This window comes from Xenopus tropicalis, chromosome 1 (genome assembly GCF_000004195.4).
Source record: "Xenopus tropicalis strain Nigerian chromosome 1, UCB_Xtro_10.0, whole genome shotgun sequence".
Taxonomy (NCBI): domain Eukaryota; kingdom Metazoa; phylum Chordata; class Amphibia; order Anura; family Pipidae; genus Xenopus; species Xenopus tropicalis.
Window position 1 is genome coordinate 13,945,808 of NC_030677.2, and position 144,179 is coordinate 14,089,986.

At 45.2% G+C, this 144,179-nt stretch overlaps 2 protein-coding genes and 1 long non-coding RNA gene across 5 annotated transcripts; 2 read left to right on the forward strand and 1 right to left on the reverse strand.

Annotated features, from left to right (window-relative positions):
- Positions 1 to 3,465: 3,465 nt before the first annotated feature.
- Positions 3,466 to 76,748, forward strand: slc4a11 (solute carrier family 4 member 11). Of its 3 annotated transcripts, none has more exons than XM_031895254.1 (21): positions 3,466 to 3,616; positions 24,645 to 24,695; positions 34,713 to 34,871; positions 43,983 to 44,029; positions 49,174 to 49,405; positions 52,466 to 52,547; positions 55,609 to 55,732; positions 56,391 to 56,594; positions 56,862 to 56,900; positions 60,031 to 60,115; positions 60,643 to 60,768; positions 64,213 to 64,326; positions 65,828 to 65,960; positions 67,637 to 67,710; positions 68,615 to 68,867; positions 70,787 to 70,893; positions 71,805 to 71,973; positions 72,707 to 72,880; positions 74,080 to 74,275; positions 74,377 to 74,546; positions 76,270 to 76,748. In XM_031895254.1, the coding sequence occupies exons 1-21, from the start codon at positions 3,580 to 3,582 to the stop codon at positions 76,331 to 76,333; spliced, it is 2,640 nt and encodes an 879-aa protein (XP_031751114.1). In that variant the 5' UTR covers positions 3,466 to 3,579; the 3' UTR covers positions 76,334 to 76,748. The 3 variants fall into 3 exon arrangements, with proteins under 3 accessions (XP_031751114.1, XP_002936409.3, XP_031751115.1); XM_031895255.1 differs by lacking the exon at positions 3,466 to 3,616 and adding an exon at positions 16,323 to 16,549; XM_002936363.5 differs by lacking the exon at positions 56,862 to 56,900 and having other exon boundaries at positions 3,467 to 3,616.
- Positions 10,187 to 16,264, reverse strand: LOC101732343. The gene is made up of 3 exons (XR_001169803.3): positions 15,970 to 16,264; positions 13,402 to 13,562; positions 10,187 to 12,004 (listed from the first exon to the last, which is right to left on the reverse strand). It is a non-coding gene; the product is annotated as an uncharacterized LOC101732343 (long non-coding RNA).
- Positions 76,749 to 104,376: 27,628 nt separating the features above from the next.
- htr7l (5-hydroxytryptamine (serotonin) receptor 7, adenylate cyclase-coupled like) lies at positions 104,377 to 134,737 on the forward strand. The gene is made up of 4 exons (XM_031895256.1): positions 104,377 to 104,572; positions 106,630 to 106,934; positions 109,667 to 110,238; positions 133,653 to 134,737. Exons 3-4 carry the CDS (start codon positions 109,733 to 109,735, stop codon positions 134,422 to 134,424), a joined length of 1,278 nt encoding a protein of 425 aa, XP_031751116.1. The 5' UTR covers positions 104,377 to 104,572; positions 106,630 to 106,934; positions 109,667 to 109,732; the 3' UTR covers positions 134,425 to 134,737.
- Positions 134,738 to 144,179: the final 9,442 nt, after the last annotated feature.

Sequence of the window (144,179 nt, forward strand, 5' to 3'; positions counted from 1 at the left end):
TTGGAGTGATTATAATCAGTTACTTGTGCAGCCATGATAGGTTTCTCTGTCTCCTTCCCTACTATGCCTGCTATACTCTGCCTGCCCTATGCTACCTGTGTGCCATACTCTGCCTGCCCTATGCTACCTGTGTGCCATACTCTGCCTGCCCTATGCTACCTGTGTGCCATACTCTGCCTGCCCTATGCTGCCAGTGTGTGCCATACTGTGTCTGCCATACTCTGCCTGTGTGTGCCATTCTCTGCCTGCCCTACCCTGCCTGTGTGCCATACTCTGCCTGCCCTATGCTACCTGTGTGTGCCATACTCTGCCTGCCCTATGCTGCCTGTGTGTGCCATACTCTGCCTGCCCTATGCTGCCTGTGTGTGCCATATTCTGCCTGCCCTATGCTGCCTGTGTGTGCCATATTCTGCCTGCCCTATGCTGCCTGTGTGTGCCATATTATACCTGCCCTATGCTGCCTGTGTGTGCCATACTCTGCCTGCCCTATGCTACCTGTGTCTGCCATACTCTGCCTGCCCTATGCTGCCTGTGTGTGCCATACTTTGCCTGCCCTATGCTGCCTGTGTGTGCCATACTGTGCCTGCCCTATGTTGCCTGTGTGTGCCATATTCTGCCTGCCCTATGCTATCTGTGTCTGCCATACTCTGCCTGCCCTATGCTGCCTGTGTGTGCCATACTCTGCCTGCCCTATGCTGCCTGTGTGGGCCATACTCTGCCTGCCCTATGCTGCCTGTGTGTGCCATACTGTGCCTGTCCTATGCTGCCTGTGTGTGCCATACTCTGCCTGCCCTATGCTACCTGTGTCTGCCATACTCTGCCTGCCCTATGCTGCCTGTGTGTTCCATACTGTGCCTGCCCTATGCTGCCTGTGTGTGCCATACTCTGCCTGCCCTATGCTGCCTGTGTGTGCCATACTCTGCCTGCCCTATGCTGCCTGTGTGTGCCATACAGTGCCTGCCCTATGCTGTCTGTGTTTGCCATACTGTGCCTGCCCTATGCTGCCTGTGTCTGCCATACTCTGCCTGCCCTATGCTGCCTGTGTGTGTCATATTCTGCCTGCCCTATGCTGCCTGTGTGTGCCATACACTGCCTGCCCTATGCTACTTGTGGGAGGTGGACTTGGCAGGGGATGGTTCTGTGATTTTGTTAGAATTTGGAAATAGTTGTGTAATTATGTGCTGGGGGTTGCTCCTATCCACAGGGGAAGAGGAGCCATAAGATTTAGGGGTATGGCATAATTATCTTCTTTCACATAAGAGGAGAGTGATATCTTTGCAGTGCCCACTAATTATTATAATTTTTTTTGTGTGTGCTACCATCATTAATGTGGGCATGGCCTTAAAAGCTGTTATAACATGGGTGTGGTTTGAAGTGTGTGTTGTTTAAAAAAAGGGGTGAGAATTGAGAATCTCGCCTCAGGCCGCAGCGCCCCCAGCAAAAAGCTAGTAACTTTAACAGCTCAATTTCCATTTTTAAAACAGAAATTCAGCTCTGCTAGTGCAGAGAGTACAATTACACTCTGTACACTAGCAATGCTGGACTCCCTCTGGCGCTATAAAGGTAAGTGCGCGCGGGGGGTGGGGCAGGAAGAGCCAGGAAAATGCTGTCCCTCAGTACCACAGGGGTTGGACAGCACTGGCCTATAGCATGCCCCTGAGCAGTCTAAAGCACAAACCCGTGGGGCAATATTAAATAATGTTTTGAATAACTGGAATAGTCACCCATGGATGCCTCAGGGGCACTGGCGGGGGCACTAGATATTGTACTGTCCATTTATATTGTTATGGTGCCCTCCGGCTGCCACTGGACTATAGCTTCATATATGCCCAACCCCCCCCCCCCCAATCATGTCTCTTAGTACCACCTTCTGCCACCTCTCTGGGGACCACAGGACCCTTTACGGGATTGTCCCACTGGGACACTGGTAAGTTCTCTATAGGGGGGCACCAGGGGCCCCTAACAATATTCCCATTGGGGCAATATGAGGTGCAGTAGCCTAACACTAGTACCTGTCCTGTGGGGTCTATAGGGGCCCCTAACAATTTTACCATTGGGGCAATATGAGGTGCAGTAGTCTAACACTAGTACCAGTCCTGTGGGGTCTATAGGGGCCCCTAACAATTTTCCCATTGGGGCAATATGAGGTGCAGTAGTCTAACACTAGTACCTGTCCTGTGGGGTCTATAGGGGCCCCTAACAATTTTCCCATTTGGGCAATATGAGGTGCAGTAGCCTAACACTAGTACCTCTCCTGTGGGGTCTATAGGGGCCCCTAACAATGTTCCCATTGGGGCAATATGAGGTGCAGTAGCCTAACACTAGTACCTGTCCTGTGGGGTCTATAGGGGCCCCTAACAATGTTCCCATTGGGGCAATATGAGGTGCAGTAGTCTAACACTAGTACCAGTCCTGTGGGGTCTATAGGGGCCCCTAACAATGTTCCCATTGGGGCAATATGAGGTGCAGTAGTCTAACACTAGTACCTGTCCTGTGGGGTCTATAGGGGCCCCTAACAATTTTCCCATTGGGGCAATATGAGGTGCAGTAGCCTAACACTAGTACCTGTCCTGTGGGGTCTATAGGGGCCCCTAACAATTTTCCCATTGGGGCAATATGAGGTGCAGTAGCCTAACACTAGTACCTCTCCTGTGGGGTCTATAGGGGCCCCTAACAATTTTCCCATTGGGGCAATATGAGGTGCAGTAGCCTAACACTAGTACCTCTCCTGTGGGGTCTATAGGGGCCCCTAACAATTTTCCCATTGGGGCAATATGAGGTGCAGTAGCCTAACACTAGTACCTGTCCTGTGGGGTCTATAGGGGCCCCTAACAATTTTCCCATTGGGGCAATATGAGGTGCAGTAGCCTAACACTAGTACCTGTCCTGTGGGGTCTATAGGGGCCCCTAACAATTTTCCCATTTGGGCAATATGAGGTGCAGTAGCCTAACACTAGTACCTCTCCTGTGGGGTCTATAGTGGCCCCTAACAATATTCCCATTGGGGCAATATGAGGTGCAGTAATATAACACTAGTACCTCTCCTGTGGGGTCTATAGGGGCCCCTAACAATATTCCCTTTGGACACTGGGGGGCTGCAGTAGAACCTGCCCTACAGGAGGGCGGCAGACTTGCTCCTCTGGGGCAATACAACGTACAACTGTCTAGTGGTCGCAATAGGGGCCAAATTAAAAACAAGGCGGAAGTCCCTCTATCAAATGTACAAGTGAGGCAGAAGTTTCCAAGCGCTAATAGGTGGGGCCCCTGGATTTGAAGGGCAGAAAATGACCCCCTAGGACAGACTGTGGCCCCTCTCACACCCAGAGCGGTGACATTGCCCCAAGTTGGGCAGCTGAGGAACCTATCAGAGAGACAGACTGAAGCGCACAGGAAGGCCCCTCCCTTGCTTCCTGGGCATGAGGGGGTGGAGCCGCAGGAGGAGTGGGAGGAGCCGCAGGAGGAGCGGCAGTGGTTGCGGGACCCTCCCCCCCACTTGGCTCTTACTCTGCCGATCCTCCCGCTGCACAAACTTGCAGTCCGGCCGGGACATGGGCTGAGTCCTGCGGAGCCCGAATAGCCATGGCAGCCAGACGCGTCTTCCACCTCCAGCCATGCGGTGAGATATACAGGGGGGTCCGGCTGGGGGGGCGCTGTGGGACCTGGGGGGGTCGGATTTTGGATCTCACACCCCCCCCCCTCCTTTCCATCGACCCTCTCCTTGCACTTCCCTCAGGCACACAGGGCTGTTTGTAGAGTTGGCCAGAAGGGCACTTGCCCTGGGCCCCCAGCCTCACACGGCCATATGGAGAAAAACAAAGACACGACTGCAGTATAGAGGGAAATGTCGTTATATAATATATATATACACCATCATTATATTTATATCAGGAATGCCCAGCCAGCCCTTCAGCTCTAATTTGCAACTTCTAATATCCTTTTGCCATAGGGGATTATGGGAGTTGTAGTTTAGTAGAGTTAATTGTCCTGCAGAGGTTGCTAGGGAGCCCCCTGGGGGGACGCACTGTAGGTTCTGAGTGTTACATCATACTTGCACTGGGGCTGTGTGTCTGTCTGGGCAAGAGCAACCTGTGGCCCCCAAGTACAATTACAAGTCCCAGAATTCCCGCTAACCTGCCCCGGGCATTCCCGCTAACCTGCCCCGGGCATTCCCGCTAACCTGCCCCGGGCATTCCCGCTAACCTGCCCCGGGCATTCCCGCTAACCTGCCCCGGGCATTCCCGCTAACCTGCCCCGGGCATTCCCGCTAACCTGCCCCGGGCATTCCCGCTAACCTGCCCCGGGCATTCCCGCTAACCTGCCCCGGGCATTCCCGCTAACCTGCCCCGGGCATTCCCGCTAACCTGCCCCGGGCATTCCCGCTAACCTGCCCCAGGCATTCCCGCTAACCTGCCCCAGGATGCTGCCAGTTGTAGTACAGCAGCTGCTTCAGGAGCACAGGTAGGGCATTTGTGTTTGTAAAGGGTCAGTCTGGGGCAACTGTGTGTGTAGGGGAAGGAACAGCTGTAAGTTCTGCAGAAACAGCAAACTTGAGAATTTCTCATGAGTTTCTGGGAATTGTGGTTCAACACTTGTTCAATTGCCAGAGGTAAGCTGTTTGTTTCTATGCAGTCTGGGTGTATAGGGGGGATGTGCTGGGTCAGGCTGTGTATAGGGGGGATGTGCTGGGTCAGGCTGTATATAGGGGGGTCCCAGTCTGGGTGTATAGGAGGGATGTGCTGGGTCTGGCTGTATATAGAGGGGTCCCAGTCTGGGTGTATAGGGGGGATGTGCTGGGTCAGGCTGTATATAGAGGGGTCCCAGTCTGGGTGTATAGGAGGGATGTGCTGGGTCAGGCTGTATATAGAGGGGTCCAGTCTGGGTGTATAGGAGGGATGTGCTGGGTCAGGCTGTATATAGAGGGGTCCAGTCCTGGTGTATAGGAGGGATGTGCTGGGTTAGGCTGTATATAGAGGGGTCCCAGTCTGGGTGTATAGGAGGGATTTAATAGAGGGTGTATAGGGGGAATGTGCTGGGTCAGGCTGTATATAGGGGGGTCCCAGTCTGGGTGTATAGGAGGGATGTGCTGGGTCAGGCTGTATATAGAGGGGTCCCAGTCTGGGTGTATAGGAGGGATGTGCTGGGTCAGGCTGTATATAGAGGGGTCCAGTCTGGGTGTATAGGAGGGATGTGCTGGGTCAGGCTGTATATAGAGGGGTCCCAGTCTGGGTGTATAGGAGGGATGTGCTGGGTCAGGCTGTATATAGAGGGGTCCCAGTCTGGGTGTATAGGAGGGATGTGCTGGGTCAGGCTGTATATAGAGGGGTCCCAGTCTGGGTGTATAGGAGGGATGTGCTGGGTTAGGCTGTATATAGAGGGGTCCCAGTCTGGGTGTATAGGAGGGATGTGCTGGGTCAGGCTGTATATAGAGGGGTCCCAGTCTGGGTGTATAGGAGGGGATGTGCTGGGTCAGGCTGTATATAGAGGGGTCCCAGTCTGGGTGTATAGGAGGGATGTGCTGGGTCAGGCTGTATATAGAGGGGTCCCAGTCTGGGTGTATAGGAGGGATGTGCTGGGTCAGGCTGTATATAGAGGGGTCCCAGTCTGGGTGTATAGGGGGGATGTGCTGGGTCAGGCTGTATATAGAGGGGTCCCAGTCTGGGTGTATAGGGGGATGTGCTGGGTCAGGCTGTATATAGAGGGGTCCCAATCTGGGTGTATAGGGGGGATGTGCTGGGTCAGGCTGTATATAGAGGGGTCCCAGTCTGGGTGTATAGGGGGGATGTGCTGGGTCAGGCTGTTATATAGAGGGGTCCCAGTCTGGGTGTATAGGAGGGATGTGCTGGGTCAGGCTTGTATATAGAGGGGTCCAGTCTGGGTCTAATAGGAGGGATGTGCTGGGTCAGGCTGTATATAGAGGGGTCCCAGTCTGGGTGTATAGGAGGGATGTGCTGGGTCAGGCTGTATATAGAGGGGTCCCAGTCTGGGTGTATAGGGGGGATGTGCTGGGTCAGGCTGTATATAGAGGGGTCCCAGTCTGGGTGTATAGGGGGGATGGTGCTGGGTCAGGCTGTATATAGAGGGGTCCCAGTCTGGGTGTATAGGGGGGATGTTGCTGGTTCAGGCTGTATATAGAGGGGTCCCAGTCTGGGTGTATAGGGGGGATGTGCTGGGTCAGGCTGTGTATAGGGGGGATGTTGGCTGTTAGGGGTTGCGGTCAGGCTGTGTATAGGGGGGATGTGCTGGGTCAGGCTGTATATAGGGGGGTCCCAGTCTGGGTGTATAGGGGGGATGTGCTGGGTCAGGCTGTATATAGGGGGGTCCCAGTCTGGGTGTATAGGAGGGATGTGCTGGGTCAGGCTGTATATGAATAGTGCATGCTGGGAGATGTAGTGCTAGGGCTCCTGACACACCTTCTTGCTATTAATGCACTATTTTATCCTTTATAGCCCAAAAATCCATAATTGTGCGTGTTTCTTGCCGCCATGAATTAGTGCAGATTAGGAAGTGCCGATTTGGTGCCGTTGGCCGGGCCCCAAGCAGAGCCCGATATCCTGTTACAGATGCTGATTCTGAAAAATCCTCCAGTGCAAGCAGAACGTAAACATGTTTGTCATGTGCGAGGCTGTACTGGGCCGGCGGTGCAGGCTGCAGCAGCAGGAGGAGGAGGAGGTGGCCGATGGCCGTTGCCTGGGAGGGGGGGGGGGAAGGAATGAAAAGACTCCTGTCACATAGGTGCAGTCCTGGGAACCCACAGTGACTCTCTGATTGGCCGAGCATCAGAAACGCCATTATTCTCAATTTAGCTTTTTGGCCAGTGGTGGGTCAGATCTCTGCACCCCCATAAGCCATGCATTCCGCGCAGGTATATAGTGGTACTGCCGGCACCTCCATATCATAACATTAAAGGGGAACAGCTCTCTTTGCATAATGAAAGAAAATACAATTGTGAGCAGCTTTACAATATACATTAGTTATTTGTATATGTAATTGCCAGCTCCGGGGCCTAGCAAAGGGTGTGTCCAATGCAACTTTTCCATTGCACCTATAAAATGTGTATTGGGAAGTTGCTTAGAATGATATTTTCTGCCAAAATGCCAGAAGCTGTTTTTAGGCGTAGTTCCCCTTTATTTTTATGTTCCATCCCAGTATGTAGGCACAGCTGATTGGCCAGGGAACATCCCTTCTTTGTACATTTGTGTTTATACAGGGAGCTGCCGTGTATACAGTAGGCGTAGTGTACAATACAGTAGGAAGTTATAGCTTATTGTGTGCCCAGAGCATTCCTTCCCTTATAACATATGTAATGAGCCCCCCAAAGTCCAATACCCTATCATCTCTCTGTTTACCACGGAGTATCAGCAAGGTTTGCCCTTATATTCTCTCTGGGTCTGATTAATAGACCTGGAGAAGATTTGACTTCTGCTACATTTTATCAGTAGTCAGAACCAGAGGTGAGAGAGGGATAAATAAACACGGCTCTCAACAGCAATTACATATACACACATGGAAAGTTGCTGCAAACTATTTACCGGGGCGGCAGTCGGTATGCCTGGGATGTTGTGCTTATTGCCGCTCTTTCCCCAGTGACTGTCTGTCCTGCAGAATAGGCGCGCTCCCATTTATATCAAATCCCCATCGGTTTTAGCAACTGCAGGTTTGTCTCACCGGGTCGCCATGGAAACAGTCCCCTGTGCAGTTGCTGAGGGATAGCAAAGACTTTGCCTAGAGCCTAGTGAAGTGTAGCCTGGATATAGAGTTTAGAGGTCCGCTGAACATTCTTTCTCTGTCTGTGTAGGAGCTGCCATACTGTATCCCTTAGACAGTACAGTATAAGTGTATAGGTTATTCCTTCTCTGTATATTTGTATTTATACATATGGGTAGGGGGTGCCATAGTGTTTCCCTTAGACAGTACAGTATGGGGGTACAGCTTATTGTGTGCCCAGAACATTCCTTCTCTGTATATTTGTATTTATACATATGGGTAGGAGGTGCCATAGTGTTTCCCTTAGACAGTACAGTATGGGGGTACAGCTTATTGTGAGCCCAGAACATTCCTTCTCTGTATATTTGAATTTATACATATGGGTAGGAGGTGCCATAGTGTTTCCCTTAGACAGTACAGTATGGGGGTACAGCTTATTGTGTGCCCAGAACATTCCTTCTCTGTATATTTGTATTTATACATATGGGTAGGGGGTGCCATAGTGTTTCCCTTAGACAGTACAGTATGGGGGTACAGCTTATTGTGAGCCCAGAACATTCCTTCTCTGTATATTTGTATTTATACATATGGGTAGGAGGTGCCATAGTGTTACCCTTAGACAGTACAGTATGGGGGAACAGCTTATTGTGTGCCCAGAACATTCCTTCTCTGTATATTTGTATTTATACATATGGTTAGGGGGTGCCATAGTGTTTCCCTTAGACAGTACAGTATGGGGGTACAGCTTATTGTGTGCCCAGAACATTCCTTCTCTGTATATTTGTATTTATACATATGGGTAGGAGGTGCCATAGTACAGTATAAGTGTATTCGTTATTTTGTGCCAAGAACATGCTTTCTCTGTACATTTGCAACTATTTCTGTGGGTGGGAGCGGCCATATTGCATCCCTTAGTGTATAACGGGTTCTGTACCCAGAACATTCTTTTTGTTTATATATCTGTATGTATTAATATGAGTGGGAGTTGCCATAACAAATATAGTTCTGTTCCCTTTGCTTCTGCTTTCAGTGAAACTCGGGCTTTGCACAGAATGCGGAAGTGGGGCGCCTGGGCGCTGAGCTCTCGTGCTGTTTTGCAATCTGTCTCTGTGCCAGGAGCGTGCCTTCTCGCCATCTATATATGCCATTTCCTGTACCCCCCCGTTCTAGTAGAGCAGGAAGGGTTCAAACCCTCAGCCTTGGCCATAAATCCTATTTATTTTTTTCACAGACACTATGTAACATAAAGCGTTTGCTGTAGAGTGGTGTGTCGCCGTCCTGCCTTACCATTGGCTGCTTTCCAGCAGTTATACAGGTTATGTGTCCTGATTGGTTCCTGCTAGGAAGTTGTGTCACATCACTGATCTCTTGCACTGAGCAAATATGGCTGCCCCCTGGGCTAGAACTGGTCCGTATACAGACCCCAGAATAAAGGGAATAAGGCTGGTATTTTGGCCCTGTGCAGGTGTATATGAGGCTCGGGGCCCCAATTTATCCTCATTCATCTTTATTTTCATTTTTCCTAATAAATCGGATGCGTCGGCATGTGCAAAAGTGAATGAATGGCAGGTAGCGTTGGTACGGAAGGAACAGACCTCAGTGTGCCGCGTTACTTACCTTGCTACACGCAGCTGATAAATCCCAATTTCCATCATCCTTATCCCGCTGAGCATGCTGGGTAGTGTGGCTGAGCAACGGCTGTAGAACCACGGCTGATGATTAAACAGAGCACCTATTCATACGGCTCGGCCTCTCAATAAAGGTGTCTCTCTCTTCCCCCGAATGCAAATTCACGGTGACTGTTGCTGTGAAGAATCGGCCATTAAGCAGCGCCCAACCCCTGCGCCACAAAACCCACATTCCATTCCCAATAAACCAGCAGAGGGGCCACACTGTGCATCCCTAGCTGGGGGGCATCTTCCCATTTGTTTGACTAAAGCGTAATGACGGTATTGGGCAAATACACCCAGACTGAAGGCTGTGTGTGTGTTTTGTATTTATCAATCTGGACGGGAGCTGCCATATTGGTTTTTCTGCTGTGTTCAGGTATTTGCCAGCCTGCTGCCATAAAGATATATATTGTGCCATGGAGCAGGGTCACTGTCAGATAGGTATTAGGGCACGACATTCCTTCTGTGTGTGTTTGCATTCAGGTAACACCCAACTGTCACATCCAAACATGTCCCCTTTAGTGGAATCTGCTGATGTGAGTGAGGCCTGTACAAACAACCTCATGCTAGATATTGGCATGACCCCTCTGGGCTCTGCGGTGGGACGTTGGTGGTGGGGCGGCGAAAGGGCGGGGAGTGTGAAAGAAGGAAACACCTGCGCTGCTCAATATACAATATAGGAACAGAAGGTTTTTAGAAAATACCATTTGTGGAATAGGGGTGGCATTTTTTCTCTTTGCATCTTGCACAGTTGGAGTGGCTCACTGCCCCTAACCTACCTGCTGGGGGGGGGGGTCACTTCCTGGCACTGGTCTCTGAGTAGGAGCATGTGACTTCTAGTTCAGAGGGGTTAGTAGTTAAAAAGAAAAGAGCAGGGTTAGTTCCCCTTTAAAATGTAAGCTTCTTTAGTGTATAGGGCTTTTGTTTCTGTATTATTGCCATAATCTCCAGCTGTACTTCAGTTCCCATTAGTCCTGCTGTGTCCGGTGATGCATGGTAAAGATACTCGGCGGTACTAGGTGCTGCAACCCAACCCTCCTATTACTTATATACATCTTTAATTTACTATATTAGGTTTGCTTTTCCTTTAAAAGAGTGCCAAGACTTGGCTGCCCCGGGGGAGACACCTCTACCAGTCGTTCGGTACAGACGCGCTTTGATGCAGTGCCAGGGGACTCGGGCAATTAGTCTCTCGGGGCCGCCCTCGTTATTCTATACAATAAAATACCCATCTATGGGTGGCACACAGGGACATTTCAGGGGAGAATCACTGCAATTAGTGGGGACTTTGGCTGCTGTTTTTAGCATAGGAATAAAACGAGGTGGGCACCGTGCCCAGAGTCCCCCAAAGGGCCGTGGTGGTAACATGACAAAGGCAGGGTAATTTAGCATTGAAACAAGAGAAGGGCAGGTATTTGCCTACACAAATAGGGCTACTCCCGATCATCCTGGGTAACAACTCCCAGCTGGGAGAGCTTCAAGCTCTCAATTCCTGCCCTATATTAAAATGGAAGCACTGCCGTATTATTCTCTTACCTGCACATTGGCTTACGGTGAGCTGCTGCTGGGAGACGGAGCATGCTGGGAGTTGTAGTCTGCTGTAGCTGTAAAGCCTCAGTCACCTTGCTAGATTCGAGTTCATTAAAGGGAGGGGCCCGGGGCTGCGCTCGGTTGACCTGTTTCTGACAAGGCGGCTCTTGGCGGGTGCTGGCAGTCGGCCCGTTTTTGTAAACGCAGGTAAATTGAGCATAGAGTGAAGTTTATCTTAAAATGTGTGAACTGGTAACACAAATCTGTCTAAAAATAGGATGACAGGGGATGCCCTGTTGTCGTCTTAAAAAAAAATCCTTATTGTGATAAGAAATCTGAGCCACTCCGCATTCTCCACCATACACAGCTAAGGATTCACCATAAGGCAGATCTTGGCTTGATTTAATTCCGCTATTTGTACCATGGCCCACTGATCAAATCACTGTAGGAGCCTATGTAGTCCTTGCCCAGCAGGATTATTTGGCCAACTAGGGTCTCCAGTGGCCAAGTTGACAGCCATGGTTGGACCATACAGTCTCCTGGTCTGACTTAAAGCTCCATGATATTGTTAGCTTATTGGGAATAGTTAGACTGCTTCTATTGTGCCTGCTGCTTTTACAGCAATGCCACATTCCAAGGATTTCAGCAGATCACATTGTTTTAACTGTATGCGCCACCTAGTGGCATAAGACATAATCGTTTAATAATCAATTGTTATTCTACAAATAATGGCAGTTAAGGGGTTATAAAATGTCAGTTCTTCCATGTGAGTGAAAGACCGTGACACCCCTTAGAATCTCTATGCTCCATAGGGGGCAGGTTTCAAGCCTCAGTGGCCCCAGAGTGCAGGGAACTGCAAATGAAACACTGATATTAATTATCATAGGATCAGTATTTGCTTGTGACAATGACAGACGGTGACAAACTGGGATATTTGTTGTTGCACTTCACTGTAATTGGTTCCAATTCGTCACACTCGGCGTGTCCCCCAGTCAAGTGAAGTGTTTTCGTGCTGCAGGCTACACAGCGCGCTGTTTTGTATACAACATCTCGGCTCGGGAATTTCTGGCCGGAGGGAGATCCCTGGCGCTTGGGCTCCGCTGTGACGGATTAGATCAAACACATGCGAATGGATGAGATTTTAATGTTATAAGCTATTGAGGATTTCCCACAAATTGGAACAGGCGTGGAGGCCCATATTGCACCTTTTTGGGGAGAGACCCAAAAGTTTGGGGTCTCCGCTCTATGGGAAAAAGTGGTATATTATGGGTAATGTTCCAGCATCCCCCCTGGGTGCCTCATTACATCCTATAAACATTTATGCATTTCAGTGGGAGCTGCATTAGATTCTGTAGTTGATGTAACAGCGCCCCTAGTGGCCAGAAATACATGACTCCCTGCAGAATGTCTCATATTGCAGTGTCTATGTAAGGCTAATGGCCCACCGGCCACATACTCCTCTGGCATTCTACCGCCAACAGGGAATCCCCCAAATCCACCCAAACTGGCTATAACTGGAACAATGTGCATATTTAGGTTGAAAAGCAGGTTTAGATCAGTAACAAGCGGACTCGGACACTGCAAATGGCAGCGTGGAATAGGAACAGTGTGCCAGCAGCCTTAGAGAAATAAATAGCTGATAAAAGCAATTTACAGATATATTTATCTTTAATATTTGCTTTATATTAGTGCAAACATTGAACTCTTTAAAGGGGAAGTTTAAAAATGATTCCTTTTTCTCTGTAATAATAAAACAGTACCTGTACTTGATCCCAACTAAGATATAATTACCCCTTATTGGGGGCAGAACAGCCCTATTGGGTTTATTTAATGGTTAAATGATTCCCTTTTCTCTGTAATAATAAAACAGTACCTGTACTTGATCCCAACTAAGATATAATTACCCCTTATTGGGGCAGAACAGCCCTATTGGGTTTATTTAATGGTTAAATGATTCCCTTTTCTCTGTAATAATAAAACAGTACCTGTACTTGATCCCAACTAAGATATAATTACCCCTTATTGGGGCAGAACAGCCCTATTGGGTTTATTTAATGGTTAAATGATTCCCTTTTCTCTGTAATAATAAAACAGTACCTGTACTTGATCCCAACTAAGATATAATTACCCCTTATTGGGGGCAGAACAGCCCTATTGGGTTTATTTAATGGTTAAATGATTCCCTTTTCTCTGTAATAATAAAACAGTACCTGTACTTGATCCCAACTAAGATATAATTACCCCTTATTGGGGGCAGAACAGCCCTATTGGGTTTATTTCATGGTTAAATGATTCCCTTTTCTCTGTAATAATAAAACAGTACATGTACTTGATCCCAACTAAGATATAATTACCCCTTATTGGGGCAGAACAGCCCTATTGGGTTTATTTAATGGTTAAATGATTCCCTTTTCTCTGTAATAATAAAACAGATAAAAATTACAGAAAGATCCCTTACCCAGAAACCCCCGCACATTCTGGATAACAGGTTGCTTACCTGTATATAGGCTCTCCCTGCAGCTGGATAACTATTTCTTTTTCTTTAAGGGTGGGAAGGATCTTCATATACTTGGCAGAATTCCGCAGTCAGGCTTGTCCATGTAGCACATCTGCATTTTATTGCCTTTATTAAAGGGGAACTTCGCCTGGAAACTGCAACTTTCCAATATGCATGTTTTTAATGGTTTTAAAGTCATTTGTACATATATTTGCTATTAAAAACAGTGTCTGTCCCTCGTCTGCTGCTTGGGAATACATTTCCTTCGTTATTTTAGTTGGGGTTCCCCCTTAATGACAATTAATATTGGGGCACAATGCTGAGGGTCGACCTTGGCCGGGGCTCTATTTACAGGAATGTAGTTGTGTATCCTGCGTTAACTCATTGTAGCCACGGCTCATAGTGCTAACGACAGACTCCTAATTACGTGTATAAATAGAAGGTTCATCTAATTACAGAGGGGCTGGGTGCTCTCCTCTCTGGATTTGCCTGGCATGCAAGGGTTAATGCCACCATTAAAGGCACTGTGATTTCATTAAGAGACGTCTGTTGAGTGTTATGTCTTGTGTCTCCCATCGCGTTGAGGTTTGCACTCGGGTATCGGTGCTTGGATCTATATCGGCTCTGGTCCGGGTAATTAGTAGTTAAAGCTTTGCTTAGCTGATTGGGAATACGCTGTGTTTCTGATTGGTTGGAACGGTGCCCAATTAATTAGAATATAATTGAACTTGTCGTAAGGATAAGTAACACAACAGGAGAAATAATGTGGCTGTGCGTTTAATCTGCATGTTGGTTGCTAAGGTCACTGGCCATATCATTTTGGGGTTGCCACGAGGCAGCTGCTAATTGGCTAAAATGGCGCTTTGGGCACTAAGTCTGGGTAAACATCTCAAATGGTCTCTTTTATCTGCCCCTCTCATGGTCATGGGTTCCTCCCAAACCTCTTATAAACCCTTTAAGTGCCATAGATTCTACATTTCCAGCTTGTATTTCCCCTTTTGTGAAAGGTGAGGAATCTGTTATACCCCTCGTGGTCAGCACTCAAGGGGTTAAGGGGCATTAAACATAAAAAACACAAAAAAATATATAAACTTTCCAAATGGGGCCCCTCCCATCCCCTCCTGTGCCTGTCTTCAGGAGTAATGCCTTGCAAAATCCAAGGAACAATTCTGCCATTTTTCATGACTTTTCGGCCACCAGAGGGCAGAATTCTTGTAGTATGTTATAGAATGGTCAGTTCTAAGTAACTTTTCAATTGGTCTTCATTGTTATAGTTTTTTTTTAACTATTTGCCTTCTTCTTCCAACTCTTTGCCATTTTTAAATGGGGGTCACTGACCCCGGCAGCCAAAAACCTATTGCTCTGTGAGGCTCCAGTTTTATTGTTACTTTTTGTAACTTTCTGTTCTGTCCAGGCTCTCACTTATTTATATACCAGTCTCTCATCCAAACCACTCCCTGGTTGCTAAGGTAACTTGCACCCTAGCAATGAAAAAGCTGCTGGAACTCCAAACTAGAGAGCTCCTGAACTGAAAATGAAATATCCAAAAAAAAAAAACTACAAATAATAAAAAATGAAGACCAATTTTCTCAAACTATTAAGATTTACATTATACCAAAAGTTAACTCAAAGGTGACCAAACCCTTTAATATGTAATTGAACTGGTTTCTCTGGCATGACATAGTACGGCAGCACCCACTCAAATGACCAATCATCCAAGTGAAAATAAAACTCTGCTTGGAAATGTAGTTGAGCTTTGTCCCCTGCAACAGACATATTTAAAGAGCAAGTAGCATTTGTTTGTCATTTATTTTGTCATTTACTTTGGAGGGAGCTGCCATACTGTTTCCCTTAGAACGTGATAGGGTTTTTATGTATTAATCTCCCATTTTGATAAATCTGCCCCTAAGTGTACAAATACTATTGCTGAAAAGGTGAAGACACATGGAGCTACTAGTAGTAAAATACTAGTAGTAAAATAGACAAAGCTGATCATTTACTGGGCTACTAGTAGCAGCTACTTGTCACAGCTACTAAACTGCAGAAAATCTCCTGCCATAGACAATACTGAGAATTGCCTCTGCTAAGGCTGAAGACACACGGAGCTACTAGTAGCAGCTACTAAAAGCCAGACAATCCCCTGCAATAGACAATACTGAGAATTGCCTCTGCTAAAACACACATAGAGATAATTATCAGCATTGTCTTTTTTAGTAGCCACAACAAGTAGTTGCTCCTTGTGTCTTCAGCCTTAGCAGAGGTAATTCTCAATTTTGTCTATGGCAGGGGATCTTCTGGCTTTTATTAGCTGCTACTTAGTAGCTCTGTGTGTCTTCACCCTTAGCAGAGGTAGTTCTCAATATTGTCTATGGCAGGGGATTTTCTGGCTTTTAGTAGCTGCTACTAAGTAGCTCCGAGTGTCTTCATCCTTTGAGCCACAGGAAAATGGACAGTATTTCTCATTACATGGGCTCTGGGGGTGCTGTTCCATGGTTCCATATGGGAATATCCCAGCCTGCTTGTCCCACAGAATAACGTTTGGAGACAAAGTGCAATGTAGATAAATACCTGGTATAGAAACATTGTTCCTGCCTGGGGTGCCATCTCTCCCTGGGCGCATCCTGCCCGTCTCTGCCGCTCGCTTCTTTGTATCCATTCGCTCGGCAGGCACGGAGGAGACACACTGTGCCGAGTCACTTCCATTACTCAGCTGATATTGCTCTTTCCCTTTCCTATTAACCCACGGGCGGCCGCCGCAGCAGCAGCTGTTGGAATGTGGCCTTCCCTGAATTCTTGGCTTGTAGCCTCTCGATCTAGCCCCCCCTCCCCACCCCTGGCTCATTGTCTTTTTGCTGTCCTGGTCATTCTGGTCTGGCTGGGAGCCCGCTGTCAGTGTTGGAGTGTGACACAGTGTGGCTCCACCTCGTTGCACCGTGCACCAATAGCGCGCCACTATAAGATCGTCAGCCTTGGCTACAGCATGACTTCTGCACATCAGGGTGCAACCACGGCTACCTCTGTGGCCCCTTGATACCCCCGGCACCCTAATTCATGTGAGCGGGAGCGCGGGCAGCCTCTCGTTTCTTCCTCTCTATACTTTTTATCCGCTTTGGTGCATTTATGTTTTTGGCTTTCCCCCGACTGCTGGGTAAGTAATTCTCTTTATTTTCCCTTTATTCTCCGTATTCCGTGGCGCAGGGTAATTGAAATATTTAAGGAAAGATGCACTTTACATATTATATATATTTGCACTTATTCAGGGTTTGGGGTCTGGCACTGTATCCTAATGAATGAGCTGAGGGTTTCCTTGCTCGGCTGCAGTTGGGTGCTGGATGGATGCACAGCGGTGCCGGGGATGCCGTGTCTCGGCACTCATGCAATATTAATTCCCTGTACTGTATGCAAGTGATTATCTGTATATACTCTATAAATGGCTGCTGGGTGCTGCCTGCTCGGCTTTTGCCACTTGGATATATGACAAGTCGGAATTTTGGATCGTTTAATGAGTGCCGTGCCGCTGCGCCGCATCCAGTGAATGATTTTGGTGGGTTCCCAAAAAGATGCTGCGAAGGAGAATGGGTGTGGTTTTTGGCTGTGGGTCCTGAATGTATATAATGTTTAGCATCGTCACTACTTACCCTTTGATTGTGGGGGGCACAAAGCTGGTTAGTGAGAATGGGGAGGGGGGGTATCTCTTAATGTGAATGCTCATTAAGTTGCTGAAATATATAAATTGACTGTTGAAGCTCCCAGGTGGGGGTTCCCTGCCAAAAAACAGAGGGGTGCAGAACTCCTGTTCCGTGCATGTGTTTAACTTTCCCTTTATGCCGTATAGGAATGTACACGCTGCAATGCTAGTGCTGCAGGGAGTCCCAAGGAACACAGAGTATGCCGGGGTTAGCTCCGTGTTTGCATTCACTATTGCCACCGCCGCTCTCTCTCTGCATCTCTCTGCGCTCTAACACTTGAGGGAGACATTGTCTGTGGGAATTGGCCGAGTGCTGGATCGCTGAACTGCTCCAGAGAGGCTTTCCCGACAGCAGGAGGAACCTCATATTGAGGGGTTTCCAACCTGCTGCTGTGTAACAGGTGTTAGGATGATATTTAAAGGCAAAGTGAATCATTGTATGTTTTTAGGTTGTAGAGTATTTGGTCTTTTTTGCTGTTAATGTCTTTTTGTGCAAGCAGCAGTCCTGCCCTACTTTATGGCTGAGATTCTAGCTATCTGTATAACAGAGCATTCTGTCACAGTGGCACAGATCCTATCTGATCCCCCCATTGTAAGCAGCAGTCCTGCCCTGCTTTATGGCTGAGATTCTAGCTATCTGTATAACAGAGCATTCTGTCACAGTGGCACAGATCCTATCTGATCCCCCCATTGTAAGCAGCAGTCCTGCCCTGCTTTATGGCTGAGATTCTAGCTATCTGTATAACAGAGCATTCTGTCACAGTGGCACAGATCCTATCTGATCCCCCCCATTGTAAGCAGCAGTCCTGCCCTGCTTTATGGCTGAGATTCTAGCTATCTGTATAACAGAGCATTCTGTCACAGTGGCACAGATCCTATCTGATCCCCCCATTGTAAGCAGCAGTCCTGCCCTGCTTTATGGCTGAGATTCTAGCTATCTGTATAACACAGTGGCACAGATCCTATTATGATTAAGTTTATATTGAGAGAATTGGTTTCTGTTTCGTTTCCTGTTTTTCTCACCTGTTCGCTTTCATACCTTGTGCTTTATAAAGTGAATAAATTGCTGTTTAATGCAGTTTTCAGTCTAGATTGTATATGTGCGTGGGGGTGTGTGTGGGATCAGTGTTTGGGTGAAACATGAAATGATGCTAATTCCAAGCAATAAAGGAACAGAGTGGTTAAAAGCTGCACTTTCTATTCATTCCCCGGGGAAACTTGTGGCCACTTAAGGACTCTAATGACGAATGCAGCAGATTGTTAGATTGGAAGCAAAGGAGTTGGATACAGAAGTCGGTTCCTAAACCTTTTCTTATATTTCACTGTGGGACACGGCCCATTGGGATCTATTGTCCCTCTGTGCTTATCATGGGGCAGACCCACCGACCTGGGAATGATTATTACTTGTAGTAGTGTAGGGAGCCTTTAATTCCACGGGAACCTTGCATTGCTGGCCAATCTGCGGGCAGGAATAATGAGAGCTAATTATATTTGCCTTGTAATACTTTGTTTTGACTGTAGTCGCAATGGAAAGGAATGTGCAACATTAAATACCATTCTGTATAATAAGAATAAAGAACACACAGATCCTGTGGATTTCTTTACCTGAATCTAATGAATACCTTGCACATAGAATGCTTTGCCTTTCATTAAATCAAATTCATTGTTCACAAAAGCTTGGTTTTTATTCAGGTCCTTATTCCCTTTTCTTTTCTTGAAATGTCTCAGATTTATTGATGAGGAGGAGTCCTTGTAAAAACTGAAAAGGGAAAATCCAATGAAATATCCTTCTCTTTCTGCACTTGTTAAGAAGAACCAAAAAGGCAGGATTTTATTGTAATGAGACTGATTTAGAATTGTCCATTATGGTCTCAGAGTCCAATATAAACCGCGGCTCAGCCAGGAACACGGTCGCTTTGCCTTTACGAGGCCGGCTATGCCGAGACAGGCTGTGTAATAGGGCTGTAAGTGGTGGCACGAGTAGCGGAACACGGTCGCTTTGCCTTTACGAGGCCGGCTATGCCGAGACAGGCTGTGTAATAGGGCTGTAAGTGGCGGCACGAGTAGCGATAGGAGATGTTTAATGGCATATTAACACGATCTTATCTGCGCGTGTTGGTTTAGGAGCAGATAAGAGGCTGGGTAAATATAATAACAGGCTTCCTACTATGGCTGCTGATAAGGGAAAGTAGTCACTTTTATGGCTGCAGTCGTGTCGTTTATGAAGGAGAGAGATGTAGGGCGTATAAACGTCTCAACGCAGAACCTAGCGCTTTAAAATGAAGATACACACAGCATTTGTGAGATTTTGCCACAAAGCTAATTGATTAAATCTCATTGGCCCATGGCCTGGACAATCTGATCTCTCAAGATGATCCGGTAACCCCATGGGTAGACATTATAAACTATACACCATAATCTCCCTCTGATAACGCTCAGCTGCAACACTCACTTGTGAGTGGTTTGTCTCACCGGGGATTCCACACCATTCCTCATGAATGAGAGCTGCCATACTGCTTCCTCTTACTTATTATAAAGCCTAATAATTAAGGACTCTGATTACTGTCGCAGCTCTAGTTACAGAAGATTAAATGATTTAGGGAAAATACTTGAGCTTTGATTGAAGGGTTAAGGGGCAATATAGCACAACTTAGGTTAGCCATTTTTTGTGTGTCAGTGGCACTGCACATGCTCAGTGTGCTATGGGCAGCTGTTGAAAATTGAAGCTTAAAAATTAGGGATGCACGGAATCCCGGATTCAGTTCGGACCGTATCCAGACTTTTTTTGAAGGATTCGGTTCACGGTTCACTGATTAGATATACAGAATTTTAATTGACCTATTAATAATGTACTGTCTCTGGGCTGAGGTATGACCCATTACAAGGCTATCACGGGCCCCTATTACACGTAGAACCATGGATCCGTCTAAGTCCCTCTGTATTGAACCCAATCAGGACTGTGTTTCTAATGAATGTCCCCGGCCCCTCACCTGTTTCCAGGTCTCCGGCATCTGGGGAATGTGTGATTTTGTTATGGATTTAGGGGGCTACCGGCTCTCGGCCTAATCCCGGAATAAATGTCGGCTGGCGAGTTTATTGTAAGCCTCCGAGGGTACGAATTTAATATCTGTCTGGTTGCACCTGGAATGTAAGCAATTCACATGGTGGAATTTGGTCTAATCCGCCGACACAACGGTGCGTCTTTATGGAATGGAATGGGACTGGGCAAGGGCAGACAGATATTTGTAGAAAAGATATTTATTTGGGAATATTGATAGGAGCCTCTAACTTTAATCTAAGGGGAAGATAATTTAGTGCACTCGTATATCCCTAGATATTGGGGGTCAGTCCCTAAGCTCAGGGCCTTGGACTAGTACAGACACCAAAGCAAAGGGTTTTACATGCCTAGCTTTAGCTTTAGTTCCCCTTTAAAGGCAACACTATAGTACAATGACAGTGTTGGCTGAAACTCATTGAGATGCGAATGTGTGGTCCAATCAGAATAGTACAACGGAACTCACTGGGGCAGCTTAGTGCACCTTTTGGTGTTTGGCCTGGGTTTTTGCTGGGAAGATAGTAGGGACAGTCACATGACTGCTCAGGCAGTTGCGCGAATGGGATACGTATATGTAGGGAAGAAATTCGGAAGCTTAACTTGGGCAGAGCAAACAATATACTAGAAGATATTTCAAACACAGGGGGTTCATGTGGAACTCACTAAGGAGCCTTAGGCCTTCGGCAAGGGGAGTGGAAATCGGAAAAACAAGCAAAAAAAAAAATGAGTGGAAACCCATAAGAAGACTTTTAAAGGGGAAGTTAATAGGGAACTGTTCCGAACAATATTCTTAACCCATTAATGTATATTCTTGCACAAATGGGGAGATAAAATTTTATATTTATTTCAATCCATTAAAACCTACTATCACCCCACATACAAAGCCCTGGGCCCTAAGCCAGGCAGTATCTAGAAACATGGGTCTTCTTAATTTTTGTATCTAGGGCATGTTTCTATAGTCTCTGGAGTGAGTGCCCCACATATTGCACGTCGCACACTGTGTCTGTAATACATTGTGTTGCAGTTGATGTACTGCCTGGTAACATATGACTTCTTTTTGACAGATGAATCAAAAGAATCTCTATGTTTGTTGGGGTTACTTTTGTTTCATCTGTCACAAAGGTATTTTTTTCCCCTTTGCCTTCCTATTGGTGGTTGTGTGTTTTAATAGCGACTCCCACTTTAGCACATGAAACAAAGTAAGGCTGTGGGGATGTTTTCTTAAAGGGATACAGTCATGATTTTAGAGGTATACTATTTTTAAATGACACTGTTACACAGCAAATAATTCCCTCTGCCATTTAACATTTTATTCCTGAACCAACAAATGTATTTGTAGCTGTAATATTGGTGTGTAGGCGCCATCTCAGTGCCTTGTGCCTGAGTCTGAGCTTTCAGCCAGCGCTACACATTAGAACTGCTTTCAGCTAACCTATTGTTTCTCCTACTCCCATGTAACTAGAGGAGTCCCAAGCCGGACTTGGATTTCTTACTATTGAGTGCTATTCTGATACCTACTGGGAGCTGCTATCTTGCTCCCTTCCCATTGTTCTGCTGATCGGCTGCTGGGGGTGAGGGGGGGATATCACTCCAACTTGCAGCGCAGCAGTAAAGTGTGCCTGAGTCTGAGCTTTCAGAAGGAGCCAGCGCTGCATATTAGAACTGCTTTCAGCTAACCTATTGTTTCTCCTACTCCCATGTAACTGGAGGAGTCCCAAGCCGGACTTGGATTTCTTACTATTGAGTGCTATTCTGATACCTACTGGGAGCTGCTATCTTGCTCCCTTCCCATTGTTCTGCTGATCGGCTGCTGGGGGTGAGGGGGGGGATATCACTCCAACTTGCAGCGCAGCAGTAAAGTGTGCCTGAGTCTGAGCTTTCAGAAGGAGCCAGTGCTACACATTAGAACTGCTTTCAGCTAACCTATTGTTTCTCCTACTCCCATGTAACTGGGGGAGTCCCAAGCCGGACTTGGATTTCTTACTATTGAGTGCTATTCTGATACCTACTGGGAGCTGCTATCTTGCTCCCTTCCCATTGTTCTGCTGATCAGCTGCTGGGGGAGGAGGGGGGGTATATCACTCAGAGCACAAGTCACCTGGCTGGGGCACCCTGGGAAATGAAGAATATGGCTAGCCCCATGGGAAAAACAGATTACAATGCAGGATTCTGCTGGAGAAGCTCTATTAACTGATGGGTTTTGAAATAAACATGTTTTTCCATGTCAGTATTCTTTAAAATACAAATTCTTTTTATAAACGTGTTGCTTTCCGGTGAGCTGTGTGGATCCCATCTCATTGTTTGTTTGTTTTAAAGGCACAAATACATAAATGTATACCTTGTGATGAGGTACATACAGCACGTCGCTGTAGATTAGCCGGGAATTGAACCCAGATCCTGTTGATGACGCAGTTCATTTTCACATCAGTCACATTAAACTGAAGTCGCTTATTTTGGCCTTAGATCAAATGGTCCATTAGATAAAATTGTCTCTGTCTGTTCCTTCTGAAACAGCCCTATCGGCCCCGGCAGGCTGGGTATCCGTTACATTAGTCTGCAAACTCCAATATCATTCCATTATTTACTCACTGCCCACAATCTGATTCACCCTATTGTACCGGCACGCAGCTGCTTCAAGCCCATTGGCCAATCCTCATCAATATTAATGACCTGTTTAATTATGCAGTTCTAATTATACAGCTCATTTAGATCATGTAACTGATAAAATGTCCCCAAATCTTGGAAAGGAAAATATTTGTATTTTTTTGTTGCGAATGCCAATACCTGAGGCTGAAAGTGCAGCACCTACAGAACCAGTACCAGAGTTCAGTCACTGAGCTGGGGCAAGAGGCTGGGTTATCAAGGTTGTGTCGGGGCATTTGTCTTATTCTCATTAACAAAGAGAATAAAGTCAGTTTGCTGATGCATTTGTTTCCAGCAATACCCACTTTAACTTTAACTTACCCATTGTAAGCAGCAGTCCTGCCCTGCTTTATGGCTGAGATTCTAGCTATCTGTATAACAGAGCATTCTGTCACAGTGGCACAGATCCTATCTGATCCCCCCCATTGTAAGCAGCAGTCCTGCCCTGCTTTATGGCTGAGATTCTAGCTATCTGTATAACAGAGCATTCTGTCACAGTGGCACAGATCCTATCTGATCCCCCCATTGTAAGCAGCAGTCCTGCCCTGCTTTATGGCTGAGATTCTAGCTATCTGTATAACAGAGCATTCTGTCACAGTGGCACAGATCCTATCTGATCCCCCCATTGTAAGCAGCAGTCCTGCCCTGCTTTATGGCTGAGATTCTAGCTATCTGTATAACAGAGCATTCTGTCACAGTGGCACAGATCCTATCTGATCCCCCCATTGTAAGCAGCAGTCCTGCCCTGCTTTATGGCTGAGATTCTAGCTATCTGTATAACAGAGCATTCTGTCACAGTGGCACAGATCCTATCTGATCCCCCCATTGTAAGCAGCAGTCCTGCCCTGCTTTATGGCTGAGATTCTAGCTATCTGTATAACAGAGCATTCTGTCACAGTGGCACAGATCCTATCTGATCCCCCCATTGTAAGCAGCAGTCCTGCCCTGCTTTATGGCTGAGATTCTAGCTATCTGTATAACAGAGCATTCTGTCACAGTGGCACAGATCCTATCTGATCCCCCCCCCCCCCCCCCCCATTGTAAGCAGCAGTCCTGCCCTGCTTTATGGCTGAGATTCTAGCTATCTGTATAACAGAGCATTCTGTCACAGTGGCACAGATCCTATCTGATCCCCCCATTGTAAGCAGCAGTCCTGCCCTGCTTTATGGCTGAGATTCTAGCTATCTGTATAACAGAACATTCTGTCACAGTGGCACAGATCCTATCTGATCCCCCCATTGTATAAGCAGCAGTCCTGCCCTGCTTTATGGCTGAGATTCTAGCTATCTGTATAACAGAGCATTCTGTCACAGTGGCACAGATCCTATCTGATCCCCCCATTGTAAGCAGCAGTCCTGCCCTGCTTTATGGCTGAGATTCTAGCTATCTGTATAACAGAGCATTCTGTCACAGTGGCACAGATCCAATCTGATCCCCCCATTGTAAGCAGCAGTCCTGCCCTGCTTTATGGCTGAGATTCTAGCTATCTGTATAACAGAGCATTCTGTCACAGTGGCACAGATCCTATCTGATCCCCCCATTGTAAGCAGCAGTCCTGCCCTGCTTTATGGCTGAGAGGCCCACTAGAGTATAAGGCTATGGGACTCTGTGTGCAGGGAACGTACTTTTTGATTTTTATTATGTACATAGAGTGTGTTTGGAAAGTTCTGTATTTTTTGTTGCTGTAGATGCTCAGTTGCTTGGTTAATAACACATACACAGAGGAAGGTATGCCCTGTACATACAGTAAATTGTACCCTCCTACTGTACAGTGGAACATGACGGCTGTCACCCATAGGTATAAATACAAAGGTCTGATAGATTGAGAACTAACAGTTTTTTTTTGTTTCCCCGCAGAGAGTCCCCCGCCAGCTATGTCCAGGAATGGATACTTCTTTGAAGAGACTGGTGAGTACATGGCCCTCGATAAATGCTATTCCTGCACTACGTGGTGTGGCTCTATACTAACCCTACTGTGAATGCTTTTACCTTGGGGCATACTGTACTGGGCTGAGAGCTTGAAACCTGGGATCCACAATCACTGGAATTATTGCTAAACCAGGACAGAACATTTGTAGCTGTTTTAATTTGGATATATGTCATTTGGGTTGTTGTTTCACTACATCTCCCAACACCCTTTACACACTTTGTAGCTACAGCCCTCCTGGGTATGCTTGCCCTCATTGTTTCCTGCAGGTCCATGCCTTACAGATTACATTTACCTGATAGGAAGTGAGTTGGGCAAAAGGAAATGCATCCCCCCATCCTTTACATACAGGTATGGGATCCTTTATCCGGAAACCCGTTATCCAGAAATCTCCGAATTACGGAAAGCCTGTCTCCCATAGACTCCATTTTAATCAAATAATTCAGAATTTTTAAACTGATTTCCTTTTTCTCTGTAATAATAAAACAGTACCTGTACTTGATCCCAACTAAGATATAATTACCCCTTATTGGGGCAGAACAGCCCTATTGGGTTTATTTCATGGTTAAATGATTCCCTTTTCTCTGTAATAATAAAACAGTATCTGTACTTGATCCCAACTAAGATATAATTACCCCTTATTGGGGGCAGAACAATCCAATTGGGTTTAATGTTTTATTGATTTTTTTAGTAGACTTAAGGTATGGAGATCCAGATTACAGAAAGACCCCTTATCCTGAATACCCTTGGTCCCAAGCATTCTGGATAATGGGTGCTATACCTGTAGTGTAGCAATCCTTTATATATATTTTCAGCAATGACCAGCCATATAAAAAAAATGCACTAAGGAACTTGGATTGGGTTGACCTTTAGAACAATGGGCAGAACAATCTTGTTGGCCAGTTGGCGCTCGCTTACTTGGGGGAGAATTTCTTGGAGGGTTAAATTAATCCCCAGGGCACCCAATAACTTATAGTGGCCAATAAGGGGACGTATTTGCATCAGGGGGTGCTTTTCCTACTGTAGTTACTCCCTGAGGGTGACAATAAGGAATATATTGTATGTATAATCAGTATTTATGATGTTTAAAGTCGGGTACATACAGCACAATATCCCCCCCCCCCTTTGTATTCTTAATAGAAGTTGTGACCCTAACCAGATGTATGCAGAGATGAAAGGCAATAAGGCAGTCTCCGGGGAAGAGCTTTTGCAATAAATAAATCTAATTGGGATGCTGTTTGTGCCGATTATGTTACAGTGAAGTTTGCCTCCATTGTGACGTCGGATATATGAAAACATAATGCAGTCGCGTCTTTCATGTTGTGCTAAGTCCTAAATTAAATTATGCATATATTTCTAGAAGGATAATCTAATGGACACTCCAGTGCCCCCTTCGTTGAGGACTAAAATAAACTCGTAAGGCATAAATGTGGCTGTATAATCCTTCACACAGTGTTTATTTCACATTAAATCCTTGTGTTTGGGGGAATTGGGTATTGTACTGTAATAATGCCTATAAATATTAACAGGTACAGAGTGTTTTTATTTTCTTTGCTTCCTTTAGTCTTGTAAGGGAGTTACAGATTCTGCCTTTCCTAAGGATTTCATAGTTTGCTGGCTGCTTGCCACAACCTTCCTTATTTATTCCAAAACACTTGTATAATAATTCTCTCTCGAGGCATCAACATATGTGAGCAAACCACCAACTAGAGTAAATTAATTTGGGGGTGTGGCCAATTTGCCAAAAAGACTATAAACAACTCCCTATCAGCATTGATATTCCCCTGTACTAAGCACAATTCTGCAGGAACAGCCCGCTAAGTTTGCTCATAGCCTGTACAGAGAGATACCATAAAACTATAGCAGTATAAGGATTCCCCTGTACTAAGCACAATTCAGCAGGAACAGCCCCCTAAGTTTGCTCATAGCCTGTACAGAGAGATACCATAAAACTATGGCACATAGGGATTCCCCTGTACTAAGCACAATTCAGCAGGAACAGCCTCCTAAGTTTGCTCATAGCCTGAACAGAGAGATACCATAAAACTATGGCAGCATAGGGATTCCCCTGTACTAAGCACAATTCAGCAGGAACAGCCCCCTAAGTTTGCTCATATCCTGTACAGAGAGATACCATAAAACTATGGCACATAGGGATTCCCCTGTACTAAGCACAATTCAGCAGGAACAGCCCCCTAAGTTTGCTCATATCCTGTACAGAGAGATACCATAAAACTATGGCAGCATAGGGATTCCCAGCAGGAACAGCACAATGCAGGTCCACTCTAGGATTCATGCATGGAATTTCAGGTACACAAGGGACTAAAGGTGTTTTAGCTCTCAACCAAATGTATCACTGAGATATGGGGTGGAAACATGTTGAAAATAAACCCATTTTATACTCAGAGCAAGGTCCTGCTTCCGATAGACACCAGTCTGCCTCATGCCTCAAGCTGCTAGAGTTTCCCCTCAGTCCCTGCTCCGTATCTTGGGTTGTGCTTTTTCCTCTTTTTGTTATATGAAGTGTCTGCATTGTCCCCCTGAACAATACCAGGTAGTTGTTGTTGCACCCTTCAGCGCGTAGTCCATGTTGGCACGGATTCAGCACATATTTGTGTTACCCAACACATTGCTTAATACCCTGGGGACTTCATGTCCGCACTTGTACTCTGTACTGTAAAGGGGAACCTTCATAATCTTATTCATTATTGTTACATTACTGTATACAGTGTGTGTATGTATATATATATATATAAGTTGGGCACATCTCCCCCACCCAAATGGCATAATTGTCACTTCTTCAGTGACAATTACATCTGCAAACATCACATATGCGCTGTAAAGTTCATGCAATGAACAATGCAGGCTTACACGGGCAGAACTTACTTTGATAAGTAAGTGGTAAGTGCTTGGATTGTGCCCTGTAATGGTTAAGCTGAGCTCAGGGGTGGAGGCTAGGAAAAAAAAAGTAGGAGTAGACTGCTAGAGATGTTTCTATGGGAACCAGCAATGCCATCTCCTCATTGGCTGCTAGACTGGAGGGAGTGTTTAGTATTCTGAGCTGAGAAGAACTGAGCATGCTCAGTGACAAGTAGCCAAACTAAATTCCTGAGGGAGGGGCAGAGAGGGTTTGAGAAGGAAATTAAATCCCTTCAGCCTTACTATTAGGGTGGCAATATGCGCTTATATCCGCTCGCTTGGCGAGGTCGTCAAGCGAGCGGATCTTCTCCTGATATCCCCACCTATGGCTGAGCAATATCAGGCTAATTTCGAATTAGAACGATAGTGAGCGTCAGTCGGTTTGGGGCCAATGCGGTCCCCAATCCGGCTGATTTTTAAACCTGCCTGATCGAGATCTGCCTGGGTCAGCCCCCCCCCCATGTTTTCTGTTAAAAAATAGCTATTTCCCTCAAACATGGTGAATAAACTCTTAGGGTTCACCACAGATAACCCTCCACCCCTAAACTATTACTATGAGCCAGGTGGTCCATATTCTGCCCAGTGCCTCACCTGCTAAAAACTGTAGACACAGCAGCGGAGGTTGATTTATGAAGTTCAGTGCATCAAAGCAGAACCAGGAATCCCTATTCACAAGGGTAGCCGGGCATGCCGGCTGGGAGTTAAAGGCACAGGGAACATTATTTTGGGCAAGGTATGATAGTAGGCTACACTCAGTGCTTCAGTTGGGTGTATGGTCCGTGGCACTTGGCACGTGTCCTAATATACAGGCGCTGACATCCCGAATAACTTCCTGTTTGTTTCAGCCACGTGCACCTAATAAACCTCAGCTTAAATTTAGGTTTCCTGTACTCGCCCCACTTCTCGGTCCTTCTTACACTTCATTACTTGCTGTAGAACGAGGATTGCTGGCGAACTGCAGCTTCCAAAATCCTTAGCAGCAGAGGAAAGGATAATGTTCTTATCTTATATGCCCTATAGGCAAAGCAGTTCAGGGTTACCAGAGAAGAAAGCACACACTGGGTTGATAAGCCTACAGAAAGCCATGGTAAATGCTCTGAGGTTTAGTTCCCCTTTACAGAAGCTCAGACCTAGCTCAGTCTGACAGTGATCATAACTACAGTGTTATATTCGAGTAGCGGTTGGGGAGGAGTAATGTATTTTCAGAGCTAAACATTATGTAATCCAGTTTAGGGAAAAACATGTTATTTTATCTGATAAATGAACTGTTTTATTTCACTCTGTTTTCTAAACCCCCATGTTTTTGTGCTTGGGTAGTACAGGAGAATGGGGATTTTAGTTTTAGGATCTGGTGGCGCCAGGAAAACATACACCCCTCCCTTGCATTCTGCAGCAAAAAAATATTTTTGCATTAGATCATATACTGTGTATGTGTGTGTGTGTGTGTGTGTGTGTGTGTGTATATATATATATATATATATATATATATATATATATATATATATATATATATATATATATATATATATATATATATATATATATATGTGTATATATATATCAGTTATACAATGGCACCACCACAGCACTTAGTTGCGTGGCACGTAGCCTTTAAAATGATCTCTTAATACAATGTTTAGAGTGGCTTTCTTAGGTTGCAGTTGGTCTATTACCATTATTATTTTTTTGGGTGTTTTTTGAAATTAAAACTTCCTTTCATCTTACCCTCTACTATTTGATTTAAATTGTCATTGTGTTGTTAGGGTTCTGTTTACCCTAGTAAACACACCACGGTTGAATGACCGGCTGTATAGAAAGGCATAATCTTCCCTCTAGGCCATTATGCTTTTTAAAGAAACCGTAGCACCAAAAATGAAAGTGTATAAAAGTAATTGAAATATATAATGTACTGTTGCCCTGCAGTAGTATAACCGGTGTGTTTGCCTCAGAAAGACTAGTATAGTTTATATAAACAAAGCTGCTGTGTAGCCATGGGGTCGGCCATTCAAAGGAGAAAAGGCACAGGGTACTTAGCAAATAACAGATAAACTCTATAGAATATAATGGGATATTATCTGTTATCTGCTATGTAACCTGTTCCTTTTCACCTTTTTCTAGCCATGAATGGCTGCCCCCATGGCTATCCAGCAGCTTATTTATATAAACGATAGTAGCGTTTCTGTACCAGTGCAGGGCAACAGTACATTATATTTTTTATTTAATTTTTTTGCTGTTACTATTCCTTTAATGTCTATGCACCCCAGTACCCTGTTATAAAGAGGGAGGCAGCTAACCTTAGACAAACTGATATATTAATATGAATCACAGCTCCCATCATCCCTCTGAAAACCTTTAAATTTGGCTAGGTGAATGCTATGAGAGCAAACCAATGAGAAATGTGTCCCAGTGGGGTATATGTGAAAGGTGACAAACAAAAGCTTAAGGGTGAAGACACACACAGCTACTAGTAGCTACTTGTCACAGCTACTAAAACAGACAATGCTGATCATTTATTATAGTTGTCTCTAAGTGTGTTTTAGCAGAGGCAATTCTCAGTATTGTCTATGGCAGGGGATTTTTAGGTGTTTAGTAGCTAAGACTAGTAGCTGCTACTAAGTAGCTCCGTGTGTCTTCACGCTCATGTGACAAAATAGTGAGCAATCCCAGGGTGACATAGACTTTCCCAGTCTGTTTTGGACGAAAAGGAAGGACCCTGGCAGAATTCATTTTACAGCAAAACACAAGCCAGTCATTGGCAGACGTGCTATTTGCAGCTCATTGCACATCATATGTGAAGTGTGAAGCTTCCGACCACATCTCTGAGAGCCAGTTCCTCCATTGGCTTTATAAGAGACCCAAGCAGACCAGGCAGAGTTTGTGCTGGGAGTTTCTAAAGTCTGGTCAGGGCTGTCCTTGGTAGTGGTGAGAAATAAAGCGGACTTGGGGTACTATTATTTCTATAAAGCAGGTTTGTTAAACCCTTTGGCACACAAAATCTGTTACTACACAGCTGCCTAGAGAGGCTGTTGTCTGATTAAGCAAGGAGAGTGTAAAGGTGGGCATACACGGGCCGATTGTAGCTGCCGATATTGGTCCCTTAGTCCGACTCGGTAGCTTATCAGCCAGTGTATGGGCACTAAGGACGGGCCTGCCCAACCAATATCTGGCCTGAAATCAGGCAGGTTTAAAAATTGTCGGATCGGGGACCGCATCAGCTCGTTGATGCGGTCCCCGAAGCGACTGCGCCTATCCCCATCGTTATAATTCGATCGTCCGGCCCCAGGGCCAAACGACTGAATTATCCCGAAATCGCCCCCCATAGGTGGGGATATCAAGAGAAGATCCGCTCGCTGGCTCCTATGTAAAACCCTGCTTCATCTAAATAAACCACTTTTTAGTAATATGTGCCACTGGGTAATCCTAAATAGAAAATTGAAATTTTAAGAACTAAGTGCCCCCAAACATGTTTGGTCACATCAGCCAATGAATGGGCAGAGTTCTGCCTTTTGCTCCCACGCTACTTCCTGTTACAGTTAGAGCTGCATTATTTCCTGTCAGCTGATCTCTCAGGGAGCACACAGCCCATCACTAAATGGCGGCTCAAGGGAAAAGATGTAAAAGGGCAATATTTACTGCTTCTTTAATAGGTCACTTAACATAATATAAACTCTCTGTAGGCTAAGTATTCATTCTGGGGGTATAGTTTTCCTTTAAATATCAAAGCTGAGCCTCTTATGTGACAGAATATAACAGAACAGTTACCACAGGTGTGAAATGAAATGGGATTATGAAAGAGGGGGCGCAGTTAGTGTGTGTAACAAGTTACTTTCCCCTTGGAAATGGTGGGGCCCTAAATAATTTTTGCAGAGACACTCACCCCAGTGTCTTACAGATATGTGCCATGTATAAATACCTTGCCCAGCTACTAGTCATTAGGTGTGAGGCCTTCATGGCTGCTGGAAGAGACCAGACTTGGCCTGAGAGAACAAGTTGCTGATGGTTCATAATTTCTTTCCATTTTTAACTAATAGCTGTGTAAATCATTTCTTGTTGTCCTACTTGTCCCTTTGACAGGTACAAATGCAGCGTAAAGCAATTAGGGCTTGTAGGAAATGCACTGCCTGAAAGGATCTTTGTTGTATGAAAAGCTTTGGCCTCTGACACACATTGGCCCCAGTGACAGTAAGACGCCCATTGGCTACTAGGTCAAGTGGCCATTCGGGGTTTCCCAGGGATCAAAGGAAAGTTGAAGGATCCTGAGGGCTGGGAGTAGGGTGTATTTATCTTAACTGTAAGGCCAGAATAACTAAACCATAGGCACCACTGTATACCAAGGCCAGCGTATGGGCAAATGTGGATATTCAAGGCCTAGTTATGGCTGCCAGTTTGGGTAAGGGCAATAGCCAAGTTTAATAAAGTTTGCTCCCAAACATAGGTAATGGGGCCCTGTGCTCACACACCAACCAAGGCCACGCATATATGCTAGGTTATATTAGCCAATGAATAGACAGAGCTCAGTCTTGTACTTCTGAACCTGTCATGTGATCTGAGCACCAAGAACATCACAAAACGTTATGATTAGTCAGAGAACTCTGCTAAAGGTGGAGACCTCTGGGGACGAACGATAGAATTAATGACACAAACTCAGTCAGGAGATTTCTCCAAGGTGCCTAAGATGTAGCGCAGAGTAAGGGACACTAATGCACACCTTTTGGTCCTGTATAGTAGAATTGCATGCCTAACAATTCAGGATCTTAGAAAATGTGTAAATATATATATGATTGCCTTTTTCTCTGTAATAATAAAACAGTACCTGTACTTGATCCCAACTAAGTTATAATTACCCCTTATTGGGGGCAGAACAGCCCTATTGGGTTTATTTAATGGTTAAATGATTCCCTTTTCTCTGTGATAATAAAACAGTACCTGTACTTGATCCCAACTAAGATATAATTACCCCTTATTGGGGGCAGAACAGCCCTATTGGGTTTATTTAATGGTTAAATGATTCCCTTTTCTCTGTAATAATAAAACAGTACCTGTACTTGATCCCAACTAAGATATAATTACCCCTTATTGGGGCAGAACAGCCCTATTGGGTTTATTTCATGGTGAAATGATTCCTTTTTCTCTGTAATAATAAAACAGTACCTGTACTTGATCCCAACTAAGATATAATTACCCCTTATTGGGGGCAGAACAGCCCTATTGGGTTTATTTCATGGTTAAATGATTCCCTTTTCTCTGTAATAATAAAACAGTACCTGTACTTGATCCCAACTAAGATATAATTACCCCTTATTGGGGGCAGAACAGCCCTATTGGGTTTATTTAATGGTTAAATGATTCCCTTTTCTCTGTAATAATAAAACAGAACCTGTACTTGATCCCAACTAAGATATAATTACCCCTTATTGGGGCAGAACAGCCCTATTGGGTTTATTTAATGGTTAAATGATTCCCTTTTCTCTGTAATAATAAAACAGTACCTGTACTGTATATATTTACTGATATATTTACTATATATATATGGGGGTATTAGTTTTCCTTTAACTCCTCATTCATTAAGCCTGAGTGTATAGGCAGTATAGAGCAATATTTAAATCAAGTTTGCTCATACTGTAGATAGGTTCCTCCCATGAATCATTAGTTTTTGCATGCTTGTTAATGAAAGGTCTGTGTGTTATTATAGGGGTCTTCATTTGCCCCTATAGTGCTCTGATTAGTCCTGACTTGTGATGTCCCAATCGCATTTATGAGCCTCTGATTAAAAGTTACTTTCCTTATTAACTAAGCAGAAGTCTCTCGAAACTTCCCTCCGTTATGCAAAGGCTTTCATGTGCGGCACGGAGCCCGCGGTGGGGGAAACCGCCTACGCTGTGACTTTTGCATTCTGAGCTTCTAATCTCCGAGATCTTTAATTATAAAACAATTTCTGCCCATATTTCTCCTGCTTGCTGTTCAGTTGCCTGGATCATTTATAATCAGTGCATATCAGCTTTTTTGATCATTCTGCAATTTGGTCTCCTTAACTTAAAATGTTCCTATTATTTCTGATATGGCTCTGTTAAAATTATTGCTGGACACATAGCACTGCGGGTGTAATTTAAACGGCCCAGTGACAAAAAAAAAACAGTAATACCCTTTATTAGGTACTTATGGGGGAGGCACAATGCAGGGCTGTGCTGGAATCTCTGCCCCCCACATTAGGTGTATCCCCCCAACATTCCCCTTTATATAGGGACTTATGGGAAATGTACTGTGCAGGGCTGTGCTGGAATCTCTGCCCCCACATTAGGTGTATCCCCCCCCAACATTCCCCTTTATATAGGGACTTATGGGAAATGTACTGTTCAGGGCTGTGCTGGAATCTCTGCCCCTCCACATTAGGTGTATCCCCCCCAACATTCCCCTTTATATAGGGACTTATGGGTAATGTACTGTGCAGGGCTGTGCTGGAATCTCTGCCCCCCCACATTAGGTGTATCCCCCCCCAACATTCCCCTTTATATAGGGACTTATGGGAAATGTACTGTGCAGGGCTGTGCTGGAATCTCTGCCCCCCACATTAGGTGTATCCCCCCAACATTCCCCTTTATATAGGGACTTATGGGAAATGTACTGTGCAGGGCTGTGCTGGAATCTCTGCACCCCACATTAGGTGTATCCCCCCAACATTCCCCTTTATATAGGGACTTATGGGAAATGTACTGTGCAGGGCTGTGCTGGAATCTCTGCCCCCCACATTAGGTGTATCCCCCCAACATTCCCCTTTATATAGGGACTTATGGGAAATGTACTGTGCAGGGCTGTGCTGGAATCTCTGCCCCCCACATTAGGTGTATCCCCCCAACATTCCCCTTTATATAGGGACTTATGGGAAATGTACTGTGCTGGAATCTCTGCACCCCACATTAGGTGTATTCCCCCCAACATTTTTCTTCATATGGGGGCTTATTTGAAATGTACTGTGCAGATGGAGACTCTAGTGCTACAAGCCATTTTGTCAGCTCAGCCATGTGTGTGAGCTGCATACAAGGATTTGGTTCTGATGGCATTTTTTCTTTGCTTGTGTTTAGGGTACCTTAAGTGTGACACAGATGACGGCTGTGACCCCAAAGAAGAAGAAGGAGGGGGAGGAGAGGAGCTATTCGACACTGTTCACTCATCGATTGTATCGGGGGAAAGCATCAGGTTCTTTGTCAATGTCAATTTGGAAGTGCCACAGAGTACAACAGGTAAGTCTCTTACTTCTACTCCTACACAGATTACAGTTGCTTTACTATGGTGTATAGTGAGCCAAACAAGCTGCTGTTATATGGATAGTTCTATGGCAGCGGTTTTATGGGATTGGGACCCAAAAATGGGCCCCATGTTGTTTAATAATAGACTCCAACAAACCCTTATGGATATAATAATTAAATGAATAGAAAAAGTATAATTAGATCCTATTTATAAGACAAGTGTAATATTTATTTATTAAGACAAGTTTAATTCAATTCAATATATACATAAAGACGACTGGTCAGTCTATCGCATATATCACAATTAGATAAAATATAATAATACTATAATTATACTAAAATAAAATAATACTATACCAATGTTTAATACACCCTCTGAGTATAGAAATGTATCCCTAATGTAATGCCGAGATACACTTAACTGGCGGTTTGGCTGCAATAGGAATAGTGAAGTAGATTTTCCTTTGAGCAATGGCGGTCAATCTCAACTAGGGATGCACCAAATCCAGGATTCGGTTAGGTATTCGGCCAGGATTTGGCATGGGGACCACACCGGTGGCTGCCCTCAGTCCAACCCTGAATCTGAATAATACCAAAAGTTTTTAGGGCACCTACAATCCATCTAAGCAAAGGCTAACCTCCAGCTTTCATGGGGATATTTTTTTGTTACAGAGGAGCACTGACCCAGTTAAAGCCAGATCTGTACTGATGTTTAGTGAAAGGGATTAGATGGGTTTTGGCGTTTAAGATTGTGAATGCCGGAGCGAGAAATGCTCGTTTTTCCTGGCTTTTCCTACAGTCACATGTGGGCCTGAGGCCACAGGGATCTTGTTTGTTCCTTATCTCTAGCAATGGATCGTTTGTCTGGACGATCTGGGACTTTCACTCTCTGCTGGAACGAGACATAACAAACAACTTGGATACAATGGCAGCCAGGAGACAAAGGCAGATAGTGGGCGTCCGCTGTTTCGAGGACCTGTCGTCCTACGCCGCGGAGCTAAATTTGTCAGCCGTATCTCTGCAGGGTCATATTATTGGAAGCTTTCCACATATTGTTGGATTTGGGATATGAAGTGTTTGTTGTCTCTGCAGAAGGCAGCCATTGCACGCAAGGGCGGACATGTAACCTGGGCAGCAGCATGGGGTCTCTCAGCCTATAGAAATATATATTATTTTTAAATAACTTTGAAAAAAAAAATGTATTTTTGCTTAGGCACCCCAGGGTGGCACTCTGTACCCCCTGTGACTATAGGAGAGATACTAGAAGATCAGTGCTATATATCGTCTATGGGGGACCCCCTCTGCTGACCGGATCCACTCCCTGATTTAAAGGGGACCTTTCACCCTAAGAAATAATTTCAAATCCATTTCTATCATTTTAGTTGAGCTAATTAATTTTTTCTCTTTATTTTCAGTTTGTTACAATCACAGCAAGCAGGCAGCCGCCATTTTGTGGACACTGTTACTTAGGAAAGTTTTGTAAAACCCCAAAATCGTGTGTATGTGCCGTCTGGGTGATATGTAGGAGATTCTGAATGGACAATGAAAGGAATTGTATTTAAAAATCTGATCTGTCAATCATATATTGCCTGCCCCGCCTCGCATAGAGGCGGGGCAAGCTATATATGATTGACAGATCAGATTTCAAAATACATTTATTACAGGTATGGATGATTTTATTAAAAAAAAATGATTTGGGTTTCATGTTTAATTTGCAAAAAACTTTTATTATAAAGATTTTTATATTTTTTTGGGGGATATTTTCTCTTTAAGATTACATTACATAACCCAATATTTTACATAGAATTTAGGTGCAAGTATCAGTAATCAGGAAATCATTCTGCCCTATATGGATTGTAGTTCCTGGGTCGGCTGCTAATTAATAGATTCTCTATTTGCCTTAATAAGGGAGAGTTTTGTCTGTTTCGCCAGGCTTGTGTTTTGTTATTAGAGTGCCTGCTGGAACCTTGGAATCCCATAGAGACAACTGTCTAGCGGCAACAGGTCTGAGTGAGGCATTATGTGCACACAAGGGACCGTATTAGTATAAGGAAGCCAGGCCCTATTGTTACTGACCGACAATGCTCAGAGACGCTTCACCTCTATTAACTTCTCTCTCTAATCCTTTGATGTCTCGGCGAGGAGCTGCCAGTATCAAATCCCTGTGCGGGGAATGGATTTTGAAAGCAACATAAAGTTAAGCGACTGGTATATGCAATACCGCTTTTTACCTGTTGCTTGCTGCAAATCTGGGTCATATGGTGCAATGGAACAGCGCCACCTCCTGTGGATAAGATGCAGAAACAGCACCTAAAGTGTGCCCCTTAGTGCTCTGGCACTCTACTTCTCTACAAATTACCCCTAATGTGTGTGTAGGTTTAGAATTTTTTATTTTTTACTTCTTTGTACTTTTGACCATTTAGCCTTCCTTTCTAGTAAACAACACCATCCTATTCTTGCTTTATGGCAGAAATTCCAGATCCAAACTGATTTCAGCTTATCTGCCTGTATATGGGCACCACCGACGGGCCTCACTGACCAACATCTGGCCTGAAATTGGGCAGGTCTCAATTGGGCAGGTTTGAGTTTTCCATCAGATCAGGGACCACTTCAGCTCGTTGATGTGGTCCCTGAATCACTGGCGCCTATGCCCGCCATTTTAATCCGACCGTTTGACCCTAGGGCCAAAAGACTGAATTATCCTGATATCGCCCACCAGTAGGTGGCCATATGGGGAGAAGATCCGCTTGCTTGGTGACCTTGCAAACGAGCGTATCTTACCACTGTAAGGTAACTTTCGCTGTTAAGGTATGGCCACCTTAACAGGTGACATGGCAGGATTGAGTATCCTTCCCTTGGAAATCTTTCCCCCAATATGTCTACCTTGGGTGGGCGATGTTGTGCTAATGCTATCATTTGGCCCTAGGGCCAAACTATCGCATTTCAATGACTGGGATCGGAAAAGTTGAAGCGAGCCAATCAGTGAGCCAATGCGGTCCCCGGTCTGATGAAAAATCAAGACTGTCTGATCGACATCTGGCCAATTCTTGGGCAGCTGCCGATTTGAGTCTTTCAGACTGATTCGGGAGCTTATCTGCCTGTGTTTGGGCATCCTGGACAGGCATACCCAACCGACATATGGCCTACAATTGGTCAGATCTCGATCGGATAGGTTTGATTTTCCATTGGATCAGGGACTGCCTTGCTTCATTGATACGTTTCTCTACCCCGCGGCACCTATGCCTGCCATTTTAATTCAATCATTTGGTGCACCTTAGGTGGAAGAAGTTTTGCTTGTTTGGCGACCTTGCCAAATGAGCAGCATGTATGACCTCCTTTATGTAAAGTTGTAACACTGCTGCCTGGATAATTCTGAGGAATAAGTTTGAGTTCAAAATACATAAATACATGAAATTTAAAGTATTCTAAGTTTTTCTAGACTGTACCTGGTATCCTCTTTGCCTCCGGCAATGCACTTGCTGTAGAAGATGCTATAGATAAACACATAGATAATACAGAGATTCTCTTGGATAAACATTCTCAGCCCTTGATGGTACTTTTGATTTATGTTCTTAGTGGCAGCTTGAGGGTACGGATTGCTGGAATTCCTACAGGTTCATTCTGGGAGATACTGGTTTCGGAGTTTAGCAAAGTAGCCCTGGTGCCTAGTGCGGTGTCTCGTGGGCCGGAATGTGGAAGAACGGGTCAAGGTGACTCTGGTGCTTTGTAGTTGTTGGAATTTTTAGGCTCCAGTGGAAGAGTATAAATTACTTTGTGGCCAATTGAATGAGATAAGCAGAGCGCTATGGTGGCCCCATGGGACCTGGAAACAATGTCATTTTCAAGGAGAACCCAACAACTGCTTGGTTGGAGAGTTATCCCCTGCATTATTCTTGTTGGATACCTTCATGGCAACATGTACTGCCCCCGCGCTATGGAAGAGATCGGAAGCCATGTTTATGCACATTTTCCGAAGCCTCCTTTCCTGCTTCCAAGTTGTCCTTTAATTGATGAAAACCCAATCATTACTCCCTTTGCTTGGTAGAGAACACATAAGATGACTGCCCTTCTTGCTGATTGGTAAAACACCAAACTGGCAAGATCCATAACCAAAAAGTTAATTCAGAAACTACAAAAATTGGGAATAAAAAAAAATTTTATAATAGAATGTCATCATGTACAATCAGGGCTGTCCAACTGCGAACCACTTTAGTGAATTAGCTGGGAAATGCTAGTCTATAGGCTACTGCATTTAAGATCGCCCTCTTCTACAGGTGTGGGATCCATTACCCAGAAACCTGGTATCCAGAAAATTCTGAATTATGAGAAGGCAACCTCTCATAGAGTCCATTTTTAAAGTAAACTTAAAGGGATTGTTCACCAAATTCTTCCCTTCATGGGAAGGGAAGAGAGTACTGGGACGTGGGCACTTGTAGTTCAGCCTCGACTTCTCGTAGTTCCATTCAAGGGGTTGTTGACCTTTAAGTTAACTTTTAGTATGATGTAGAGAGTAATATTCCAAGACAGTTTGCAATTGGTCTTCAATGTTTGTTCAGCAGCTTTCCAGTTTGGAGTTTCAGCAGCTATCTGGTTGCTAGGGTCCAAATTGCCTTAGCAACCAGGGAGTGGTTTGAATGAGAGACAGGAATATGAATAGGGGAGGGGCTGAATTGAAAAATAAGTTATATAAAGTAACAATAACAATGAAACTGGAGTCTCACAGAGCAATGGTTTTCTGGCTGCCGGGGTCAGTGACCCCCCCATTTGAAAGCTACGAGGAGAAGGCAAATAATTTATAAACTATAAAAAATAAATAATGAAGACCAATTGAAAAGTTGCTTAGAATTGGCCTTTTTATAACGAAGGTATGAAGAACCAAATTAAAGAAAGATACTGTGTCCAGAAAACCAGGGTCCCGAGCATTCTGGGTAACAGGAAAATGATGTGATTGCCACTCTTGGCGCCCCGTTGCCTCCTGAAGTTCTGGTGGCCGCAGGTGGCCAATTCCCAAAGGCTCCAGTGGTTAAACAGGTGCCAGCCTTTTGTAACACATGGCTAAGGTCAAACGGGTGTGCGTCGAAAAACAAGAGGAACCAGGTATGCGGAAACATTAAAGTTGCCCTTTACCACTGCTGCTCTCAGGCATCAGATGAAAGGCTTTCAAATTACCACTTTGGCTCTGACTTCATTGTGATTATGGCTGAACGGAAGAGAAATTCCGGCATATTTGTGTGTATTCCTGGGTTACACGCAGCACAGAACAGCGAATCCCACCTGCTGCTTCAAACTGCATTTCCCATCATTCTCGCCTAGCCTGATGGCCAACGGGATTCATCATGTGACATTGCCGTAGGTCCCATTTCACAAGGAAATAATTATAATTCAAACGGCCAACAACGGGTCTCCCTTCGACCAATCTGCAGTCTGATCCAACCCTTGCACTCAACTGTACCGGAGTAAAAAAAAAAAAAAAAGTGTCAGTTCCCCTTTAAAAAGTGTTATATTCTTTGCGGATTTTGGTTTAGGCACGAAGAAATGAAAAGCTTCCTTACCCTCTATTGCACAACATTTTACTTTGTTTGTATATATATATATATATATATATATATATATATATATATATAATATATATAATCTCATTTTTTTTCCTCTAAACTGCAAGCTGGTATCTGTATAATGAAGCATTAATTGCCCCCCTTCTGTCCCTTCCCTTGCTTGGCTTAATGAAAACAATAAAGGAGAACATTACAGGGTAGGAGCAATATCCGTGCCAATTAAATGTAATTGTTGAACAGCAAGTAAAGCCGTAATGGGGAGCTGATAATGAGATATTATACTGGCACTTAGAGATTTTAAAGGCAATAGATGTTGGGAAGGGCTATTCCGAGTATATGAGGGGTTCCTAGAGATGTATGGAGCTGGCGTACAGTTGGGAATGCGCAGCAGGTTTATAAAAGAGGAATGTATGAGATTTTTGGGCTAATGGGGTAGAAAATGGTCTTAAGCTTGTGTAGTAACCCCTAGCAACCAATCAGCAGGTGTCCTGTAATGGTCAGCTATTTGGAAGCATCTGATTGGTTGCTGTGGGTTACTAGATGTGGGCAAACCTAAGATTACCTTACATAAATCACCCAGTAAACATTTAATTTACTTGTAAAAAGTCTGTACTTTCTGTGCTGTGTATGGGAGGAAGGTATTCCCTATGTGACGCTTTCTGACAAACCAGCAGCCCCATCTTGCTTTATGGCAGGGATTCTGTTTAATCACTAAGGGGTGATTTATCGACGGTTGAATTTGATTTTTTTTTTCATTATTTAAGTTTTTTTTGTGCTTCAAAAACTCAACTTTTTATAACTCGACATGACTCGAGTTATGGTTCGAAAACTCCATTGCCTGGTGTTTATTAAGTACAAAAAACCCGAAAACTCAAACGTAAAAATTTGCCAAGTAAAAGCTTGCGAGTTTGTATAGACGTCAATGGGATTTGTCACAGGCAAAGTCAAGCCATTTTCTCAAACTCAAATTTTTCATGTTTTTTAGAGCTTGTAAACTCAAATTCAAGTTTTTTTTTATTCAAATGAGTTTTTCTTATTAATAAATTAGCGACCTTTTGATATTTGCCCATGGGTGGTAACCCATAGCAACCAATCAGCAATTTCTACCTGGCTACAGGTTGAAAAATGAATACAACAATGTGATTGGTAGCCATAAGTTACTACCCACGGGCAAATTTGCCCAGTGTTGATAAATGACCCCCGTGAAATTAAACCATTTAGAAGGATATGTGGCCCTTGCCTCCGAACTAGTGATTTCATAAGTACACAAACGGAACCATAAAGCAGAAATCCGCACAGCCGGGCTAGCTATGTGTCTGTAATAGTGGCACTCTGGCAGATTTACAGTAGCCATAAACTTGCCATAACCCCGGGCCTATATAGCAACAGGGCACCAACGTGGGAACACTTTTATGGTAGAATAAAGCTGGGGCCCATTATACAGGGCTGCATGGGAAAGCACACGTGTATAATGGACCCCTGTCAGGGTAACCATTCATCTTCCCATATTTAATAACAAAGTCCTAGAGGCCCATTTATTGTATAGGAACTAAATTCTGGCATCTAACGGTCTGTCATGGGAAGGGAAGAGAGTACTAGGACATAGGCACTTGTAGTTCAGCCTCGACTTCTTGTAGTTCCATTCAAGGGAGTTGTTCACCTTTGAGTTCACTTTTAGTATAATGTAGAGAGTGATATTCTGAGACATTTTGCAATTGGTCTTCATTTTTTATTATTTTCACTTTTTGTTCAGCAGCTATATCTGGTTGCTAGGGTACAAATTACCTTAGTAACCAGGATGTGATTTGAATAAGAGACTGGTTTATGAATAGGAGAGGACCGGAATAGAAAAATAGAATTTAGAAAGTTCTAAATTACAGCAAGGTCATCTCCGTTAGACTCCATTTTAATTAAATAATTTATTTTTTTACAAAAGGATTACCTTTTTCTCTGTAATAATAAAACAGTACCTGTACTTGATCCCAACTAAGATATAATTACCCCTTATTGGGGGCAGAACAGCCCTATTGGGTTTATTTCATGGTTAAATGATTCCCTTTTCTCTGTAATAATAAAACAGTACCTGTACTTGATCCCAACTAAGATATAATTACCCCTTATTGGGGCAGAACAGCCCTATTGGGTTTATTTAATGGTTAAATGATTCCCTTTTCTCTGTAATAATAAAACAGTACCTGTACTTGATCCCAACTAAGATATAATTACCCCTTATTGGGGCAGAACAGCCCTATTGGGTTTATTTAATGGTTAAATGATTCCCTTTTCTCTGTAATAATAAAACAGTACCTGTACTTGATCCCAACTAAGATATAATTACCCCTTATTGGGGGCAGAACAGCCCTATTGGGTTTATTTCATGGTTAAATGATTCCCCTTTCTCTGTAATAATAAAACAGTACCTGTACTTGATCCCAACTAAGATATAATTACCCCTTATTGGGGGCAGAACAGCCCTATTGGGTTTATTTAATGGTTAAATGATTCCCTTTTCTCTGTAATAATAAAACAGTACCTGTACTTGATCCCAACTAAGATATAATTACCCCTTATTGGGGCAGAACAGCCCTATTGGGTTTATTTAATGTTTAAATGATTTGGTATGTAAGTATGGATTTCCTAATTATAGAAAGACATGTTATCTGGAAAACCCCAGGTCCTGAGCATTCTGGGTAAAACACAGAACAATAAGTTTTTGGCTGTTGAGGTCAGTGACCCCCATTTGAAAGCTGCAAAGAGTCAAATAATTTAAAAACTTAAAAAAAAAAAAAGTTATTAAAGGAACAGTAACACCAAAAAATGAAAGAGCTTTAAAGTAAAAAATATATAATGCACTGTTTCCCTGCACTGGTAAAACTGGTGTGTTTGCTACAGTAACACTACTATAATTTATAGTAGACTTATAGTAGACTTTCTGAAGTAAACACACAACTTTTACCAGTGCAGGGCAGCAGCACATTATATTTTTGTTACTTTTATACACTTTCATTTTTTGGTGTTACTGTTCCTTTAAGACTAATTGAAAGTTGCTTAGAATTGGCAACTGTATGGGCACTGCTGTAATAATATATGGCCAAAGAATATCTCTGCATTCCGTGGCCCTGACCTGAACAGCTTGTTACCCATAGCAACCACTTAGCAGTTAGACTCTGCCGGTCAGCTGCACTCTGGGTAAGCTTCTGACCAATTACCAGACTAGTACATACCTTGCCTGTGTTACTGTGTTTAATTATGAATTTAATTATGAGTGAACTGTACCCTCTAATAAATCTCTTCTGTTTTAACATCTAAATCATCACTGTATCAGAAGAGCTGATTTTAGTATGAGCCCCCCCCCCCCCCCCTTAATATCTTTCTCAGTTCAGCCAGGATCGGAATGTCTCTCTGGATATTTTTTTGTGTTAATGTGACCTTGCTTTGCTGCTGTAGGGACTCATCCTGCCAGTGGCTACACAATGACAAATTCTTTATAAACCGATGGAGCTTTTGTGTGCTGTATAGTGTAATAATGTGCATTTTTTTCTCATTACAGCTGAAAACGAGAGTTCCGGCTGTGTATTACTGCATACGTCACGAAAAGTAAGTACCTTCATGTATGTATGTATGTATGTATGTATGTGTGTATGTATGCATTTATGTGTGTGTCGAGAACTTAAAAATAACGCAGTGTGTGCACAAGCATTACTCTTTTAAAGGAGAAGGAAGGATATACGGTATATACTCGAGTATAAGCCAATACTAATATAAGCCGAGGTACCTAATTTTACCTAAGAAAACTGGAAAAACTTATTAACTCGAGTATAAGCCTAGGGTGGGAAATGCAGCAGCTACTGCTAAGTTTCAATAATCACAATAAAAACCAGTAAATTACATAAATTGAGGCATCAGTGGGGTATATGTTTTTAAATATTTATTTAAAAGAAAAAACGTAAACTAGCTCTGTAAGTGGAAAAACAATTAATGCTACCCTATGCTCATTGTGCATTGGCAAACTGGCAGCAGACCCAGTCCCGGAGGACACGTAAGGGGGAATAAGTATTGCGTGGGCCAGGGCACTGGAGGGTCTGGTTGCGGGGGGGCCTAATTTGCACACAAAGGACAGAGGGTGCTAGTCTGGAGGGACCCATGGCACCCGACTCGAGTATAAGCCGAGGGTGACTTTTTCAGCACATTTTGGGTGCTGAAAAACTAGGCTTATACTCAAGTATATACAGTAATCACTGGGTGGTGCCAAAATGTTAGGCATGTCACTACTTACCTGTAATGATGTATGGGTCGGCTGAATGTGGCCATACGATGGGCCTGCCTGACCAATATCTGGCCTGAAATGGGGCAGATCTCTATAGGGCAGGTTTGATTTTTCTGTCGGATCGGAAACAACATTGGCTTGTTGATGCGGTTTCCTAAGGCCAAACAACCGAAGGATATCGGGGGGAAGATCCGGATCTTACTGTGTATGACCAGTTTAACTATCAACCCTCACCCACTTCCAGCTCAAACCTAACCCAGCTAGTCTTCTCTATTTATAGACCCTCCCACTAATGATGTCACAAAAGGGCCTGGGGGGTGGGGCTGACGTGCACCTATAAATCGGAGAGCCGGAAGCTGTCTGTTTAAGGTTGTGGGCAGGGAGAGCAGGTGGAAGAGCTCAACCTCGACCCGCAAATGTTGTGCCAAAGTTTGCCTGAAGCTGCCCTACCTGCGGGTCTTGAGTCTGCTTGTTAGCAGAACCTGCACCGGCTGGGGTACCTGCAAGCGAGTGATCCTCTGCATGCGCAGTACAGTGAAAAGCCAATTTTAACAAAAAAAACCCTGCTTTTCATTGTACTGTGCATACCTGGGCCCCGGGATCACGGGGGAAGAGGATCAATCGCATGCAGGTACCCCAAGACGGTTCAGTTTTCTGCTGACAGGGACCCCGGCCCGGGGTATTAGGTAAGTTATTACAATCACTGGGGGGTGCCTAAGTTTTGGCAGCAGTTGTAGTAGGCTACTGTGATTGGAGAGGCAATCTCTGATGTCCTTGGGGCCTGTGTTATACTTACTACTGCTGCCTGCTGCCTACCCACCTAAATGGAAGCAGCTATATTGAGTCCCCTATAATGAATTTATTATATACACGTGATGCATGGAAAGCTGGCCATACATTGAAAGATCCACCCCTTTGGCAAAGTCGCCAAACCAGCAGATGTTTCCCCAATATGCCCACCTTATTGGGGATACAGGTCATCGGGGTGAGGACCACATCGAGCCAGTGAGGCCATCGCTCCAATGAGATTTTTAAACCTGTCCAGTTGGCCTGATTTCGGTCGGTTACGCCCATCAGTGTCCCCAACTTGGACTGAAGCAGCAGAATCGACAGATAAAATTTGCCCTTAAAGGGGTGGTTCACATTTAGGTACATTTTTTAGTTATAGGTTATAGAATGTCTCATTCCAAGCAACTTTGCAGTTGGTCTTCATATTTATTTTTTTATTATAGTTTTTGAATTATTTGCCTTCCTCTTCTGACTCTTTCCAGCTTTTCAAATGACCCCCAGCAGTTAAAGGAGAACTAAACCCAAAAAACGGATACGGCTAGGCATGCCATATTTTATATAATGAACCAGCCTAAAGGTTTAACATCTCTATAGTAGTAAAAATCCAGTGCTTTAAAGTTATCACAGGGGGTGACCATACTGGACACTTCTGTTAGAAGTGTCAGTGGCACTGCACATACTCAGTGGGCTCTGGGCAGCTGGTGGGAAGCTGAGCTTAGGGGTCGTTGGAAATTATCAAGCAAAGAAAATGATGTTTGTCTGTAATATAAGCTGATCCTAATGGGCTGATGCTAATAGCATTTGTTTCAGAGCTGTCACACAGTAATTATGTGTGTTAATTACTACTCAACCTTATAGTGTGACATTTATATTCTATATATACAGTATATTGTGAGTTATATTTGTATTGGGGCCACTTGGTCTTGCCAGCATAGATACCCATATGGGGTAGAATGGCTTACAGGCATGGGGGTAACTAAGGGGAACTTGCCTTTATAGAACTATAGAGTAAATCGCCATCTTGTTCTTTGTTAGCCTTCTCTGCCCAGGAGATGATGGGCAAACGGAGCAGAATTCAATGGATCTTTTCATTGTGGCCCCACATACCAGCCTAGGACAAGAAAAGGGCAATTTAGGGTGTTTTATAGAACAGCTGACGCTGTAAGCACACATGCACTTGTAAAGTTGGAGGAATGTCCTTCCCTGGGGCAAGTTTTGTGTGTATTGTGTGTGGGTTCAGCTAACAGGGCCAGGCAAAGTGCAAGGCTGATAATGACCCAGTAAATCACTTGTATCGGGCGTATAATTGTCTCCGACTTCAGAGAATGGAATGTTCTGTTGTCGGCCATCGTGTTAAGTGTTTGTTTTCTTCTGTTCTACAAAGCGCTTTGTGCAAACGAGCTCTTTAATCACCAATTCCCGGCTGGTTCCACTTAAACGGTTGTTCCCTATTCGCTATAATAGTGCCGTGCCCAAACTCACAGAGGGGGGATTTATCAATTTTTCATTTATTTCCCCCCCCATGTCAGAGCTCCCATATTAACAACAGTGATGATGATGGTCTGGACTAGACTGACCCTGCCATGTTGTTGCCAATTAATGGAGAACTAAACCCCAAATCAGTGGGGGTTATGAAAAGACCCCTTGTCTAGAAAACCCCAGGTCTCAAGTATTCTGGATAGTGGATCCTGCCATCTGATCTATGCTATACATATATCATAGTAACACTGTAGTTTTGAGAAGAAGATTCTATGTGTGTGACTATGGATAGCTTTGCCCCCTGCAGTGCTGTAGCGGCCAGCTTGGGGGGGAAGTCTCCGGCATAGTCTGCAGCAACTGTTCCATGGGATTGCTGTACTGTTCCATTTAAAGGGGCGGTACACCTTCAATCTTTTAGTATGTTATGGAATGGCCAATTATTAGTAAGTTTTCAATTGGTCTTCCTTTTTTATTTTTAATAGTTTTTGTGTTATTTGCCTTCCTTTTCTAACTCTTTCCAGCTTCCAGATGGGGGGGTCAGTGACCCCGGCAGCCACAAAACTATTGCTCTGTGAGGCTACATTTTTATCGTTATTGTTACTTTTTATTACTTCTCTTTCTAAATAGGTCCTCCTCTATTCATATTTCTGTCTCTCTTTTAAACCACTGCCTGGTTGCTAGGTTAAATAGGACGCTAGCAACCAGATAGCTGCTTAAATTCTACACTGGAGATCAGTTACACAAAAAGCTTAATAATTTAAAAACTGCAAATGAAATTAAGAAATGAAGACCAATTGCATGTTGTCTCAGAATAGCTCTCTCTGCTAAAAGTTAATTTAATGGTGCACAACCCCTTTAACCAGTTGCTTGTACTCTACAGACCTGATCTTTATTAGAGGGGTCATAAGAGAATTGGGCCCTTTTCCTGGTTTCATTTAAAAGGGCAGTTACCAGCGGCTGCCAATTCAGTAACTGCTAGTGGGGCCCCTACTTCAAAGTATATCCCCCCACAGACCTGTTTGGATTGGCCAGAGCTGCAATTGTATTACAAAAGGGCATTTAATTGATTTATTGCTTTGGGATTAAAGCGATGGAACATCCACTCCGCTTTGTATCCGTTCTGCATCTGAGGAAGTGAAAGGGTTTCCTCCATAAAGGTCGCTGGCCATAAATTGCTGAAGGTAGCAGTTCTTTAAAGCGTTTCGGAAATGCACATGCTTTGTAACAGCTTTAGCTACCCCTTTTATGCCTTTGCTTAAAGGGATATTAAATCCTGGGCTTTTGGCCTGCCACTGAATGTGTTCTGAGGTGCGGTGTTGTTACTGTTACTGGAATGTGAATGCAGTCTGGGTGGTCTCTGGGCCAATAAAGAGTGCAGAAAAGTGCACTGCTCATGTATTATAAGGGATAATGTACCCCCTACTGTAAATGATAAGGATATTAGCAGTCACTGAGGGGTTCTGTGCCCATATAAAGGCAGAAGGCTGCAGGCTGCAGGCTGAGTTATACAGGGAACTCTGAGTATCACTCATGTATTATAAGGGATAATGTACCCCCTACTGTAAATGATAAGGATATTAGCAGTCACTGAGGGGTTCTGTGCCCATATAAAGGCACAAGGCTGCAGGCTGAGTTATACAGGGAACTCTGAGTATCACTCCTGTATTATAAGGGATAATGTACCCCCTACTGTAAATGATAAGGATATTAGCAGTCACTGAGGGGTTCTGTGCCCCCCATATAAAGGCACAAGGCTGCAGGCTGAGTTATACAGGGAACTCTGAGTATCACTCATGTATTATAAGGGATAATGTACCCCCTACTGTAAATGATAAGGATATTAGCAGTCACTGAGGGGTTCTGTGCGCATATAAAGGCACAAGGCTGCAGGCTGAGTTATACAGGGAACTGAGTATCACTCATGTATTATAAGGGATAATGTACCCCCTACTGTAAATGATAAGGATATTAGCAGTCACTGAGGGGTTCTGTGCCCATATAAAGGCACAAGGCTGCAGGCTGAGTTATACAGGGAACTCTGAGTACATATGTAGAACACTGGCAGCACTGGGAAGTGGCACAACAGCTTAGGTGCCCTAATGGCCTTGCCATTGCACGGGTTCAAATCCCAGAACCCTAGGTCTGTAATATCTGAGCGTAATTACTTATAATGTATTAATCCATCCTCTTTATTTCCCTTGTGCAGTACCTAAAATTAAAGAACTTTGAGGAGGAGGTGAGGGCACACCGGGATCTGGACGGCTTCCTTGCCAAAGCCAGCATCATCCTCGACGAGACGGCCACCTCTCTGGATGACGTCCTGCGGGAGATGCTAAAGCACTTTGTGGAGGATCCAGAGAACGCCGAGCCCAGCTGTAACTTTAACAAAATCATGAGCACTTTATTCACTGATTCTGGGGCACCCAGGGAAGGGAATGGTAAGTGCCGCTCCTTGCTATTACGGCTTCTCTAGGCCAGGCTTGGGCAAACATTAGGTTCATCTTTAGGAAAGGTTGGATACCTTGTTTTAATTCCCACAATACAGCCGAGGGGCTGGTCTGGTACATTTATATAGTAAAACAGATTCGGTGGAGCTTTAATCACTGAGACAGTTGCCCTTTAATAAACAGGACACATGATACTTTTTTTTAAACAATGCTTTATATTGTAGAAAAATGATTGGTTGCTAATAAATGAATCTGGTAGAGAATAAATGCTCAAGGCTGGCTTTCACAGCCGCACCTCCTATAATCAGACTTTTTTGTAAATACGGTGAGAGTTTAATCTGTACAGCCTCGAGCTTAGAAGCGGGAGGGACTTGCCACTAAGCTGCTGTAGGTACGAGGCTATAGACACCTTATTTTGATTGCCTAATTCTTAATTTATCTGCTGCCATTCAGATGTCTTTAAAATTGCCTGTTTTATTTAATAACCCTGCGTACTTTAACTCTCCCTCCTCCTGTATTTGCTTTAGGGAAAGAATGAACAGTAATCATTCAGCAGGAACAGCCCCCTAAGTTTGCTCATAGCCTGTACAGAGAGATACCATAAAACTATGGCAGCATAGGGATTCCCCTGTACTAAGCACAATTCAGCAGGAACAGCCCCCTAAGTTTGCTCATAGCCTGTACAGAGAGATACCATAAAACTATGGCAGCATAGGGATTCCCCTGTACTAAGCACAATTCAGCAGGAACAGCCCCCTAAGTTTGCTCATAGCCTGTACAGAGAGATACCATAAAACTATGGCACATAGGGATTCCCCTGTACTAAGCACAATTCAGCAGGAACAGCCCCCTAAGTTTGCTCATAGCCTGTACAGAGAGATACCATAAAACTATGGCACATAGGGATTCCCCTGTATTAAGCACAATTCAGCAGGAACAGCCCCCTAAGTTTGCTCATAGCCTGTACAGAGAGATACCATAAAACTATGGCAGCATAGGGATTCCCCTGTACTAAGCACAATTCAGCAAGAACAGCCCCCTAAGTTTGCTTATAGCCTGTACAGAGAGATACCATAAAACTATGGCACATAGGGATTCCCCTGTACTAAGCACAATTCAGCAGGAACAGCCCCCTAAGTTTGCTTATAGGCTGTACAGAGAGATACCATACAACTATGGCACATAGGGATTCCCCTGTACTAAGCACAATTCAGCAGGAACAGCCCCCTAAGTTTGCTCATAGCCTGTACAAAGAGATACCATAAAACTATGGCACATAGGGATTCCCCTGTACTAAGCACAATTCAGCAGGAACAGCCCCCTAAGTTTGCTTATAGGCTGTACAGAGAGATACCATAAAACTATGGCACATAGGGATTCCCCTGTACTAAGCACAATTCAGCAGGAACAGCCCCCTAAGTTTGCTCATAGCCTGTACAGAGAGATGCCCCCTAAGTGTTGCTATCATTCAGTTGTTGGAAGCGGTAGGGCAACTGAAGGCTCCCAGGTTAAGGTATAAAATATAAATACTACTATAGAAAGCACAAAGCATGTGTGTGTCAGTGGGGTAAGTGCCCAACTAGAGTCTCTCCAGCTGCTGCTTTGCCCCAACAAAGGCTGGAAGGAATTACATTTTTTCGGTCGCTAAAGTGAGTGATTCATCCCAGAAATATTCACGAAGGAACAAAACAAGCTGCTAATTGGCATTGTCGGCTCGCTGGCAGAGCAGCGCTGGCTGCGCCAGGCAAAGGAAGCGAGCAAACTATGCATATTTATTGCTGCGGCACAAATCTGTCTTCACTTCTCCTGAAACAAGCTGCAACAGATACACGGAACGGCTCCGAGCGAAACACGACTTGCAAAATAGATTGGGGGAAAAAATAACTAAATAAAACATTGTGCAGCATCTCATTAGAGAATGGCGCAGTCGCGCTGGCCCCTCCCATGTGTATGTGCCCCCTAAGGGAAATATACTGCTTGGTACAAGGAGTGGCACAGTGACTGGCTGGGCACAGACCCACGTGTGCGCAGAACCCTGTAAACAAACCCGGGCTGCCAATGTAGTGGTGCAATCTAGGGAATGTAGCAACAAAATAGGTGAGGTTGCAAAAAGACTGTGCTTTCAGCAGTACAGTTATTCTGAGAGTGTTATAGTATCTCTCTGTATAGGCTATGAGCAAACTTAGGGGGCTGTTCCTGCTGAATTGTGCTTAGTACAGGGGAATCCCTATGTGCCATAGTTTTATGGTATCTCTCTGTACAGGCTATGAGCAAACTTAGGGGACTGTTCCTGCTGAATTGGGCTTAGTACAGGGGAATCCCTATGTGCCATAGTTTTATGGTATCTCTCTGTACAGGCTATGAGCAAACTTAGGGGGCTGTTCCTGCTGAATTGTGCTTAGTACAGGGGAATCCCTATGTGCCATAGTTTTATGGTATCTCTCTGTACAGGCTATGAGCAAACTTAGGGGGCTGTTCCTGCTGAATTGTGCTTAGTACAGGGGAATCCCTATGTGCCATAGTTTTATGGTATCTCTCTGTACAGGCTTTGAGCAAATTTAGGGGAAAAAACTTAGACCTAGAATATGGGCAATAAAATGTTCAATGAGCCAAAAAAAGTCATGTGACTTTGTTATTTGTTACTGCACAGAAATTGAGTGTTTCCCCACTCTATTAGCCCCCCCTTCTGCTCGGTTTCTGATTTGTTGGTTTTTCAGCTCAGAGCTGCGCAGAGCATTCAGCGCTTATTATTTGTTGTCTGACAGTAAGACCCAAGCAGCAGTATCCAAACACATAGAGACCCCCCAGCACTTTTAAAGGGGAACTATCAAGCCCAGAAAGAAACTCTAATTATATATATATATATATATATATATATTATGTATATATATATATTAATATGTATATATTAATATGTATATATATATTAATATGTATATATATATATATTAATATGTATATATATATGTATGTATATATATATATATATATATATATATATATATATATATATATAAAATGGCTTACATGTTTTGTTTTTTTCTTTTTCAGTTCATCTCCTCTCAGATACAATTCAGGGGGTAACTGCTACAGCCACTGGAGTACAGTACCAGCAGTCGTGGCTGTGTATTATGTAAGTATATTTTACTGGTAAGGTGTCCTCTTTATATGTTAATTATTTATTAGGGATTGTGGTTTACTCCCTACTGTAAATGATAAGGATATTAGCAGTCACTGAGGGGTTCTGTGCCCATATAAAGGCACAAGGCTGCAGGCTGAGTTATACAGGGAACTCTGAGTATCACTCATGTATTATAAGGGATAATGTACCCCCTACTGTAAATGATAAGGATATTAGCAGTCACTGAGGGGTTCTGTGCCCATATAAAGGCACAAGGCTGCAGGCTGAGTTATACAGGGAACTCTGAGTATCACTCATGTATTATAAGGGATAATGTACCCCCTATTGTAAATTATAAGGATATTAGAAGCCACTAACAGGTTTTTGACCCTTATAGATCAGAATTCACTGCTTCACTATAACAGCTAATGGAGCATTTTAAAAATAATCATCCCCTAAATTTAGATAATTTCCCCTTCTGGCCAGAGTACCATTACATAATAAGTTATACATAAGAAATTCTGACCATGAAGCTCACAGAGCACAGGCAGCACTGCATGTTTGTGTTTTTTTTATTCGCGGAGTCCAGATATTTCCTTTGGCGACTGTGTAGCTCTGACTTTCCCCCCACCAATTGCAGGACCGCAGCCAATGTCAGCTGGGATCCCACATTTACCAACAACTTTTCATCCCTTCCCCGGCCCCATTCTTTCCTACTCTGGAACTCCACGAGGCTTTGAGTATGAAGGGAGGAGAATGCTTCCTTAGCAGGGATAGAGTGGGGCCCTCCAGCTGTTATTCACATACACTTCCCAGCGGGTCGGCAGGGATCAGCAGCATGTGGCCTTTTGTTTTTATTTTTAAATTACAACTCAAAATTGGAAAGTTGGCCCTTTAGCCTAATGGTAATAACCTAATGATTTTCTCAACTAGTGGATCCGATTCGCTGACAGAATCTCTGTGCGCTAACGGGTAGATCTAATGCCTGTCAGTGCTTACAAATAGTGGCAAAAAACCTGCAGGTTCTACGCTTTTTCTTTTTTTTTTCCACATATAAATGAACTTTAAAAATTATTTAAAGGGTGCTATTCTGAAACAGTTTGCTGTTGGTCTTCATTTTTCAAGATTTGCGGTTTTTGAATGAGTGTTTTGTTCGGCAGCTCTCCAGTTTGCAGTTTTGGCAGCTGTCTGTTTGCTAAGGTCCAGTTTAACCTAGCAACCAGAATGAAACACAGGAATATGAATAGAGGAGGTCCTAAATAGAACGATAATAAAAAGTAACAATAAAATTGTAGCCTCACAGAGCAATAGTTTTTTTTGGTTGCCGGGATAGTAAACCTCATCTGAAAGTTAGAGCTAGAGGTAAGCCGGCCATACACACACCAATATTATTGTACGAAATCTAGTTTTGTATGGTATTTGCTGCGTGTATGGTGGATCGACGAGACAACCGATATTGCCCGATTGGGTTTGTTAAAAGATTATGGTCTGGCACCGTTGAAGGCGCCCAAGCAAAATCTGCATTTAGGGCTGAATGGGCAGGTGGAGGTAGAATCCCAGTTTTACATCCATATCTGATTGTTCAGCCCTGAATATCTGTTCAGCCCTGAACGTCTATTAGGGAATTGCTATGTGTATGCCCACCTTTAAAGTGGCCATACACTGTAAGTTCCGCTCATTTGGCGAGGTCGCCAAGCAAGTGGATCTTCTCGTGAGATGTCCACCTGTCCACAGTATTGGGCTAATTTGATCAAATTAAACCGGCGGACATAGGTGCTGTCGGATCGGGGACCGCATCAATGAGCTAATGTGATCCCCGATATGGAGGAAAGATCAAACCTGCCCGATTTCAGGCCAGATGTCGGTTGGGGAGGCCCATCGTTGGGGCCCATACACGGAAATAGAAGCTGCTGAATTGGTCTTAAAGACCAGTATTGGCAGCTGAAATCGGCCCGTGTAAGGGCACCTTTAGTCAGAAGAGGAAGGCAAATAATTTAAAAAAAATAAATAAAATAAATATATATATATTAGTAGTGTCTGCACTCCAATGCTTAAAAGCTTGGAAGTTCTCAGTGCCAGTAATAATCCCCTAAAGTCCCCTCGCTGGCGCTTCCAGGTTTGGGTTAGTTGCTCTGTTTAGGTACCGGTGCTGTGCGTCCCTGCAAAGGTTGCTCACATAATACTAAATACATGGGACACACATTTTTCACGCTGGCGCTGCCTCTATCCTGCCCTTTTGAGTTTGTTAGATGTTCTGAAAAACCCATGCACTTTTCATGTGGAGCCAAAACCCTTTATTCAAGATCATCTGTTCTCAGCAGTAGAAAGGAAATTAATTCCTTTTTAATCCTTGGGCAGAGCAAATAAACTTTGTGCGTCTTGGGGGCAAATCATGTCTTCCGTCATCCTGGGCACCGTCAGCGCCAAGACAATGGGACGCTTACAGTAGAAACAAAGCAAAATCTAAAGTGAATAAACATGTGCCAGGCCTCGCCCCCCCAGTGATTCGCAGATATCGCCGAACGACGCTTGTTGCGTCAAATGCAGCGAACGCAGCACCTTCAGTTTGTCTGCCAGATTGTCCCATTGCGCCCAGCCAGCAATTTAACTATCGCCGTGTCCATCAAGAATCCTTTGGCTTGTAAAATCCCCCATATGGAGGCACTTAGGGTTTAATTGTTTAGGTCTGTACAGAACAATGCATTCATTCAGAGCCGCATGTGTCTTCCCACAACCGCACTCGGACAATATACGCTCACACTCGGAAACGCGCGCGTGCACCCACATGTGCTTCTCTGTCATATGGGTGCCTGTCATTAAAGGGACCTCTCACCCAGACATAAAAAACCTGTATAATTCCTTTAAAAATTAAACATGAAACCCAGATTCTTTTTTTAATTAAATCATCCATACCCATTAAAAATCTGAGCTGTCAATCAAATATTGCCTGCCCCGCCCTTCCTTGGGTCACGCAGGGAGGCAAACGAGTGGGGGAAAAATAGATAAGGTGGGCAAGATGGCAGCAGTAACCAGTGACTAAGGGTAATCTCTTGTTTTTTTTCATTCTCTCCAGTTGCACTATAAAGTCGCTTCAGAAACGGCATGTTTGTATCAGTCGGCTGGAGAGACCCCAGAACTGGGGGGAGAACTCCTGCGAGGTCAGGTTTGTCATCCTCGTCCTGGCGCCGCCTAAGATGGTGAGTACGAGATCAGCGGAACCTGTTTTTATAAATGCAGGTTTTATCCTGACACATGCAATAAAATATACTGTCTGAGAGGAGCAATATGGCAGCTTCTTTGTATGTGTATAGATACAGGGAAGGTACTGTCTGAGAGGGGCAATATGGCAGCTTCCTTGTATGTGTATAGATACAGGGAAGCTACTGTCTGAGAGAAGCAATATGGCAGCTTCCATGTATATGTATAGATACAAGGAAAGGTACTGTCTGAGAGGAGCAATATGGCAGCTTCCATGTATATGTATAGATACAGGGATGGAGTAACTGAGCTATCTGCTCCCTACTAATATCAAGCTCCTGTGCGTATATATGTAATTTTGCCAGTATGGGGACAAATTCAGGGGTTGCTGCTCTAGACTTGTTCCTCTTCCCAGAAAGAATGTGAAATAATGTAATGATTTTAACCAGTGCCAGGCACTGACTCTTGCTGGTTGCTTGGCTCGCCAGTGCCCACCATTTATATCAGAGAAATTGAAATGCTCAGCCTTCGCCAACAGAGGGTTGAGTTTTGAAGCTGGAGAGATGCAGATAAAGCAAAGTTTGTCCCTTTTAACCCATCTGTGCCCATTCCGTGGGGACTTTAATGACCATTAATTGCTTAATTTAATTGTTTTAGAAAAGCACCAAAACGGCGACGGAAGTTGGTCGGACGTTTTCCACAATGTTTTCTGACATAAACTTCCGGCAAAAGCTTTTAGAAACCAAAACGGAAGAGGAGTTTAAAGAGGCCTTAGTGCACCAGAGGCACCTGCTGACCCTGGTTAACAAGCATTCGTCTCTAAACGATGGCCACAAGGTGCAGAGCCACAAGCCACTAAAGGTAAGAGGGTCATCACCCCCCAAAGTAAGCCAATTTCATGGCTACCCCCCCCCCCAATAACGTGGCAGGTCATTCTCATGTCTAAGCAGCCCCAGGGTATGGAGGGAATGCGTACTGAGGCCCTGAGGCAGCCAGACTCACTAGCCAGGTAGCCCAGCTTAGAGCTGCCTCATCAAATACATCTATTATTATGGTGTTTTTCCTGAAATGTTGCATGTTAATTTGTACTATTTTTTTCTATCATTTTTATATTTATTGCCTCTGAAGGATCTGCTCCTGGTACCAACAGCCGGGCACCCCAGACAGGTCTGCCACCAATCCTTCTACTGTCTGCTGGTCTGTGTCTAATGGCAGTAATGGGGCTTTTTGTCATGGCGCTGCTCAGGGGCTGGCTGGCTGGCTTCCTCCAATAGCTTGGCCCAGAACACACAACAGTGCCAATTCCTGATTTTGATTGGTGACCTTGGGCCGGTGCTCCTTTTCTTGAAACAAAATACCAGCCCCATGTAGGTTCTGCACAAGAAGACCATTTTATTAGTTCTTCCTTGTTATCAAGTGTGTCAAAAAAAGGTGTGAGCATATACAGTACAGAAATAGCTGAAGAAGGTGACCATGCATTGGGCATCCTTACAAGTTGAACCATGGGATACCGGATAGCAGGATTAGTGCTGGATAACAGGATAAGCCATTGCAGTTATTACATTCCTTCCTGTCAGATAGGGCCATTTGGGCTGTTGACCTGGAGTAAAAAAGAGCTCTTACCCCACTGACTGACCATGACCCATGCGCAGCCATGATCTGACCCCAGGATCTCACACACATTCTCAGATGGTTGGAGAGCATGGTCTAAACTGCCTGACAAATGTAGGCAACTTTCGTCTCAAATGGGGCCCTTCACTTAGTATATGCTGTACTACTGAATTGGATGTTGTGATGCCAAGTGCCACAAAAATGCTCTGTGCACAAACCAGCCAGCCCCTGGCAATGCAATGTGTTTATAAGCGTTTCTGCATAAGCTTCAGATTCATCCTACTGGCCCTAACATACTGATACCTGTGCCATTGGTACGGCTTATAGGATTGGGGATGTGCCAACACTAGGCACCCATAGCTGCCTCCTTAGTGCAATTATTAGGGTTGCTAAGAACCCAAAACACAATAGGCACACCATAAGTAGAATGCAAAAGTGGGCTTAAATGTACTTGCAGTCACGTGTCTCTTTCACTGGTGCCGTTGCTCTTGTGAATAGCGGTTCCGTCATTAAATGAATTTGAAAATGGCAAAGCAGGCACTAAACCTGAGGCGGTGGTACCTATATAAATATCAATGAGCAACACTGGGCCCACTCTTAAACCACTCCGGACTCTAATGTTCAGTACAGTTTGTCACCTTGCTTTGTAATTCCCTTGACTTCCATTGGGCTATATTTTATTTTCCACTGGGCATCTTATTTACTATTTGCAGAGCGCAACTAATGAATCCCATATTTACATAAACACAGTTTTGCTTTGCCGTATCATTCTCCTGCTTGCAGTCAGTGTCGCCCATGATTACACAGTGCATTATTGTGTGTTTGTGTCTTGCATTCCCATATACATATTACTGCATATTATGGGTGTTTATTGAGACATGATTCTAATATCAGTTTTTGGGTCTTGTCTTCCTCGTATCAGAGAATTACTCTACATTTAACCCTGGCTTGCCCTATGGATACCATTATTCCCTGTTGCCAAAACATGCAGGGGTGGGTATATTTCAGGGTGCAGCAAGACACATTTGCCTCTGTTGACCAGAATGGTAATTGCCTGGACCCTATTGTTGCACTTAAGTGTTCAGTAGGATCCTGGTGATTACTGCTTCGGTCATTGGATGGACATTTGCAGGCATTTTGCTGCCTGCTGGCCAAGCTGGTACTTGCAGGGATGGCAAAAACATGCCAGTTACCTGTTTGCCAGCACTCTTCGACTGAAGGGACCTATTCACTATCATCTAAAGTACATTTACATAGCACGTTTATGAAATGCCTCAAATATAGCTGGCCATACATTCCCGGATTTGGTTGGACAGTTTTGACAACCTTAAGACATGGCAGCACTCTCTCATACGTGCAGACCATGTTTATTATAAGAAAGCATTCTGCGTTAAATCTAAAATCACATTCCAATGTTTAGTTTTGCCTTTATTGTGCAAATAGCAATGCCCAGGGTTAGTGAGCGATGGACCATGGCAGTCGTGCAGCACAGGTTCCTATTCAAAGGGCTTGTATTGGGTGAGATGGTTTAACGGGCTGGCAGCCTTGCATTATGCATACAGCATGAATATAGCTAGGAAGCATAGGGGATATACATAGAAGAATCAGAGCTTTATCCTTTTCCTTATTGGTGTGAGCTGTGTCAGAAGGAAAACCCGTTTGATCCCTTTTGGATCTCAATAAGCTGTTGTTGGGCTGTGCGTTTGCCTAATTAAAGCTGCGCCACGTTCAGTAATTCTACTGAAAATCTCCCAGTGCTTCCCACAATCTCTTCCAAATCCAACCGAGTTCTGAATTGGCTAGGGGGACATTCCTCTGTTTTGTCCCCAAAATAAAACCAATTTTGTTATTAACAGACCTATAAAGAAGGAGAATCTCAAAGTGCAGAAGTAACGGTGGCAAATAGAGCCTGGCTGGGGCAGAACTGACTAATGATATATTGTTTCAGTGGTGTGTGTAGCCAGTACCAGCAGTGCAGGGATAGACAAATGCTGCTTTTAATAAAAATGATATTCACAAATAACTTACTTTACAACCAGTAAAAATGTATAATCAATGTATGTTGGAAAGGTGTTTAGAATTCTATTTTTTTTTTTCATTGTGGGTTTAGAATAGATGCCCTCGAGTGTGCAGATTGGCAAATGCTGCTGGCACTATGGAGACCATTACACAAAAAGTAAAATCTAAAAGAAAGGGGAGCTAAACCAAAGAGGGGTGTAATCAGCCTTATAGTTAATCAATAGTTAAATGCAAAGTGGCGTTGCCAATAAGGGGTGCTGCCTTCTCAATACAGCTGGCCAGGCCAATAGATTTTGTGATCATAGTATATATGTATATATAAAGCTCCCATAGTATAAAATTAATGATGGACATTGAGTACAATCAGGTAATACAGTCCAGATCAGTATGAAGACCATCTTTCGTACTAGAGCTTCTGCTTTGCTGGGTCCCACAAATTGGGCACGACCCCCTATTTGGATGCCCTACTTGGAACTTTCCTGTGCGCAGGCCATAGTAGCAACGTGTACATCTACTCCCTGCTAGAATGTGCGGCGGCTCTGTGCAACTGTCTGCGCCCTGTCTGTGAGTGCAGCCTCCGCGGCAGCTCCCGCTGTAGAACACAATGAATCCCCAAACCTTTTCCCTTTTGTGCATTTCTCACTCCTTCTTTTTTATTCACTTCCAGCTGAATGAATTTTTCAATGTGGGAAAGGGAATTTTCGATGACATTGCACGCAGATTGCCAGTATACCCGTTGGATTTTACAGACGGTAAGCAACATGGCTGTGTTGGAATGATCCCCTTTTAAGGAAAAGCTCTTGGGCTATGTGCTGAACTGCAGCTCCCAGCATTCCCTGGGGCAGTGGTTGTTGAAGCTGGGAATATTTGCATTGGTAAAGACATATACATATATATATTGAATGATATATATGAGCATCTGCTATATGAGCAGTATCTGACACCTCTCCCCCAAAGGAACGGCGCATTTGGTTTCATTCCCACCAACATACAGAAAACTGTTTACAAGCTGCTAATAAGGTGCCGCTCTGTAGTCTCCGGGTTTAGCTCCTAAGTGCTGCTTATTATTACAGTGATTGCAGCCGCACATTCCACGTCTGGTTTGCGAGCAGAATATTCGTGTAATTGGTTCCGTGCATCTCGTCGTAAACCTTTTATTAGGTTTGGGATCAAGGAAATGAAAAAGTGAAATCCCTGTGATTCCGTGCATAGACTTGGCCAGGGCGGTGACTTGAGGTCCTTAGCTGCATCCTAATGAGCCCCGTTTCTCTTCCCGCAGGTATAATCGGAAATAACAAGGCCATAGGAAAGTACATTACAACTATGATTTTCTTGTACTTTGCGTGCCTCCTGCCCTCTATAGCCTTTGGCTCTTTGAACGATGAAAGCACTGCAGGGGTGATTGGTAAGATTTTCTTTGAAGATCATTTGTTTTGCAACTATCAACTTGGAAGAGCATGAACAGGTGGGTAGCAGTTGTGGTTTTAAGCAGCAATGCCACTTAACTTGCAAACTGAGGACATAAGTGGGCGAGTAGAAAGGCGCTTGGGCGAGGGTCTCGTTCCTTGCGTGGGTTTTGAGAAGCAGGTTTAATGCCATGCAATATATTTCTACTACATGGATATAGTGGTTCCTGCGACACCCCATGGTTACACACGGAGACAGTGGCTTGGCCAAATCTTTTATTGAGCCTCCCCACAATGGCTTATCCCATATCTAATGGAGAAGTACAGACTGATATACCAGTAGAGAAGGTGCCGCCATACTTGATCTATGACCCTTTATTGTAACGCCCCCTTACCTATAAAGCACTTCTTGCTTTTGTTTCTGCTTTTAAAAAATGCTAAACTCAAAACCAACGCAAGTCGGGAAGTTCCCAACGTCGCCCATGACCAGAATGCTTTGTACTCCGTCACTTATTCTGAAGTTTGTGAGCAAGTATCATTACTGCTTCATCCCATACGAAAGCAGGGCCCCTTCAGCCGTCACTTGCTTCAAATCCAGATTGCTGAAGGGGTACTGACTATAGACTTTTTATGGTTTTTCTTTTGGGGGAAATGTTCTATATATATATTCCTTTATTCTGAGATACAAGTCGAGAAATGATACATGGCTGCTTGCAGAGTGCACCCCGTAATGTGCCAGATAGTCTTGTATGGTTTAGCAGGATAAATGTGAGGCTCATAACAAGGTTAGAGATATATAGAAACATTGGGTAACAGTCACCCTGCTATAGTTCCTGGGGTACCCAGGGCACAAATAAGCACTCACCCCAAATCCCCCCTAACTGGCCTTCAGGCTGGGCCCCCTTAGCCCATAACAAGGTTACAGATATATAGAAACATTGGGGTAACAGTCACCCCGCTATAGTTCCAGGGGTACCCAGGGCACAAATAAGCACTCACCCCAAATCCCCCCCTAACTGGCCTTCAGGCTGGGCCCCCTTAGCCCATAACAAGGTTACAGATATATAGAAACATTGGGGTAACAGTCACCCTGCTATAGTTCCAGGGGTACCCAGGGCACAAATAAGCACTCACCCCAAATCCCCCCCTAACTGGCCTTCAGGCTGGGCCCCCTTAGCCCATAACAAGGTTACAGATATATAGAAACATTGGGGTAACAGTCACCCTGCTATAGTTCCAGGGGTACCCAGGGCACAAATAAGCACTCACCCCAAATCCCCCCATAACTGGCCTTCAGGCTGGGCCCCCTTAGCCCATAACAAGGTTACAGATATATAGAAACATTGGGGTAACAGTCACCCCGCTATAGTTCCAGGGGTACCCAGGGCACAAATAAGCACTCACCCCAAATCCCCCCTAACTAGCCTTCAGGCTGGGCCCCCTTAGCCCATAACAAGGTTACAGATATATAGAAACATTGGGGTAACAGTCACCCTGCTGTAGTTCCAGGGGTACCCAGGGCACAAATAAACACTCACCCCAAAAGATATAAAGAAATACTGATTGTCATTGTTTAAAGCAGTGTAAGGCTCAGGTTACCATATTCCTCATCCCAATGGAATTTATCTGTGCAAAGCTGTTGGGGATTTAGCCGTAGAATTGTTGGTTTGTAAATATAAGGGTCTCTTGGCCGTATTCTGAAGGGTTGGGGTTATTGGGGGGCAGAGATGCTTAGGATCTGATCACAGTTGGATTCAGAGCACAGTGCTGCCTGGAACCATTTTGTTCTGCTCAATGTGAGAGTCCTTAATTTATTTATCTGCTGGTAAAACCTTTTTAATTCACTTGAAAGCAAAAAAAAACCCCTCAGTTTACAGCATTTTAGGATGTGGGTAATTACATTTTATATATAATTGCAGTCTAATGCGTTTGCACTTCGATATCTCTCATATTACAAGAGAAACAAAAATATTTATATGAATCAGCAGGAAGAAAGGCTGATACTTGTGCCCCAAGATACACGTTGGATCCGCAAACACAAATATATAACGCACTGAGCTGAGAATAAGGGAGTTTTTACTACTTGTCAGTTGTTGTGACCACCCATGTTTATAAATACAAATATACAGAAAAGGAATGTTCTGGGCACACAATAAGCTGTACCCCCATACTGTACTGTCTAAGGGAAACACTATGGCACCCCCTACCCATATGTATAAATACAAATATACAGAGAAGGAATGCTCTGGGCACACAATAAGCTGTACCCCCATACTGTACTGTCTAAGGGAAACACTATGGCACCCCCTACCCATATGTATAAATACAAATATACAGAGAAGGGAATGCTCTGGGCACACAATAAGCTGTACCCCCATACTGTACTGTCTAAGGGAAACATTATGGCACCCCCTACCCATATGTATAAATACAAATATACAGAAAAGGAATGTTCTGGGCACACAATAAGCTGTACCCCCATACTGTACTGTCTAAGGGAAACATTATGGCACCCCCTAACCATATGTATAAATACAAATATACAGAAAAGGAATGTTATGGGCACACAATAAGCTGTACCCCCATACTGTACTGTCTAAGGGAAACACTATGGCACCTCCTACCCATATGTATAAATACAAATATACAGAAAGGAATGTTCTGGGCACACAATAAGCTGTACCCCCATACTGTACTGTCTAAGGGAAACATTATGGCACCCCCTACCCATATGTATAAATACAAATATACAGAGAAGGAATGTTCTGGGCACACAATAAGCTGTACCCCCATACTGTACTGTCTAAGGGAAACACTATGGCACCCCCTACCCATATGTATAAATTCAAATATACAGAGAAGGAATGTTCTGGGCACAAAGAAGGGACCCACACAGACCCCGTAGGGTAGGAACACATCCATGATAGGGTTGCCTGATGACTGCAAAGTTCAGGGACATGTCTATAAAATCCAGCTAGAAAGGCTGCACTGATTGCAATTCAGATACAATCAGTGCAGCCCAGAAACATGCATTTATTAGATGTGTCCCTGGATTTTCAAGTGATCTGTTAACCCTAATCCACAGCCCAGGGCTTCACAGGATGTTCTAGCCATCCCAACAAATGTTTGGCCAAGTTTCAGTAAGATAGCCCATCCATGTGGCCCCATACATAGGCCAATGATCTGCTGATTCAAGAGAGGCCATTGTATTAAAATCTGTGGAGATCTGTATAAACAAACACAGGCCACATGACATTAAAGGGGTAGTTCACATTTAAATTAACTTCTATAACGATGCATTTGCGCTGGGCCAACTACTAGAATAACAATTCTGTATCTTTAATACGTAGAGCCTGTAACCATTGCATGTTAATCTTTGCCTTGATCGGCTCTCCGTAGGCAGAGGAACTCAATGGATATTCTGTGCCTTTCTCTCGTTCCAGATGTACAAAAGACCATTGTCGGCCAGTGCATCGGGGGAGTTATTTACTCTCTGTTTTCTGGGCAACCGTTGGTTGTTTTATTAACCACCGCTCCTTTGGCTTTATACATAAATGGTAAGTTCACGGCTTACAGCGTAGGGATAGGGAAAACAATTCAGGGGTCGTTTAAAAAGACCCTGGGCACTAGGGCAAGAGCACAACTTTAATTGTAAAAAAGTTGGGGAGCTATGCAAGCATGAAAACAGGTCCTAAGGGTTAACCTGTAAGGGCAGTAGTTAGTTATTTTTATATAGCATGTTATATTAGTTCTGGGGAACTTAGAGCAAAAGGGAATCATTTAACCATGAAATAAACCCAATAGGGCTGTTCTGCCCCCAATAAGGGGTAATTATATCTTAGTTGGGATCAAGTACAGGTACTGTTTTATTATTACAGAGAAAAGGGAATCATTTAACCATTAAATAAACCCAATAGGGCTGTTCTGTCCCAATAAGGGGTAATTATATCTTAGTTGGGATCAAGTACAGGTACTGTTTTATTATTCCAGAGAAAAGGGAATCATTTAACCATTAAATAAACCCAATAGGGCTGTTCTGCCCCCAATAAGGGGTAATTATATCTTAGTTGGGATCAAGTACAAGTACTGTTTTATTATTACAGAGAAAAGGGAATCATTTAACCATTAAATAAACCCAATAGGGCTGTTCTGCCCCAATAAGGGGTAATTATATCTTAGTTGGGATCAAGTACAGGTACTGTTTTATTATTACAGAGAAAAGGGAATCATTTAACCATGAAATAAACCCAATAGGTCTGTTCTACCCACAATAAGGGGTAATTATATCTTAGTTGGGATCAAGTACAGGTTCTGTTTTATTATTACAGAGAAAATGGAATCATTTGTAAAAATTAGAATTATTTGCTTATAATGGAGTCTTTGGCAGATGGGCTTTCTGTAATCCGGAACTTTTTGGATAATGGGTTTCCGGATAACAGAAGTTTTAAGGTGAAACTGTCATAGTTTTTCCAAGTTGTGCAAAAGGTTTTATGGTACCAGTTTGTATTTAATGTCCATTCAAATTGATGGTGACAGTTCTCTTGCACCAAACTGCTTGCAAATTGTGTCGTGCGCTGAGAGACGTATATAGTGCAATGGGCTGGTTTCATGGCTGGACATTCCAGACGAAATGCCATTTATAATAAGAATATGAATGTACAAGGGAACACTTTGGCCTTTTTGCTAATCTATTTTTTGTGGAAGCCACAAAAGCAAACATAGTTGTGTGTTTCCCCCGGAACCATCTGGCGCAGAGCTCTCCTGCTAATTGACTCAGCAATTGTTTTTAGAGAAGTGCAGTTTGGCCGTACTCTGCTCTCTAAATACCCCGGGGGTCACATATGCAGAATCTTTGCAAACCCTAAGCCAGCATGGGTTGGCGTAACAGTGTTCTGCCTGGAGAAGTGGCTGTACTCGCCGAGATCCAACGTGATTGCTTCCCCAGCAATTCCATCCTTGTGTCTCTTTATGTTCTTTATTCCTGTGACCCTCAGTAAACAAGTGTAATGGCGCAGAACTGAACTGCATTTAACCTTCCTTCTCTTTCTCTTCCCGCAGTTATCAGAGGGATCTGTGATGACTACAACCTGGACTTTAAGGCATTCTATGCCTGGACTGGGCTGTGGAATAGCTGCTTTCTTATTCTCTACTCTCTCTTCAACTGTAGCCTGTTGATGAAACTATTCAAGAGGTAATTTGTGGTGCCTGACTCATTATTGTGTGCCATGCCAAATGGACTTCCCTCTGCTTGCATCCAAACAATCTCTTTGTCAAGGCAAAAAACTTGCTATTTCAATTTAACTTTTTAACTGGAGTATTGAAATGATAGGTCAGGAAGCCAAAGATTATTTTAGAGGTGTCCCTAATATTCTCTTAATACTCTAACATTCCCAGTTTTAAAAGCTGCCACATTTTACCAATTCTGATTATTCCTACAATTATTCTCACACCTTTTGGTTAGGCCCACCCTACTCTTATATTGGGGCAACAGTCCCCCTTCTATAGATCTTGGGTTTCTCAGGGAACATATAACCAATAACCCCAGATCCCCTTCAGGCTGGGCCCCCTTAGCTCATAACAAGGTTACAGATATAAAGAAACATTGGGGTAACAGTCACCCTGCTATAGTTCCAGGGGTACCCAGGGCACAAATAAGCACTCACCCCAAATCCCCCCCTAACTGGCCTTCAGGCTGGGCCCCCTTAGCCCATAACCAGGTTACAGATATATAGAAACATTGGGGTAACAGTCACCCTGCTATAGTTCCAGGGGTACCCAGGGCACAAATAAGCACTCACCCCAAATCCCCCCCTAACTGGCCTTCAGGCTGGGCCCCCTTAGCCCATAACAAGGTTACAGATATATAGAAACATTGGGGTAACAGTCACCCCGCTATAGTTCCAGGGGTACCCAGGGCACAAATAAGCACTCACCCCAAATCCCCCCCTAACTGGCCTTCAGGCTGGGCCCCCTTAGCTCATAACCAGGTTACAGATATATAGAAACATTGGGGTAACAGTCACCCTGCTATAGTTCCAGGGGTACCCAGGGCACAAATAAGCACTCACCCCAAATCCCCCCCTAACTGGCCTTCAGGCTGGGCCCCCTTAGCTCATAACCAGGTTACAGATATATAGAAACATTGGGGTAACAGTCACCCTGCTATAGTTCCAGGGGTACCCAGGGCACAAATACCCAGTCACCCCAAATCCCCCTCTAACTGGCCTTCAGGCTGGGCCCCCTTAGCCCATAACAAGGTTACAGATATATAGAAATATTGGGGTAAGGGGGCCCAGCCTGAAGGCCAGTTAGGGGGGGATTTGGGGGGAGTGCTTATTTGTGCCCTGGGTACCCCTGGAACTATAGCAGGGTGACTGTTACCCCAATATTTCTATATATCTGTAACCTTGTTATGGCCTAAGGGGCCCAGCCTGAAGGCCAGTTAGGGGGGAATTTGGGGTGAGTGCTTATTTGTGCCCTGGGTACCCCTGGAACTATAGCAGGGTGACTGTTACCCCAATATTTCTATATAACAGTCACCCTGCTATAGTTCCAGGGGTACCCAGGGCACAAATAAGCACTCACCCCAAATCCCCCCCTAACTGGCCTTCAGGCTGGGCCCCTTAGCCCATAACAAGGTAACAGATATTCCTATTTATTAATTTGGGTGCCATCAAGAGGGGGTTAACATCAGGACGTGTAATCCCATGACCTAGATGCTCAGTTGATAATGAACACAAATAATTGCATACAAGTTTCTATATTACTTTGTTTCTGCATTTTCCCTGCGCCTTTTTCCTGTTTTTTTGTGTGTTTTATCTGTACCAAACACATTTTTTGATTGGATTTCTCTTCTTTTTTCCTAAGGTCGACAGAAGAAATCATAGCACTTTTTATATCCATAACTTTTGTGCTGGATGCACTTAAAGGGATAATCAAAAGTAAGTCCATTTATTGTATAATATCTGTACGTGCTCCCGTAGTTGCCATCTCGCCCCATTCTTTGCCTTGATGTAAGTGTAGCCTTGAAGCCCACGTATAACCTGCTTTTTTTCAGTCTTTCATCTTCTAAAATAGAATTTCAGAATCAAATAGGACTTTCCAGATTTGCCCTAAAATATTCACAGCCGCCAAGCTCTAGATATTTCATTAAAAGCTGTAAGTTGGATTTCGTTTCTGACCTCATCGGCCCCATAACGTGGCTTCTGTGCAGTTTCCCCTTAATCCTAATATTTTGGGTTGCACAGGAAGTAGAATTATGGGTGGGGATAGCCGGGGTTGTGGAGTTCAGCTAACATTAAAGGATCCCCCTCCACCTGTTCTGCTCCCACCAACACATCCGCCGGTGTGTCCGTCTCTGCTATTAGTGTTCCGTGACCCTTTCCGTAGTTCTGGCCAAAAACTTTCCTCTCACCATAAAATTCAGAAGCTCTGGGCTATTGTACAGAAATTCAGTTATGTCTGGTAAATGTCCTGCCTCTGCTGGGAACATGTACACATAGTGTCCTGCTATCTTTTTGTAGAATCTACACCTATTGCAGGCTGTTCCTGCTGAACTGTGCTTAGTAATGGGGAATACCCAGACCCTCAGACTAACAGCAATATGAGGCTTGTGTGGAAAGAACTGTTGGGCTACACAGTCAATTTCAAGGGCATAATAGATAGACCTGGGCTCTGTGTCACTTTATTGCAACAGCGCTTCCTAGGGATGCTTCATCACCACTCCTGCCCAATAGCCCCTGAAAATAAATATGAGCAGCATCATTACTGTCTTGGCTAAATCATATGTGTCACCGTCATCTGCTGTGTTTGGTCCTTGAATGTCTTTTCTTTTCTGCATTGCAGTTTTTAAAAAGTATTATTTGGAAATCCCAAGTTCCCACACGTACCCTGACCAGGAATATAATAAACACTTGCCAAATCTGAACTTTACGTCTGATGTTCTTCTAAATTCAACGTTCAATGGCTCTGTGTTTGCGCCGAATGGCAGCAGTGACCACGAGGAGATACATTATGGCCGGGAGTCAGCTGTGCTTAGTCTTATGCTGATGTTTGGCACCTTGTGGCTGGGGCACACTCTCTATCAGTTCAAGAAAAGGTAAGAATATATATTACACTATTTATTCATTGTTAGTGCTGCCCTACAGAATAGCAGCAGTGGGATAATAGCCTCTGGGAAGGGACTGGGGCTGTGGGATAGCAGGTATAGTAGGGAGAGATGGTGCCTATAGTAGCAGTGGGGGGATAATAGCCTCTGGGAAGGGACTGGGGCTGTGGGATAGCAGGTATAGTAGGGAGAGATGGTGCCTATAGTAGCAGTGGGGGGATAATAGCCTCTGGGAAGGGACTGGGGCTGTGGGATAGCAGGTATAGTAGGGAGAGATGGTGCCTATAGTAGCAGTGGGATAATAGCCTCTGGGAAGGGACTGGGGCTGTGGGATAGCAGGTATAGTAGGGAGAGATGGTGCCTATAGTAGCAGTGGGGGGATAATAGCCTCTGGGAAGGGACTGGGGCTGTGGGATAGCAGGTATAGTAGGGAGAGATGGTGCCTATAGTAGCAGTGGGGGGATAATAGCCTCTGGGAAGGGACTGGGGCTGTGGGATAGCAGGTATAGTAGGGAGAGATGGTGCCTATAGTAGCAGTGGGGGGATAATAGCCTCTGGGAAGGGACTGGGGCTGTGGGATAGCAGGTATAGTAGGGAGAGATGGTGCCTATAGTAGCAGTGGGGGGATAATAGCCTCTGGGAAGGGACTGGGGCTGTGGGATAGCAGGTATAGTAGGGAGAGATGGTGCCTATAGTAGCAGTGGGGGGGATAATAGCCTCTGGGAAGGGACTGGGGCTGTGGGATAGCAGGTATAGTAGGGAGAGATGGTGCCTATAGTAGCAGTGGGGGGATAATAGCCTCTGGGAAGGGACTGGGGCTGTGAGATAGCAGGTATAGTAGGGAGAGATGGTGCCTATAGTAGCAGTGGGGGGATAATAGCCTCTGGGAAGGGACTGGGGCTGTGAGATAGCAGGTATAGTAGGGAGAGATGGTGCCTATAGTAGCAGTGGGGGGATAATAGCCTCTGGGAAGGGACTGGGGCTGTGGGATAGCAGGTATAGTAGGGAGAGATGGTGCCTATAGTAGCAGTGGGGGGATAATAGCCTCTGGGAAGGGACTGGGGCTGTGAGATAGCAGGTATAGTAGGGAGAGATGGTGCCTATAGTAGCAGTGGGGGGATAATAGCCTCTGGGAAGGGACTGGGGCTGTGAGATAGCAGGTATAGTAGGGAGAGATGGTGCCTATAGTAGCAGTGGGGGGGATAATAGCCTCTGGGAAGGGACTGGGGCTGTGGGATAGCAGGTATAGTAGGGAGAGATGGTGCCTTTAGTAGCAGTGGGGGGATAATAGCCTCTGGGAAGGGAGTGGGGCTGTGGAATAGCAGGTATAGTAGGGAGAGATGGTGCCTATAGTAGCAGTGGGGGATAATAGCCTCTGGGAAGGGACTGGGGCTGTGGGATAGCAGGTATAGTAGGGAGAGATGGTGCCTATAGTAGCAGTGGGGGGATAATAGCCTCTGGGAAGGGACTGGGGCTGTGGGATAGCAGGTATAGTAGGGAGAGATGGTGCCTATAGTAGCAGTGGGGGGATAATAGCCTCTGGGAAGGGACTGGGGCTGTGGGATAGCAGGTATAGTAGGGAGAGATGGTGCCTATAGTAGCAGTGGGGGGATAATAGCCTCTGGGAAGGGACTGGGGCTGTGGGATAGCAGGTATAGTAGGGAGAGATGGTGCCTATAGCAGCAGTGGGATAATAGCCTCTGGGAAGGGACTGGCGCTGTGGGATAGCAGGTATAGTAGGGAGAGATGGTGCCTATAGTAGCAGTGGGGGGATATTAGCCTCTGGGAAGGGACTGGGGCTGTGGGATAGCAGGTATAGTAGGGAGAGATGGTGCCTATAGTAGCAGTGGGTGGGGGGGACTGTGGCTGTGGGATAGCAGATATTAATCCGTGCCCGTGGCTATTTGCAGCCCATACCTCCATTCGCGAGTACGTGAGATGCTGTCGGACTGCGCGCTGCCCATATCCGTGCTGACCTTCTCAGTGGTTGGCTCCTACTTCTTCAAAGAGATTCACAGTAAGTTGCCTGAGTGTTGCACATTGGCCCTACCTGCTGGTAAGTCGGTGTCACCTCAGTGGCTAAATTCCGCTCTCCCATCTGGTACTGACACCCCCCCGGTGGTGCTGCTGCTGACAGATGCCCCCAGCTGTCCTCACTCTGCAGCATCACAATATGAAATGTTGGCCAGTTAATGAGCGCAATAATATCCGCTGGGTGCGCGTCACCGTATGATCTCTATCCAGATTATAATGGAAAAGCGTATGGCACTGAGCGCATCATGGCTTCGGCTTATTGTTCCACTGCTGAATAACAGGAAGGTACTTAGTCGCAGGTGTCTGGGCAGCAGTGCAGGGGTTTGGGGGTCACACCCTGTGTCTCTGGGTGGTCTTTAAGCTCACAAAGGGGGTCAGTTGGCAGAACGGACCGTCACTTCCCCCTCAGGAAAAGGACACGGGGCAGCCAGGATTTTTCCTTGTCCATTGGAAATAGTTCCAAGCATCTGATTATTGTATCCCTTTACCTTCCCATACCCCCCCCCCCCCCAGCCTGTTATACATGGAAAAACTGAGTGTAGCAACTAAACACTGTATACATTATTTATTTCCAGCACTTATCTGGTTAATAATTGATAGGTTTTAGGTATAAATATTTTTTATTTTTTTTGGGGGGGGGGGGGGGGATACATGTTCCCCTTTAAATTATTCAGACCCAAAGAGCATCACTGCCTACAGCACAATAAAATTGTGAGCTTAAATATTTTTTAACCTTGTTGCAGGCTGCTTGCTTGTTTCTAGGGTCAGAAAACCTAGCAACCAGATAGCTAGTTTTTATAATTACTGTGCCATACTTGGGCGATTTGTACCTTGGGGTGCCTTCTCTATATGAAACATATTAATAACATCACACCTTTCCTTTTTCCCTTGCAGTTGCCAAGTTCAATTACATAAAGACAGAGAGCATGTTTGTGCTGGCTCCTATTGGCTCTCTCTCCATGGGCCCTATTACTAGCGCTATGGGCCTGGGCTTCCTTCTGTCTATGCTCTTCTTTATAGAGCAGAACATCGTGGCCTCCCTGACAAATGCTCCAGAGAACAGGTAATGCCCCTGTCTGCAACCCTTTCCTCATAATCCTAACTGTGTATGAATTTAAATGGCTACTGGGCATAACTTTACTGGTTATATATTCCATAGCCCTTCTGCTGTGTTATATCACCTTTAGTTTAGCTAGTAGCTTTAACCAGGAACATTCTGCTAAGTTTGCTCATAGCCTGTACAGAGAGATACCATAAAACTATGGCACATAGGGATTCCCCTGTACTAAGCACAATTCAGCAGGAACAGCCCCCTAAGTTTGCTCATAGCCTGTACAGAGAGATACCATAAAACTATGGCACATAGGGATTCCCCTGTACTAAGCACAATTCAGCAGGAACAGCCCCCTAAGTTTGCTCATAGCCTGTCCAGAGAGATACCATAAAACTATGGCACATAGGGATTCCCCTGTACTAAGCACAATTCAGCAGGAACAGCCCCCTAAGTTTGCTCATAGCCTGTACAGAGAGGTACCATAAAACTATGGCACATAGGGATTCCCCTGTACTAAGCACAATTCAGCAGGAACAGCCCCCTAAGTTTGCTCATAGCCTGTACAGAGAGATACCATAAAACTATGGCACATAGGGATTCCCCTGTACTAAGCACAATTCAGCAGGAACAGCCCCCTAAGTTTGCTCATAGCCTGTACATAAAACCATGGCAGCATAGGGATTCCCCTGTGTTACTTTTTCATGACATTAATATTGTGCGTTTCCCGATTCTCCCGTTGCAGGTTAGTTAAAGGTACAGCCTATCACTGGGACCTTCTGCTCGTGGCACTTATAAACACAGGACTGTCGGTGTTTGGCATGCCCTGGATTCACGCCGCCTTTCCTCATTCGCCAATGCACGTACGGGCGCTCGCCAACGTGGAGGAGAGAGTGGAGCACGGCCATATCTATGAGACGTAAGTAGTGAGATGGTTACACTTATAGAGGCCAATTACCAAGACCTGGGGCAGAAGTGCAAGAGCACCCTTAGGTGCAACAAATGGTGACACCCAGACCAATAACAGGTGAAGGGACCTGTGCAGTCAGTAGTGGGGTCATAGAGATCAGTGAGTGCGCTTGCACAGGGGGAGGGGCAGGGAGTGTGCTGGGGGCGGGACTAGGATACTGATGGCAGCTTACAGGAAGAGGGATTTTAGGGGCAAACCCTATTCATCATGCACAACAGAAGGGGCAAGGAGACTAAGCCAGGCCGGACCTTTGCGGTTGGTGTAAAGGGATTGGCACAGCAGAAGGCAAGAAGGAACATGATGCCTCTTTGTGAGCCAGTTGGCTCTCAGTCTGTTTATATGGCTGGTAACTATGGCGCAGGCTTGGGCACGCAGCTGCCAGCCCAGGATGTTTATTGCCCAACACACCCAGCCTCTTAAAGGGACAGATGTGGGTTTCTGATTTATCCCTCTTCAATGTTCTGCTGCATAACCAGCAAATAAGCAGATGGGATTCCCTCACCAATATGCTGAGTACAGAGCGGGCACCGGCTGTATGTATCAATTAGATGCCCGGCTGTATGTATTGGGCATACAGTTATTAAAGGAAAACTATTCCCCCAACAACATATATTGCATAAACAGCCCATATGTAAAAACCCTGCTTCAAATATACTTATTTAGTAGTATGTGCCATTGGGTAATCCTAAATAGGAAACTGCCATTTTAGGTACTAAGGGCCGCCCCCTGGGATCATAGGAGTCACAGTGCACACAAACAAGCCAAGGCACACACACATGCTAGGCCCCATCAGCCAATGAATGGGCAGAGTTCTGCCTTTTGCTCCCACACTACTTCCTGTTACAGTTAGAGCTGCATCACTTCCTGTCAGCTGATCCCTGAGGGAGCACACAGCCCATCACTAAATGGCGGCTCAAGGGAAAGAATGTAAAAGGGCAATATTTACTGATATATATATATTCCAGTTTGGGGAGATTCTTTACTAGTTAATATTATGTTACGTGACCTGTCTGTATTCATTCTGGGGGTATAGTTTCCCTTTAAATAGACTGGGCAGTAATGGTGCAAAGGGAGGCGAGAGGGGAGCTGACAGTCATGGCGGCACATTGGAATGAATAGTGTTGGTTATTGCTCTTTTCCCCCCGTAGGATTGTGAGTGTGCGGGAAACCCGTCTGACGTCACTGGTGGCTAACGTGCTCGTGGGCCTCTCCCTGTTCCTCCTCCCTTACCCGCTGCAGTGGATTCCCAAGCCCGTCCTGTACGGCCTCTTCCTGTACATTGCCCTCACCTCTATCGATGGCAGCCAGCTCTTTGAGAGGGTGGCCCTCCTGTTGAAAGAGCAGGTATGTCATGCCGGCCCCCCAGGCTGTGTAATGGGGTCTCCCATTGGATTCTCCCTCCGTTGCACCGGGGCACTCATTGTCCTTTTTGTTCCCCCGTACAGACGGCGTACCCCCCAACGCATTATATTCGGAGGGTCCCACAGAGGAAGATTCACTATTTCACGGGGCTGCAGGTTCTCCAGCTGGTTATCCTGTGTGGCTTTGGGATGTCGCCTCTGCCCTACATGAAGATGATCTTTCCTCTCATCATGATTGGCATGATCCCAATCAGGTACCGTACACAGGGCCCCGCCCTTTTTCCAGATGTATAACCTGTTCTACCTGTGCTAGGATAGTTGTATAGTCTATCTGTGCAGGCTGTTCCTGCTGAATTGTGCTTAGTACAGGAGAATCCCTATGTGCCATAGTTTTATTGTATCTCTCTGTACAGGCTATGAGCAAACTTAGGGGGCTGTTCCTGCTGAATTGTGCTTAGTACAGGGGAATCCCTTTGTGCCATAGTTTTATGGTATCTCTCTGTACAGGCTATAAGCAAACTTAGGGGGCTGTTCCTGCTGATTTGTGCTTAGTACAGGGGAATCCTTATGCTGCCATAGTTTTATGGTATCTCTCTGTACAGGCTATAAGCAAACTTAGGTGGCTGTTCCTGCTGAATTGTGCTTAGTACAGGGGAATCCCTATGCTGCCATAGTTTTATGGTATCTCTTTGTACAGGCTATGGGCAAACTTAGGGGGCTGTTCCTGCTGAATTGTGCTTTGTATAGGGGAATCCCTATGTGCCATAGTTTTATGGTATCTCTTTGTACAGGCTATGGGCATACTTAGGGGGCTGTTCCTGCTGAATTGTGCTTAGTACAGGGGAATCCATATGTGCCATAGTTTTATGGTATCTCTCTGTTCAGGCTATGGGCATACTTAGGGGGCTGTTCCTGCTGAATTGTGCTTTGTACAGGGGAATCCCTATGTGCCATAGTTTTATGGTATCTCTCTGTTCAGGCTATGGGCATACTTAGGGGGCTGTTCCTGCTGAATTGTGCTTAGTACAGGGGAATCCATATGTGCCATAGTTTTATGGTATCTCTGTACAGGCTATGAGCAAAGTTAGGGGGCTGTTCTGCTTAACTGTTACTGGCAGTGATGCCTGGACTTGCACCCTACATCTTATGCCCCCCTGGAAGGGGATTACAGGAACACCGTAGGGTATTAGAGAGCGGTTAGGGAAGGCTGTAACTAACCAGCTTTGGAACAAAGGAGACTTAGGCAAGACTGAAACTGCAAGCTAAGCCAGGAACAACTTGATAGAGACAAAAGAGAATTCAATATAAGGGAATTAATGTTAATCTCTCCATTAGACAAAGGGGGAAATTAAGGAAATTGGCCCTATAATGGGAATGAGGCCGGGTGTGTGCACCAACAACGAGTCCATTCATTGGTCACTAACTCACCTGGTTTCGGGGGAGGCAACGAAGCACCTTGGCTTTTGTATATTTAATCTGTGTGCAAGTGATCCGCTCACCCCCGGGACTGCTTCCATTCATCTCGCTCATCTGCAGATTAAAGGCCAACAAACCCCGTCCCTAATTATACAAACAGTAAACATGTTGGTACATTCCGGCGATGTTTGGGGCGTGCCAAGTGGGAGTCCGATGATTGGCACTAACTCTGTTATTGGTGCTGCCATCCCTACAACTGGCACGCGATTGGCTCATTGCATACAATTTGCAGCAGATTTAGTGGGTGCAGCTATTATGCCAGATTTCTGGGGGGGAACTGCTGCATTGTGGGTCAAAAACATGGCTACTGGCGCCCAACAATTGCCCATTGCTTTGTAAATGATTTGTAACACTTTGCTCTGATAAAGCAACAGTCACTCCCTACTCATCAGCAGGTAGCCTTTATTGCTGACAGGTTGCTATGGGTTTCTAGACCTCGGTTACACACATAATGTAGCATAATATCTCGCTCTAATGCCTTTTTCTCTGTCTCCTCTGTAGATACAACCTATTGCCCAAGATAATCGAATCCAAATACCTGGACGCAATGGACGCGGAGCATTAGAATCGGGGGGTTCTTTTTTGGGGGGGGGGGGGATGGATTTTTACATGAGAGGAATGACAGCGTTTGCACCCCTGAGACTATATCTCTATACAAAGGATAGAAAATGACCGACCAAAGCGAAATCCAGCGACTCTCGTATCCCGGGGCCGGACGGAGCTTCCCCTGCGCGAACTGGAAACCCAAAGATTTGCTTCTTGTTGTTTTTATACCGGAGCCGCCGCCGGGATTTTTTTACGTGATACCAGGATTTCTATGGTAAAGGGGGCCAAAAAGCCTGACTGTTTTTCTCTCAGTGAAGCTTGCAATATTTTCTAAGAGGACTAACCTGGCGCTCTACTATATATATGTGTATCTATATACAGGCACCCCCGGCAACTGAAGGAGACTTTGATATTTTGTATTGTACGTGTGATTTCTAATGCAAGCGGCCAGGGGTCGGAGCCGTTCCCCAGTGCGACGAATGTGTTCCCGAGCGGCCAACGTTCCGCCCCCCCCCAACGCTCCCTCGGTTCCTTCTTCCTTTCGTTAAAGACATTTTGGAGTTGTGATTTTGCACACCGACCGCTCGGCGTTATGTACAAATTCACTCAGATACCAGCACTTTTGTTTTTTCTTCTTTTCAGGCCTCCGTGCGTCCGTGTCTGGCATTCTAAATGCGTATTTATGTATAATGTTTATACATCACTAGTACAAGGTGGGCCACACTAGCCAGGGATATAGATATATATGACCTCTTTCTGGAAGGCCACACTGCTAGGAATCCCCCGTCCAACTAGTAGCCCCGTTAAACTACATTTCCCAGCATGCCCTGATCGTTGGTTGCACAGTTGAGGCACGCTTGGAGTTGTAGTTCAGCACTAGCTGCAGTTTGGCTATATAGTGCAAAAAAAAAAAATACAATTGTCCCTCCTAAAATAAGAGTAATTACTAGCGGGTCATTTCATTGGCTAAGGACACACCTCTATACGGCATGGGAGGAGCTAAATATAGTCAGCTCTGGGATCAAGTGTATCCTCTATGGAAGATCTGTCATAGTGTACAGAGATTTTTTTTCTGTAGTGGAGCCTATTTTGCAATTCAAATAGGCTCCACCTGTATGAAACCAAGTTTACAGCACCACCTGTTATGGGGTTTATTGTATTTCTTTAGTTTGTTGAGGGCCTGTCTCCTTATCAGACCCTGGAGTGTGCGGCAGTCTGTATGGATACTAAGTATCACTAGAAATGTCTGACTTCCCTACGTGGGGGGAAAAAACAAATAAGGCAGAGCGGGGGTTCAGCTATAATGAGCGGCCATAGGCTCGCCGGGGATTATGGGAGTTGTAGTTCATGGGGTGGAAGTCAGACGTTTGTAGAGAAACTGCGCGTGCTCGGTCTCGCTCTATGCTGCTTCATTTTGCTACCGATTGGGTCTGTTCTGTAAATATTTGAGATGTCTGCAATCAAAGGGAAGAGAGCACCACAGAAAATTCTATTAATAAAGAATGGTTTGGAAAAAAAAAAGATTCCGTGCTGTGGCAAGAACTTTATTTCTGTCATTTGGCTCTATGTGTCTTTATTTAAACAGGTAGGGGACCCCTTATCTGGAAACCCATCCAGAAAGTTCCGAATTACGGAAAGGCTATCTACCATAGACTCCATTATAAGCAAATAATTCACATTTTTAAAAATGATTTCCTTTTTCTCTAATAATAAAACAGTACCTGTACTTGATCCCAACTAAGAATTACCCCTTATTGGGGGCAGAACAGCCCTATTGGGGTTATTTAATGGTTAAATGATTCCCTTTTCTCTGTAATAATAAAACAGTACCTGTACTTGATCCCAACTAAGATATAATTACCCCTTATTGGGGCAGAACAGCCCTATTGGGTTTATTTAATGGTTAAATTATTCCTTTTTCTCTAATAATAAAACAGTACCTGTACTTGATCCCAACTAAGATATAATTACCCCTTATTGGGGCAGAACAGCACTATTGGGTTTATTTCATGGTTAAATGATTCCCTTTTCTCTGTAATAATAAAACAGTACCTGTACTTGATCCCAACTAAGATATAATTACCCCTTATTGGGGCAGAACAGCCCTATTGGGTTTATTTAATGGTTAAATGATTCCCTTTTCTCTGTAATAATAAAACAGTACCTGTACTTGATCCCAACTAAGATATAATTACCCCTTATTGGGGGCAGAACAAGCCTATTGGGTTTATTTAATATTTAAATGATTTTTAGCAGACTTAAGTTATTGAGATCCAAATTACGGAAAGATCCTTTACCCGGAAAACCCCAGGTCCCGAGCATTCTGGATAATAGGTCCCATACCTGTATATGCTTATAATGAATGTGATTTATTGTTGATTTCGGCCAACCGCAGTCGGCTGAAAGTGAATGTGGTGAGAAGAGGAAAGTCAGTGCTGTCGCTCTGCTCGGAAAATGAAGTCAGCGAGCAGGGAAGAGTCCTCTGATGTTTCTCTGGTCATCTGGAACAACATCCCGAGACGTTACTTTGCTCAGGAGATGAACAGTAGGTGGTGTTTTAGTTTCATTATATTGGCCGTTTAAGAAAGCAGCTAATATCTTGAAAACTAAATAAACACCGAGAAAAAGAAATATTTGCCTCCGCAACCTCTCATCGCTCTAAATCAAATTAAATGTTCCAAGCACCAATAGGACTGTGTTATTCAGCAAATACAGTGCTACCAGCTGCTATACGGCAACTTGAGTTGGGGCAGAGCAGGAACCAAATGGAGCTGTGGGGGGGGACAGCCGGGGATGTGCCTGGCTACAGTGGCCTGACTGGAACGGCAATGGGGGGTCCAATAGACAGACATTGGCCGGGTTGTATCCACCTACCCAACCTAGGACTTGTGCCTCATGCAGTCTGGGTGTTACAGATACTTCTCAGGGTGTTAGAACCTTCATTCCAGATTTGCACGATTGGACAGAACCCCTCCAAGAGACCAATAGTGGAAGGCAAGGCACAAGGTGAGAGCAGAACCAGAGTAATGGGCGACACCTGGACAGGACAAGGGCCCAGAATTCAACATAGTTACATAGGGTTGAAAAAAGACCAGAGTCCAACAAGTTCAACCCTTCCAACCTCAAGAGCTTATAGGAGGAACCAGTGTTGGACAAGGCTCCTAGTGCCCATTAGAGAGTCCAACATCCAGGGCCCATTGCAGTTAGGGCTTGTATTGGCCTGTGAAGGGAATATGAGTGCTGAGAATAATGTTCTTTGGCTGATGCCCACTAGGGTCTGGGCCCACTGGGGGATCCTTCAGTACCTCTAGCAGGCCAATTGGACCCTGAATGAAACATAAAGGGATCCCTGTACTGGTATCAATGTGCCCTACAGGCTAAGGGCCAATGTTTCCAATGCTTGAGTCATGACTTGGCACAGTCCTCCTGTTATAGGACCATATTGACTTGGAGTAGTGTAGGCTGTAAGGAAAGGTGCAATTATTTACATGAGGGTCCAAAAAGAAGACCCCAAGGGTCTTCAAGGGGGAAGGTTATTGGAAAGGTTTCCTCTTGGGCATTTTTACCAGGATGCTCAGTTCATCGGCGGATGTTGGGGGCCAAGTGGCGTTTGCACAAACTCAGCACCGTTGGGATCCACCAGCTCAGGTGCACGGAAGGCCGGAGCCAAAACACTTTGACGTTGTTTGTGTCCATGTTGCCTTTCCAACGGCCGGATCTGCATGAATCTCCCACTCTTTCCTTTCCCAGGATCTTTGTGTGGCCCCCGCAGCTGTCAGTTGGGCTTTTGGATGGCGTTGAGGTTGGAACGTACTTTACATTCAAGGCCTCAATCATCAGAAATGGTCCCGGCCAGTTTGGGTATGGGAATAGGTTCCTTCCATGTCACTGCTGTGGTCACTTGGCTTGGGTTTGATCTAAGGTGGGGCTGGGGGGGACGGTAATCCCTGAGTGTAGGGTCCGGGCCAAATGCACACTCACCGATTCTTGGATGCCAAACAACATTTTTTTTTTTTATTACGCTGAACAGAATTCGTTATTTTATTGTCACGCAGATGAGAAACTATGGCTGAGGGAGTTGTAGTTCCACTCATAACGAGTAGCTTCCTCTACACTGACTAATAGGTTGGATTTATTGGGCAAAAAGGTGAATTTTATGCATATGTTCTTTTGCAACCTTAACTGCTATGTAACCAGAAGTTTTGTTATTTTGGGACATTATTTTGTCTTTCTAAATCTGCCAAATTCCTAAAAAAATTCCATTTATAGAGAACCCACATCAGTAGGTACAGAGATGCCCCATCGCATTGCCAATGTCCGTGCCATGTGGAGAGTTAATATGAAGTTTCATGGCTGCTGCAAACACAACACACTGCCTTCTTTTTGTGCCCTAAAAGCCCCCAAACAGTTAGTTGACCCCAGAAAACTTTTTATATTTGGAGAGTACACATTTTGACGAACGAAATGTTCTTTTACCTGCAAACTATGGAACTGCCACATTCCCAGGCACTTACAATACATAGTAAGAAAAAAATACTTAATATAAAGGCACCTATCTCCCACTAACTCCTGGGTACCAACGGGCACCCATCTCCCACTAGCCCCTGGGTACCAACGGGCACCCATCTCCCACTAGGCCCTGGGTACCAACGGGCACCCATCTCCCACTAACTCCTGGGTACATAGGCACCTATCTCCCACTAACTCCTGGGTACATAGGCACCTATCTCCCACTGGGTACATAGGCACCTATCTCCCACTAACTCCTGGGTACATAGGCACCTATCTCCCACTAGCCCCTGGGTACCAACGGGCACCCATCTCCCACTAACTCCTGGGTACATAGGCACCTATCTCCCACTAACTCCTGGGTACATAGGCACCTATCTCCCACTGGGTACATAGGCACCTATCTCCCACTAACTCCTGGGTACATAGGCACCTATCTCCCACTAACTCCTGGGTACATAGGCACTGGGTACCAATGGGCACCTATCTCCCACTAGCCCCTGGGTACCAACGGGCACCTATCTCCCACTAGCCCCTGCGTACCAACGGGCACCTATCTCCCACTAGCCCCTGGGTACATAGGCACCTATCTCCCACTAGCCCCTGGGTACATAGGCACCTATCTCCCACTAACTCCTGGGTACATAGGCACTGGGTGCCAACGGGCACCTATCTCCCACTAGCCCCTGGGTACCAACGGGCACCTATCTCCCACTAGCCCCTGGGTACCAACGGGCACATATCTCCCACTAGCCCCTGGGTACCAACGGGCACCTATCTCCCACTAACTCCTGGGTACCAACGGGCACCTATCTCCCACTAACTCCTGGGTACCAATGGGCACCTATCTCCCACTAGCCCCTGGGTACATGGGCACCTATCTCCCACTAGCCCCTGGGTACATAGGCACCTATCTCCCACTAGCCCCTGGGTACATAGGCACCTATCTCCCACTAGCCCCTGGGTACATAGGCACCTATCTCCCACTAGCCCCTGGGTACATAGGCACCTATCTCCCACTAGCCCCTGGGTACATAGGCACCTATCTCCCACTAGCCCCTGGGTACATAGGCACCTATCTCCCACTAGCCCCTGGGTACATAGGCACCTATCTCCCACTAACTCCTGGGTACCAACGGGCACCTATCTCCCACTAACTCCTGGGTACCAACGGGCACCCATCTCCCACTAGCCCCTGGGTTCATAGGCACCTATCTCCCACTAACTCCTGGGTACCAACGGGCACCTATCTCCCACTAACTCCTGGGTACCAACGGGCACCTATCTCCCACTAGCCCCTGGGTACATGGGCACCTATCTCCCACTAGCCCCTGGGTACATAGGCACCTATTTCCCACTAGCCCCTGGGTACATAGGCACCTATCTCCCACTAGCCCCTGGGTACATAGGCACCTATCTCCCACTAGCCCTTGGGTACATAGGCACCTATCTCCCACTAGCCCCTGGGTACATAGGCACCTATCTCCCACTAGCCCCTGGGTACATAGGCACCTATCTCCCACTAGCCCCTGGGTACATAGGCACCTATCTCCCACTAGCCCCTGGGTACATAGGCACCTATCTCCCACTAGCCCCTGGGTACCTAGGCACCTATCTCCCACTAGCCCCTGAGTACATCTGATATGTCCCTAAATGCCACAGTGATGCCAATGCCAACCATGCCCCAATCCCCTGGGTTATTTGGAGGATAAAGGGGTAACTGATTGGCTGCGTTTGTGTTGTGTCCCCCGTTGCGACTCCCAATAGAAGAGCCTGTTATATGGGCCGGGCCCTTCCCCTCCATTAACCCCCCAGTACTTAATCCCTTGGGTTTATTGTTGATTCCATGGAAATAAATGGAGGAGCTTTATTAATGCACTTTTGCATCATTTCTAATGATAACCCAGAGACTCCTCCCATCCAGCGTCTTAGGAAAGAGTGCATCTAATTTAACTCTTTCTCTTCCAATCTACAATGCTGACGTGGCTGTACCAGGGCGCCCCCTGTACCCCTATCCCAGTACTGCTATTCACTAGCACTAAATGGGAGGCGGTGCCTTTAACTGCTTTGGGCACTGCCCACGAGGAGCACATGAGAGTAAGCCCCGCCTCCTGCCCAGTCCCAGGAAAGAGAAAAGACAGAATTGTGGGTAACAAGTGTTCTGCTTTGAAAATAAACCCCTCTGCATGACCCAAGGGCACAACAGATATAGCAGGTCTGTGATTGGGTGCCCAGCCCCTTGGTGCCGGCTTATTGGCTGTGCCCATTTCCCCCGGGCATGGCTGCCAGTAGTTCCCTCTGTAACACAAACCTGGTCGTTCCTTTGTGCACCCAGACGGCTCCAGTTCCCGGCAGCTGAATGATTAATTAATAGGGGCAGTAATTAGTGAGAAGGCGTTAATGTTAGACAAACAGGGAAACTACTGCCCCTCACCCTTCAGCTTTAACCCTTGTCCTGCCATCTTGTTCCTTGTCTGTCCCTTTCTGTTCTCTGGTTCTTTTCCAGGTCTATAATTCGTCGGCTTCTGCTACATTGTTCCAGGAGTCAGAACCAGCAGTGCAGGGAATGGAATAAGCCGGACAGACACTGCTTTCAGTAGCAATTACATTTACACATAACTTTAACCCCTTAGTGAATGCTGCCCGGGGCAGGATATCAGCCCATATTGATCCTGTTGGTGCCACAGAGGAGGTTGCCCGCCGGCCAGGAGTCGGATTGGATTACTGCTCTGACAGCCAATAGAGACGCTCGGCTGAGAATGATTAGCATTGCGCACTTGCCTACGCACCGGCACAGAGGGCCCCCCGGGGCTCACTAACAGGGGGGGCAATGGGGTCAGTACCCAGGCAATGAGGATACAGAAAGTGCATTAATACAGTTAGAGGCAGAGTTTGTATGGGTCAGGCAGGGGTAACTGCTAACTGCCCTCAGTTTAACCAGCAGAGGAAAAGGAAATATCTAAGGGCCCCAGAGACAAAGGGGATCACACAATCAGCATAAGAAAGGGTTCCCTACTGTAAGGGCAGTCAGGTTATGGGGGATACAGGATTCGGTGCCGGATGGATCAATGCTGCTTGCAGCAAATACTAAGGGATGGAAATAGAACATTCATTGAGGGTGTTTGTAGGTAAGTCCCTTATATGTGTGATGGGAGAGGTGTCATTTAACAGTTCAGCAATAGCCTCTCTCAGTACTGCCTGTGTGGCCCCTGGCTCTGGGCCCCTCTCTCAGTGTTTCCTGCTTATCTCTCAGGCCCAGGCCACAAACACACGGCGGAGATACCAAATGCTCATTTGAAATTTGGCCCAAGGCTCAAATGCTTAACAAGAGAAATATAAGCTGCCTTTGGGCGCCACCTACAGGTTATGTTGGGTATTACTGTGTTTCCATTCTAAAATCCAAGAGGCTGAGACCCCAGTACATTGTGCAGAGAGTCTGTCACCCTTTTTGCATATTTTTGTGCATATTAAAGTCCTCACTATAGTCACTTCATTGGTGTAAGTAAGGTGCCATAGGCCTGGTACAAAAACTGCATCCAGGAACCCCCAGGCTGCCCCCCAATCCTTGGCACACACACTCTCTCCCTCCTTCATGTCTCCATGTTGCAATCACAGTGTCCCCGGCAGGCCCTATGGGGGGCACCTCTTGCTCCCCCAGTTCATCCCCCAGTGGAAAGCGTGAAACCAAAAGCAGCAAATTGCAAATACTCTGTAGCCCTTGTAGAGTGTAAGCTCTTTTGGGCAGGGCCCTCTTCCCCTCCTGTATCGGTTATTGGTTGCTTTATATGTTACTCTGTATGCCCAATGTATGGAACCCACTTATTGTACAGTGCTGCGGGATATGTTGGCGCTTTATAAATAAATGTTAATAATAATAATAATCTTTCCATTATCTATCTATCTATCTATCTATCTATCTATTATCTATTTATCTATCTATCTATCTATCTATCTATCTATCTATCTATCTATCTATCTTTCTTCCCCTCCTGTATCGGTTACTGATTGCTTTATATGTTACTCTGTATGCCCAATGTATGGAACCCACTTATTGTACGGCGCTGCGGGATATGTTGGCGCTTTATAAATAAATGTTAATAATAATAATAATAATCTTTCCACTATCTATCTATCTATCTATCTATCTATCTATCTCTCTTCCCCTCCTGTATCGGTTACTGATTGCTTTATATGTTACTCTGTATGTCCCATGTATGTAACCCACTTATTGTACAGCGCTGCGGGGTATGTTGGCGCTTTATAAATAAGTGTTAATAATAATAATAATAATAATAGCCTTAAAGTAATACTGCCTCTTGTGGTGGGGAAGATTATTGCATTTGGTAACTGCTATAGGATGGGGGTCCCTGATTTGAATTTCATCCTGACATTACCTCCCACATTAAAAGAAGACCCCCTTATCCACAAAACTCCAGGTCCTGAGCATTCTGGGTAACAGATCCCATATCTGTAATAGACAAATGCAAACTAGTTACAATCAAAATCTGAGGGAGAAGGGGGGCACCCAGTAGGGATTTTTCCAAGTCTAAAAGGACTTTGGTGTGAGCTACAGTTACCCCTATGGAACACCCAGCACCCCTATATAAATAACTATGCTCCAAATGTGCCATACATATAGGCAAGGTTCCGTTTGACACTATGGGTGGGAGAACTTAACCCCCTCTTAAAGTTTCTCTGCAGCTTCATATTATGGGATAGATATGTGTGCAGCGCTGAGAGTAATAATCTGCCTGTATTACTGCAGCTTGGCCACAGGGTGGCGATCTTGCCTTTATGTTTACTCCATGTTCCACTATTATAGACTGTAACTTAAAAAAACAAAATATATATATATATATATATTCATATAGAAATGATTTTATGAATGGCATCAGTTGAGACCTGTATGGGCTTTCAGCTCCCTAGCCTATAAGGCTAACACTCTATTAGGGAGTCAGGACAGGCACAATTAACAGTTTGATAGTCTGGTGGAACAGGATTATTAGATAATCATTTAAGGGCAGTTAGAGAGTTGTGTGCTGGGGGGGGGGATGCTGGGAATTGTAGTACCAAACCCCCCAGCCCCTCAGACTGTAGTTGCTCAGGGCCAGTTGGCTCCACAGCGCAGCCCTTGGGATAAGCACTGGGGCCTGGGTGTCGCAGGGTTAATTTAGCGGAAAGGGAAACCCATGGGTGAGCGGCAATGTTTATAAGGGATAGGAACACGCTGTCCCCCAAGAACCAATGACTGCGACTCCTCTCGATCTTTTATCTACTCTGAGCTTTTAGCTGCGGGTATCGGGCACCTGATTCACTGGCCGAGGTCTCACCCTGTGGTTTCTACTCATCTCCTTCCCACGAATGGTTAGGAACACAAGCTTAAACTTGATGGGTGTTTTTTCAGTTGCAGCTCTCTACATATTATCCCACTGTCTCCATCTTATCCCACTGTCTCCATCTTGCCCTACTGTCTCCATCTTGCCCTACTGTCTCCATCTTGCCTACTGTCTCCATCTTGCCTTACTGTCTCCATCTTGTCCTACTGTCTCCATCTTGCTCTACTGTCTCCATCTTGCCTTACTGTCTCCATCTTGTCCTACTGTCTCCATCTTGTCCTACTGTTTCCATCTTGCCCTACTGTCTCCATCTTGCCCTACTGTCTCCATCTTATCCCACTGTCTCCATCTTATCCCACTGTCTCCATCTTGCCCTACTGTCTCCATCTTGTCCTACTGTCTCCATATAGTCCTACTGTTTCCATCTTGCCCTACTGTCTCCATCTTGCCCTACTGTCTCCATCTTGCCCTACTGTCTCCATCTTATCCCACTGTCTCCATCTTATCCCACTGTCTCCATCTTACTCTATTGTCTCCATCTTCTCCTACTGTCTCTGTCTTGTCCTACTGTCTCCATCTTGTCCCACTGTCTCCATTTTGCTCTACTGTCTCCATCTTGTCCTACTGTCTCCATATAGTCCTACTGTCTCCATCTTGCCCTACTGTCTCCATCTTGCCCTACAGTCTCCATCTTGCCCTACTGTCTCCATCTTATCCCACTGTCTCCATCTTATCCCACTGTCTCCATCTTACTCTATTGTCTCCATCTTCTCCTACTGTCTCTGTCTTGTCCTACTGTCTCCATCTTGGTCCCACTGGTCTCGCATCTTTGCCTACTGTTTCCATCTTGTTCCTACTGTCTCCATCCTTGCCCTACTGTCTCCAATCTTCACCACTGTCCTCCATCTTATCCCACTGTCCATCCATCTTACTCTATTGTCTGCCATCTTCTCCTACTGTCTCTGTCTTGTCCTAACTGTTCTCCATCATTGTCCCACTGGTCTCCATTTTGCTCTCTGTCTCCATCTTGCCCTACTGTCCTCCATCTTGTTCTAACTGTCCCTACTGTTCTCTTGCTATGTTCTGCTCTCCCATCTTGCCTACTGTCTCTTGCCCTACTGTCATCTTATCCACTGTCTCCATCTTGCCCCTACTGTCTCCATCTTATCCCACTGTCTCCCATCTTGCCCTACTGCTCCCTATCTTGGTCCCATGTCTCATCTTGCCCTACTGTCTCCATCTTGCCCTGTCTCCATCTTGCCCTAACTGTTCCATCTTGTCCCTGTCTCATCTTGCCCTATGTCTCATCTTATCTGTCTCCATCTTGCCCTACTGTCTCCAACTGTCTCCATCTTGCTTACTGTCTCCATCTTTCCACTGTCTCCATCCCCTACTGTCTCCATCTTATATCTGTACTGTTCCATCTTATCCCACTGTCTCCATCTTGCCTACTGTCTCCATCTTGCCCTCTGTTCCATCTTGGCCTACTGTCTCCATCTTATCCCACTGTATCCACTTGCCCTACTGTCTCCATCTTACCACTGTTCCATCTGCCCTATATCTTGTGTCTCCATCTTGCTCTACTGTTTCATCTTAGTTCACTGTCTCCATCTTGCCCTACTGTCCATTTGCCCCTAACTGTTCCATCTTTCTCTCCCATCTGCCCCTACTCTCCATCTTGCTACTGTCTCCATCTTGTCTACTGTCTCATCTTGTCTCCATCTTGCCCTACTGTCTCCATCTTATCTATACTGTCTCTATCTTGCCTACCTGTCTCCATCCTTAATCCCACTGTCTCCATCTTATCACTGTCTCATCTTGCCTACTGTCTCCATCTTTACCCTACTGTCTCCATCTTGGTCCCATCTGTCTCCATCTTGCCCTAACTATACCTTCAAAAAGACATAATTAACGTTCGACAATCTTGCTTCTATAAACCGTCATTTTTTGTCACCAATATCCTAGATAGACTGTCATCTTATCCCATGTACATCCATTTATCCATGTTCCCATCTTGCCTACGTCTCTATCTTGCCCTATGTCTATTCTTGCCCTACTGTCTCCATCGTTTTGCTTAAGAAACTGTCTCTCTCTGCTCTACTGCTCCTCTTGCCTAACTGTCCCATTCCTGGCCCTATCTGTCTCATCTTGCCTACCGTCTCAATTTGCTCTATAAAACACCGTCTCATTTGCCCTATCTGTTCCATCCTGCCTACTGTCTCATTCTTGCCTACCGTTCCATCTTGCTCTAACAAACCAGTTCCATCTTGCCCTACTGTCTCATCTTGCCCTAACCTAACGTCTCCATCTTGTCTACTGTCTCAATCTCTGCCCTATCTGTTCCCCATCTTGCCTGACTGTCTCTTTTGCCTACTGTCTTCTCTTGGCTACTGTCTCCATCTTGCTCTAAACTGGTCTCACATCTTGCCTACTGTCTCACCTTTTGCCCGTACTGTCTCATCTTGCCCTAGACTGTCTCCATTTGCCTAAACATCCTTCGCATTTTTGGCCCATATTGCCTAGTACTGTTCTACTCTAATCCCACATGTTCCATCTTGCCTTTCTCACCTGTCTTCTATCTTGCCCTAAACTTGTCTCATCTTGCCTATGATCTGTCTCTTTCGCCTAAACTGTCTCATCTGGCCTATGTCTCCGATTTCCTTACTGTTCTCATCTTGCCCTACTGTTCCAATCTTAATCCAAACTGTCTCATCTTGCCTAAACTGTCTCCATCTTCCACAGTCTCTGCCCTACTGTGTCTCTATCTTGCCCGAACTGTCTACATCTGCCTATATCTGTTCCATCATCTTTGTCTCTACTAGTTTCCACATCGTGCTATACTGTCTCATCTTGCCTATGTAACTTTGTCTCTATCTCTTGCCTCTATGTTCCTCTGGCCTATCTGTTCCATCTTGTCCTACGTCTCATCTTGGCCCTCTACTAGTCCTCCAATCTTGGCCCTACTGTCTTATCTTGCTCTAACTTCGTCTCTAGATCGTTGCCCTTACTGTCTCATCTTGTCCTCTGTCTCATCTTGCTTCTACTTGTCTCCTCTTGCCGCTACTGTCTCCATCTGCCCTACTGTCTCCCATCTTGCCCTACTGTTCATCATCTCACTGTTCCATCCTTGCGGCCCTATGTACCCATTATCCACTGTCTCATCTTGCCCTACTGTCTCTTCTTGCCCTACTGGGGTCTCCTCTTGTGCACTACTGGTCATCTTGTCCTACTGTCTCATCTTGCCTACTTGTCTCCATCTTGCCTACTGTTCATCTTGCCCGTAACTTCTACTGTTCCATCTTGCAGCCTAAGTCTCCACTCTTGAGTCCTACTGTCTCCATTTGGCTTTATCCGCTCGCTACGTCATCTATCTTGCCCACATGTCTCCATCTTGCACTTACTAAATGTCTCCATCTTGCTCTTACTTCTGTCTCCATCTTGACCCTTAACTGTCTCCATTTGCCTTATCTGTCTCCATCTTGCCTACTAGTCTCCATTTATCAAATCTCCAGCTGTCCTCATCTATTGCCGTTACTGTCTCCATCTTGCCTACTGTCCATCTATGCTCTAAACTGTCTCCATGTTGCCTCTATATCCGAGGGCTGAATACTAGGGGTCAGGTAACCACGCCCCCACAGTTTCAGAGCTGGGTTGCAAGAGGAAAAGGGTGCAATTCTGACAGAGGGGATATAAGCGATGGGAGTGAGTGACTTCAAACGTTTTGTTTTTGAATTTGTGTGAGGCGGCGGGGGGGTGAGGGAGGGGGGATGGGGGTCGCGAGGGGGGTGGGGGTGGGGTCGCGAGGGGAGGGGGGATGGGGGTGCGAGGGGAGGGGGGTGGGGGGCGCGAGGGAGGGGGTGGATGGGGGTGCGAGGGGGGGATGGGGGACATCTGGTGGGGAGCGGCACCCTACTATCTGCAGCCTCATGGGAAGTTCTTATTCCTGGTACTTATGGGATTTAGTCTAAGTAACCCATAGCAACCAATAGACGTTTGCTTCCAAACAGTGACTAGTGAAGGCTTCCTGCTGGTTGGTTGCTATGGGTAACTAGAACTGGCACAAACTTTGCAACTTTTATTCCATTAACCCATTAAAGTGTTAGCCTGTGGGGTGTTAACTACTGACCCACTGACATATTTAAAATGACAAAAAAAGGACAAAAACACAAACTCTACACAAACCCTTTAGAGGCCGAGAGGAACCCTGTGACTCTTTGCTATTTACTTGCCAGTTGCCCATGTGTTTGTAGCCACTTGAGTGGGTCAGTTTGCAACATAGTGGGCAGTTTAATGGCCCAGGGGTCTCGCTGCCGGGCCCGGGCCCCTCGATCAATGCCAGAAAGCAGATGGGGATTAATCCAGATTCCCCGCAGACCCATCTCTGATGCTTGTTTGGTACCGGGCCCCACTGCAACCAACTGGTGGGAAGATAAATGAAGTTAAATAGTTACGTTACCTGGGAAACGGGCTCCGGGGGGAGAGTTGGAGCAGAAGGGAGATGGGTGGAATACATTGGTGGCAATATGGTGGTGACAAATACATGTGCCGGGGCTCCGATATGTCACGGTCTATACAGAAGCAGGCAGTAACCCTTCCAACCCTCTCCCCTGTCTCTGCCCCTATATATTAGGTACCTACCTAGTGCTACCAACCCCTATTTCTGTAGGGAAATGAGAGCAGGGCAGGCAGTAACCCTTCCAACACTTTCCCCTGTCTCTGCCCCTATATATTAGGTACCTACCTAGTGCTACCAACCCCTATTTCTGTAGGGAAATGAGAGCAGGGCAGGCAGTAACCCTTCCAACCCTCTCCCCTGTCTCTGCCCCTATATATTAGGTACCTACCTAGTGCTACAACCCTAATTTCTGTAGGGAAATGAGGCAGGGCAGGCAGTAACCCTTCCACACCTTTCCCCTGTCTCTGCCCCTATATATTAGTACATACCTAGTGCTACCAACCTAATTTTGTAGGGAAATGAAGCAGAGCAGGCAGTAACCCTTCAAACACTTTCCCTGTCTCTGCCCTATATTTGGTACCTACTAGTGCTACCCAACCCCTATTTCTGTAGGGAAATGAGAGCAGGGAGGGCAGTAACCATTCCAACGCCTCTCCCTTTGTCTCTGCCCTATATATAGGTACCTACCTAGTGCCTATTTCTGTAGGGAAATTGAGAAGCAGGGCAGGCACTACCTTCCAACACTTCTCCCCTGTCTCTGCCCCTATATATTGGTACCTACTAGTGCACAACCCCTATTTTGTAGGGAAATGAGAGCAGGGCAGGCAGAAGCCCTTCAACACTTTCCTGTCTCTGCCCCTATATATAGGTACCTACCTAGTGCTACAACCCTATTTCTGTAGGGAAATGAGAGCAGGGAGGCAGTAACCTTCCAACATTTCCCCCTGTCTCTGCCTATATATTGGTTACCTACCTAGTGCTACCACCCTTATTTCTGTAGGAGAATGAAGAGCAGGGAGGCAGTAACCCTTCCAACACTTTCCCTGTTCTGCCCTATATCTACTAGTGTACCAACCCTATTTGTAGGGAAGATGAGAGCATCAGTAACCGTTCTGCCCATATATATTAGGTACCTACCTAGTGCTACCAACCCCTATTTCTGTAGGGAAATGAGAGCAGGGCAGGCAGTAACCCTTCCAACCCTCTCCCCGTGTTCCTATCCATATAGATGAAGCATCCAGGGGGTCATAGAAAGATCTAATTCAGTACCCTCAGTGCTTCCGTGTTGGTGCCAGTAGACACTGTAGAGTTCTTGGGGGTGACAGTAGGACCTGCCTCACTGAGAAGCCACTAGGGGGAGTTCTTGCTTTATTAAACTATTTTCCTTGACACATCAATATCACTAGTTAGCTATTTCATTGGGCCAAGCCCCGCCCCTCTGCCTGACCATGGGGAAGAGAGCAGCCATGGAGTAGGTACCCACATGGAAGTAGAGTTTTAAACTTTTCTGGCAAAAAATCCCAACCTCCCCTCCCCCTCCCATACATACACTCATTCTCTCACAGCCCCTATAACGTTATGGAACTGGGAGTTCACAGCGATGCCCTTAATAACGCCTGGGACTGACCTACTTCATCTGTGCTGTTTAGACCGGATAATGAATTTGTTAGTCAACATGTATAATCCCCGGGGATTATGGGATATCGGCAGCCAGGAGCCCGTTAGCTGTTAGTACATAGCAGTGAGCCATACAGGCTGAGGCGGGAGAAGAAATAATCTGAGTAATAAGATTCTTCATTCAGATTCAAATCTCTACTCCCCATCCTCCCCAGGGAAACTTATAGTAACGTGCAATGAACTGTAGGAAAGATTAAATAGTGACAGGCAGAGAGATAGATAGATAGATAGATAGATAGATAGATAGATAGATAGATAGATAGATAGATAGAGAGATAGATAGATAGATAGAGAGATAGATAGATGATAGATAGATAGATAGATAGATAGATAGAGAGATAGATAGATGATAGATAGATAGAGAGATAGATGATAGATAGATAGATAGATAGATAGATAGAAGATAGATAGATAGATAGATAGATAGATAGATAGATAGATAGATAGATAGAGAGATAGATAGATAGATGATAGATAGATAGATAGATAGATAGATTGACGATAGATAGAAAGAAAGATAGATAGATAGATAGATGATAGATAGAAGAGAGATAGATAGAAGATAGATAGATTAATTGATTGATTGATAGATAGATAGATAGATAGATAGATAGATAGATAGATAGATAGAAGATAGATAGATAGATAGATAGATAGAGAGATAGATAGATAGAAGATAGATAGATAGATGATAGATAGACGATAGATAGATAGAAGATAGATTGATTGATAGATTGACGATAGATAGAAAGATAGATAGATAGATAGATAGATAGATAGATAGATGATAGATAGATGATAGATAGATAGATAGAAGATAGATAGATTGATTGATAGATTGATTGATAGATTGATGATAGATAGATAGATGATAGATAGATGATAGATAGAAGATAGGTAGATAGATAGATAGATAGATAGATAGATAGATAGATAGATAGATGATAGATAGATGATAGATAGATAGATAGATAGATAGAAGATAGATAGATTGATTTATAGATTGATTGATAGATTGATGATAGATAGATAGATGATAGATAGATGATAGATAGAAGATAGATAGATAGATTGACGATAGATAGATAGATGATAGATAAATAGATAGATAGATAGATAGATAGAAGATACATAGATGGATAGATAGATGATAGACAGACTGATATATATTTAGCTATAGATATATGATGATAATGGATAGATAGAAATAAGATTACAGTTCTGAATGTGTACAGAGCTTACTGGGTTCACTGGATCCTCACTGGACACTCCCAGGTTCTCCTGCGGAAGTTCTAGCTCCTGTTGGGGTTCCAGGCTGCTGGGGGCAGGGGGGCAGGTTACTTGCAATTAAAAATAGCCTCTGGGAAGGGACTGGGGCTGTGGGATAGCAGGTATAGTAGGGAGAGATGGTGCCTATAGTAGCAGTGGGGGGATAATAGCCTCTGGGAAGGGACTGGGGCTGTGGGATAGCAGGTATAGTAGGGAGAGATGGTGCCTATAGTAAGCAGTGGGGGGATAATAGCCTCTGGAAGGGACTGGGGCTGTGGGATAGCAGGTATAGTAGGGAGAGATGGTGCCTATAGTAGCAGTGGGATAATAGCCTCTGGGAAGGGACTGGGCTGTGGGATAGCAGGTATAGTAGGGAGAGATGGTGCCTATAGTAAGCAGTGGGGGATAATAGCCTCTGGAAGGGACTGGGGCTGGTGGATAGCAGGTATAGTAGGGAGAGATGGTGCCTATAGTAGCAGTGGGATAATAGCCTCTGGGAAGGGACTGGGGCTGTGGGATAGCAGGTATAGTAGGGAGAGATGGTGCCTATAGTAGCAGTGGGATAATAGCCTCTGGGAAGGGACTGGGGCTGTGGGATAGCAGGTAATAGTAGGGAGAGATGGTGCCTATAGTAGCAGTGGGGGGATAATAGCCTCTGGGAAGGGACTGGGGCCTGTGGGATAGCAGGTATAGTAGGGAGAGATGGTGCCTATAGTACAGTGGGGGGATAATAGCCTCTGGGAAGGGACTGGGGCTGTGGGAATAGCAGGTATAGTAGGGAGAGATGGTGCCTATAGTAGCAGTGGGGGGATAATAGCCTCTGGGAAGGGACTGGGGCTGTGGGATAGCAGGTATAGTAGGGAGAGATGGTGCCTATAGTAGCAGTGGGGGATACTAGCCTCTGGGAAGGGACTGGGGCTGTGGGATAGCAGGTATAGTAGGGAGAGATGGTGCCTATAGTAGCAGTGGGATAATAGCCTCTGGGAAGGGACTGGGGCTGTGGGATAGCAGGTATAGTAGGGGAGAGATGGTGCCTATAGTAGCAGTGGGGGGATAATAGCCTCTGGGAAGGGACTGGGGCTGTGGGATAGTAGGTATAGTAGGGAGAGATGGTGCCTATAGTAGCAGTGGGGGGATAATAGCCTCTGGGAAGGGACTGGGGCTGTGGGATAGCAGGTATAGTAGGGAGAGATGGGTACCTATAGTAGCAGTGGGATAATAGCCTCTGGGGAGGGACTGGGGCTGCGGGATAGCAGGTATAGTAGGGAGAGATGGTGTCTATAGTAGCAGTGGGATAATAGCCTCTGGGGAGGGACTGGGGGCTGCGGGATAGCAGGTATAGTAGGGAGAGATGGTGCTATAGTAGCAGTGGGGGATAATAGCCTCTGGGAAGGGACTGGGGCTGTGGGATAGCAGGTATAGTAGGGAGAGATGGTGCCTATAGTAGCAGTGGGGGGGATAATAGCCTCTGGAAGGAACTGGGGCTGTGGGATAGCAGGTATAGTAGGGAGAGATGGTGCCTATAGTAGCAGTGGGGGTATAATAGCCTCTGGGAAGGGACTGGGGCTGTGGGATAGCAGGTATAGTAGGGAGAGATGGTGCCTATAGTAGCAGTGGAGGATATAGCCTCTGGGAAGGGACTGGGGCTGTGGGATAGTAGGTATAGTAGGGAGAGATGGTGCCTATAGTAGCAGTGGGGGGATAATAGCCTCTGGGAAGGGACTGGGGCTGTGGATAGTAGGTATAGTAGGGAGAGATGGTGCCTATAGTAGCAGTGGGGGGATAATAGCCTCTGGGAAGGGACTGGGGCTGTGGGATAGCAGGTATAGTAGGGAGAGATGGTGCCTATAGTAGCAGTGGGGGGGGATAATAGCCTCTGGGAAGGGACTGGGGCTGTGGATAGCAGGTATAGTAGGGAGAGATGGTGCCTATAGTAGCAGTGGGATAATAGCCTCTGGGAAGGGACTGGGGCTGTGGGATAGCAGGTATAGTAGGGAGAGATGGTGCCTATAGTAGCAGTGGGGGGGAGAATAGCCTCTGGGAAGGGACTGGGGCTGTGGGATAGCAGGTATAGTAGGGAGAGAGGGTGCCTATAGTAGCAGTGGGGGGGATAATAGCCTCTGGGAAGGGACTGGGGCTGTGGGATAGCAGGTATAGTAGGGAGAGATGGTGCCTATAGTAGCAGTGGGGAGATAATAGCCTCTGGGAAGGGACTGGGGCTGTGGGATAGCAGGTATAGTAGGGAGAGATGGTGCCTATAGTAGCAGTGGGGGGATAATAGCCTCTGGGAAGGGACTGGGGCTGTGGGGATAGCAGGTATAGTAGGGAGAGATGGTGCCTATAGTAGCAGTGGGGGGATAATAGCCTCTGGGAAGGGACTGGGGCTGTGGGATAGCAGGTATAGTAGGGAGAGATGGTGCCTGTAGTAGCAGTGGGGGGATAATAGCCTCTGGGAAGGGACTGTGGCTGTGGGATAGCAGGTATAGTAGGGAGAGATGGTGCCTATAGTAGCAGTGGGGGGATAATAGCCTCTGGGAAGGGACTGGGGCTGTGGGATAGCAGGTATAGTAGGGAGAGATGGTGCCTATAGTAGCAGTGGGGGGATAAATAGCCTCTGGGAAGGGACTGGGGCTGTGGGATAGCAGGTATAGTAGGGAGAGATGGTGCCTTATAGTAGCAGTGGGGGGGATAATAGCCTCTGGGGAGGGACTGATGCTGTGGGATAGCAGGTATAGTAGGGAGAGATGGTGCCTATAGTAGCAGTGGAGGGATAATATCCTCTGGGAAGGGACTGGGGCTGTGGGATAGCAGGTATAGTAGGGAGAGATGGTGCCTATAGTAGCAGTGGGGGGATAATAGCCTCTGGGAAGGACTGGGGCTGTGGGATAGCAGGTATAGTAGGGAGAGATGGTGCCTATAGTAGCAGTGGGATATTAGCCTCTGGGAAGGGACTGGGGCTGTGGGATAGCAGGTATAGTAGGGAGAGATGGTGCCTATAGTAGCAGTGGGATAATAGCCTCTGGGAAGGGACTGGGGCTGTGGGATAGCAGGTATAGTAGGGAGAGATGGTGCCTATAGTAGCAGTGGGATATTAGCCTCTGGGAAGGGACTGGGGCTGTGGGATAGCAGGTATAGTAGGGAGAGATGGTGCCTATAGTAGCAGTGGGGGGATAATAGCCTCTGGGAAGGGACTGGGGCTGTGGGATAGCAGGTATAGTAGGGAGAGATGGTGAGTATAGTAGCAGTGGGGGGATAATAGCCTCTGGGAAGGGACTGGGGCTGTGGGATAGCAGGTATAGTAGGGAGAGATGGTGCCTATAGTAGCAGTGGGGGGATAATAGCCTCTGGGAAGGGACTGGGGCTGTGGGATAGCAGGTATAGTAGGGGAGAGATGGTGCCTATAGTAGCAGTGGGGGGATAATAGCCTCTGGGAAGGGACTGGGGCTGTGGGATAGCAGGTATAGTAGGGAGAGATGGTGAGTATAGTAGCAGTGGGGGATAATAGCCTCTGGGAAGGGACTGGGGCTGTGGGATAGCAGGTATAGTAGGGAGAGATGGTGCCTATAGTAGCAGTGGGGGGATAATAGCCTCTGGGAAGGGACTGGGGCTGTGGGATAGCAGGTATAGTAGGGAGAGATGGTGCCTATAGTAGCAGTGGGGGATAATAGCCTCTGGGAAGGGACTGGGGCTGTGGGATAGCAGGTATAGTAGGGAGAGATGGTGCCTATAGTAGCAGTGGGGGGATACATTCTATAAATTAAGTTATAGTCATTAATCCCTCACACACAGATAACTAAAGACTCTTCTCACAGTTGTTAAATATTCTTTCTAAGCGTTCAGATTCCTCTGTTTGTTGTTTCAGTTACATGTTGGGGGTAACTGGGTTTAGAAGAATTAAGAGTAATCACGTTTCAGATTATGCTTTCTGGCGTGGGGAAATGAGACGCTTAAGGGCTCGTTACTAATACCATGTGAAAAGCAGGAGTTTGAAAAGTGGAAAGGAGAAGGAAAGGTAAACACTCAGTCGCTTTATCAGAAAGGTAAATACAGCCATAAGCACTCACAGAAACGCTGCACTGAGTCCTCTATCAAAAGAAACACAGGATTTCTTGTCTTCTATTGTGTAAACATGTTTTTCTGATTCAGACTTCCTTCTCAGAAAAATCCTTCAGGGCACTGGCACCAGTCTGAGCAGCTCTCTCCCTCTCCCCCTCCCTTCTCCTGCTCCCCCTCCCAACTCTGTGTAATCTGAGTTACCAGCAGCCAGAGCTGCGGCAGGAAGCTACTGAGACCAAGCTAAAATGGCAGCTGCTAACTTAAACAAACAGAGGGAGGTTCTACGGCTGATTGCTCAGGTATGGTAAAGCTTTCTGCAGAATCTATAAGGTCATTAATGCCCCCCAAATGCAGTTTGCAAAGTGCAATTTTAGATGTAACTCACTATTTTTTAATGTTTTTTACCCACAATGCAGCTTTCACCCCCAATATAAAGCAAGAGCCCTTGGAATGAGGGGTTATTGGGGCTCTTGCAGTTTGCATGCGTCTTTTTCAGGGGGAGTAGGTATAGTAGGGAGAGATGGTGTCGGTGGCGGTTTTATTGGGACATCCTATAATTCTATTAAATCCTATGAATGGGATCGGTTCATTATTCCCCCTTATCCCCGCTGAGTGCCCGGAGAGGGGTCGGCGCATACAGACACACGGACAAGATTTATAGAGCTAACGGCCGTAATTAGGCAAAGGCTCTGCCATCAATCAGCCCCCCCCCCGGGGGGCGAAGCTGTGAGAATTCATTTAGCTCTGTAATGTTCCATGAAACCCATTCTCCTCTCAGCGGCACTTGCTGTAAGTAAATACTGGGAAGGAACAGCCCACAACACCATTATATTATATTCTGGCATTTATAACTGCAGGAACAGCCCCCTAAGTTTGCTCATAGCCTGTACAGAGAGATACCATAAAACTATGGCAGCATAGGGATTCCCCTGTACTAAGCACAATTCAGCAGGAACAGCCCCCTAAGTTTGCTCATAGCCTGTACAGAGAGATACCATAAAACGATGGCACATAGGGATTCCCCTGTACTAAGCACAATTCAGCAGGAACAGCCCCCTAAGTTTGCTCATAGCCTGTACAGAGAGATACCATAAAACTATGGCACATAGGGATTCCCCTGTACTAAGCACAATTCAGCAGGAACAGCCCCCTAAGTTTGCTCATAGCCTGTACAGAGAGATACCATAAAACTATGGCACATAGGGATTCCCCTGTACTAAGCACAGTTCAGCAGGAACATCCCCCTAAGTTTGCTCATAGCCTGTACAGAGAGATACCATAAAACTATGGCACATAGGGATTCCCCTGTACTAAGCACAATTCAGCAGGAACAGCCCCCTAAGTTTGCTCATAGCCTGTACAGAGAGATACCATAAAACTATGCCAGCATAGGGATTCCCCTGTACTAAGCACAATTCAGCAGGAACAGCCCCATAAGCTTCCTAACAGTTTGAGCTTATAGAAAGCCTCTCTAAGCCCGGCCCTGTAGAAGGCAAACAGCTTGTTATAGGTTTATAAATATTCCCCCTAGACTGGCTCAGATCACTTACAGCAGGGAGGATTTAATTACAGACAATGGCAGTAATGAATGCAGTCAGTGGATAGATACACAGTTTAATCACCTGAAGGAATGGCAAACACTCTGAGAGCAGTCGCAAAGCAATATAACGGCTTCAGGGTGGAAATGATACAGGAAAATACGACTTCTCAACAGGGAAAGATTTGCAGGGATTTACATACAGGGTTAAACAAGGACTCGCCTGAGAGATGCTCAGTGGTAAATAAAGCAGGGTTTCTAGTGTATTCCTATCCTAATCTGGCCACTGGGGGCCCTGTTTCATTGAAGTATATGGATAATATTTTTCCCTTGGCGCAGAAGGCAGTATGGCAGCTCCAGCTCCTGATTTTATCCCCTTGCCTTTGGTTTAATTGAGCATCCAGAAGGGAAAGGAATTTTGTTTTTAGCTGTAAATGTGCCCAGTCTGGGTGATTCCATTCGTCGGAAAGCGCGGGGGGGGGGGGTTATGGGTGTTTCCATTCGTCGGAAAGCGCGCGCGCACGGGGGGGGTATTGGGTGATTCCATTCGTCGGAAAGCGTGCGGGGGGGGGGGGGTATTGGGTGTTTCCCAAGCGCTATGTGCAACATAGACCTACACTCACCGCAAATTCTGCAGAAATCACTATTAAAGCAAGTGATATAAATCTATATATATGAGACAAGGGGAAGTAAACCTGCAGCTCCTATTTATCCCTGCCTCACTGTTGTACTAGTGCTGTATTGCATGAAGGCCTGGGTTCTGTTATCTGGAAAGCTCTAAAGTACAGCAGTGCCATTTACTCTAGAACCCTACTAGTACAGCTCCTCATACCCGGCCAATTTGCCTGGGGAGTATTCAATTAGTGCCCTCCGTCATGGGGGGGCCTGTTACCCTGGGGGGGTGATTAAAACAGCAGCTCCTGCAGGTTCCTTCCTGTTCACTGAACTGTGGGGTAATGTATATAGTAAGGCAAGAGGGTAGTATCTCTAGGATTATGTGAATAGTAAGGCAAGATGGTGCCAGGGGAATGGGCTGCAACTATGGGATATTATGTACAGTTTAGTAAGAAATGATGGTGGTATCTGTTATAGTGTGAATAGTAAGGCAAGATGAAGTCAGGGGTGCTCCTGCGATCCGAGGGGTTCGGAGGGTGTTGGGGGCTCCTGCGGGGGGAGGGTGTGAAGGAGGCAGGGGCCATTGTGGGGTGCAGGGGCCCCTGAGGCAGAAGCCCTGCACCCCCCAATCCGACCCTGGCATAATGGTGGAAGGGGAATGGTGGAAGGGGAATGGGCTAAGGAATATTATGGTTAGTAAGGCAAGAGGGCTGCATCTGTGGGATAGTGTGAATAGTAAGGCAAGATGGTTTGAGGAGTAGGGGCAGTAACTGAGGCATAGAATGTATAGTAAGGCAATATAGTGCTGGGAAAGGTGTTGTTACTCCTGGACTGGGCCACAATCAGTGATCACGTAGCCCCATAGATATGGGCCCTTCCCTGCCGGGGCTCTTAGTTATTAGTCTATCTGGGATCGCAAGGTGCTGGGTCCTGTCAACAACTAAAATGGGACCCCACTAAAAAATGTCCATTTACACCCCATTATTTCCCACAAGTCCCGCACTTTCATGTCTCTCTGCCCCTGACTGCTTCACCCTTGGGCACTCCTACTGGCGGCCCTGTGTATAGTAAGGCAAGATGCTCTTAGGGGAGGGGACTGGAACTGGTTTATGAACCCTTTCACCACCAATGATAGCACAGCATCAACGGCCTAAGCAGCAAATGAGGTTTGATGGTAGATTTTAGATTGCAAGCTCTTCTGCCTGACTGTATTTCCCCACCAAACAACTGCACTACATGTGTCATTATATTCTCATGTGCCTGCTGTGCACAAAGCTGCCGGATGTAAATGCAAACTGTGTGTTTCTGGTGCGCTGTATGGCATTTCCCGCAGTGACAAGCAATTCTAAGGCAGGAAATATAAACTGTAGCCACAATGGATCATACAGATTACAAACCTACACTATTTATACATAACACTCCCGCCCCCAGGGGGCCCCCAAAGTGCAGCTTTAGCGCTAGGCAGTTGTGTAACTGTAACTGGCCAATCAGGTTTCTTGGAACACTGCTTTGCTGCACTTGCTTGATAGTGCCCAAACGGAACCAGCTCCATGCAGAGAGCTCCCCCTACAGAGAGGGCTGCTCAGTATGCTTCCAGGGATGCTTGGTGGGCAAAAGGGGGTTATCCTACGCAACAAGAGGGGATTTCAGGCAAGATTGATCTGGGGTCACATGACTAGAAAAAAGAAGCTAGGCTCACCTGTAATAGGGAATGAAACCACGTGACTTGGGGTTATAGCCGTCACTCCTGTATTATAAATGATAATGTACCCCCTACTGTAAATGATAAGGATATTAGCAGTCACTGAGGGGTTCTGTGCCCCCCATATAAAGGCACAAGGCTGCAGGCTGAGTTATACAGGGAACTCTGAGTATCACTCATGTATTATAAGGGATAATGTACCCCCTACTGTAAATGATAAGGATATTAGCAGTCACTGAGGGGTTCTGTGCCCCCCATATAAAGGCACAAGGCTGCAGGCTGAGTTATACAGGGAACTCTGAGTATCACTCATGTATTATAAGGGATAATGTACCCTCTACTGTAAATGATAAGGATATTAGCAGTCACTGAGGGGTTCTGTGCCCCCCATATAAAGGCACAAGGCTGCAGGCTGAGTTATACAGGGAACTCTGAGTATCACTCATGTATTATAAGGGATAATGTACCCCCTACTGTAAATGATAAGGATATTAGCAGTCACTGAGGGGTTCTGTGCCCATATAAAGGCACAAGGCTGCAGGCTGAGTTATACAGGGAACTCTGAGTATCACTCATGTATTATAAGGGATAATGTACCCCCTACTGTAAATGATAAGGATATTAGCAGTCACTGAGGGGTTCTGTGCCCATATAAAGGCACAAGGCTGCAGGCTGAGTTATACAGGGAACTCTGAGTATCACTCATGTATTATAAGGGATAATGTACCCCCTACTGTAAATGATAAGGATATTAGCAGTCACTGAGGGGTTCTGTGCCCCCCATATAAAGGCACAAGGCTGCAGGCTGAGTTATACAGGGAACTCTGAGTATCACTCATGTATTATAAGGGATAATGTACCCTCTACTGTAAATGATAAGGATATTAGCAGTCACTGAGGGGTTCTGTGCCCATATAAAGGCACAAGGCTGCAGGCTGAGTTATACAGGGAACTCTGAGTATGATTTGTATCTAGAATCTTTTAAAAATGCTGTTATACAAGTCCCTGAATGGCATGGTAACTCAAATATTCTTTTCATTTAAATGGATAATGTCATGATATTTATGGGGTACTTTTTATTTCTAAATGACACTGTTACATAGCAAATAATTCCCTCTGCCATTTAACCTTTTATCCTTGAACCAACAAATGTATTTGTAGCTGTAATATTGGTGTGTAGGCGCCATCTCTGTGCCTTGTGCCTGAGTCTGAGCTTTCAGCCAGCGCTACACATTAGAACTGCTTTCAGCTAACCTATTGTTTCTCCTACTCCCATGTAACTGGAGGAGTCCCAAGCCGGACTTGGATTTCTTACTATTGAGTGCTATTCTGATACCTACTGGGAGCTGCTATCTTGCTCCCTTCCCATTGTTCTGCTGATCGGCTGCTGGGGGTGAGGGGGGGGATATCACTCCAACTTGCAGCGCAGCAGTAAAGTGTTAGTGAAGTTTATCAGAGCACAGGTCACATGGCTGTGGCACCCTGGGAAATGAAGAATATGGCTAGCCCCATGGAGAAGCTCTATTGGAAATAAACATGTTTCCCCATGACGGGATTCCTTCCAAGTAATTGTTTTTGGCACATGAATAAAATGAGGATATTGTGACATCACTGGGTGCTGTTTATAAGGAAACAGGTTACAGATTATTTATGGTACTTGGACTATTTGTGTCCACTGTAAACTGCAGAGCTTCCTTTTTATATTTATTCAGCAATTAAGCTTAATGATTAGTTAAATGGATTATTATATTACAGCGCATGTTTATGTCTCATAGGGGAGAGATAAAAATGTCACCATAACAGACATTGGCTAAAAACAGATCTGTCGTTGTCGCTTTTCTCTCTAAATCCGGGACCCGTTTTCTCTATAAACATCACAAGTGCCCTTTCCATGGAGGTGAGTGTGTGACTGTAGCTCCATCCCTATTTCTGTCGTTTTATCAGCGCCGGCTGTCAGCCTTGGGGAGTGCGGATAAAGGGGACGGGGGGGGGGCAAAGGATGTAAAATCATCCAAATAACAAAAGTCTCTCAATCATGGACTGTGGGTAATGTAAGGAGGCAGGACACTTTAGTAATCCGGGGCAGGGGCAAAACACAGTCTACGGGGTCTTGTTAGGGTCATTTATGGTGGCTCTACACTTAGTAACATAGTAAATCAGGTTGAAAAAAGACACACTTCCATCACGTTCAACCATAATGCCTATATATAACCTGCCTAACTGCCAGTTGATCCAGAGGAAGGCAAAAAAAACCCCATCTGAAGCCTCTCTAATTTGCCACAGAGGGGAAAAATTTCCTTCCTGACTCCAAGATGGCAATCGGACCAGTTCCTGGATCCACTTCTGCTAGTGGTGGCCTGGGGGCACATTTGTTGGAGTCTATTTATCCAATTGCCCCAGTACAGTGTCCCACAGCAGCCAGTCATAAGTCAAGTTTAAATCATTCAACTGCAAGTAATAAGATAAAAGCAAAGATCTGATTGGTTGCTGCACTGCTGCATTGTAGCACCTTTTATATTACAGTAAAATAGCCCCACGATCCCCAGTAGTAAAGTATATTATTATATTATTAAGCTTACTACATGGGCATGCTGCATTGCCTAGACACCCCTTATATACAGACAGTAGAAACTCATTTAGATAGTAAGCTCTTGTGACCCCTGCAACCCTTTTATAAGCTGATAAGTGCTGCATAGCTTTCTGGCACTATATAATAAAATGATTGATGATGAAAAAAAATATAAAATATATATATATAAACAGAAATGATAGCTAGTGGACCTCTAATTGTAATCATTGCCTGTAAGGAGGTGCCTGTGCCCACAGCTCTGTGCCAGGCAGGGAAGGTTTATATTTAGCACCCAGGGGGATGGCACATACACACATACAGACTCCGTGTTGGTGCTGGGGACTGGGAGACACAGAGTCAACCCATTCGCTTCTAATCTGCACAAGGAATTAAATCCTGCTCGGGGGTTAACTCCTCACACTCCTCCCTGAGCTCCGGCTGCTCCACTGTTTCACTGGGTAAATTCACAGCCGCACCAGCTGGGGCATCAGAACCACTGGCGCCACCGAGTGTGAGAGGCTCTGAGAGACAGGTAAATGGGACTGTGTGTGGGGAAGAGACACAGAATGTGACAGTGTGTGTGAGAGAGTCTTTGTGTCTTACAGATAGGAAGAAAGTGTGATAAGGTGAGGGAATAGGAATAAGAGTGTAACAAGGAGGTAAGGACCAGGGGCAAATGGAAAAAGAAAGACATTTGGGTGAGAGTGTGTGTGAGTGTAAGTGTGTGTGAGTGTGTGTGTGAGAGTGTGTGTGTGAGAGTGTGTGTGTGTGAGAGTGTGTAAGTGTGTGTGTGAGTGTGTGAGAGTGTGTAAGTGTGTGAGAGTGTGTGTGTGTAAGTGTGTGTGTGTGAGTGTGTGAGAGTGTGTGTGTGTGAGAGTGTGTAAGTGTGTGTGTGAGTGTGTGAGAGTGTGTAAGTGTGTGAGAGTGTGTGTGTGTGTAAGTGTGAGTGTGTGTGTGAGAGACTGTGTATTGGTCTGAGAAAGTCAGAGAGTGTGTGCAGGTACATGTGTGTGTGTGTCAGAGACAACGAGTAAGTGACAAAATGTATGTGTCTGTGTGAGTGAGAGCGTCTGTGTGTGTAACAGCAAGAGACTGTTAAATGTGAGTGATCTAACAAGAGTGTGAGTGTAACACTGGGCATTTGGGGGAGAAACAAGAAATGGTTACGTGTGTGACAGAACGGAAAGGGGGACTGAGAGAATTAATACACAATGTGAGAAGGGAGGGGTGAGAGCGAGAGTGAATGAGTGAGTGCATCAGTGAGTGAATGAGAGTGAGCCTGAATGAGTGAGTGCATCAGTGAGTGAGTGCATCAGTAAGTGAATGAGAGTGAGCCTGAATGAGTGAGTGCATCAGTGAGTGAGTGCATCAGTAAGTGAATGAGAGTGAGCCTGAATGAGTGAGTGCATCAGTGAGTGAGTGCATCAGTAAGTGAATGAGAGTGAGCCTGAATGAGTGAGTGCATCAGTGAGTGAGTGCATCAGTAAGTGAATGAGAGTGAGCCTGAATGAGTGAGTGCATCAGTGAGTGAGTGCATCAGTAAGTGAATGAGAGTGAGCCTGAATGAGTGAGTGCATCAGTGAGAGAGTGCATCAGTAAGTGAATGAGAGTGAGCCTGAATGAGTGAGTGCATCAGTGAGAGAGTGTATCAGTAAGTGAATGAGAGTGAGCCTGAATGAGTGAGTGCATCAGTGAGTGAGTGCATCAGTAAGTGAATTAGAGTGAGCCTGAATGAGTGAGTGCATCAGTGAGTGAGTGCATCAGTAAGTGAATGAGAGTGAGCCTGAATGAGTGAGTGCATCAGTGAGTGAGTGCATCAGTAAGTGAATGAGAGTGAGCCTGAATGAGTGAGTGCATCAGTGAGTGAGTGCATCAGTAAGTGAATGAGAGTGAGCCTGAATGAGTGAGTGCATCAGTGAGAGAGTGCATCAGTAAGTGAATGAGAGTGAGCCTGAATGAGTGAGTGCATCAGTGAGAGAGTGTATCAGTAAGTGAATGAGAGTGAGCCTGAATGAGTGAGTGCATCAGTGAGTGAGTGCATCAGTAAGTGAATGAGAGTGAGCCTGAATGAGTGAGTGCATCAGTGATGAGCAAGAGAGAGAGGAGAGAAGCAGTGAAAGTGAGAAAAGAGCAATAAGAGTTAAACACAGAAGTTGAGAGTAGAAAAGTGAATGAGACGGCGAGCGAGTGAAGAAAGAAGAAAAAAGTAGAGAGTGAGAAGTGAATGAGAGACAGATGCCAGAAAGATGTGAATAGAAGTGTGACAGTGAGTCTGTGGGTGAGAGCAGGGGAAGCAGTGAGAGAGAGAATGGAGAAGTGAGAGAGAGAACAGAAGAGTAAGAGAGACAGACGGAAGTGGAGTTAGAGAAAGAGAGAGAAAGAGAGAGGGCTAAGAAGGAGGGAAGCAGTCAATCTGGAGTGTGAAGGGTAGGGTGGGTAGGGGGGGTAGGGGGGGTGGGGGGGAGAGGGGGCGATGCCGGATGCCTCTTGCTGGGGGGGGGGGCTGCGCTGCTTCAGTGCCAGAGGATAAGAAGTGGCAGATTTGGGGGTTGGTGCAATTACTAACATTTGGTTCCTTCTGCCGTGTAGATGGGGTGTCGGCTGGGACTTCCAGGCAGAGGCAATGAGCGGTGAGATGGGAGTGTGAGGTCTCTGGGGGTCCCTGAGTGAACATGAACCAACTCCAGCCTCTACAAGTTACACTGCATTCTGTGCGCAGGGATAAAGCCGGGGGGGGTCCCCTTATACCCCAACCCTTCCTACAGCCTGGGGCAGCTCCTCCTGAAGGGTCATGATGTCCTGATGGTGGAGAATCCAGGCAGGAGCAGAGAAGATGTCTGGAGAAGATACAAGGGGCATTTGGTGGCAGCTATTTGCCAGCATACCTACACAAGGTAACCCCTCTGCTTCTATGTCTGTCTCATATATGTGTCAGCTCTAGGGGTTCAGTTGCTCCCCAATATAAAGAGGCTGTATGGCTGCAATGCTTATCATTCCAGGTCGTCTCCACTTTGCTCTTGTGTTGATTTATTGAGCCCCAGGGAGAGGGGCAGAAATGGAAATCAATGTGCTGATGTTTGTTTGGAGCCGCTCAGCTGTAATTAAAATGTGACAGTCAGGAAATCCCAAGTCCCTGTGAGTTACAGAGCTGCGGAGTGGAATATCCTGTAGAGCGGCACAGCCCATGGGAAGGAAGGGGAGATGCCCCCCGCCGTGCCCACTGGGACCTGACACAGGGCTTTTACTGAGCTCTCAGTGTGGCCCCCATGGCGTGAAAGTAACCTCAGTCCCACAGGAACCGTTATAGGGGGAAAATAAAAAGAACTTGTTGTTTTCAGCAGAGGAATTTCATGAGTAATCATAATGGGGAGAAATATAGCCCCGAGGGGCAGCTCTGTGCTGTGAGCCGGGGAAGAGCAAACATGGCAATATAAATGTGAGTGTGATATACGGTATAGGCTGTGCTACTGGGCTGCTTTGTCTTATTGTATATTAGATTCTATTTCTATTCTATTCTATAGTGAGCAACTATTAAGACTCTTACAGTCACACTGTAGTTACATTAGTTATATGCTTGCTGCACTGCCCTGCTTTAGAAATATAATACATGTATGAGATAGATTATCCAGAAACCCATTATCTAGAAAGTTCAGAATTATGGAAAGGCTATCTCCTATAGACTCCTTTGTAAGCAAATAATTCAAAATGTTTTCAAATGATTTCCTTTATCTCCGTAATAATAAAACAGAACCTGTACTTGATCCCAACTAAGATATAATTACCCCTTATTGGGGGCAGAACAATCCTATTGGGTTTATTTCATGGTTAAATGATTCCCTTTTCTCTGTAATAATAAAACAGTACCTGTACTTGATCCCAACTAAGATATAATTACCCCTTATTGGGGGCAGAACAGTCCTATTGGGTTTATTTCATGGTTAAATGATTCCCTTTTCTCTGTAATAATAAAACAGTACCTGTACTTGATCCCAACTAAGATATAATTACCCCTTATTGGGGGCAGAACAGCCCTATTGGGTTTATTTAATGGTTAAATGATTCCCTTTTCTCTGTAATAATAAAACAGTACCTGTACTTGATCCCAACTAAGATATAATTACCCCTTATTGGGGCAGAACAGCCCTATTGGGTTTATTTAATGGTTAAATGATTCCCTTTTCTCTGTAATAATAAAACAGTACCTGTACTTGATCCCAACTAAGATATAATTACCCCTTATTGGGGGCAGAACAGCCCTATTGGGTTTATTTAATGGTTAAATGATTCCCTTTTCTCTGTAATAATAAAACAGTACCTGTACTTGATCCCAACTAAGATATAATTACCCCTTATTGGGGCAGAACAGTCCTATTGGGGTTAATTAATGTTCAAATGATTTTTCATGATGATTTTTCCTGAGCTGGTAACAGGTCCCATACCTATATATACTTGTTTTTGGATTATGTGCATAAAATGGAGAGGTCACATACTTTTACATTGGAAGATGGAATATACATTATTAATAAGTTGCTTTCCTATTTATTAAATATTGAATACAGTTTAGTTGTTTGTTTTCCTTTTTACAATGATGTATAGAGCACTTTGTGCTTATATGTTTTGCATTTGGGTGCTTATTGGGTGCATCTATGTGTTGTTGCTTGTGTGTTGCCCTGTTGTGTGTTTATGATGGGAAATACAAAGTAGCACTGTGTTTATAATATATATATATATATTGCCTTGTTGTATCCCTACTGCCGAGTACTATGTGCTTGTGGATTGTTAAGGGTTTATCTGTTGCCCTGCTGTGCCATTATAACTATTTATTAAAGGTTCAGTGTAGAGTTCTTTGTGTTTTTTGTGTTCCCACTGTGGGTGTTTGTTGAAGATAAAGCAGAGAGTTCTTGTATGTTGTCGTTCTGTATTCTCACGGAAGATATGGGTGATTAGACTGTGTGCTTACAGGGGAAGCAGATAAATCAGTTCTAGAAGTGGTTTCCTCTGAAGGTTGCCCTGTTGTGTGTCTATTAAAGGGAAAATAAAGAATACAGGCGCTTGCGTGATGTCTAGCTGAATACCAAGCTTGTTGTATAGTTGTGTGCTTGTTGTATTCCTGTAGGTTTACTAAAGTCTAGAGTACTTGCTGTGTGTGTATGTTGTCTTGTTGGGTATTTATTGAAGATTAATTGTACTATTAATAGTGTTTGTATGATCGGTGTGTTGCTTAATGATGGTGAAATAAACAGGAGCTGCAGTAAGTGCCGCTGTGTTGAACGCTTGGACGTCTATCTGAGGTGACACACGGAGCAACTTGTGCTTGCGTGTTTATTCAAGGTGACAAGCGGAGTGCTTATGTGTGTGGGTATGATGTCTCTTCTGCACTCATGGGATGGTGTCCTTTTGACTGCTTGGGTGTAGAATAATTGTGGCTGTAAGTATCTATAGATTCACCCAGTGCAACACAGAGTGTTCTTAGTATGTTGCTTTGGGGGTGACAGCAGTTGTGTGCTTTAATGTTGTGTAAAAAATGAGGTCTTGATCTTCATCCTGGTTTACAGATATGGATTATTTTGATGTCTGGTAGAAGTTTTGGCCTGAATGCTAAAAGCTGTACTCGTTCCTTCCATAGGTGTGTCGGGACTGACGAGCATCTCATGTACCGTTGTGCTTTCCCTGCCCCCTGCGAGCAACAAACATGCTGATACAGGTCCAGCCGAGCCAACTGCCAGATTCCCATCTATCTCTGCACAGCGCCAAACCCTCCTGTCACCACCAGAACCTTCTGCCATCTGAATTCATGACTGAGAGACCCTTAATTACAACTGAACAAAACTTAACCACTCTTAACCATACAGAGAAGGATGATTGTGGAAAGGAGATCTTGCTTTATGGCGATACGGAGAAAATAGTCATTGGAGTCGTGTTGTCCATCATAACTTTGTTTACAATTGCCGGCAATGCCTTGGTCATTATCTCGGTCTGCATAGTCAAAAAACTCAGGCAGCCTTCCAACTACCTGGTGGTTTCCTTGGCAGCGGCTGATCTCTCCGTGGCGGTGGCTGTTATGCCTTTTGTCATCATCACGGACCTGGTTGGGGGAGAATGGCTCTTTGGAAAAGTCTTTTGCAATGTGTTCATTGCCATGGATGTAATGTGCTGTACGGCTTCCATCATGACCTTGTGCGTCATCAGCGTGGACAGGTAAGATTTGCGCCAGTAGGACCTCACTTGGAGACACAAAGTTCACGTGGTGGTGCTCGCCATTATTCAAAGTCTACTGAAATATGGGGCTAGGGAATAAGGTGTCCACTGAGCTTTATTAAATGGTTAACTGAGTAATAACTATATATTTATACTGTAGATTCACTACAAGAACTGGAGCATATACTGTAGGTAAGAATGATGGGGCAGGGCCAGTGGGTCCATTGCCATCACTGTCACAATGTCAAAATGCTGCACTACCGTAAAGCATTTTATTCTATTATAGTTATACTGTATCTATTCTACTATTTATATCTATTCATAAACACTGGAAGGGTTGGAGTTATTTCTTCCACTGCCCTAGAGAAACAGAACAGCAGGACCTGGTAATGATGTAGTAGCACCCTAATGTAGGAGGTGGCTGTGTATTTCTACCTGAAGGCTAATTAAGATTGGTGCTTAATTGCTGACTTGGAACTATAGCAGGGTGACTGTTACCCCAATGTTTCTATATATCTGTAACCTTGTTATGGGCTAAGGGGGCCCAGCCTGAAGGCCAGTTAGGGGGGGATTTGGGGTGAGTGCTTATTTGTGCCCTGGGTACCCCTGGAACTGTAGCAGGGTGACTGTTACCCCAATGTTTCTATATATCTGTAACCTTGTTATGGGCTAAGGGGGCCCAGCCTGAAGGCCAGTTAGGGGGGGATTTGGGGTGAGTGCTTATTTGTGCCCTAGGTACCCCTGGAACTATAGCAGGGTAACTGTTACCCCAATGTTTCTATATATCTGTAACCTTGTTATGGGCTAAGGGGGCCCAGCCTGAAGGCCAGTTAGGGGGGGGATTTGGGGTGAGTGCTTATTTGTGCCCTGGGTACCCCTGGAACTATAGCAGGGTAACTGTTACCCCAATGTTTCTATATATCTGTAACCTTGTTATGGGCTAAGGGGGCCCAGCCTGAAGGCCAGTTAGGGGGGGGTTTGGGGTGAGTGCTTATTTGTGCCCTGGGTACCCCTGGAACTATAGCAGGGTGACTGTTACCCCAATGTTTCTATATATCTGTAACCTTGTTATGGGCTAAGGGGGCCCAGCCTGAAGGCCAGTTAGGGGGGATTTGGGGGGAGTGCTTATTTGTGCCCTGGGTACCCCTGGAACTATAGCAGGGTGACTGTTACCCCAATGTTTCTATATATCTGTAACCTTGTTATGGGCTAAGGGGGCCCAGCCTGAAGGCCAGTTAGGGGGGGATTTGGGGTGAGTGCTTATTTGTGCCCTGGGTACCCCTGGAACTATAGCAGGGTGACTGTTACCCCAATGTTTCTATATATCTGTAACCTTGTTATGGGCTAAGGGGGCCCAGCCTGAAGGCCAGTTAGGGGGGGATTTGGGGTGAGTGCTTATTTGTGCCCTGGGTACCCCTGGAACTATAGCGGGTTGACTGTTACCCCAATGTTTCTATATATCTGTAACCTGTAACCAGAAAGGCAAAAAATTATTTTTTTGGGTGCCAGTAAAGAGGTATAGGTGTAGTTTGTGAAACCAATGTCCCTTTAGATTGCAGTGCTACCGACCTGCAGAAAGAAACAAGTTGGTTGAATTCTAGGTGACGGTGCACTAATTTATTTCAAATATTAACCAAGATAACAGGAGTCTTTGTGTCACAGAAGCAGCAGCCGGAGCGTAATTCAGTTCCAGTAGTAGCCGAGATAGGAGATAGGCTGGGGTAAAGGTTATACAATGAGCTGTCGCTGTTTAGTTCAGCAGTTCCGTGCCTGGTTATTCTGTGTGCATTCTCCTGCAGCGCCATCATAAGACATGGCTTCCAAGTCCATTATCTGTGCATGTACACAAGATAAAAAGTAGACAGCCATCTCTATACCCAGCGGCATAACTTCAGGGGCCCTGGCCCCCCCGCAAACATTTTTGCCCCCTTTGAACATAATTTGGGTAACCTGTGATGGGAGCAAAATTGTGGGTCACCTGTAATTCTCCTAGCATAGGGGAGACTCTAGTACTCTGGTACCAATCCAACACTGTCCAACACCTATGGGTGGGCGATATCAGGTGAATTCAGGCTAATTCAGTCGTTTGGCCCTGGGGGGCACTGGTAATAGGTGCAATCGGTTCCGACTATATTTTTTAACCTGCCCAATTGATATCTGGCCAATTTCAGGCCAGACATCGGTCGGGCAGGCCTGTTGTTTGTGCCCCTACACGGGCCGATAAGCTGCCGATATCGGCCCCTTAGACCCTTAGACAATCGGCCCGTGTATGGCCACCTTTAGATTCACTAGTTTGGCAAGGTCATCATATTGCCCACCTTGGGAGGGCAATATGATGGTAATGGATTGTTTGGCCCTAGGGCCAAACAATTGCATTCAAATAATGGGGATACAAAAAATCTGACCAAGGACAGCATCAATGAGCTTATGGGGTCCCCAATTGGACTAAAAAATCAAACCTGCCTGATCAACACCTGTTCGAATATCACCCAGATATCAGTCGGGCAGGGGCTTCCCATACAGATCTGAAGTAGATAAGGGGAAGCATCAGACCCCTAGATATGCCTTAATACTTTCATCATTGTTCCAAATCCCATCCCATGTTAAAGTTATTCATTTTTTTTTATTATTGCCATAAAGAGTGACCTGGAGAAGCAAATCCCTCTGTACTTATAGGCACAGCCATTGTGTATGTAGAGTATATAGGCGATGTACATACTGGTGTATCTCTGGCAAAGTGTATGTAATGGAACACATCAGCGGGATTGCAGGGAACACTGTGATTTCCAGGTTGCACAGGGAGACATGTATTTTGCCATTATCATGACAGCTTTGCTCACAAACATCTAGTTATCTCGGTAATGGGCTTTACCTTCGCAGTCACAATGTCACTGTTGTGTCACAATATCTTGCTTTATTCTCCCTCTTGCTTCTAATAGGCAAATCCTGTCATTACACGGATACACACTTTTATATATAATACAAATGAATACAATTTTCAGAGCTGTTTTATTTTCAGTCATTTTAGATTTCCCATATTTCTATATTCTAGAAGCTACTGCTTTGTACTTTTTACCAGATAAGCATTGGGCATTTTTTGCGCAACTTTCAAGTTTGGCCGAGCAACTTTTTTTTTGTGGCCATTGGAGTCTATGGGTGTTTTTTTACTGGAAAACCTGGCGAAAAATCCAGATATTAACAGGAATTTGTCATTAAATGACCTTGCTCTAGCCTCAGTTTCCAAAAGTGGTACTCTACCTATAATGCTTGGTAGTGCGGGGGTTAATTTGTATCTGGGCAGTAACCTCTAGCAACCAGTCAGTGATTAGTTGTTTTTTTTTCTGGCAGCCAGGGTCAGACTGGGCCTCCGGGACACCGGGAAAAATCCTGGTGGGCCCCAGCGGCCCAGACTCGACCCTTGCCGGCGCTCCCCCTGCCCGACAGTTCCTCCCCTGAGGTGGGGGAACCTGCGGGGGATTAGGGGACGCCGCCGGCTGGCTCACCTGTAGGGCCCCTGGGGCGGGAGCCCCGGTGGGTCCTGCACCCCCCAAGTTCGACCCTGCTGGCAGCTGTAGGTAGAACTCAAACATCTGATTGGTTGCCTTTGGTTACTGCCCAGGTGCAAATTTGCCCTGTGCTGATGTGAAGAATTCCTGCCATAAAACATTTTTTTTGACACAAAGGAAGTAGAGACTATCAGGAAATGGATACCTCCATACAGTAGGTCTGTCACATGACTATCAGGAAATGGATACCTCCATACAGTAGGTCTGTCACATGACTATCAGGAAATGGATACCTCCATACAGTAGGTCTGTCACATGACTATCAGGAAATGGATTCCTCCATGCTGTAGGTCTGTCACATGACTATCAGGAAATGGATACCTCCATACAGTAGGTCTGTCACATGACTATCAGGAAATGGATTCCTCCATGCTGTAGGTCTGTCACATGACTATCAGGAAATGGATACCTCCATACAGTAGGTCTGTCACATGACTATCAGGAAATGGATTCCTCCATGCTGTAGGTCTGTCACATGACTATCAGGAAATGGATACCTCCATACAGTAGGTCTGTCACATGACTATCAGGAAATGGATTCCTCCATGCTGTAGGTCTGTCACATGACTATCAGGAAATGGATACCTCCATACAGTAGGTCTGTCACATGACTATCAGGAAATGGATACCTCCATGCTGTAGGTCTGTCACATGACTATCAGGAAATGGATTCCTCCATGCTGTAGCATCATCACATGTCTATCAGGAAATGGATTTCCCTCCAATCACAATACACACAGTTTTTAGGCAAACATTTTGTGAGAAACAAATGTACATTTTATGGAGGGGGTTCTGGCCCAGCTTGCAGCTGCTATATTCAGCCATATTGGCTTTCCTCTGCCTTCCCTATTCTCTCCCATATCTCATGTCATATTTAATAGGCAATTTGCACCCTGTTTACTAAATATTCTATTTATCTCGGCTGCCACATAGTGACCTGGTGTGCTGCAGGGCATGCCCCTTACTCCCTGCCCCGTAGGGCCTCATCCCCTGACAGGAACGCACACCTTACCCCTTCCCGCGGGGCCGTATGTAGCTTCGATATACACGGAACATTGCATGTGCAGAACTGCATTTAATTGCTGTTTCCATGGTTACGCTAACAAAGGACAGTAACATTTTTTTCCCTGGGCAGAGTGACATTTGATATATTTGGTCTTTAGGCTGCCTGGAAAACTGCTGTTTTTTTTTCTTTAACTCCCCCTGAGAACATCGCCGAACAATAACAATCATTTCAATTTGATCATTTAATTGGAGATCCCCTACACAAAATTCTCCCACTCAGATAAAGTAAAAGTTTACCATTTTGGTGTCTGTACATAAGATCTATATGAGCCTACAGGATGGGTTTCCAATTAAAAACATAGTGGTAGTGACCCAGCAAGGAGGAATTATCCATCGTGGGGCTGCCGCCAATCGGAGGTGCCATAGCAGCGCTGCGCAGCGGGGCCAGAACGCTTAGCAGCCATTGAGGACTGATGGTGGATTTAGTCACCTAGGTATTGTGTTGTGAGTACTTTCCGTAATTTGGATCTCCATACATTAAGTCTACTAAAAAATCAATAAAACATTAATTAAACCCAATAGGATTGTTTTGCATCCAATAAGGGGTAATTATATCTTAGTTGGGATCAAGTACAGGTACTGTTTTATTATTACAGAGAAAAGGGAATTATTTAACCATTAAATAAACCCAATAGGGCTGTTCTGCCCCCAATAAGGGTTAATTATATCTTAGTTGGGATCAAGTCCAGGTACTGTTTTATTATTACAGAGACAAGGGAATCATTTGACCATTAAATAAACCCAATAGGGCTGTTCTGCCCCCAATAAGGGGTAATTATATCTTAGTTGGGATCAAGTACAGGTACTGTTTTATTATTACAGAGAAAAGGGAATCATTTAACCATTAAATAAAGCCAATAGGGCTGTTCTGCCCCCAATAAGGGGTAATTATATCTTAGTTGGGATCAAGTACAGGTACTGTTTTATTATTACAGAGAAAAGGGAATCATTTAACCATTAAATAAACCCAATAGGGCTGTTCTGCCCCCAATAAGGGTTAATTATATCTTAGTTGGGATCAAGTACAGGTATTGTTTTATTATTACACGAGAAAGGGAATCATTTAACCATTAAATAAACCCAATAGGGCTGTTTCTGCCCCCAAATAAGGGGTAATTATATCTTAGTTGGGATCAAGTACAGGTATTGTTTTAATTATTTACAGAGAAAAGGGAATCATTTAACCATTAAATAAAGCCAATAGGGCTGTTCTGCCCCAAATAAGGGGTAATTATATCTTAGTTGGGATCAAGTACAGGTATTGTTTTATTATTACAGAGAAAAGGGAATCATTTAACCATTAAATAAAGCCAATAGGGCTGTTCTGCCCCAATAAATGGTAATTATATCTTAGTTGGGATCAAGTACAGGTATTGTTTTATTATTACAGAGAAAAGGGAATCATTTAACCATTAAATAAAGCCAATAGGGCTGTTCTGCCCCCAATAAGGGGTAATTATATCTTAGTTGGGATCAAGTACAGGTACTGTTTTATTATTACAGAGAAAAGGGAATCATTTAACCATTAAATAAACCCAATAGGGCTGTTCTGCCCCAATAAGGGGTAATTATATCTTAGTTGGGATCAAGTACAGGTACTGTTTTATTATTACAGAGAAAAAGGAAATTTTTAATTCTGAATTATTTGATTAAAATGGAGTCTATGGGAGACGGGCTTTCCTTAATTCGGAGCTTTCTGGATAACAGGTTTACGGATAAGGGATCCCATACCTGTACTAAAACAGTATATTTGTATGAAAATGGTTTATTTAGATGAAGCAGGGTTTTACATATGAGCTGTTTATGTGATATATTTTTATAGAGACCTACATTGTTTGGGGGTATAGTGTTCCTTTTAATGCTCCCACACTGGGTGAAAAGGATTTACTTTCTACTGTACATACAGACACTAGGGGTATATTTGGCCATATATTAACAGTGACACCACAGATGTTTGTATAGATATATAAGGAGGCTATGTATGGATACAAAGGAGCTGTGTTTGGAAAATGGCGCGTATCCATCAAGCTTGACAGTTGTACAAAGGTCCATAACACATTTGCTCTTTCCACTGTCAGAGACACGTCCTTCTGAGCATCTAACGGTCGCAACCATGAAAGGTGTTTCCACTAAAATGTGACAATGAAAGTGACTTTCTCGCCCCACATAGGCTTCGATTTTTTTTCCTATATATATTTTCACACCTCTCAGGTGTAATGAGAAAATGCAATGGATTGTCCATTTTGGAGTGAAAATGACTTGGCTTGTGAGTCTAATGCATGGCTTCAGGTAATTGGCTTTGGGGTGAATGGGATCGATTCTGGGTAGGTCGATGCTCGCCAATGGAGCTACGGAACATCTAGAATTGCCAAGTGTAAACTAAATGGCTTACATAGTGTTTTAGCTGGCTATGGCGTTGTTGGGTGGATTGTGAAAAATTACACAAAATACCCCAGACACCTAAAACAATTGCATTTTACTTGACAGAAACATTTATTTTATGTTTGCAAGTCACTGGTCCCTTCATTCCGTCAGCAAATAACCGGCACAGCAATGCCTTTTCAGCACTCCGGCTCTTAAACTGCTAAACTACAAACAAAATGATGGCCCTTTTATTTAAAGAGAAAATAAATTGACCTAATGGCTTGAACTGGAAGAGTCGGTGCTTTTATCCTTGGGGGCAAACACTCCCTCCCTTATCTCTAGGGAAAGGGACAGGCGTTTAGGGACACAGCTTTCTCTTCAGTTCAAGGTGAATGTAATTTCCTCACTGACTGATGCATAAAATTTATAGCTGTCCCTTGATTATAGGGATCTTATCCCCCGGAGCCAGTAATAGTCTGACCAACACTACCCTGCAGCATAATCTGCGCCCTTCCTAATTAACAGGAAAATATATATATAAAAAAACACCCATATAAAATATGTATTTGTCTCTAAAGCAATAACTCAACAATATTGCCTAGGAAAAATTCTATTAATCCACTGTCAGGAGCAGATACATATCTGCATGGTTACTGCCTGCTCTGCTCTTATTTCCCTACAGAAATAGGGGTTGGTAGCACTAGGTAGGTACCTAATATATAGGGACAGAGACAGGGGAAAGTGTTGGAAGGGTTACTGCCTGCCCTGCTCTCATTTCCCTACAGAAATAGGGGTTGGTAGCACTAGGTAGGTACCTAATATATAGGGGCAGAGACAGGGGAAAGTGTTGGAAGGGTTACTGCCTGCCCTGCTCTCATTTCCCTACAGAAATAGGGGTTGGTAGCACTAGGTAGGTACCTAATATATAGGGGCAGAGACAGGGGAAAGTGTTGGAAGGGTTACTGCCTGCCCTGCTCTCATTTCCCTACAAAAAAAGGGGTTGGTAGCACTAGGTAGGTACCTAATATATAGGGGCAGAGACAGGGGAAAGTGTTGGAAGGGTTACTGCCTGCCCTGCTCTCATTTCCCTACAGAAATAGGGGTTAGTAGCACTAGGTAGGTACCTAATATATAGGGGCAGAGACAGGGGAAAGTGTTGGAAGGGTTACTGCCTGCCCTGCTCTCATTTCCCTACAGAAATAGGGGTTGGTAGCACTAGGTAGGTACCTAATATATAGGGGCAGAGATAGGGGAAAGTGTTGGAAGGGTTACTGCCTGCCCTGCTCTCATTTCCCTACAGAAATAGGGGTTGGTAGCACTAGGTAGGTACCTAATATATAGGGGCAGAGATAGGGGAAAGTGTTGGAAGGGTTACTGCCTGCCCTGCTCTCATTTCCCTACAGAAATAGGGGTTGGTAGCACTAGGTAGGTACCTAATATATAGGGGCAGAGATAGGGGAAAGTGTTGGAAGGGTTACTGCCTGCCCTGCTCTCATTTCCCTACAGAAATAGGGGTTGGTAGCACTAGGTAGGTACCTAATATATAGGGACAGAGACAGGGGAAAGTGTTGAAGGAGTTCTCTGCCTAGGGTTGATTTCTTATTCAGATATATTGATGATAATTGATAAGCACCTTTTTGTTTATTTAAGATTGTTAACAAACAATGAGTGAGTCTGTGCTGAGAGGCAGATAATGCAGGTGCAGGTACCAGCAGGGCAGAGCTGTCTGTACATTTATAGGCTGCAGATAAATCAGAGAGTCTTGCTTTACATTTTCTGCTCTATTTAGTTGCTGTTATTTCATTCATTTCTTGGCAGTACATTGGAACATGTGGATAAGTGCCTTATGTCCCTGCTTAGCAGCCTGTAAAAGTTATTGTTTATATATTTATATCAGGGTCAGCGTGTAAACACAGCCTATTGGCAGCTGGTTGTGCAGAGAGATGCAACAGTCTGACATTGCATGTAGGTGCCTGCTAGTAGGCAAGAAAGAAGTTATGGACCCTTTACATACAGATTGTTGGTTTCCTGGATACTAACAGTGGGGGTACAACAGTGGGGGGAAGATGTGTTAAAGGTCAAGTATTTCTTCCCTGCTTGATTTTAAGTAAAAATAGCTTTATTTAGGCAGCTCAAATATGATTTCGTGGGGTTTTCTCCTACATTACAAATTTAAGAATCAATAGATGTTTATCCCAATTAAGGGGTATAAATTGTTACATTTAAAACAAAATTCTTCTACCTTCACTCCCTCACGGTCTTCTACATTCACTCCCTCACCGTCTTCTACCTTCACTCCCTCACAGTCTTCTACCTTCACTCCCTCACCGTCTTCTACCTTCACTCCCTCACCGTCTTCTACCTTCACTCCCTCACAGTCTTCTACCTTCACTCCCTCACCGTCTTCTACCTTCAATCCCTCACGGTCTTCTACCTTCACTCCCTCACCGTCTTCTACCTTCAATCCCTCACCGTCTTCTACCTTCACTCCCTCACCGTCTTCTACCTTCACTCCCTCACCGTCTTCTACCTTCACTCCCTCACCATCTTCTACTTTCAATCCCTCACGGTCTTCTACCTTCACTCCCTCACCGTCTTCTACCTTCACTCCCTCACCGTCTTCTACCTTCACTCCCTCACCGTCTTCTACCTTCACTCCCTCACCGTCTTCTACCTTCACTCCCTCACGGTCTTCTACCTTCACTCCCTAACCGTCTTCTACCTTCACTCCCTCACCGTCCTCTACCTTCACTCCCTCACCGTCCTCTACCTTCACTCCCTCACCGTCTTCTACCTTCACTCCCTCACCGTCTTCTACCTTCACTCCCTCACCGTCTTCTACCTTCACTCCCTCACTGTCTTCTACCTTCACTCCCTCACCGTCTTCTACCTTCACTCCCTCACCGTCTTCTACCTTCACTCCCTCACGGTCTTCTACCTTCAATCCCTCACGGTCTTCTACCTTCACTCCCTCACCGTCTTCTACCTTCACTCCCTCACCGTCTTCTACCTTCACTCCCTCACGGTCTTCTACCTTCAATCCCTCACGGTCTTCTACCTTCACTCCCTCACGGTCTTCTACCTTCACTCCCTCACGGTCTTCTACCTTCAATCCCTCACTGTCTTCTACCTTCAATCCCTCACGGTCTTCTACCTTCACTCCCTCACCGTCTTCTACCTTCAATCCCTCACTGTCTTCTACCTTCAATCCCTCACGGTCTTCTACCTTCACTCCCTCACCGTCTTCTACCTTCACTCCCTCACCGTCTTCTACCTTCACTCCCTCACCGTCTTCTACCTTCACTCCCTCACCGTCTTCTACCTTCACTCCCTCACCGTCTTCTACCTTCACTCCCTCACCGTCTTCTACCTTCACTCCCTCACAGTCTTCTACCTTCACTCCCTCACCGTCTTCTACCTTCACTCCCTCACCGTCTTCTACCTTCACTCCCTCACAGTCTTCTACCTTCACTCCCTCACCGTCTTCTACCTTCACTCCCTCACAGTCTTCTACCTTCACTCCCTCACAGTCTTTAGCTTCAGCGCACATACACTGGCTAAGGGCGGCACAAGGGATGAATGGGAAAATAAAAGGCACAGAGAAGCACCAGCCTGGGGTAAAAAGTAATTTATAAAATGGTGAAGCTGGAAATAATTGCCAATATTTTAAAATCCTGACCCCTTTTCCCATTCCAGTGCTGTGTATAGAGGCTTCTGTGGGTTGTAAGAGACCCTATAAAAATAACACTCTATCCGCTGATATTTTGTTGGCAGCAACATTGTCCTAACATGATGGTTCCAAACTGCTTACGCTGGCAATAACTATAAGCGGCCACATGCCTTTCCCCAGCTTCGCTAAATTGATTTTGTAAGTGAAAAAGCCAAGGGCACATCAGCCCAATCCCTCTCTGTCTAATTGGGGTCAGACTTTCTCAAACCTTTGGTGCATTCAGGATTCTGAAGTACAAATATAGGGTGTACAGTAACAGTGAGCGGCAAGAAATAACTGGGCCCCACAGTGATATTACTGTAAAGCCCTAACCCCCCCAAGCTTTGGCCAGATGGTCTCACCCTAATGGGCCAATGGTAACGGTTGCACCTGACAGCAGTCTGTCCCTTCCTCTCCTCTGCACCGCAGGTTATGACTTATGAAACAATATAGCAAGAGCCAGCTGATTACTAGACACGTATAAGGCACTGTGGGAAATTGTGGCGGAAGCAGCAATAAAATAAATCCCTAAATAAAACAGAATGTATTTTCTTTTAATAAGCAACAACGTACAGCAGCGGCCGGGCCCGGCCCATTCCCATAATTACTGCATTTTCATGTGAAATAGGCGGCACTTCCCTCCATCGAGCCCCCGTTTGGGATTAATAATAACATTTTCCCTGTATTTTTATTCGCAATCTGACTAATCAGTTTACCTTTGGATACGCGTGATCTGCGGCGTCTGTCGCTCCCCCCTAACCCACCTAAACGGCAGCCCTGACTCACTACATGAATCACTTCCATTAATCGCACATTAGGCAATTTCATCGCTCTCTCCAGGCCTGCTGCCCGGCCTGCCAATTCTTAAAGGGGAACTAATCATGATTTTAATAACATGGTATATTTGTTTTCTTTTAATATATACAGGTATGGGACCTGTTATCCAGAATGCTCGGGACCTGGGGTTTTCTGCATAAGGGATCTTTCCGTAATTTGGATCTTCACAATTTAAGTCTGCTAAAATCATTTATATATTAAATAAACCCAATAGGCTTGTTTTGTATAAGGATTAATTATATCTTAGTTGGGATCAAGTACAGGTACTGTTTTATTATTACAGAGAAAAGGGAATCATTTAACCATTAAATAAACCCAATAGGGCTGTTCTGCCCCAATAAGGGGTAATTATATCTTAGTTGGGATCAAGTACAGGTACTGTTTTATTATTACAGAGAAAAGGGAATCATTTAACCATTAAATAAACCCAATAGGGCTGTTCTGCCCCAATAAGGGGTAATTATATCTTAGTTGGGATCAAGTACAGGTACTGTTTTATTATTACAGAGAAAAGGGAATCATTTAACCATTAAATAAACCCAATAGGGCTGTTCTGCCCCAATAAGGGGTAATTATATCTTAGTTGGGATCAAGTACAGGTACTGTTTTATTATTACAGAGAAAAGGGAATCATTTAATCATTAAATAAACCCAATAGGGCTGTTCTGCCCCAATAAGGGGTAATTATATCTTAGTTGGGATCAAGTACAGGTACTGTTTTATTATTACAGAGAAAAGGGAATCATTTAACCATTAAATAAACCCAATAGGGCTGTTCTGCCCCCAATAAGGGGTAATTATATCTTAGTTGGGATCAAGTACAGGTACTGTTTTATTATTACAGAGAAAAGGGAATCATTTAACCATGAAATAAACCCAATAGGGCTGTTCTGCCCCCAATAAGGGGTAATTATATCTTAGTTGGGATCAAGTACAGGTACTGTTTTATTATTACAGAGAAAAGGGAATCATTTAACCATTAAATAAACCCAATAGGGCTGTTCTGCCCCCAATAAGGGGTAATTATATCTTAGTTGGGATCAAGTACAGGTACTGTTTTATTATTACAGAGAAAAAGGAAACCATTTTTAAAAATTAGAGTCTGGGAGATGGCCTTTCTGTAATTCAGAACTTTCTGGATAATGGGCTTCCAGATAAGGGATCCCATACCTGTAATATTTATATTAATATAGAATTGTCAAAGCAGTTTTATTGTGACTCCAATGTGGTTGCAGCCTGAGAGTCTTCTCCACTTTTTTTTGCAAATGTTTTGCCCAATTGCTTTGCAGCTGCAATTACTCTGGAATTATGGGTAAAATGCTTATTGTGACACTTTGTACGCGGAACTTGTGGTCGTAAATAACCCCCGAGGAGTTGTCTCCAGGAAAAACCTGTGCAAGTGCCTATGGGTCACTAGTCAAGTCCCTGCTTGCTCCATGTGTCCAGATGCCGTATTTTGGGATTGTGGTACTTGCTTAGGCATTCTTTACCATTGCCCATCCCAACATTTAACCTGTCCTTGACTTTTCTTGAGTCTTAAGGCGGCCATGCATTATAAGATTCGCTCATTTGGTGAGATCGCCAAACATGTAGATCTTTCCCGATATGCCCACCTAAGGGCCAAGCGACCGAATTGCAGCAACGAAGATAGGAGTGGTCAGAGCAAGGACCACATCAATGATCTGATGCAGTTCCTGAACCACAAGGGTGAAGACACAAGTGGCAAATCCATGCAATTAGTTGCAGCGACACTACCCTACCGTATGGCGAGAAAGCAACAACTAATTGCCCCATGTGTCTTCACCCACCAAAAAATCAAACCTGCCTGATTGACACCTGGTTGATATCGGTTGGGTAGACTGTCCTGTGTCCCCATACATGGGCAGATAAGTTGCTGAATCCTTCATAGAGAACTCAAATCAGCAGCCCATGTATGGCCACCTTTATTCCGTGCTGGTCCTCGAGTCTAACCCTATTCTGAACTCTTTGTAGGACTGGCCTATAAGCCAATTTTCACTTTCTAGGCTTGTCATTCTGTACTGGATCTGTTATATTCTATTATATTGTATTATATTATATTCTAATGCACAAGAATACTCCTTGGTGGGGTTGCCAGCTTTTTTTTTCTTAAGAATTCCAGCCTTTGGGTTTGGGGGGCAGGCAATGATGTTAGCCTTTGGGTTTGGGGGGCAGGCAATGATGTTAGCCTTCGGGTTTGGGGGGCAGGCAATGATGTTAGCCTTTGGGTTTGGGGGGCAGGCAATGATGTTAGCCTTTGGGTTTGGGGGGCAGGCAATGATGTTAGCCTTTGGGTTTGGGGGGCAGGCAATGATGTTAGCCTTTGGGTTTGGGGGGCAGGCAATGATGTTAGCCTTTGGGTTTGGGGGGCAGGCAATGATGTTAGCCTTTGGGTTTGGGGGGCAGGCAATGATGTTACAGGACAGGGCAATGGGCAGACTAGACAGGAAAAAGGACATTTGGGATGGAGAAATTGGCACTTGGGGTAGGGAAATGGGCAGGGAAGACACTCACTATTTAAAAGGGGCAGATCAGCCACGGAGAGACTCAGGGAAGGAAGGGATTTATAGGTAGGGTCTCCAGCCTTACCGGCAGGTATATTACAGGTACATTTTTAATAACAGCACCGACCCCAGTTGGCAATTTGCCAGCTATGCCATAATACCATCTGGGTGGTAACCCGACTCCTTCGGCAGCCAAAATACATTGGCAAGGCAATAACAGGCAGGCATGTAAATGTTACCCTGGCAGAAACCTACAATAAGAGATTTTATTTGGGTTCAGGGTTTTTAACATACCTGTATCCATTTGGAGAATAGGAACATTTCCAAAACTGGACCAACTTGTAACCAATAAGAGCATTAGAGCATTCACTATTATTTTATTGTTGTACCACTTTACAGACACTTCCCTCTATAATTTGGATAAAAAATATTTTGTATAAATGGATAAGAATCCCATAGCCCATATAGAAGGGGTTGTGATTAGCTTGGGCACATATACTGTTATTGTGCTGTTATCATGTATAAGAAGGCCATTGTGCTTGTCCTTATTCCTCATCCCCTGTGGTGGGATAACTTGAGTAACAGAACAGTGGGAAACAACATACACGGATACAGAAGGAAAATAGAAGGAAAAAGAGAGAATAAGATTAATCAGTTGCTTCTAATCTGCAGCCAAAGTCCATGTTGTTCTTTCATGTGATAAGGATTCCTATGTAATCATAAAAGCAACTTGTTTTACTCTTAATACATGCTTCAAAGGCTTATTGCCCTAGTTCCACTAAAGCGATGGGAAGCATCTTTACATTCCTTCCTCAGTTCAGTTGGGCTGATACCATCATTGACTTGGCGGGCCAATGCAGGCAAGCTGGGAGAAAACCACGTCCAGAGAACAGTGTGGTCTTTAATTGATTGCCCAACAATATATCTGTCTCAATCCTGATCTGATATTGGCTGTTTAGGTTCAAAAAATGGGCAGATAAGTTGCAACCTGAGTCTGCAGTGACCCAGTCTGTAGCCCAATGCGGCCACCATGGCTATCTTTCATATTCTTTGCAGGAGTTTCAGCTGGGGAATGGGAGATAGAGAGAGAAAGACAAGCGGCATGGGAGCTCTGGGACAGAACAATACGCTTATTCTGCTTGTGAAAGTGTTTAAATGTTAGGCGGCATGGTAAAGTGCAAGGTTCTTTGAAAGGAGACCGATACTAATAAACTCACTGTTTGTATTTGGCTCCTATTAATGGAGATACCTACTGATAGGAAAGATCAAAGTCTAAAAACACGGCCCAGCCATGTCATTAGATTTTATTATTTTTTATAAGTAGTCAGACCGTTAGCCTTTCTATAGAGAAGACTGTCCAAAGTGGAAACCTCCCTGTGGAATGTTATCTGGTTGCTACAGATCCATATCGGCATTCATAGAAAGTGAAATAGTTATAAACCCACAGCCTTCTGCACCACTAAACTTACTCTGCCATTTATATTTCATGAATTGGTGATTTTTCATTGACCTTTTGACTTAAGTTGTTTAGTTGCCATAGAGTATTCTGTAGCATTTAAACAGCCTACCACTAAACCCAATTTGTTGTGGGCTCTCCCTTCACTTGGGCCTTCCATACCCCAGGCTTCCAGTTCACTCCATCCTCCTGTATGTGGGAAGTTTAAAAGAAGTAACATGGCTTCCACCATACCATACCCATACCATAACCATACCGATACCATAACCATACCGATACCATAACCAATACCATAACCAATACCATAACCATACCAATACCATAACCATACTGATACCATAACCATACCCATACCATAACCATACCCATACCCATACCATAACCACACCATAACCATACCAAAACCATACCCATACCATAACTATACCCATACCTATACCAAAACCATACCGATACCATAACCATGCTCATACCATAACCACACCATACCCATACCATAACCATACCCATACCATACCATAACCATACCCATACCCTTACCATAACCATACCCATACCATAACCATACCCATACCATAACCATACCCATACCATACCATACCATAACCATACCCATACCATAACCATACCCATACCATAACCATACCCATACCCATACCATAACCATACCATAACCATACCCATACCATAACCATACCCATACCATAACCATACCCATACCATAACCATACCCATACCATAACCATACCCATACCATAACCATACCCATACCATAACCACACCATAACCATACCAAAACCATACCCATACCTATACCATAACCATACCCATACCATAACCACACCATAACCATACCAAAACCATACCCATACCTATACCATAACCATACCCATACCATACCCATACCCATACCATAACCATACCCATACCATAACCATACCCATACCCATACCCATACCATAACCATACCCATACCATAACCACACCATAACCATACCAAAACCATACCCATACCTATACCAAAACCATACCGATACCATAACCATGCTCATACCATAACCATACCCATACCCATACCATAACCATACCATACCCATACCATAACCATACCCATACCATAACCAATATGATTATTTTTATGAAACATTATGTATAATTACAAGTTTGGGGTGTTTTGCTTGAACTTAAAGTACAAGCTATATATGCTGTGGGCCTTTCACATAATTGTAGCATTCATTTAATAAATACACATAAATATGATATATACACAATCTGAATGCCAAGTGTGCCCCAAAAGGACTCTTTAAAGTGTATTAGAGCCTTAAATATGAAATTGTATTAATAGGAAAGACCAGATGGAGCAAGAGGTTCTTTTCTGCCATCAACCTCTTCAGTATCATATTAAAAGGCAGATTTAATAGGCAGAATTCCCTGACACGGACTTGTTATAAGAAAATGAACTATACAAATCTCCGGCCCCAGGCAATTAGTAACACTGACAGGGCTCAGGGGCTAATGGGGCCCAACAGCACTAATGCTGATAGCGGGGGGTTAAACACTGACAGGAATAGGAATAGCTTTAATATTTATAAAGGCAAATATGGTACCCCGTAAAAAATAGAAACTAGATATAGATCACAAATGGCAATATCTCAGCGGCTGAATTTATTAATATAATACAACACGTGTGCGTCATATAAAGTACTTGACCAAACACATACCATAGCGCAGTTTGCTGCAATTTGATTGGTTAGACAACATCAGTTTCAGCGCTGTGGGTGCAACACAGCCTTATACTTACTGCTGGGACAGGTCTCCCTAGCCACTGGCGCCCCCTAGCTTTTGTAAATGGCACCTTGTTCCTGATTTGTTAATGTCCCCTTAAATATAGAGAGGCGCAGGAGTGAGTGTGTGGAAGGGGGAAAACTAGAAGGTGTTGGGGCCCAATGGCCCATGTAGGGAGTGTGAAGCAGTACCATTAACCACTTCCGACAGCCCATACTGGGGTTAAAGTCAGGACCAAGGAGGAAGCTGAGTTCAGAAAATCCAGTATGCGTTATCCAGGGGGTTAAACAAGTCGGATTCTGGCAAAAGATTGTGACAGGCAGCTATCAATGTAGTCAGGAACAAAGCAGAAAGGAAGGGTTGGTCAAAGCCAAAATAGTAATTTAAATGCACCCATGAACTTCCCAGGGATTGAACCCAGGTCTGTAGCGTCTATTTACTTTACATGGTTGTGCTGAAGCGTGTTGCAATGAAGTCATGTGGCGCTATGCAGCATACCAACATAACATGGAGGCCACGGGTGCTGCCATTTTGTATCCGAAGTGGAACGATCCTAACCGGAACGCTCCTGATAGGAGGGAGAGAAGAGGGCAAATGGAAAGTGAGCTGTAGAAGGCATTAAAAGGGGGGGTTGGGGGTAAGGGATGATTAAAGGAGTAAAGCAAAAAAATATGAAATTGGAAAAGGAGGCACAGAAGGGAACAGGGGAACAGATATGGGGGAGACAGAATGATATGGGGAAGGCAGTACAGAGGAGAAAGGGATTGTGTAAGGGACATGAGGAAGAGGGAATTGGGGATAGCAAAAAGGTGGAAAGAAGGAGAATCCAAGGGGCAAAATAAAAGGAAGGGAAGGTAATAAAGGGCAGGGGAAAGGGTTGGGTAATAGAGGAAACAGCACAGGAAGCAAGAGGGGATAGGGGGGATAGAGGGGATAGGGGGGATAGAGGGGATAGGGGGGATAGGGGGGATAGGGGGGATAGAGGGGATAGGGGGATAGAGGGGATAGAGGGGATAGGGGGGATAGGGGGGATAGAGGGGATAGGGGGATAGAGGGGATAGGGGGGATAGGGGGGATAGGGGGGATAGAGGGGATAGGGGGATAGAGGGGATAGAGGGGATAGGGGGGATAGGGGGGATAGAGGGGATAGAGGGGATAGGGGGGATAGGGGGGATAGAAGGGATAAAGGGGATAGGGGGGATAGAGGGGATAGAGGGGATAAAGGGGATAGGGGATAGAGGGGATAGGGGGGATAGAAGGGATAGAGGGGATAGGGGGGATAGAGGGGATAGGGGGGATAGAGGGGATAGAGGGGATAGAGGGGAGAGGGGGGATAGAGGGGATAGAGGGGATAGGGGGATAGGGGGGATAGAGGGGATAGAGGAGATAAAGGGATAGGGGGATAGAGGGGATAGGGGGATAGGGGGGATAGAAGGGATAGAAGGGATAGGGGGGATAGAGGGGATAGGGGGATAGAGGGGATAGAGGGGATAGGGGGATAGGGGGATAGAGGGGATAGGGGGATAGAGGGGATAGGGGGGATAGAGGGGATAGGGGGGATAGAGGGGATAGAGGGGATAGAGGGGATAGGGGGGATAGAGGGAGAGGGGGGATAGAGGGGATAGGGGGGATAGAGGGGATAGAGGGGATAGGGGGGATAGAGGGGATAGGGGGGATAGAGGGGATAGAAGGGATAGAAGGGATAGAAGGGATAGAGGGGATAGGGGGGATAGGGGGGATAGAGGGGATAGAGGGGATAGAAGGGATAGAGGGGATAGAGGGGATAGAAGGGATAGAGGGGATAGGGGGGATAGGGGAGATAGGGGGGATAGAGGGAAGAAAGGGGATAGAGGGAATTGAGGGGATAGAGGGAATAAGTATGTACAAGCTTGCAGTGTATGCAGGGATCAGAGGAAACCTTAATGCTCCTTCACTATATATAATAATTATGGGCTGGTTGCTATGCTCTTTCCAGGATCTAGCAACATCCTTTCTGTCTAGCACTTACCCTTGTATGTCCCCCTTTTACCACCAAAAAATCAACCCCTCCAGCCCCATCTGCCCATACACACATTGACATGTTCGGCAATCACATCCAAAATCCAACGCCTTGAAATCAACCAACGTCGGGGCCCACATACTGACCAATCATTGGCCATTTGGTACTTATGTACCAAATGTATTAAGAACATGTTTTGATGCACTAATTCACCTTTGAGCTGACGTAGAAAGTAATATTCGGAGACAATTTGCCATTGGTCTTCATTTTTTATTATTTGTCATTTCGCCTTTTGTTCAGCAGCTTTGCAGTTTGGAATTTCAGCAGCTATCTGGTTGCTAGGGTCCAAATGATCTTAGTGACCAGGAAGCATTTTAAATGAGATGATGGTAAATAAGAGAGAACCGTAATAGAAAAACAAGTTACAAATAGTAACAATAAAACTGGAGCCTCACGGAGCCATAGATTTTTTTGACTGCCGGGGTCAGTGACCCCCATTTAAAAGGTGCAAAGAATTAGAAGAAAAAGACAAATAGATAAAAAAAAAAACTATAAAAAAAATAAATAATGAAGACCAATTGAAAAGTTGCTTAGAATAGGTAATTATATAACATACTAAAAGTTTACATACAAGTCATGCCATGATATTCAGAGCACAATATATTTACTTTCAGCTCTATATACCCATATATATACCCATTTATATACTCATATATATATACCCATATATATATATACTCATATCTTTACCCATTTATACACCCATATCTATATACCCATATATATACTCATATATATACCCATTTATATACCCATATATATATACCCATATATATATACTCATATATACCCATTTATACACCCATATATATTCCCATATATACTCATATATATACCCATTTATATACCCATATATATACCCATTTATATACCCATGTATATATACCCATTTATATACCCATATATATACCCACCCTATATAGATCATGTACTGCTAATGGGATCCATGCTTCTCCATCTATTCCCATTGTACATTTTCTCAGCTATAAACGTTCCTCTCTATCCGCCAAGTAATGTGCCCTATAATAGCGCTTTTATGCCGCTGTTACGCTCAGCGTTCCATTCAGCCCGTAATGCAGATAGACAGGCCGCTCATGCTGAATATGGAGAGGTTCCGATAGGGACGTTATTATGGGGAGTTATTCAAATATCCCATTGCAAATCACAGCTGGGAAATTGACCAATCAGCTACTATTCACCAACAGCGGCCAGACGAACGCTCGGGGATTGAAGTCATTACAGTAAATAGTTCCCATCAATCTTGTTTCACTTTTTTTAAGGGATTATTGACTTTTCACTCAGAATTCTATATATAAACCCATCTGACCCCCCCGAGCCCATGTACCTCCATTCATTTTATTCATTCTTCCCAGTCTGACTCGTTTCTCTCAACTCCTCTCATTCAGAAAATGTAAAATAAAAACTCAGGCATCTAACCCAATGCATTACAGAGACTGCTTGCTCCTGTCCATCAGTTCTTGTGCCCGTGGAGCTTACAATCTAATTTTATGACCTTACTTACAAACTAGGTATTAGGGCAGCAGTAGAAAATCCATAGGGGCCAATTGATCAAAATGTGAGTTTAAAGCTTAAGGACAAAAACACACAGAGCTACTTAGTAGCAGCTACTTGTCACGGCTACTAAACGCCAGAAAATCCCCTGCCATAGACAATAGTGAGAATTGCCTCTGCTAAAACACACGTAGAGACAATTATCAGTAAATGATCAGCATTGTCTGTTTTAGTAGCCGCGACAAGTAGCTGCTACTAGTAGCTCTGTGTGTCTTCCCCCTAAGGGCAAAGAGTGGGAGGGGCCTGTACCAAGTAGTATATGCACATAGAATGATGGGTAAGTGGGAGGGGCCTGTAACAAGTAGTATATGCACATAGAATGATGGGTAAGTGGGAGGGGCCTGTACCAAGTGGTATATGCACATAGAATGATGGGTAAGTGGGAGGGGCCTGTACCAAGTGGTATATGCACATAGAATGATGGGTAAGTGGGAGGGGCCTGTAACAAGTAGTATATGCACATAGAATGATGGGTAAGTGGGAGGGGCCTGTAACAAGTGGTATATGCACATAGAATGATGGGTAAGTGGGAGGGGCCTGTAACAAGTAGTATATGCACATAGAATGATGGGTAAGTGGGAGGGGCCTGTAACAAGTAGTATATGCACATAGAATGATGGGTAAGTGGGAGGGGCCTGTACCAAGTGGTATATGCACATAGAATGATGGGTAAGTTGTACTTTTGTATGTACTGATTTTATAGCAAATGCAATTAATGATGTATATGAGATTTACAACAACAAAAGCATGTTTGCACTTGTGCTGCTCTTTTCTAATTGTTAGTTGGTACAGTTGGCACATTTTGTACAGTTGGTACACTTTGTACAGTTGGCATGTATGGTACAGTTGGTATGTATGGTACAGTTGGCATGGATGGTACAGTTGGTATGTATGGTACAGTTGGCATGGATGGTACAGTTGGTATGTATGGTACAGTTGGCATGTATGGTACAGTTGGCACATTTGGTACAGTTGGCATGTATGGTACAGTTGGCACATTTGGTACAGTTGGCATGTATGGTACAGTTGGCACATTTGGTACAGTTGGCATGTATGGTACAGTTGGTATGTATGGTACAGTTGGTATGTATGGTACAGTTGGCACATTTGGTACAGTTGGCATGTATGGTACAGTAGGTATGTATGGTACAGTTGGCACATTTTGTACAGTTGGCATGTATGGTACAGTTGGCACATTTGGTACAGTTGGCATGTATGGTACAGTTGGTATGTATGGTACAGTTGGTACACTTGGTACAGTTGGCACATTTGGTACAGTTGGCATGTATGGTACAGTTGGTACACTTGGTACAGTTGGCACATTTGGTACAGTTGGCATGTATGGTACAGTTGGTATGTATGTTACAGTTGGTATGTATGGTACAGTTGGTATGTATGGTACAGTTGGTACACTTGGTACAGTTGGCACATTTGGTACAGTTGGCATGTATGGTACAGTTGGTATGTATGTTACAGTTGGCATGTATGGTACAGTTGGCATGTGTGGTACAGTTGGTACACTTGGTACAGTTGGCACATTTGGTACAGTTGGCATGTATGGTACAGTTGGTATGTATGGTACAGTTGGTATGTATGGTACAGTTGGGACACTTGGTACAGTTGGCATGTGTGGTACAGTTGGTACACTTGGTACAGTTGGCACATTTGGTACAGTTGGCATGTATGGTACAGTTGGTACGTATGGTACAGTTGGTACACTTGGTACAGTTGGCATGTATGGTACAGTTGGTACACTTGGTGCAGTTGGCATGTATGGTACAGTTGGTACGTATGGTACAGTTGGTACACTTGGTACAGTTGGCATGTATGGTACAGTTGGTACACTTGGTGCAGTTGGCATGTATGGTACAGTTGGCATGTATGGTACAGTTGGTACACTTGGTGCAGTTGGCATGTATGGTACAGTTGGCATGTATGGTACAGTTGGTACACTTGGTGCAGTTGGCATGTATGGTACAGTTGGTACACTTGGTGCAGTTGGCATGTATGGTACAGTTGGTATGTATGGTACAGTTGGGACACTTGGTACAGTTGGCATGTGTGGTACAGTTGGTACACTTGGTACAGTTGGCACATTTGGTACAGTTGGCATGTATGGTACAGTTGGTACGTATGGTACAGTTGGTACACTTGGTACAGTTGGCATGTATGGTACAGTTGGTACACTTGGTGCAGTTGGCATGTATGGTACAGTTGGTAAACTTGGTGCAGTTAGCACTTTTGGTACAGTTGGTACACTTGGTACAGTTGGCATGTATGGTACAACTGGTACACTTGGTGCAGTTGGCACTTTTGGTACAGTTGGTACACTTGGTGCAGTTGGCACTTTTGGTACAGTTGGCACTTTTGGTACAGTTGGTACACTTGGTACAGTTAAGAAGAGAGTAAAGCTGAAAAACAAATAACATTGACTGATAAATAAGAAGTGACTTCTATCTCCTCCCTTTTTGTCTTACAGATACCTCGGCATAACTCGCCCTTTAACGTATCCTGCCAGGCAGAATGGGAAACTCATGGCTAAGATGGTATTCATTGTCTGGCTTCTCTCCGCTTCCATCACCCTCCCGCCATTATTTGGTTGGGCGAAAAACGTAAATATAGAAAAGGTGTGTCTGATAAGCCAAGACTTTGGATATACCGTCTACTCCACGGCGGTGGCCTTTTACATCCCCATGACGGTCATGCTCATCATGTACCAGAGGATATTCGTGGCCGCTAAGATCAGTGCCGAGAAGCACAAGTTTGTGAACATCCCGCGGCTTTACGAACAAGAAGGAATATACTGCCTGGAAGAGAAGCTCCCTCCTAAGAAGAATTCCAAAAAGAACAAAGCAGTGGAAGAGTTTGCAACCTTGTCCAAGCTCATCCGCCAAGATCGGAAAAATATCTCCATCTTCAAACGAGAGCAGAAAGCGGCTCGGACTCTGGGGATTATAGTCGGGGCCTTCACCTTCTGCTGGTTGCCCTTCTTCTTGTTGTCCACAGCTCGGCCGTTCATCTGTGGCATCATGTGCAGCTGCATGCCCCTCAGGCTGGAGAGGACTCTGCTGTGGCTCGGCTACACCAACTCTCTCATAAACCCCTTGATCTATGCCTTCTTCAACAGGGACTTGAGAACTACTTTTTGGAACCTCCTGAGATGCAAATACACCAACATCAACCGGAGGCTTTCTGCGGCTAGCATGCACGAAGCGCTGAAGGTCACAGAGAGGCACGAGGGGATCCTGTAGCCCATGGACATGACTGGGAACATGTGAAGGATCTTGCCTACAACAATATCCCCCCACTCAGGGTTGGACTGGGACTGCCACCCCAGGGGTTCTCCACATACCCACAGGGGCCCCCTCTGCTCGCACACCCCCTCCCCCCGAGTGCACATATATGATACTTACCCACAGGGGCGCCATCAGAAATCATGGGGCCCCTCACAACAAAATTTTCCCCCCTCCTCCCAAACCCTGCCCCCCAATGCTCCCTCCCATCAGTACAATGGACACACAGACATTGATAGCCAGGGCCCCCTAAAACATTGGTAGCCAGGGCCCCCCTAAAACATTGGTAGCCAGGGCTCCCCTGCATCCTCCAGCCCCCCTCAGATTCCTATCCAGCATCCTCCAGCTCCCCACCCCCAAGCATCCTCTGGCTCCCCCCCAGCTCCCACCAGAATCCTCCAGTTCCCCCCCAGCGACTTCCTGCAGCTCCTCGCTGCATCTGCACAGCTCACCCCCAGCATCCTCCTGCGGCTCCCCCCAGCATCCTCCAGCTCCACCCCCAGCGACTTCCTCCAGCTCCCCCCAGCAATTTCCTCCAGCTCCCCCCCCAGCAACTTCCTCCAGCTCCCCCCCCAGCAACTTCCTCGAGCCCCCTGTGGCTTCTTCAAGCTCCGCCCCCCTCCCAGCAACTTTCTCTGGCTCCCCTTAGCTCCCCCCCACCCCAGCTACTTCATCTGGCACCCCTGCGGCATCATCCAGCTCCCTCACCAGCGACTGCCACCTTCTGCATCTTCTTGATATGTGCCGGCTCCCCGCTGCATCGGCACATTTTATAAGGTTGAGCGACGTGCGTACGGACGCACGGGGCGCAACCAATCAAATTTCCTGCTGGCACCAATGAACCAATGACAGGCCCGTAGTTCTTTAAAGGGGGCCCGAGCTAAAAGAACTATATCACGGGCGGGCCCCCTTTAAGCGACCATCGTCCGGGCCCGGGAAAACTGTTCCCCCTGTGCCCGCTGATGGCGGCCCTGCTTACCTAGGCGTGCTCTGTAGTGATGTGTGGGTCGGGAAAAACTCAACCCACACCTGACCCTAACCCGTCCACTCCCAACCCGAACCCTACCCGACCTGCCTTCTGCCCTGTATTTATAGACCCACGCCCACATTGACGTCACAAAAGGGGCGGCCGTGTTGGGTGAGTGCCTATAAATTCAGAAACCGGTTAGACGGGTATCGGGTCGGACTGCATATCACTAGTGATTGGGCAGTGGGAAGGAGCACCATTGGGGATCGGGTCTAGGTCAGCAGAACCCATTGGGTTTTTTCCCAGTGTCCCACCAGCCCAGTCCAACCCTGCCCCCACTGCCTACGATGAGGGGGGGCAACGCTTTACACTAAAATATCCCAATTCCATTGCTGTATTCTAAAGTATAATTATTTATTACATCTACACCACTGAAATGTGAATATCTTTTTGCAGTAGAAAAATATCAATATTTACTTGAATGACATTTTATTTTACGTTCATGTTTTTTTTTAATGAAATGAAGTCGATGTCCGTGAAAGGGAGATGAGTATTATCACTACTGGGTAACACACGTATGTTGTATGTACCGTCCCTTGTTGCCGTGGTTCCGCAGGAAAGCAACTCCGTCACACGTGGGCTTTACATAAGGAAAATCGGCACTAAAGTCATTGGCTTTTTCGGCAATACGTCTGTGTGTTTGTATCACATTCCTTTCAGATCTGTTACCCGACTGGGGTGAATAATTAACACACGGAAATCAAATTTGGTTCCAGAGAACTGAGGATTTTACGGGACCATAAAGAACATCCATGTAAATAGTTCGGCGGCGGTTAGAACTGAACTCGTAACCTGATGGGGGCTGGCAGGCATTCAGATCAAAGGCGGAGTATTGTGTTTTCGATGTGATTTTGATTAAAACAAAAAGTGAACCCTGTACAGTAAAACTCTCTCACTTTGTTATTTCCGGGTAATGAGTGCAGTTTAACTAGGAAATGTGGAAAAGCTTAAAAACCCTCTTTTATGGGCTGCTCTACCTCGAATGTTGCTGCTGAATTGTGCTTGACACAGGGGAATGGCCACAGGATTTAATGGTTAAATGATTCCCTTTTCTCTGTAATAATAAAACAGTACCTGTACTTGATCCCAACTAAGATTTAATTACCCCTTATTGGGGGCAGAACAGCCCTATTGGGTTTATTTCATGGTTAAATGATTCCCTTTTCTCTGTAATAATAAAACAGTACCTGTACTTGATCCCAACTAAGATATAATTACCCCTTATTGGGGGCAGAACAGCTCTATTGGGTTTATTTCATGGTTAAATGATTCCCTTTTCTCTGTAATAATAAAACAGTACCTGTACTTGATCCCAACTAAGATATAATTACCCCTTATTGGGGGCAGAACAGCCCTATTGGGTTTATTTAATGGTTAAATGATTCGCTTTTCTCTGTAATAATAAAACAGTACCTGTACTTGATCCCAACTAAGATATAATTACCCCTTATTGGGGCAGAACAGCCCTATTGGGTTTATTTCATGGTTAAATGATTCCTTTTCTCTGTAATAATAAAACAGTACCTGTACTTGATCCCAACTAAGATATAATTACCCTTATTGGGGGCAGAACAGCCCTATTGGGTTTATTTCATGGTTAAATGATTCCCTTTTCTCTGTAATAATAAAACAGTACCTGTACTTGATCCCAACTAAGATATAATTACCCCTTATTGGGGGCAGAACAGCCCTATTGGGTTTATTTCATGGTTAAATGATTCCCTTTTCTCTGTAATAATAAAACAGTACCTGTACTTGATCCCAACTAAGATATAATGAATCCTTATTGGATGTAAAACAATCCTATTGGGATCAATTAATATTTTATCGATTTTTTAGTTGACTTAAGGTATTGAGATTCAAATTATGTAAAGACCCCTTATCCGGAATACCCTTGGTCCCGAGCATTCTGGATTAGAGGTCCTATATCTGTATCCCAGGGCCAGTTCCATGTATAATATCCCAGAACATGTCAGGACAAATGCAATGGCAAATGCCCCCAGAACACCCTGCAGGGTAACTGTTATGGCAGTTGTAATGCCCCAGAACACATAGCAGAATAAATACAGTGCCAATTTACAAGATAAATACATTGGCAATGCCCTACATAATGCCCACAGAACATCTGGTAGGATAATTACACTGCTAGTTGCATATCTAATAACCCCCAGAACACACGGCGATATAAACACAGCGCCAGCTTCATGTATAATTCCTATATTGGGTAGGAGGTTTATGGGTATATTTATCCGCTGCTCTCTTCCTTTCTATGGGATATTAAGGAGCATATGTACGGCTTTCATAATCCCATAGAAGTATTCCCATAGGCCTTCAAAGCCTTCATTAAAATTGGCCCATAGGAATACCTTAAGTGCTGTTGAAGTTGATCATTATTGCCGGGGCACCGGCAAAAAGACCCGGCGGACCCCAGTGGCCCAGACCCGATCCCCGCAAGGCACTCCGCCGAGCTGCCTGTCTGTCAGATGGGTGGTGGGAGCCACTGGGGGGGGGGTGAAGGCCACAGTGGGAGCCCATTGGGGGGTGCAGGGGCCCCTTAGGCAGTAACCCCGGTGGGTCCTGCACTCCCCAGTCCAACCCTGAGTAAAATATTACTTTACAAATAACCTCACTTCAATAGCATTTCAGTAACTGGAGCAATAGGCAGGCAGGAAAATATCTCTAAAAAATACAGTAAATAATGGGATTTCACATTTCTAAATCCAAAAATATTGTGGTCAAACTCAGTATAAAAGCCCTTTCTGAATACGTGTCAGGGTCGTGCCGGAATGATTTCCACTGACATTTCAGGAAAGTATAAAAACCTGTCAAATTCAACTAAACTGCTTTCTAAATCCCAATAGGGGCCAGAGCCTTGCCCGCTCTCTATTCATTTCTATGGGGGATTATTAAAAGCATATTTATCAAAAGGTGAACTTTCGCTTTCACTCAGTCATAAATACTTTTAAAAAAATCCCGTAGAAATGAATGGAAGGTGTTGTTTAGGTGACAAGCCCTAAATATACCCCACGGTCTATAGAACCCCTATTGTTTGGTAGAAAGTTCCTTTTTACCAATAGAGTCCCACCGCTCTGCACTAGAGATTGGTAAATTTAACAAAAATTTCATGTAAAATTCATGTAAAATCCAACTTGGAAATCCTTATGATTCCTCAAATGAAGGCACAGGGGTCAATCTGCGGTTGGTCCTTTGAATCCATTTGTAGCTCCATTTCTTTAAGACCAATAGAAATCCCACAGTGTGCAAATTAATTCCCCTTAACAAATATCCCTTAGATTTGGGCTTCGTTAATATAAATACAAATGGTTTGTGCCGTTCGGATAAGAGATCTGTGAATTTAGACGGATTTGTGTAAGTTTGCAAAATGAATTCGGCATTGCTGATTCCCTGTGAAGTGATTGGTTGGTGGGCAGGAAAATGACATAAATACGTTCTGCTGTTGTTTGTTCCGCTTGTTGCTTCCCCACCGTTGGACTGAGCCACCGGGGCACCGGGAAAAAAACCTGGTGGGCCCCAGCGGCCCAGACCCGAACCCCCAGGGAGCTCCTGTGATCCGCCAGCCAGAGGGGTTCAGAGGTTGTTGGGGGCTCCGGTAGGGGTGGTGGTGTGATGGCAGCAGGGGCCATTGTGGGGTGCAGAGGCCCCTGAGACAGAAGCCCCGGTGGGCCCTGCACCCCCCAGTCCGACCCTGTGCTTCCCTTGCGCTCAACGGGGAGGAATAAAACAATGAGCACAAAGCAAAAGAACAAAATAAATGCACATTCTGTAGATATTGTTGACAAGTAAAAAGGAAAATGACCACTAAAACATGGTGCCAGCGCTTTTATTTTTATTATTAACACACGGGATGCAAAAGAGGATTTTTGCAGGTTATACGCTGCCCTGTGCTCGTTACCCAAAACCTATAAATGCCCCCCTTAGAATGGGTGGAATAACCCTAGTTTGCTCGCCATGGGGATCCTGCCAGCGGGGGAAACTCCAGGACAGGCTTCCCTAGTCCCTGTGTTATTAGGGGCACAGTCTTGTCTTTTGTGCCTGTAGAATTGGGAAAGAGCCCGGGAGTGGGACTGAATGCCAATAGACTGGGGCAGCAGAGGGATTAAAGCCCCACTTTGCGTGCATTTAATGAAGCTGGAAGTGAGAGCCATTGCCCTGACAAGGGGAGGACATAGGGGCTGTGCTGTTAATGGCAACCCAGGTATTTTATATAGAAACCTACATTTATGGCAAAGAAGAGAAGAGATACTATAGAACTCACACCCCCCAGTCTCCCATGTTTATCAGCCATTATCCTGTGGTGCGGCCATTGTAGGAGGATGTCATGTGACTGAGGGTTATATGTTTGCAGTCAGTCGCATTCTAATTTCTAATCTGGCGCCTTGTAAAAGTATTCAGTCCCTCGATCAGTTCCCTTTACAGAACATAAGAGTTCAATTAATGTACTTAGGGTAAGATGGAGACAGACGGGAAAGTTAGAGACAGTAGGGCAAGATGGAGACAGTAGGGCAAGATGGAGACAGTAGGGCAAGATGGAGACAGTAGGGCAAGATGGTGACAGTAGGGCAAGATGGAGACAGTAGGGCAAGATGGAGACAGTAGGGTAAGATGGAGACAGACGGGAAAGTTAGAGACAGTAGGGTAAGATGGAGACAGTAGGGCAAGATGGAGACAGTAGGGCAAGATGGAGACAGTAGGGTAAGATGGAGACAGATGGGAAAGTTAGAGACACCAGGGTAAGATGGAGACAGTAGGGCAAGATGGAGACAGTAGGGCAAGATGGAGACAGTAGGGCAAGATGGAAACAGTAGGGCAAGATGGAAACAGTAGGGCAAATGAAGACAGTAGGGTAAAATAGAGATAGTAGGGTAAGATAATGACAGTAGGGCAAGATGGAGACAGTAGGGCAAGATGGAGACAGTAGGGCAAGATGGAGACAGTAGGGCAAGATGGAGACAGTAGGGCAAGATGGTGACAGTGGGCAAGATGGAGACAGTAGGGCAAGATGGTGGCAGTAGGGCAAGATGGAGATAATAGGACAGAATGGAGACAGTAGGGCAAGATGGAGACAATAGGACAAGATGGAGACCGTAGGGCAAGATGGAGACAATAGGACAAGAATGGAGACAGTAGGGCAAGATGGAAACAGCAGGGCAAGATGGAGACAGTAGGGCAAGATGGAACAGTAGGGTAAGATGGAAACAGTAGGGCAAATGAAGACAGTAGGGTAAAATAGAGATAGTAGGGTAAGATAATGACAGTAGGGCAAGATGGAGACAGTAGGGCAAGATGGAGACAATAGGACAAGATGGAGACAGTAGGGCAAGATGGAGACAGTAGGGCAAGATGGAGACAGTAGGGCAAGATGGAGACAGTAGGGTAAGATGGAGACAGATGGGAAAGTTAGAGACAGTAGGGTAAGATGGAGACAGTAGGGCAAGATGGAAACAGTAGGGCAAGATGGAAACAGTAGGGCAAATGAAGACAGTAGGGTAAAATAGAGATAGTAGGGTAAGATAATGACAGTAGGGCAAGATGGAGACAGTAGGGGCAAGATGGAGACAGTAGGGCAAGATGGAGACAGTAGGGCAAGATGGTGACAGTAGGGGCAAGATGGAGACAGTAGGGCAAGATGGAGACAGTAGGGTAAGATGGAGACAGACGGGGAAAGTTAGAGACAGTAGGGGCAAGATGGAGACAGTAGGGCAAGATGGAGACAATAGGACAAGATGGAGACAGTAGGGCAAGATGGAGACATAGGACAAGATGGAGACAGTAGGGCAAGATGGAGACAGTAGGGCAAGATGGAAACAGTAGGGCAAGATGGAAACAGTAGGGCAAATGAAGACAGTAAGGGTAAAATAGAGATAGTAGGGTAAGATAATGACAGTAGGGCAAGATGGAGACAGTAGGGCAAGATGGAGACAGTAGGGCAAGATGGAGACAGTAGGGCAAGATGGAGACAGTAGGGCAAGATGGTGACAGTAGGGCAAGATGGAGACAGTAGGGCAAGATGGTGGCAGTAGGGCAAGATGGCGATAATAGGACAAGATGGAGACAGTAGGGCAAGATGGAGACAATAGGACAAGATGGAGACCGTAGGGCAAGATGGAGACAATAGGACAAGATGGAGACAGTAGGGCAAGATGGAAACAGCAGGGCAAGATGGAGACAGTAGGGCAAGATGGAGACAGTAGGGTAAGATGGAAACAGTAGGGCAAATGAAGACAGTAGGGTAAAATAGAGATAGTAGGGTAAGATAATGACAGTAGGGCAAGATGGAGACAGTAGGGCAAGATGGAGACAGTAGGACAAGATGGAGACAGTAGGGCAAGATGGAGACAGTAGGGCAAGATGGAGACAGTAGGGCAAGATGGTGGCAGTAGGGTAAGATGGAGACAGATGGGAAAGTTAGAGACAGTAGGGTAAGATGGAGACAGTAGGGCAAGATGGAAACAGTAGGGCAAGATGGAAACAGTAGGGCAATGAAGACAGTAGGGTAAAATAGAGATAGTAGGGTAAGATAATGACAGTAGGGCAAGATGGAGACAGTAGGGCAAGATGGAGACAGTAGGGCAAGATGGAGACAGTAGGGCAAGATGGTGACAGTAGGGCAAGATGGAGACAGTAGGGCAAGATGGAGACAGTAGGGTAAGATGGAGACAGACGGGAAAGTTAGAGACAGTAGGGCAAGATGGAGACAGTAGGGCAAGATGGAGACAATAGGACAAGATGGAGACAGTAGGGCAAGATGGAGACAATAGGACAAGATGGAGACAGTAGGGCAAGATGGAAACAGCAGGGCAAGATGGAGACAGTAGGGCAAATGGAGACAGTAGGGTAAAATAGAGATAGTAGGGTAAGATAATGACAGTAGGGCAAGATGGAGACAGTAGGGCAAGATGGAGACAGTAGGGCAAGATGGAGACAGTAGGGCAAGATGGAGACAGTAGGGCACGATAGAGAAAGTACGGTAAGATAATGACAGTAGCGTAAAATAGAGACAGTAGGGCAAGATGGAAACAGTAGAACAAGATGGAGACAGTAGGGCAAGATGGTGACAGTATAGTTACATAGTTACATTGTTACATAGGGTTGAAAAAGACCATTGTCCATCAAGTTCAACCCATCCGAGTAAACCCAGCACACAACCTATACTAACCAATCTATACACTCACATACATAAACTATATATACAACCACTAATACTAACTGTAGGTATTAGTATCACAATAGCCTTGGATATTCTGATTGTTCAAGAACTCATCCAGGCCCCTCTTATAGGCACTAACAGAGTCTGCCATTACCCCATCACTAGGAAGGGCATTCCCCAACCCCCTCACTGCCCTCACCGTGAGGAACCCCCTACCCAACATCCCCCGGCAGGGCATTCCCAACCCCCTCACTGCCCTCACCGTGAGGAACCCCCTACCCAACATCCCCCGGCAGGGCATTCCCCAACCCCCTCACTGCCCTCACCGTGAGGAACCCCCTACCCAACATCCCCCGGCAGGGCATTCCCAACCCCCTCACTGCCCTCACCGTGAGGAACCCCTACCCAACATCCCCCGGCAGGGCATTCCCCACCCCCTCACTGCCCTCACCGTGAGGAACCCCCTACCCAACATCCCCCGGCAGGGCATTCCCCAACCCCCTCACTGCCCTCACCGTGAGGAACCCCTACCAACATCCCCGGCAGGGCATTCCCCAACCCCCTCACTGCCCTCACCGTGAGGAACCCCTACCCAACATCCCCCGGCAGGGCATTCCCCAACCCCCTCACTGCCCTCACCGTGAGGAACCCCCTACCCAACATCCCCCGGCAGGGCATTCCCCAACCCCCTCCACTGCCCTCACCGTGAGGAACCCCCTACCCAACATCCCCCGGCAGGGCATTCCCCAACCCCCTCACTGCCCTCACCGTGAGGAACCCCCTACCCAACATCCCCCGGCAGGGCATTCCCCAACCCCCTCACTGCCCTCACCGTGAGGAACCCCTACCCAACATCCCCCGGCAGGGCATTCCCCAACCCCCTCACTGCCCTCACCGTGAGGAACCCCTACCAACATCCCCCGGCAGGGCATTCCACCCCCCATGCCCACCGGGAACCCCTACCAACATCCCCGGCAGGCATTCCCAACCCCCCCCCCCGTGAGGAACCCCCTACGCTGCTTCAAATGGAAGCTCCGTTCCTCTAATCTAAAGGGGGGGCCTCTGGAGCGTTGATTGTTTTTATGGGAAAAAAGAACATCCCCCAACTGCCTATAATCCCCTCTAATGTACTTGTACAGAGTAATCATGTCCCCTCGCAAGCGCCTCTTTTCCAGAGAAAACAACCCCAACCCTGACAGTCTCACCTCATAGCTTAACCCTTCCATCCCCTTTACCAGTTTAGTTGCAGTCTCTGCACTCTCTCCAGCTCATTAATATCCTTCTTAAGGACTGGAGCCCAAAACTGCCCCCCATACTCAAGGTGAGGCCTTACCAGGGACCTATAAAGAGGCAAAATTATGTTCTCATCCCTTGAGTTAATGCCCTTTTTTATACAAGACAGCACTTTATTTGCTTTAGTAGCCACAGAGTGACACTGCCTGGAATTAGACAACTGTCTCTATTTTACCCTACTCTCTCCATCTTGCCCTACTGTCTCTATTTTACCCTACTCTCTCC

What these genes read in the sequence shown, in the direction of transcription:
- htr7l (XM_031895256.1), top strand. Translation starts at nt 109,733, where the DNA reads ATGCTGATACAGGTCCAGCCGAGCCAACTGCCAGATTCCCATCTATCT. An exon ending in TGCGTCATCAGCGTGGACAG is followed by an intron (nt 110,239 to 133,652) that starts GTAAGATTTGCG and finishes TTTGTCTTACAG; the next exon opens with ATACCTCGGCATAACTCGCC.
- slc4a11 (XM_031895254.1), top strand. Translation starts at nt 3,580, where the DNA reads ATGGCAGCCAGACGCGTCTTCCACCTCCAGCCATGCG. An exon ending in CACGGCCATATCTATGAGAC is followed by an intron (nt 72,881 to 74,079) that starts GTAAGTAGTGAG and finishes TTCCCCCCGTAG; the next exon opens with GATTGTGAGTGTGCGGGAAA. An exon ending in ATTGGCATGATCCCAATCAG is followed by an intron (nt 74,547 to 76,269) that starts GTACCGTACACA and finishes TCTCCTCTGTAG; the next exon opens with ATACAACCTATTGCCCAAGA.